This window comes from Chrysemys picta, chromosome 19 (genome assembly GCF_011386835.1).
Source record: "Chrysemys picta bellii isolate R12L10 chromosome 19, ASM1138683v2, whole genome shotgun sequence".
NCBI lineage: Eukaryota > Metazoa > Chordata > Testudines > Emydidae > Chrysemys > Chrysemys picta.
Genome location: NC_088809.1, coordinates 11,202,874 through 11,347,052, shown reverse-complemented (window position 1 = coordinate 11,347,052; position 144,179 = coordinate 11,202,874). Strand labels below are relative to the sequence as shown.

Below are 144,179 nucleotides of genomic sequence, written 5' to 3'. Positions count from 1 at the left end.
CTTGCTGTGATTTAAGCCCATTGCTTCTTGTCCTATCCTCAGAGGTTAAGAAGAACAATTTTTCTCCCTCCTTCTTGTAACAACCTTTTATGTACTTGGAAACTGTTATCATGTCTCCCCTCAGTTTTCTCTTCTCCAGACTAAACAAACCTAATTTTTTCAATCTTCCCTCATAGGTCATGTTTTCTAGACCTTTAATCATTTTTGTTGCTCTTCTCTGGACTTTCTCCAATTTGTTGACGTCTTTCCTGAAATGTGGCACCCAGAACTGGACACAATTCTCCAGTTGAGGCCTAATCAGTGTGGAGTAGAGCAGAAGAATTACTTCTTGTGTCTTGCTTACAACACTCCTACTAATACATCCCAGAAGGATGTTATCTTTTTTTTGCAACAGTGTTACTGTTGATTCATATTTAGCTTGTGGTCCACTATGACCTCAGATCCCTTTCCCCAGTACCTCTTCCTAGGCAGTCATTTCCCATTTTGTATGTGTGCAAACTGATTGTTCCTTTCTAAGTGGAGTACTTTGCATTTGTCCTTATTGAATTTCATCCTATTGACTTCAGACCATTTCTCCAGTTTGTCCAGATCATTTTGAATTTTAATCCTATCCTCCAAAGGACTTGCAACCCCTCCCAGCTTGGTATCGTCCGCAAACTTTATAAATGTTTTCTCTATGCCATTATCTAAATCATTGATGAAGATATTGTACAGAACTGGACACAGAACTGATCCCTGCAGGACCCCACTCATTATTCCCTTCCACCATGATGTAAACCACTGATAACTACTCTCTGGGAATGGTTATAGTACCGTATAGTAACTCCATCTAGGTTGCATTTCCCTAGTTTGTTTATGAAGATACAAGTTGGGAAATAATGGGTCATTCTCCTTCTCCCTTTCATGGCTTTGCTTTACATATCGAGACACCTACCTTGATCGTCCATATCTCCCACACACATCTTACTTTACTTAGGCCTGGTTTATATTCAAATTTGCACCAGCCTTTAAATTAATCTTAAATTAGTTAAAAACCTGATTTAATTAAATCCATAATCCTGTACGGACACTCTTAATTAAATTTAAACCATGTTATACCTTTTTTGCTTAAATTGATTCCTTGTTGAAGTTAAATTAAACTGATATAAAACAGGTTTAAACTGAATTAAGAGTGTCCACACAGGGTTTTGAACTGGTTAAACTAAATCAGTTTAGCAGATTTAATCTTTAATTAAACTTGAGCAACTTTGAGTATAGACAAGATCTCATTTTATGACCGACTACCAGCCAGATCTTCAAATGGTATAAATCAAAGTAGCTCCTTTGAAGTCAATGGAGCTATACCCATTTACATCAGCTGACCATTTGGCCCCAGACTGGCATGATTAACAGAACTTTGAATGTAACCAGCCTATTACAGTTAGGCGGAGAAGTGTCTGGCAACTGCCTGCACCTTATACTATTTAACTTCCCTCTTATTTGTTATGCTAAGATTGAAAATAGGTTTTTTTTTGCCAAATAAAACGCACAGAATCTGCAGCTTACCGAGGACCAAACACACTCATCTCAGTGTAAGAAGTTCATTATCAAATGTCTCACCTAGGTTACCAACAGAATAATGCAAGATCAGGATACCATCCCTGCATATGGCATCAGGCATACAAATTAAAGAGCTTAAAAAAACAACAACCTGTAATGGGACAAGGTTCAGACCTGACATCTGGATTATTGCTACTTTGCTGTATTAGACTGCAATAAGCAATCGGACTGCGTTACTGCGTGTACCTTTATTTTGCAAAGTCCAGTGGCTACTTACCCCACTCCTTTCATAGTATTAGACTCTACTGATCAGCACTATAAATGGGCTGGAGCTGGTTAATTTTTTTTACTTTAGAAAATTTTACTCTTTCCGATAAACTCCGGTTTGGAACCTGGCTGTGAAAACGGTCTCACCAGCTGCTTCTCTTAATGAAGGTCTATGTATATAAAAGCTGGAGCAGCCTGCTCTTTGGCAGGGAATTGAACTCTGGTGTGCAAAGCCCTTTAAGGTTTACCAATCTCGTTGCCATTTGCATGCTAGGCTAATTGTCACTAGCAAAGAGACTGGCTGCTGTTGCCATCATCACTTGTGCAAAGTGCTTTGGATTAAGGAACCTATGCCAATGTTTGAACAAACAGCACTTTGGCAGAGAGACGCTCTTGGAGAAGTTGACCTTTAATAAAAATAATAGCTAATGTTTTTCATCCATAGATCTCAATGCACGTTGCGAAGGAGCTCAGCATCATTATCCCCATTTTATAGATGGGGAAACTGAGGCACATAGCAGTGAAGTGACTTGCCCAAGGGCACCAAGTAGATCAGTGGCAGAACCTGCAATAGAACTCAGTTGTCCCAGTTCCGTGCTCTGTCCATGTGGCATCACTGCCTCCCCCTTGACAGATTGATTCTACATTGCTCTGCACCTTGTCATTTTCACCTGTGCAAAATGGGTATGAAAGGCTACCAGATGAGAGTGGTTTATACTCACTTTGCCCTTACTCTGCATAATGGTAAATGGCTACACGAGATAGGGAATTAGGCCCTAATTTTGGTGAAATGAAAGGGAGACAGACTTTGCTCTGCGTGCGTTTGTACAGCAGGCAGGGGTGGGGATACAGCAAGTGAGTCACTACTTTTGGGTTGTATGCACATTATTTGTTTGCTGAGCGCAGACTGAGGGCTGATCCACCACCGCTTTGTTCCAGTTTTATAAGATTGCCATTAGAATTACTGTATAGGACTGAAGCAATGTATCGGACCCTGGGATCCTATAGCTGACTGAATGGCAGGGTAAATGGAGTACAGCAGTCTTTTATAAATGCTGCTTTAGAAATGTAGGCCAGATGAGCGGGTGGTCACTAAAGTTAATTTGCCTGTGGAGTTCATATTTGCCATAAAATGAGAAATCTGAATTATTCATTCAGCAAGTATTTCTGTAATCTGGGCGAAAGCACGCAAGGCTCTAGGAAGGAATTGTCTCATAATTGCTAGGATCTTCCTATATGCATGTTATCAATTAGAACTTGGGAGACCATTCAACTCAATGCAAAAGTGAGTTCAGGATTTAACTCCTTGTTTACTAAAGACCTCCTGTTAAAGAGATAGGAAAGATTCCCATTGACGTCAGTAAATGTTGTATCACGTCCTGAGGGCTAAATCCTGATCCCACTGACGTGACTTGGAGCTTTGTCATTGACTTCAATGGGAGCAAGGTTCGTTCCTATAATAAGTGACAATTGTCCTAAGAAGCTATGGGCCATTAAAAATTCACCAATACTGATCACCTAGAAAGCTCTATTTCAATATTTAGAGTTTGGGGTTGCTGCTGCTTTCCTGAGAGTTTCTCAGCTGAACTGGTTTAATATAGGTGAGTAGCTGGGCTCGTTTCCTATGCTTTTCATTGATTGGTGTGGAAAAAGCTGGATATGGTAGAGATGACAGGGACCCAGGACATCTAACACCACAGAGGTACTTAGGCAGCTGTGAAGCAGACATATTCATGTAGGTTTGCTTCCCAGCGCCTCCAGAATATGATGCAAGAAAAGAACTCTTGGATGTTCTTTTTCTTAAGGCAAATTTATCATGGACTAAAGGTATCATTGTTGGAACCACGAAGAATGAAAATAGTAATGAATAACCACACTTAGTATTTATCTGTGGATCTCAAATGGCTTCAAAGCATTATTATCCTCATGGTGCAGATATGGCAAATGAGGCATAGAAATTCACACTTGCCTGATGTCATACAGCTGGTCTTTGGCCGAGCCTGCATTAGAATCCTGAACTCTTGACTCCACCAGACCAGGTGGTCTTCCTAGGGGAAGAGGTGCTTTGAAAGTAGTGGTAGTGCCTCAGCCCTGCTCTGAAGAGGACGCCCCTCATGTTGTGTGGTCCTTCATTCTCTGCCCATTGACACTTCTGCTCAGTGGAGATGGATGGATGGATGGTGAAAGATTTTCCATCTTGCACCAGTGTAAATCAGATGTAACTCCAATAAAAGCAACAAAGTTACACTGGGGTGAGTAAGATAAAGATCAGGATCAGCTTTTTGGTTGATTCAGACCAGTCGTTTAGGGACAAAAGACTCCATATTCCATTGCCAATTCCATGGACTATGCTGGCAATTTTTCCTTGTCCTTTGTGGTATTGTGAGAGTGTGGCTATTAACAATCACGGATGATAGGGTTTGTTAGCCAACCAATCATCAGATGCAATCAGCATTTGTTCTGTAAGCGTCCCTTACATTTGATCTTTCTGAGAGACTGTAAAACTTTTTGGCAACAAGTTTCTATAATTTTGACAGCATGAAGTTTGAACTTCATCTTAAAAACAAAATGTAAAAAGAAAAAGAAAGAAAATCAGATCCCCAAAAGAATTCTCAAAACTTACAGATCTCCGGTTGCCTGACATCAAAAAGAAGAGACTTCATTTTACACTATTGCTTGAGCTTTAGTCAATAATCAGCTAGAATGAATTGGACATTGAACATTCCTAGTTTTGCCTATTTCATTATGCACAGATGTCTGGTTCCATTTCATACCTTATTATGAGCCAGGTGCTAAATTGCCTTTGGCTGCCTTCACAGACCTAAGGGGTTCTCCTGGCTATCCCTAATGTAATTAAACATTTATACTCAATTAAATGAAAATTGTGTAGCCACATCATGCCGTGAGCTGCTACTTCCACAAAGTCTGTGTTTCTGTATCTTCCAGGAGCATATTAAAATGGATATTCCATAATATTTAAGCATTTCGGTGGAAAGAACAGACTGTTAAAATATTTATAAACTGAAGTAGAGAGTTTAAATGTATCATCATTTTTATCAGCTTGGTATTCTTTTTTGTTTAAGGTAGTATAACTGTAAATTCCACTAAACAAGCGGAACTCAATGCATATTCACTTGTGCATGAAGTAAAATCCGAAGGCATGTTTGGATAAACAGTCCAAGAGTTCCATTCAGATACACACCCCAAAGTCCAGAGTAAAATCTTGGCCCCAGTGCAGGTAATGTAAAAACTCTCACTGACTTTAATGGGGCCAGGATTCAATTCAAGATGATTCTCTGAGCTGTATCCAAATAATCTGAACCTCTTGACACTACAAAAATTGCCCTGAAAATCCAACAAGAAAGTGCAAAGTGGAAAAAAGTAAAAATTTAGTTTTAAACATGCAATTCAATGAAACATTGATTCAGACACATTGGTTCACGTTTTGGATGAAGGTTCATGGTTTTCATTTGAACTAGAGATGGAGCAAACCTATTAACTGTGGATTTGGGTCCAGAAATAGATTCTTAACTCCCAATAATGTTTGCTTGTGGTGAATCCAGGATTCCACCTTGGCCTGTGACAGAGACAGAGATGGTGAAAAATTCAGATCTGGATGTGGATTTCATCCCTTCACCCTCCCAAACTTCATGGATGGTTGGAACTGAGCTTTTCCCATCTCTCTTTCTTCTTTCACAAGGGTTTGGTCTTGCTCCATTGACGTCAATAGAAAGATTTCAGTTGACCTCAGTGGAAGTTAACCAGTCCCTTAATCGCTTTGTTCCTACATGGTTCCAATCTGGCAGAGCTTGATGTCTAAGGAACTAGTTCATTTACTTTTTGAAACAGCGCTAGCAGTAATTTGTAAGTGCATGTAATGGCTTAACATACATATTTCAGTACACTTCTGCTTCCTAGTAACACAGTTTCTGCAGTTTAATCGGTGCTGCTAAGAGCACTTCATTTGGGAATAATGGATTGCCAAGAATAAACCTCTAGCGGTCACTATTGTTTGCCTGTTAGATTTGAATCTGGTAAAGAGAGAGTATGGCTGACCATTTGGCTTGGTTGTACATAAAACAGTCATTAGAAATCTAGGTGAAGTTGCAGCATTCACCAGGGAAAAAGGCATGCCCTGTGCTAAACGTTGGTTCAGCATTCCTATGCAGCACTCCCTCCCCAATTCAGCATGCTCTGCGGCAACTCATGCCCCCCATGAACTTTCAAGTGTGTGAAATATTTCAGAGAGCTTAAGGCTAGTTTACACTATATAGGCTTTGTCAGTACAGGGGGAGGGAGAGCTCGGTGGTTTGAGCACTGGCCTGTTAAACCCAGGGTTGTGAGTTCAATCCTTGTGGGGGCCACTTAGGGATCTGGGGTAAAATCAGTACTTGGTCCTGCTAGTGAAGGCAGGGGGCTGGACATGATGACCTCTCAAGGTCCCTTCCAGTTCTAGGAGATAGGATATCTCCATTTATTTGTTTATTAGCTATATAGGTATAGTGGCAAAGCCCCTAGTGTAGAGACAGCACATGATAAGTAACAGTCAGCATGGGTTTGTCAAGAACAAAGCGTGTCAAACGAACCTGATAGCTTTCTTTGACAGGGTAACAAGCCTTGTGGATAGGGAAGAAGCGGTAGACATGGTATATCTTGACTTTAGTAAAGCTTTTGATACTGTCTCGCATGACCGTCTCATAAACAAACTGGGGAAATGGCACCTAGATGGAGTTATGGTAAGGTGGGTGCAAAACTGGTTGGAAAACCATTCCCAGAGAGTAGTTTTCAGTGATTTACATCATGCTGGAAAGGAATAACGAGTGAGGTCCTGCAGTGATCAATTCTGGGCCCGGTTCTGTTCAATATCTTCATCAGTAATTTAGATAATGGCATAGAGAGTTCACTTATAAAGTTTGCAGACGATACCAAGCTGGGAGGGGTTGCAAGTGCTTTGGAGGAGAGGATTAAAATTCAAAATGACCTGGACAAACTGGAGAAATGGTCTGAAGTCAATAGGATGAATTCAATAAGGACTAATGCAAAGTACTCCACTTAGGAAGGAACAATCAGTTGCACACATACAAAATGGGAAATGACTGCCTAGGATGGAGTACCGAGGAAAGGGATCTGGGGGTCATAATAGATCACAAGCTAAATATGAGTCAACAGTGTAACACTGTTGCAAAAAACCCGAACATCCTTCTGTGATGTATTAATAGGAGTGTTGTAAGCAAGGCACAAGAAATAATTCTTCTGCTCTACTCTGCACTGATTAGGCCTCCGCTGGAGTATTGCATCCAGCTCTGGGTGCCACATTTCGGGAAGAATGTGGACAAATTGGAAAGAGTCAAGAGAAGAGCAACAAAAAATATTAAAGGTCTAGAAAACATGACCTATGAGAGAAGATTGAAAAAAATGGGTTTGTTTAGCCCGAAAAAGGACTGAGAGGGGACATAACAGTTTTCAAATATGCAAAAGGTTATTACAAGAAGGAGGAAGAAAAATTGTTGTTCTTAACCTCTGAGGATAGGACAAGAAGCAATGGGCTTAAATAGCAGCAAGGGAGGTTTAGGTTGGATATTAGGAAAAACTTCCTGTCAGGGTGGTTAAGCACTGGAATAAATTGTCTAGGGAGGTTGTGGAATCTCCATCATTGGAGATTTTTAAGAGCAGGTTAGACAGACACCTGTCAAGAATGGTCTAGATAATACTTAGTCTTGCCATGAGTGCAGGGGACTGAACTAGATGACCTCTCGAGGTCCCTTCCGGTCCTATGATTCTATGTTGCACCATTATATTTCTGTGCCAGTTCTTTCTCACTTTCCTATTGAATCTACACTACATTGTTATTTATGGTGACTCTCCATCTGTTTTGATTGGTTTATAAAATGTATTCATGATCATCTTGTCTATTAAAGACACAACCAGTGAGCACCATGTTACATTACTGTCAGGACTGCTATACTGCACAATGCTTCCCCGTGGTTTCTTTGTCTTTTTTGCTATTACAGAGTCAATGACTCCTGGCCTGCCCCAAATGTGTGGCTTTTGTTGTGTCTAGTGATATCCCACCATGATCAGGATAGCTTATTGGTACTTGTCAAAGCCCTGTGTGAACATCCTCAGGTCATATTTGTCTACTTGCCATCCATCTTTTAGGACATCCTGGTTTCAGTTTTGGGCCCCTGCTGTTGGAGTGCTTTTTGCAGACTTCATACAATTCTTCTGAGCTTCATTGTGCTTTAGCATTATACATGCATCTCGAGCATGTAGTATCAGATATTCCCATGTGGTCACCCATCCAGAAAGAATCATGTCAATTCCAGCTTAGTTTCTGAGGAACAAGGAGAGAGAGGGCATATACAGGAACTGGTTAGGCCATAAGAAGCAATGTAATTGGAGAGCTGGTGAGAATGGGAATTAATTGTCAAGATACAAGGCAACTTTCCAATTACCCCATTATGTTTGACATATAGATTTGACACTCCGTTACAAGCAGAAATAGAATTATGACATGGTTGCAAATTTGGCAGCTGAAACATTATGAAGATCAACACAAAACACACTGAAGGAAAAAGTATAAAACACGAAAACCGCAAAGTTTGATTCATTTTTATGTTGAGGTAGCAGGATCTGAAGTAGTGAAATACAATATGTGAATCTCAGGTGCCTGGGGAGAACTTTAAAAGGGGATAAAAAAACAATAAAAATATCTGTTCATTGTTTTCTTTCAGTAAAACTAAGTGAGGACTCCTTGTGTGTTTGGAAATCTGCAGCACTGTGCTTGAGGTGTTAAAAGCTACAAAACTGGGCCAGGTAAGTAGATAAACATCCCAGAGACAGAGAGAACAGGAGGAAGGGAGGGAAATTCAAGGAACAGGAAGAAATGCAGCAACAAAATTCAGGGGCAGCATCTGTAATGGCTTGATCCAGCAGCCCATCCCTATTCAGCAAAGCACTTAAGCATGTGCTTAACTTTACGCAAGTGCTTAAGTTCCATTGAGTTCAGTGATACTTATAAATGTGCGCAAGGGCTTTGCTCAGTAGAGATCAACTTAAGCCCAAGTATAATCCTTTTTTGGCCTGAGGGCCTGATCCAAAGCTCATTGAAATCTATGACAATGACTTGAATGGGCTTTGGATCAGACCCTAAAGGTCTGTCTAAACTGCAATAAAAAACCCACAGTGCCAATTCTCAGAGCCCAGGTCAATTGACTTGAGCTTGTAGGGCTCAGGTTCCGGGGATCAAAGTTTCAGCTCCAGCCCATGCCTGGTCTATACTACAATTTTCAACCCTGGGCAGCCCAAGTCCCATGAACTGAGTTAGCTGACCCAGGCCATCCGTGGCTGTGCTGTAGATCATTTATTGCAGTGTATACAAACTGAAAAAGACCATACCTGGTGGACTCCCCAGAGGTGGTCTTTCCAAAAGAACATCTCTCATGGCAAGTTGTTGGAGGATAAAGCTAAATTCTTCGGTTATCAAACCTGACAACATCATGGAGAAAAATAGCCCTGTCCCTCCTGGAAACTGATTCTGATGTCAAGACCAGGTCCTTTAAATTAGTTCATTCTTTTTCTAATATTAGGTATCCATTGTTTCCAGAATTCTCTCTCTCTCTCTCTTTTTTTTTCAGTCCTTAAAAGGTCTTTTTTATACTTTAGGGCTAATTTCCAGCCAGCAGCAATAACTCTTGGTCTTGGTGTCCAATGTTTTAATCACAGCCTGTTCATGCACCAGTAGGTGGCAGAAGGCACTTCAGAGAAAAAGATATTACCAATGTATAAATAGTGACATCAGTGACGATCTCTGTTAGCTCTATGCTTTATACAGACCCATGGAATTCACGTAATGCAGAGCCAGTCACAAAACACCAGCTAGTAGTGTCAAAAAAGACCCTTGTGGTCCATGCAGTGTGGTAGACTGAATGACCTGCTGACTTCCTCTCAAAAGCAAAGCATGATGGGACATTAAACCAGTCTATAATGTAGCTATAAGTTTCTAATAAATTGTATAGGTTGGCTGAAAAACCATATAGAAAGGTTAGCATTTTCTTTTCAGTTCTATAGGACTTAACTATTCGGATATGTCACTTGGTCATACGCCACATGGTATTTCTCCTGTGTTGCTGAATTTTTGACCCTGTCCCATGTGATCAAGACATAGGGAGTTTAGCTCAGGAACTTGCTATCTCAGAGAGAGAAGCTGCAGCTAATCATTGGTCCCAGTTAACATAATTGGTTCTGTGTAGAAGTGTTATAAATGATTTGCATGGAAGGGGACCTGAAAATGAAAGGCAAATGAAAGAAAACAGTTGTCTCTGGAAAACAAGCTAGCTCTGTCATATGACAGACTAAATGGATATTAGCAGAGCAGATGTCTTGGATTCAGACCTTCATCCTGGAAGGAGGTCTGCATTTAACAATCTGCCTGTTGATGAATTTGCTTGCACCTGTGCTGCTGCAGGGCATTGTGGAAAAGAGGACGTGGCAGGGAAGATAGGAAAGGCACCAGGCAACAAGCCAGTTTGCTCCTTCCTAATGGGAAGTTAGAAGGGAGAAGAGTCTGTCACAGGGATCATTTCCCATTCAGACATGATAAGCAGGACAATAAATATCTACATTTGCATGAGACTGTTTAACAAAAGCAAAAGGGACATTTTTTGCAGGTATATTTTGGTTGGAAAATTATTACCAAGTTGTAGCTGTTATAAAAAAAACAGCTACAAAGCGGAGATTTATAGTATTTGCTAACAGAATTATCCTGAGACATTGATGTAACTTGCAGCATACAGATAAAGCTGCTTAAAATTGCAAACTAGGGAGTTTTATCCACAGTGAAGTCAGTGCTTAATAGTCTGATATTGGTGTGACTGGGTGGACTATGAGACTGGACGGGTACCTGCATAGAAGTAGTATTAGAGGAGTAAAGTCATATCTGCTCTGTTTGGTCGCACTTGAAATAAGAGTTACTATGTAATAAAACAGTTATGTTAAATATTGCTGCTTTTTGTCCAAGTATTCAAACATTCATTCTTTAATGTCCCAATTAAGCCTCACAATACCCCTGAAAGATAAGATATTTGCTTTGCTCACCATGGAACTGCATTCATCTCTAGGATGGAATTCAGCAGCTCTTTAAAAGCATGCACAAACAGTTGCTCAACTGTTTAATAGTAACGAAATAGCTGTAAAGCAGTATGTATGTCGGCGGCGATCCCTCGAGGTTGAGGATGATCTTTCACAGGTGTTGATTTTTTTATGGGTCCTTTGATGACTGAGGAGTCTGATCCTTGAGCTACAGGCTCGTTAGCAGACGTTGCAGGTAAAGTTTGAAGGGGTTGGGCCGCGATTGCTGCGTAACTGTTGTCTGGCTTTTCTTTTCTGGCATTTTTCTGCGACCAGGGCAAGGCGATTTTCCTCAAAAATGGACATTCCCTCCTGACCAATCTTCGCCAGTTATCCCTATCCTAGGCTGCTGTCTCCCAGTGTGTGGTGTCAGGGCCACGTCTCTTGATGTTTATTTTGAAGGTGTCTTTAAAGCCTTTCTTTTGGCCTCCCCGTTTTCTTTCTCCTTTGGTGAGTTGAGCGTACAGCAGTTGTTTTGGTAAGTGTACATCAGGCATGCACACACAGTTCCCGCTCCGCCTCAGCTGGTGCTGGATAATCAGGGTCTCAATACTCAAGACACAGGCCTCTGTGAGGACACTGACATTAGTGTGGAGATTTTCCCGCTTTATTTTGAGGCTCTTCTGAAGAAGTGCTGGTGCTCCAGGTATTTCAGGTGTTTTCTATAGGTCACCCAAGTCTCACAGCCATAGAGGACAGTTGGAATTACTCCTGCTTTATAAAATAAATCTCTAGTGTGTTCTGATGTTGTGATTGTGGAACACCTGGTCAGACAATCTGCCAAAGGCAAGGTTGGCGCAGTAGATTCTGTGCTGAATCTCAAAATCTATATCTGCCCTCTGTGAGAGATGGCTGCCAAGATAGGCAAAGTATTCTACATTTTCCAGTTCTTCTTTGTCAACATAGATCTTCCTTGCTGCGTCTGATGATTGACCAGGGACTGGCTGGTAGAGAACTTTTGTTTTGCTGATGTTCATAGTTAGGCCTAGCTAACTTTGTAAGCTTCAGAAAAGCAGTTAAAAGCTGTTTGTAGATCCTCCTTTGAGTGTGCAACTACAGCACAATCATCTGCGTACTGGAGTTTGGTTATTGTTGCTGATATTACTTTAGTTCTGGCATGGAGACAAGAAAGGTTGAAGAGTTTGCTGTCAGTTTGATGTTGGATGCTAATGCCCTATGGTAGATGGTCTTGGGTTAACATTTTCATAGCTGCTAAGAAAATGGAGAAAAGGGTGGGTGCCAGTACACAACCTTTTTTTACACCAGTTCGGATGACAAAGAGCTCAGAGGTAGAGCCACTACCCAGGATGGAGGCAGTCATCTGGTTGTGGAGGAAGCTTACAATGGTGATACATTTGCTTGTGCAGCCAAACTTTGACATGATTTTCTACAGAGCCTCATGGTTGACAGAGTCGAAGGCTTTCATCAGATCAATAAAGGCCATATACAGTTTTTGGTGGTGTTCTTGACATTTTTCCTGGATCTGCCTGGCTACAAAATGATGTCGGTTGTGCCTCGTGATGGTGTGAAGCCACACTGGGAGTCTGGAAATACTTCCTCTGCAAGAGGGAGCAGGTGATTCAGTAAGATTCTAACGAGAATCTTCCCAGCAATGGAGAGGAGGGCAATGCCTCGATAGTTGCCACAGTTGGCCCTGTCTCCCTTTTTGAAAATGGTGACAATGTTAGCATTGTGTAAGTCAGCGGATTTCTTTGGTGCTCCAGATTTTGAGGAGTAGCAAGTGAAGCTTGTTAGTCAGTGTTTCTCCCCCTACTTTCAATACTTCAGCTGGTATGCCATCAGGACCTGGGGCTTTATTGTTCTTTATTTATTTAATTGGTTTGCAGACCTTCTCAGGTGTTTGTGGGTTGGCAAGAGTTTCCCAGATTGGGTGTTGAGAGGTGGAGTTGATGGTGTTGTCGGTCACAGTTGATTCTCGATTTAAAAGCTTTTGGTCGTGTTCCTTCCAGCGCTCTTTGATGGATTCATTATCTTTAAAAAGGGTACTACAATCTCTGCATCTCAGCGGTGTGAGGCAGTATGTAAACTCTCACTAAAATGTTTAACTTAGTACGTTACAGTTTATTTGCCAAGTAAGTATAAATGAGAGGGTTTAAAAGCATTACCTTTAAATATACCTCCAAGAATTGCACAAGGCCATAGTTCAAGTGATGAGATCTAAACAAATCAAGCAGCAAACAGAGATAATTGAATCATTTTTATTTTGACTAATGTACATTCTGGGATCCCCAAAATAGCACTTCGAACACTGACTTAGTTTGAATTGATTTTAGATTTAGATTGCTTGTCAGGAAGGTTTGATTCAGGCTTATTAGATAGACAGTTTTCATATATGATTCATCCTCTCCTTTTACTAGTCATTTGTGTCTGATGGCATCAGTAGATGCTTTTAAAGAAAAAACGGGGGATTTGTAATGTTACCATAATGGAAATTTCAGAGTAGCAGCCGTGTTAGTCTGTATCCGCAAAAAGAACAGGAGTACTTGTGGCACCTTAGAGACTAACAAATTTATTAGAGCATAAGCTTTCGTGGACTACAGCCCACTTCTTCGGATGCATCCGAAGAAGTGGGCTGTAGTTCACAAAAGCTTATGCTCTAATAAATTTGTTAGTCTCTAAGGTGCCACAAGTACTCCTGTTCATAATGGAAATGATATTGAGAGAGAAAAACAAGAGGAGGAAGTTTGTTTTATATTTGGGGAGTTCATAATGGATTAAAAAACCAGAATAACCTCACTTATTCAGATTCTTTTTTTCCCTGCATCTTGTATAGTCATTTACTCCAGTGCAAAATGGGTAGAAAAACACTATTAACTCACAGTGATAGTGTTTTGCAATAACTTTTAAATGACTGCTCCAGGTTTAGGTCAATGGAAATTCTGGTCCCTAGCTTTAAAATAATAAATACTTAATACACTAATCCTGGACTGGTACAATTCTGTTCACCAAAAATTATATCCATGGAGGACTTCTTCTTAACATAAAGCAGGGATGTCTCATGCCGAGTCTGATGACCTAAATTAGCCATTGTTTTCTATTTAGACAGAAGAAAAAACTGTTACTAACTCCATTAAACAAGCAGGTGAACTCTGTGATGAAGATCAGATGACTACTTAAAACACCCACTAGGTCACTTAGCCACAAGGAAGGAGAAAAGAATAAAAACAAATGACAAAACTAGATGATATTATTTTATTTTATTTGTATTGCAGTAATGCCCAAGAGCTCCATTCATGCTAGTGTAGCATTGCGGACTCACCCCTGAGGCCCCTCCTGCTGGCCGTCTCTGGGAATTAGCTGTCCAGCCATTGGAGGGCCCTCTGCAGGCCCGTGTCCTGCTACCGCTTGGCCCCTGCGTCCCTCCCAGACCCGGTGCCCTGTTGTCTGGGGTGTTGCCCCCTGGCAGTAACCCCTCACAGCTCTGGGTCTCCCCCTCCCAGGGGAAACCCCACTCACTATCCCCACTTCGCCTCAGTCTTGGCTACTGCCCAGTCTCCATCTAGCTCCTGTTCACTGGGGCAGACTGCAGTATAAGCCACTCATCACAGGCAAAGGGGTTTGGACCTTCTGCCTCTGGGCTACCCATGGGCTGCCCCTGCAACCCAGTATCTAATAGGCCTTACCAGGTCTGCAGCCCACTCCCCAGCTCCCTTGGCCTTTCCCCAGCCCTGCTCCATTCCAGACACCTGGTTAACCTCCCTGCAGCCAGGCCCTTCTGTCTCTGAACACACAGAGAGACTGCTGAGCTCCTGGCTCCCAGCCTCCTATATAGGGCCAGCTGAGGCCTGATTGAGGCGTGGCCCAGTGGCAGCTGCTTCCCCAATCAGCCTAGTAGCTGCTTCCCCCTGAAACAGCCCTCTCCCAGGGCTGTCTTAAGCCCTTCCGGGCAGGAGCGAGGTAACCACCCCACTACAGCTAGGCACTGTACAAACACAGAACAAACAGATGGTTCCCACACCAAAACCTTACAATGAAAGTAGCTCTTGCTTTATTTCTAACAATAGATGAAATAGGAGTCATTTGTTTTACTTCAGATTCAGAGAGACAGTGAAGTTTTACAACACTGGTATCCCTTCCACTTCTATTCCTGTGGCATGTATCATGATTTAATTGAACAAAAAGGATGAGCAAGAGGAACATAACATGGATTAAGTCCTTGTCTGTACATGGAATTTTGCCAATTTAACTAAACAGATTTAGGAATTGATGTAGTTATGTCAGTTCAGCCTCCATGTGTGGACACTGTTAAATTGATTTAAGAATGTCTTCTATCTAAAATGATCCGCGCTCCTGCTAATACATTCCTAGAATGATGTTTGCTTTTTTTGCAATGGTATTATATTGTTGACTCATATTTAGTTTGTGATTCTCTATAACCTCCACATCAGGGGTGGGCAATAATTTTCGCAGCCTGGGGGTGGTAGGAGAGAGAGATGTAGTCTTTGGGAGGTGCCAGAATGATGGCCACTGGTGATGATGGGGAAGGTGATGGTGATGAAGAAGACAGTGTCTACCATTTCAGGTTGTCTTACAAGGGATGGTGAGAGTAGATGGATGTGCAGCTGTACATTCTGTAGTATCTCTATCTACCTTACTGAGTTGGGGTGTTTGTGACTGTGCTAAATGTATTAATAAACTATATTTGTAAATATAAAAGAGTTGTTATAGTGTGTGAGTGTTGCAACTGTGCACATTGGGGTTCCCAACTATATAATAATTTGAATAATATTGGGCCTGATGTTGGGGCAAGAACCTGTCAACCCTCAAAGTGATAACTGGGGATTCTTAATTAATTATATAATTAATACACAAGCTAAAGATCAGGCAACATTCCTAAGTGTAGTACTTTACATTTTTCCTTATTTGAATTTCATCCTATTAAGTTCAGGCCATTTCTCCAGTCTGTTCTCCTAAGCACTTGCCAACCCTTGCAGGTGGGAATCATCCACAAACTTCACAAGTGTACTCTCTATGACATTATCCAAATAATTTATGAAGATATTGAATAGAATTCAACTAAAGATAGATCCCTGCAGGACCTCACTTGATATGCCCTTCCAGATTGATTGTGAACCATTGATAACTACTTTCTGAGTACAGTTTTCCAACCAGTTGTGCACCCAACTTATAGTAGGTTCATCTAGGCTATATTTTCCTAGTTTCCTTAATAGAAAGTCATGTGAGACAGTATCAAAAGCCTTACTACAGTCGAGATATATCACATTTACTGCTTCTCCCCATCCACAAGGCTTGTTAATGAGGGATATTAGGTTGATTTGATGTGATTTGTTCTTGGCAAATCCATATTGAGTGTTACTTATCTCTTCTTAAAATGCCCACTTTTGCATCTATCCTTCTGTTTGATTCCTTAAGAGTATTTAAAACAGCTTTTGACCAAGGCTAATAATCTGCATCCATTTTTGTTGCTTGTTAAAATGCAGTGGACAAGCCCCATTCTGCTTGCGGCAGGCTGATATAACCAAAGAAGTGAAGCCTCTGCAGAGAGGGACCTGTTTGCAGACAGGTTCAGACAATGTGGTTGGGAAACAAAAGTCTTTTTCACAGAAAGAACATTTTCTTTCCTATTGTTGATCAGGAGTTTGACATAAATTGGCTTTAATCCTGCCTCCCGCTCAGCAAAAGACAACAACACAGAAATAAAGGCTTTGCTCAAACTACAGCTAAGCTTCTCCTTTGTAGTCAGGAGCAGCAGTCTGTCTCCTTTGTGTCCCATTTCCTTCTCCCATTTCGAACTTCCTTCAGCTGCCTGCCAGTGAGCTTCTCTGGTGCAAGCCATTAGCTATTGATTTCCCTTGGTCAGCTAGCCTGCCTCATTATCCCCAGCCTTCCTGCCCTCTAGAGACTTCCCTGTTTGTTAGTGAAAGGTTTAGGCCCAAACACCTCATCACAAAGGCTTGGCTAGGCATTACACAGATGTTTAAGCTACCCCAGGTTGCAGATGTGATTCTCTTCTCTTTTTTTTCTACAGACTACTTCTCTGCATGTGAACCCATAGAAACAAACTATAGTGCCATTTACTGACATCCTCTGATACTGTATATGTCAATCACATAGATTGCTTTTGTAAGCTATATATCTACATTAACTAGCTGCATTTGGTTATAAGAATAAATCTATCTCAGGTACTTATCTGCCCCCCGTTAACATAGTATCTGAGCACTTCACAATGTTCCCTGTGTTCCCTTTTCTCCTAAAGTAGCATCAAATATCAGGTCTATAGAGCCATCTGCATACAATCTTGCTGGTTTCCTTCCCCTTGTGTCTTTATTTTACCACCAAGAATCATGTGCTCGGCTAAAGCTTTGGCCCTTTGTATGAGAGAGAGCAACTATAAATATCACGTGAATACTCAGAGCATTGATTCAAGCAAAACTGTCTCTTCCCTTCTTTCCCCCTTTCCCCCCAAGGTTGGTTATAATGGCAGTGAGCAGGGAGGCAGTATTCTCAGTGGGTAGGGCAACTGCCTAAAAGTGAGGTTACCTGGGTTCTTGTGCTTGGCTCTGTCACTGACTGACTGCATAAGCTAGGCTGAGGCACTTTTAACTTCTTTTCCTATCTGTAAAGTGGGGATAGCAACAGAAAAGTATAAGATGCTTTGAGAGCTATGGCGGAGAAGTGTAAATATGATTAAATACAGCATATGAACTATTATTTTTCTGGCTAGTTTAACAGGCAGCTGTGTAATGTAGAGGGAACTCTTAGGAACTCTTTCAGGGGCTGTAATTTTACTGACTGTTAGCATAGGTGAGCACAGGCCAGAGATGCCAGTCAGCCGAAGTGTCACTCTATTTGTTGTGAAGTCAGTGGAACAACTCCACAGTGAAGGGTTAAGCCAGCTTCTAAAGTCGGTTCAGTACTGATCCAGCCTCAAACTTTCTTTACAGCCAGTGGGGAGTCATTATAATGAAGATTTAGGCTGGAATTTTCAAAGGGATTTTGATTCCAAAAGATGAAGGTAGATGTTGAGTGATATTTTCAAAAGCAGCTTAGATGCCTAAATCCCATTGGAACCAATGGTGCATTGAATATGTTCTAGTGAAAATTCCACTGGCTGCCTATTTGCATTTTTAGGCACCTGAATACTTTTGAAAATCTCCCCTGAGGTGCTCAATTCCCATTGATTTTCAATGGAGTTTAGATACTGAAGTCAATTAGCCTCCTCTGAAAAAGCCAGCCTTACTGCACGTCTTCTGTGTTAGCCTTCTTTGGTTATGATGATGACGATCATGTATTAGTCATCATACAGGAGCACCTACGCCTCCAGGAAGGATCATGGCCCCATTGTGCTAGGCATTATATAAACCAATACCAAAGTCAGTCCCAGCCTCAGGGAGCTCATTACCTCTCATTTCAAAGTTTCCTGAGCTGCATCTGGTATTTCAAAGTATTATCTTAGTTAGGGAAGTGTACTGGAAATGAAACGGCTGGTTCAAAGCATGATTGACTGGCAAGTTAAATCGGATGGCTCGAGTTGCTTTATTTTTATGACACTCTTGGGTCCATGAATCAGGACCTCCTAGCTACCATGTGGCTAGCTAGAGGCACACACACACACACACACACACACACACACAATAAAATCATCATCATTCTGGAAGTTCAGTCATGCATGCACGCCAGAAGAGCTGCTTTCACAGCAGGAGCATGTTCTTGTAGAACATTTGACACAGCAGGATCATCAGCAGCAGGCTTCAGTCTATGCCAGGCCCCTGTCTATCTCACAGTAGCAGTCCTGTTATGCAGGAGCTCAACATTAGAAACCTCAACTTTATGAAATACTCTTTCGTAAGTTGCTTCTCTTCCAACCCAGATACATAATGAGCAGTCTTTTTTTTTTTTTTTGGCAATACGGCAAATGAAATCAACCACTTGCACAGACGAGTAGGATAGTGATCTATTTGCATACCAGAGGGAGGACGGCCAAAGAATTCAGACCTAGCCCAATCTTCCAGAAATGTCATTACGTAGAGAGGATCAGTGCTGTTATTGTAGGTAACAGTGTTTACTCATTGTGGCAATGGCTCATGGTAACGTAGCTCATTGCAAGATCTGGTAGGAAACCAATCACACAGTAGTGCAAAGAACACAGAGAAGAAGGATTAGAGCCATAAGGTGGGACATAGAATTCACCAGGAGGGTGAATGGCTTAGGTGGAACCATAGTTTATTAAACACATTTTATACTAATGAAATTACTGTGGTTATTGTCAAGTTCATTAACAGTAGCTAAACCATGTGGCCTTAAATGTAACAACTTACAGACCACAGAACCAGTTAGCACGTATTATATAAGTGACATGGAAATTTTAACGGTATCATTCATGTGTATAATTTTACATACCCTGAGTGATGGACCATTAATGATGGTATTTTTTTTCTTAAACTGAGAGTTTAACCCCAGATTCCTGGTCAAATGACAATATGAGTAACTACATTCTGCCTTATAGGGGTCATGCGTTGATAACTATACTTACGCGTAACTTACTCTCCAAGTAGACCCATCGATTTGAGTAAATAACTACTCAGCGTCAGTATAGGTATCTGTATCTGGTCTTAGAATATCCTCTGACTATAGTATTCCTCACTCCCGGGACTAAACTGGTATTTAGTGTTCCTTGCGCTCTTAAACACCATCATTGCTCCTACCTAGAGCTGGTTGCAGTAGTATCAGTTTACAAACAATTTTTTTTATTAACCTCTGAAATTTTGTGAAATTCTGAGATTCAAAAAAAAAAAAAAAAAACCTTTTGGAGCTATCACTTCTTGAGTAAGTCCCTCTTAAGCATGCTTTGGAGTTATAAACTTGGGAGACAGGTGAGTTGGGGTCACAAATTCCTCTAAAGAGAACCCAACTGACTATTTTGAATGGTTCATCTAGAGATTGTACCTTTCCGCAGGATAAAATACAGTGAGCTTATTGTTTTTAACTTCTGTTTGTCTTCCTTGTTTTCTTGATGTTCTTCCTCTGCCAGCCTTCCTAGGATAAGTAACCAAAGCTTACAAATGTAATTGATCATTACACTGTCCCTGAGGATATGTCAGTTGCTGTAGTTTAACAAAATGTCAGTTGTGTAATAGATAGTCATTAGAAAGAATATAGTGAGTCATTAATCTTGATCAGCAATACAGCCTGAAGGGCGGGGAAGAGAGGGGATTTTGCAGGCAGCTCGTGATTTGATTGTAGGCCTCTTCCATACCTGAAAACTAAAGAATTATTATTCCTTTTTGTTCTCAGGGAATGGGGTGAGTTGGAGGAATGGTGTGTGTGTGTGTGTGTGTGTGTGTGAATCATATGTTGCATGCACATAATCTGTTATAGACAGCAAGGAATTTCAGATATTAACTTGGAGTATTGCGTTATCTCCTAACAGAAATGCACTGCTTCTTTCTTTCTTTCAAAATCATAATAAGGTAAAAATTCATCCCAATGCACGGAGTCTTAGGTATACGACTCTAAATAGCATTAATGAGAATCCTGTGCCTAAACTGTCATACGCTGCTCCGGAGATGTGTCCCCTCTCTGTCAATGCACAGATTTTAATGAAATGCACGTAAGAGAATTTCAGTCTAGTGTGAATCATTTTTCTATAACATTTTTAGGGCAAATTTAACACCAAGATGATTTGGGTTGAAGAATCTAGAAAATGAACCTTTCACATGGACAGTATTTCCTAAGCAGCTATAAATTAGGACAAATGGAACAGTAGGTCATGTAGCTTCATAAACAGCTTTATTTCCCTGATGCAGAAGCAGAAGTTACAATAATTACCCTTAACCTTTACAAAAGGAGTTTCAGAATCTATCTTTTGAACAGTTCTCTAATTTTTTCCCTGTGAGTAGTTCAGGAAGTATATTAAGCCAACGCACCCGATTTATCTGATTAAATAATTGCTGTTTAGGAATGAGTTTTGTTTGAATGACGGTGTGCCTAATGACACAGTTACAAGTTGATCTTATTTGCTATCTATAAAATAGCCAATATCTAAATGTTGGTTATTTGTTAAATGTTAGCTAAAATGTTTCTATTAAGAACACACATCTGACCGTTTAAAGATGTGCTTTCTCTCTCCAAATGTGGCCTCCGACTCCTTGTTTCATTTTCTTTTTAACCAAGGCTTGACATGGAAGCTAGCCACCTGCAAAGCGCCTGGCTGACTTGTACTAGGACAATACAAATTTTGTTGCTGGTTCCAAATGCAAAAGAAGATTTAATGGTTTTTCCAATTATTCTAAATTTATGCACTGATTCTTTGGAGGCACTAACAGGACTAGCAATTTAAGGCTGTGCTGGTGCTAGCTGTGTGAATCAGCAAACGTATTTACCCCGATATGACTCTAGTAGTAGTATTTATTATTTGTATCACTGTAGCACTTACCAGCCCTAGTTATGGACCAGGACTCCATTGTCCGAGGTGCTTTACAAACACAGAACAAAAAGATGTGATTTGAGCCAGAGTCTGGGAGTCAGGAATCCTGGCTTACCCATTGCCCGGCTGAGTGACTTCAAGCTTATAAGTGCCGGATGGTGCCTGACTTTATATAAATGGCTGTCACTCTCTTTCCCCACCTTCCACTCCAAAGGGATAGTTGCTGGGTTTTGTGGGTTGCTACTAGTGATCATATACAAGGGTCAAGTATCAGAGGGGTAGCCGTGTTAGTCTGAATCTGTAAAAAGCAACAGAGGGTCCTGTGGCACCTTTGAGACTAACAGAAGTATTGGGAGCATAAGCTTTTGTGGGTAAGAACCTCACTTCTTCAGATGCAAGTGCATCTAAAGAAGTGAGGTTCTTACCCACGAAAGCTTATGCTCCCAATACTTCTGTTAGTCTCAAAGGTGCCACAGGACCCTCTGTTGCTATATACAAGGGTGTAATTTATTTCAGACACTAATATTTGCAGCTACTTTTGTATGGCTGTTAAGTTTGCAATGGTTGAGTTTCACTGGTTTCCCTTCTCAGATAGTTCTGTCCATTCATCCTCCCATCCCTCATTCATGTTTGTGAAGGCAGGGGCTTACGAGATGTACGTCTCCTCTACAAGCCACTACATCAAAAACTGTGTGACCAAAATCTTGACATGGGCTGGGTTTCATAGGATTGCTTTGAGGTCAGTTCCAGCTGTTGACAGTTTCCTATCAAAAGCCCATTGAAGTCAGCGGGCTCCCATTGACTTCATGGGCTCTGAATCAAACCATACTCTTCAGCCTTCATCACCTTAACTACTAGCTGCAGGTACCCAAGACCCTGATCCTAATATGCACAAAGCATCTACATCTCCCATTGACATCAGTGGGGGCTGTGAACGCTGTTTGTATTTTAATGGTTACATCAGGAGCACAGTATCCCTGGAGTGGGATTTTCAAAATAGCCTAAGGGATTTAGCAGTGAAAGTCCCATTGAAAGCCAATGGGATTTGTTCTCTTAAATGGGTTATTGAAATTGTCCTTCAATGTAAATTTGAAATCATCCTTACTACCCTGCAAGGTCATAGGCAGATGTGAATAAGAAATGCTTTTTGCAACTGCATTTTGTTTTACAAACTGGTCTTTCAAAGAGAGACTCTTTATGTTGTTGTATGTTCCAAGTAGCAAATACTTGCCCCAATATGTTACATGTCTTGGACACGCCATGCAGAGCAATAAATCCTACATACTGACTAGAAGACTGTTAGAAGGGGTATCTGCTTACCCATTTCACTTCTCAGATTAAAATTCCTAATGATCTGAGTGAATAGTAACAGGCTCATAACTACTAATTTGAACATTATGTCCTTTTTATTGTCAGAAGAAGGCTCTGCAATGTGAGTATTATCATTACATAGTGCCTAGTGTGTACCATTATGAGGTTTAGATGGCCACTGCGGGATAATAATTCAAACCTTGCCGGGACTCTAAGCTTAAGTCTATTATGCAAGTTTCTTTTGAAAGCATGAAATATGTATCTCTTACTCTTTCTCTCTATGTACTACATGAGCAGCAGTGTGGTATAGGAGATGGAGTGGGAGACGGCAAACCTGGGTTCTAATTTCAGCTCTGGTACTGGTCTGTGAATGACCTTGGGCAACTCATTTTATTTCTCTGAGCGCCTGTTTTCCCACCCTTTATCTCTATCTTGTGTAGCTCTTCAGGGCAGGGACTGTCTCTTACTCTGTGTTTGTAATACAGCTGGGCAGGAGATGGTTTTCCCATCCTGTGAAAATATTGAAGATGTCAAAAAATGTCCTGTTCTAACTCAGGACCTTTTGCCGTTTTTTGATGGGAGAGAACATATATGGGTATGTTCCAACAAAAAGTCTTGGTTTTGGTGAATCGGCATTTTCTGACAAAAAAATATTTTGTCAAAAAATTCCCAAGCAACTATTGTTTGCTCCATGGGATCTTCAGCTTGGTTGGGGCCTCAAATTGCTAGTGTATTATGTGCAATAACATTATATAATAGGACCAATCCCTCCAGCCTTTTTTCAGACGGGTATTCCTCAATCTTGTGACTGGTCCCATGAAAGTCAACGGGGCTGCTTAAGTGAGTGTTTGCGCAAGACTAAGCACTTGTTATCTGAGATAGGCCTTACCAAATATGCCTGAACTTTGGGGCTATTCAGTCTGGGATCCAAACTCTGTGGCTTGTTACCATCTCTAAATACAACATCTGTTAGTTTGTTATCTTTTTAACTCATAGCTAAACTTTAATAGCATGATCATCACTGAGATATACGTGTAGCTTATGTTGGCCCACCCCCTACAAGGAATCTGGATAGCTGCTTCATGCGTGACTCATTTAAAGATTTAATAACCCTCACCTAAAACGCTTGCCATTTCTCTAACAGATTTCATCTAGTCTTCCTTCCCTGCTCAGTTTTCATGATGTCTGCGTCCTAACTTCCATGATTTGGTAGAGTATAAGTCCCTTACTTCAGTATATAGGACCTGAATCACCACACCTTACACCTTGTGATGCTACTTTCACCGGCACAAAGTGAATATAGAAAAGCATTTAATCAGAATGGTTGTGTTTTGGCACAAGCCAGTAGAGAATCAGATCACTAGCCTACAAGAAAGATTTGAATTCCTAGTTTGTTGTCTTTTAAAATGGGAACTGTTTAGGTATCCTGCAACATTGTATATCCCTGATTTCAATTTTCTTTACTAACGAGGTTCTAACCATAGGCAATGTCATTAACAGTAAGAGATTTAATTGACTATGCACTAAGCAAGCTGCGCTTTACTGTGACACAGATAAGAAGGGTTGGGCCTTTGACTTGTTAAACTTCTATAATGCCCTCAGACTAAGATAAATAGCAAGTTCAAGGCTGGCAGCTGGATAAATTGGTGGAGTGAAAGCTCTTAGTTTGAAATGAATAGTTATGAAGTGAGAATCACTATTAATATTCTCCCACTGATATAATTAACCAAAGTGCAATGTTAATGGCTGACCCAGAAAGGTTATTTACCGAAAGGGTTTCTGATGTGGCAGTCAGCTCTTTTGTGAGTAATGGAATATGCATTCCAAATAAGTCTCCTGCTTCTTTACACTGCCACTCTCAGTGTGTGCATTCAATAAATATGAAACTACCCATGACAGATAGGGACATGTGACCATAGAGCTGGAAGTGGTTTTGTTTGCAATACCTTGTAATTTCTCCCCCTCAGATTTCTGTAAAAAAAACCATAAACTCTGACAACGTGATGACTTTGGACAGGAAACAAAAACACATGTGTTGGATGATCTGTTTCCTAATGAATTAGCATTTTTGCAAGACGACGTAGAGATGTATTTGTAAATCCCTGTGCACCTGTTGCTCTTTTTCTTGGCATTGGAGGGTACTTTGAAATCTAATATTGGGGCGACATGTTTTCACAATGTCTAAAAATCAGGTTTCCATTGTATTTTGCATCAAAACGTTTCAGATCAACATGTCTGCTCAATATCCCAATTCAGCAGTGAGGTAATTTATATTGGACCGTTATCTGCTAAATCTGTAACTTGCTGATAGTAAATGTGACTGACAGCTAATCTTTACCTTAATTAATAACAAAGGATTTGGGTTTGTAGAAGTGATTCTAATGGTCCTGTTGCAATTTCCCATCACAAAGACAGTCAGTGCCATTGATTGTAATGTTAGATTCAATTACTTTGGAAAATTCATTAACATGTTAATTCTTAACAGATTTATAGCCATCAGGTTTGCCTTACATCAATGCCTGGACTTGGGTGCTAGGACCTGACAGTGGCTTGGGAAGCTGAGAAAGAGTTTATAGTAGGAAAAACTTATTTTTCAGACTGGAAATAATGAGGAATACATTTGTCATCAATTTATGTCATCAGCTGTAAGCTAGCTTTTAACTGTTGGCCAAAAAGCCAATGTAAAATAAGATGCTGTATGTTTTAGCAGGGCCATTGACAATGAGAAAAGCTGACAAGGGATAGAATTTGGAAAATATACATAACATCAGTGCAAAGCCATCAGCTCAAAAGTACGGATGGAAAACCTGAGAAATTTGGAAGGTAAAAGCCTATCTAAACTCTCGGGGACAGATTCTCATACCCTTACTCATGTGGCATTCATGTGGCATAGTACGTTACTCCATGGGTGGTCTCAATGAAGCCTATGGAACCAGTCAGAAACTAAGGCACAACTAAACGTGTTAGGTTAGAGTCTTGACCATGATGCTTGGCACAAGGAAGAATTGCTTGAACTTTTTCTGATGTTCTCATTTTGTGTCTCCTGCAGTGTTTTATATTTTTCGTAGGCGCACAAAAATTGCTATGACTCGACTCTCTGATGTTGCTCTCCTGAGAAAGTAAGAAAGCTCCCCTTTCCATGTTTGATGTCATTCTTACTCCTCTTTCTACCACAGACTCTGACACCAGTTGTGAAGAGACGTTACCGCTCTGTCCTTTTGTTTGATATAGACTCTTTTTTGAAAATTCAAAGGGAAGAAAGCCTTTTAAAATTATCTCTGCAAACAGTGGGTAGAGGATAGGGCAGCCCAGAGTCAAGGAATGCTCCCCAGTTCTGGAGTTGATCCTTCGGGGTTAATTTCGAGGGTAGATTTTTATGTCATTGCAGGAGAGATTGGGTAGGATCATAATGATGGTTCGTGCTGATATCTGACAATGGCTCCAAACAAAACATGGAAAAGCTCAAGCAGAGATAGGGGAAAGCCATTTGTCCAAGCAATGCTGTGAGAGAACACGTTTCAGCATCCTCTCAGACATGAATGCAGAGCCACAGATAGCCCAGCTAAGGCAGAAGAAGATTTCTTCCACTCCCAAGAACTTAGTGGCAATTTTCATTTTCTTGTTGCCATTTGCTGTATGTTCATTCTTCTCCTTGGTTGCCTTTGCCAGTGTTTTTCTTCTTTCCATCCGCTTTTATCAAGGTGGGAGATAAGTTTTTTTTTTCTGGAGGCCTCTTTGCATGGGGGTCCCACAAATGCCACACCAACTGGACACTCACTCCGCACCAGTGATCTAGAGAGGGGCTGACCACACATATCCCCCACTGACTTCAATGGGAGTTGGCTTTCTCCCCACTTCTCAGGATGCATTTCTCAAAGTATGGCCTCCAAAAGGAATGATGTCAGAGAGCCAGCGAATCATTTTCGACGTAGTAATGTAAGTCCTAGGAGCAAAGCCTTAGTATATTTAGGAGTATCATTGGCAATATGGTGGTTACTCAACAGCACATCATTTTTCAATAAGTATCTTGGAATAATTCTTCTCAGAGAGCTCCCTGTACATTCTGTAGGTTGGTCTGTGGGGAAAATAAAACTGGGCAAAAGTCTGCTCTGAGAATGGCCATGAGTCTGCAGATGTGCATGAAAGAGGACTTGGAAGGCAGCAAGATACACCATTACTCTATATCTTCTTTCATATATTACTTGAGGTTGATGCTCGTACTTTAACAGATATCGAAGGGTCCATGAACTACTACTTACGTGCCTTAAAATAGCATCAGAAGATTCTACATGGGGAATCCCATTTACTTGCTGCTGCCTCCACTAAATAGAGTGGCAAAACTTCAGTTCACTTCAAGTGGAACGGCTCCCAGTTTTTCAAAAGTAACCTGCTGTAGTGCTGTTATGGTCAGAAAAATGACTGGGTAAAAACAGAACTGTCTTACTCATCAAGTCTGTCACCTGTATGTATCCCAGGTTCTTACTTCAGCGAAAGTGGACCTGGTTCTTCTTCCTTATATACTGGTGAGGAGTAACTCAGTGGAATTACACTCGTGTAAAAATGGTGCAAGAAGAGGATCAGGACCATAAATATGGTTTTTACTCCTGTTTGCATTAGAGGCAATAGCTATGGAGAAGCAGGATCCTAGGTGAATCATCAACATCAATATTTATTTCTGGTACTGATGCACTATTCTCATTATTATTTTTTTGCTTATGGTTGGGCTGACTTTGTGCAAGGCCTTCCAGACATTCCAGAGGGGATGGTGCTTTGCCCTATAGTGCTCCCAGTTTAAAGAACGTGAGCAAAAAAGAAGCTAGCTCAGGTCTCTGGCTGAATTTATGGCATTTAGAAAGAGCATCATTTTTACTTGCAGGTGAAGCAAAATAGCTATGGAATCAATAAGCAACATTAAACCTGCAAATCTATAATTTCTGCAAAGCAGCCTTTTTAGAACTGTAATAGAATGCCCTAATCCAGCATGTGGGCATTGGAAACGGCATGAAAACAAGAAAGCTTGTTTGCCTGCCTGGGTGTCACTTCGCATGTGCAAACACCGGATTTGATTGTGTTATTAAGATATCCATGAGTTGACCTCCAGTAATAGGCTTGTGTGTGTTATGGAATCCCCCAACTTCATAATGCTGGGAGGTAGGAGAGAAAGGGAAACTCTGATCCACCCTTTCAGAGCTCTAATGTTGGGGGAGTAATAAAACACAGGGTGGAACAAGATAAGCTTTTTTAACAAGGAGTAGCCTGTTCTCACCAAGACCTCTTTGTGGTCCCCAGTGGCAGCCTGCCTTGTGACAGTGACTCACATCACTCTCCAAAATAGTCCATCCCAAATGCAGTGCTTATGTCTCATTGTCAAGTGCAATATGAAAACCAGAAGGAATTTTCGGTTAACAAATCCCGTTTCCTACCTACTGACTTGTCATGTTTGAAAGGTGCACTCTGCACTAGGCAGGGAGACTGGAATGTATACTACTACTATCACTGAAATGTCTGAATCTGCCACATTTCTAGTGACCTGCACTGCACAAAAACCAGTATATGATTACTTTAATCACCAGGGGCCAGCATTACAAAGGGATTAAGGTGCTTAGAGATGCAGATGGGTACCTAATGGAATTCTCAAAAATGCCTGAGCAATTAAAATGCCTAAATCCCATTGCGGTAGGAGTTAGACATCTAACCTACTCAGGTGCCTACAGTGGGATTTACAAGCACCGGTATACCTGCATTTTTAGGTGTCCTAATACCTTTGTAAATCTGGCCTTAGATCCTTTGGAATTTCATGCAGTTATTGTTAGCGTGGCTGTACAACACACAGGTTCAAAATAATAACCAATGGAAACAACATGCATAAGGCCTGATCCTTAGCTGATGTTACGCTAGCATGGCTCAGTGGCCCACAGCTCAGAAGCAGAAATCCAATAATAATATTGCATACATTTTAAATAATTTCAAATTCTTCATGTTTAACTTCTGTACTCAGGAATAATAGGAACCAAGTATGCAGCATAGTGACTGAAATGTTTTTGTCAATGAAGCGTATAATTTTATTTGGGTGTAAACATCTTCTTGAAAAGAAAAAAAAGGACCCCAAGATGGGGAGCATCAAGACACAATGCAGTACTTGGGCATCTGGAAAAAAAAAGACATCAATTTTACCGTATCGTAAAGTATCTGCCTGGGAAATCTGCAGGGCTATTTCTATATTTAGTGCCACTCTGGATCTCTGTTCCTTTCAATGAATCACTGCAGATGTCTTGAAACAGTGAAGAAGAGTGCACTTGAACTATGGGTACCTTAGGGCTTTCATTAGCTTTGCCACCAATGTCTCTTCAGCAGCATCCACTAATGTTGTTTTCACAATAAATGAGAGCTAGCCCTGACACCTGGTTTTAATGATGTAGCCTGTAGGTATTGGATCTCTACTCTTACAATGGGTAGTAATTCCTAAACGGCTTGCAACTGGATCATTTACCATCTGTGTCTAGATTTGTTTCTTCCCACAATTATTGTGGCAAGAGTGCAAGTACAGATGATTTGTCTATGTGGCAGGTATCCTTAAAGTGTGACTATGTTGCATTGTTTAGTTAGCCTCCAAAGGTTCACATCCAGGAGCAGTAGGGCTTAGGAATTTTCTTCTAGTAGAGAAAATGGAGAGATGTGAAAACTTGGGGTGAAATCTTGGCCCCGTTGATGTCAATGGCAAAACTCTCATTGACTTCAGTGGGGCCAGGATATCATCATGGGTGAGTAGAATTGTAGGAGAACCAGAGCCCTAATTGAGGGAAGGTGTAAATGGAGCAATTGAAATGTCATTCTGTGATCCATTTGATATGAGCTCTTATAACTAATCTTCTCAGTAAATAGTCCCTAACTCTGGTAGACAACATCCAGTGACATTGCAGATGTGGCATCGTTTGGGAGTCAAATCAAAGTCAACAACACAATTGGGAATTAACTAATATAAATGAAGAGAAGGGGCCTGATTCTTCACTGTTTTGCTCTTTGTGTCATCACGAACATCTGTGAAGAGACAGTGTAAAATGGTGCTACTTTGATTTGAATTTGAATGCTGATAAGCTAACTTTTGATCCAAGATCAAGAACAAATTTTTAGGTCATTGTTTGTTTGGAGTACCAAATAACATGAAATCCACATTATTTGTTTTTTAGTACCAGGTAAATTTTGTCAAATTACCCAGAATAATTTTAGTGGTACCCGCAGGTATCCTTGGTGGACCAAGTACTATACATTAGCTCATCCTCATTCAAAACTTCGCTCATCCTTTTCTTAACCTGTCTAATCTCCAGGATAACCCACTAGTTATCAATGGATTTGTCTTGGTCGGAGAGAAACTTGCCTTGTAACTTTCAACTTGCTACAAAGAATCCAGACACACAGCATTATACTAAATGCAATTAAAGGTCTTGTTGTAGCCAGAGGCAGGAGTAATATTGGTAGGATCATCGTATAAATACAATATATTAGATCCAGGCTGTCATTGTGTAGGGGTTCCAGATCAGTAGGGAATGTGTAATAGTGAGCATGTTAGCACAAGGCCAGTTTCATCTTGTTACAGTATCCAGATCACACAGCAACTATTCAAATTAAAAGGAAGCATTTGAGCCATTACTTTTAGCACTCAATTGCATTATATCAAGGATTTCAGGCCACCTGCCACCTCATCTGAATAAATTGCAGACATAGAACGCTGCCATGTATCAGGATCCTTTTTGTGGTTTTTGCAAAGTAGCCTAATATTAGAAGTGGGACAGGAGATAGAGGGTCAGGTTTCAGGAGGGACAGGTGGTAGGGAAGAATGGAAAACCAACCCATGTGAGTCCCTCAAGATGCCAAGAGTTCTGGAAAGCATAAAGACATGGAGTAATTCTGAGGCTTCAAAGAGATTCTAGAGATAGGCAAGTTGCCAGATTTGGAAACCGGTGAAAGAAGATAGAAGTAGTGCAATCAAGGTCCAGTCGCCCATTGAGGAAACCACATTATCTCAGGGACTACCTGTCCATGGTAAAGATGAGACTCTGATTAGGCTAAGTGCTGGTAACATCTGGTCTGTTGGTGTTTTGTGGGATTGGAAGTTAGTTAATCTTGTTGTTTATTTGTCCATAAAAAGGGTAAGATGTGGCCTGATGGGTTGAACGAGAGAAAAAAGGTCAGGTTTCAGGAGGGGAGCTATTGTGGCACAACAGCTAGCGCTCAGGAATGCAAGCTGATGGTCATGCTGCTGCCACACAAAGACAGGTCTCTCAGAATGTAGCACTGGCTTCTATGCATGTGCAACAAAAATCTCTTTCCTACAACTCTGCATCATCAGTTATTGCTGATGAAACAGGAGCAGTATTGCCAATCCCAAATGTCCAAACATTGTGAGTTAGGCCCCTGGCTTCATGGCTTGGCTTAAAGATAATGAGATTTATTTTTTTTAAATACTAAATGCTGAGCTTTTTGTTTGCTTTCTGGCTTTTCTGCCTGTAGGGTGCACTCAGAACACCGTTTAAAGCTTCTCTCTGCAACCATAAGGTACAGAAGATTGCTATTAAAAAAAAAAAAGTTGAGACTCTCATGCAATATCATGATTCCAGTAGCTGGGGCCAAGAAAAGCTCTAAAAACTGTGAGGCTCATGAGAATTGCATTGCAGTTGGAGTATTAGAAATGATGAAGAGGAAATGGATGAAACTGAGCAAAAGAAAAATTTAGGCTGGATAGCCCGAAAAAAATTCCCGCAAAGTGAGCCCTTTTATATTATGGGATACATTCTTCACAGTGGTATGTAGGTAAGGAACCTTCCCGCTATCTTTCCCAGGCTGAAATACAGACATTTAATGGGATACATCTGAAAATTTATTTTTACATTAGGAGTTGCTCTTTATTAAGGTAACTTTCATGTGTATGGATATTTTACCTTTTATCCTCTGTGCAGCTTGTTAAAGACCATTTACGTGCTAACCTTTGAAAAAAAATTCTGGAAAACTGTTTCCACATGAAGTGACAAGTTGCAGTATAGCTTTTTATTTAGTGATTAGGCCACCACCCTTGGATTTCATCCCAAATTTTTGTGTTGAACCTTAGAGGATGAATTGATGTTTCAGCTATCTTCCTAAATTACAGGAAATTAGATTCTGATACAGTCTCTAACACAACCTGATTTTCAAGGAGTATTTAATCTTAAAGCTGAAATGTTTGCAAAGCGCTGCTGCCAGCCAGTCTGTATTGTACCAGGATCACGACAAACATTGCCATGCAAATTGTTTTAAGCCGCTGGAAGTGCAGGATTGTCCTATTGCAGTAACTTCTCTCACCTACAGGGAGGTGACCTCAAATATCCATAATAATATTTCAGTTGTGTCAATAATAGATAAACCCCAGACTCCTGATGGATGCATTATTTATTATTTATATTGAAATAATAGCTAGGGGCCCCAGTCAGGGTTTATTCATAGATCCATAGAGTGTGAGGCAAGAAGGGACCATTAGCTCCTCTAATCTGACCTCCTGTATATCACCAGCCATTAAGGTTAGGGTGACCAGATGTCCCTATTTTATAGGGACAGTCCCAATATTTGGGGCATTTTCTTCTATAAGTGCCTATTACCCCCCACCCCCGTCCCGATTTTTCACACTTGCTGTCTGGTCACCCTAATTAAGGTTCACCTAGTGATCTCTGCATTGAGCCCAATGACTTGTGTCTGGCTAACGCCTATCTTCCAGAAAGGCATCCAATGATCCGAAGACACTAAGAGATGGCGAATGCACCACTTCCTTGTGCTGGGCACAGGGAACACACGCACAGAATCAAAAGACAGTCCCTGACCCAAAGACTTTACAAGCTGGCATTATGAGCCGTACAGGTGGACTGCTGTCCATTAAAATCAATAGGGTTCTGTGCAGCTGGATCAGAATACAGGATTGGAACCTTATACAATGGGAGGTAAAGATCTACAACAAACGGGGAGGAACACAAGGTAATGGGGAGACTTATGATTAGCATGAACTAAACTTATGATTAGTCTATACTAATAGTGTCTGATTAGAATTAAACACTTTAAAAAATTGTGGATCTGAGGGGTGGAGCATATGTATTTTAATTTTTTTTTAAATATGGCTAATTTGGGGGATTTTTTTGCATTGTTTTACAAATCGGGCTTTGCACCCCCCATTAAACATCCTTTTTAGTCGTTCTGATAAAGATTATTAGGGGTTCCTCCTATGGATTTGCAGTATAAGCACTTAAGGTTACATTTTCAAATGTGTCTCTGTGACTTAGGAGCCTACATTCCATTTTCAAAAGTGACCTGGCAAGTTACTGTGCAGCAAGTCAGGGTGTGAATCTACAGTGCAGCAGCTGCCGTGCAGTAACTGGCCATGTAGACAAGCCCTTAGATGCTTAGGAGCCTAAGTCTCATTGAAAGTCTATGGGATTTGGGCTCCTGCATGCCAAAGTGACTTTTGAAAAAAATTATTCTAGGTTCCTAAGTCACGTAGGCACTTTTGAAAATTGTACCCCTGGGGCTTAAAACTGCGAACATTTAAATCTCAATATTTATTATATGATCAGTGCCATTGACTTCAATGAGGTAACTTATGTTGTTTAAGTTATGCACATGCTTAACTAGTAAGGACAGGCTCTTAAGCATGTGACTAATTTCCTTCACATGCAAGGTGGAATTTTCAAAAACACTCAGTGTTGGCTTAACTCTTCTCCTCATCCAAGTCAATGCTAAAACTTCCACTGACTCCAATGAGAGCAGAGCTAATCCAATGCTAAGCACTTTTGAAAATCCCTCTGCCAATGTTTTACATGAACACAACAGCTTTGTGCTACTGCAATGAGAATATAGGAAACTGACTAGTTTCAATTTCCTTACTGAGTGCAATTCTAAAAGCAATCGAATGGTGAAAAATCAAGTTAGCTATGTTTGTAAACCTCTTGTAGTTTGTAATTTGTAGTTTGTAAACCTCTTGTAGTTTTCCGCCATCTAAGTTGTTAGATACATGGGGGAAAAATATATCTGCCTAACCTGACAGTATCCCTTTAATTTATTTGTTTACCTTGCAAAGGGTAATTATTCTGAAAGTATCCATGTATGAACAGTCGAAAGAAAGCTCCTTTTCAACATTATAATATATGATGATTATTCTTGACATATAAAATTTAGCTCACGTTTTGTACTTCTTCATATACCAGAAAAAGTTTCTTAAATTGCCTTTGCAGAATACTTGGTAAATTGTTTTTCAGTGCTTGATGGGCACTGGCTATGCAACCTCATAATTTGTTTACCTACATAGTTCTTTGTCTCCTTTCTCCTTTCTGCCATTAGTATTGTCTGAGTAGATTGCAGAGAGCTCATTATTAATATCAGGGAACCAATTACTGACACAGGAGTCAGTAGAACTGCTTGAGTGTGAAGAGATAATGAAGCCTGGCATTTCAAACCCAGTGACCTCATTTATCTAAGGTGCAGTGACTCATAATGGAAAAATCCAAGCAACAAACTGAGGAAAGACTTGTGACAGTTGCAGAAGACCCATTTTTAAAACACACACACAATTCTTCAGTGCTCCAGCCCCACTTCCGCTATCCCCACTGAGCTTCTGGAGACGATAGCAAAACTGTATTTTTGTCCGAAGAATAAAATCTCACCACCTGCTCAAATGAAATGAAAGTGCTTGCTGCAATGAACCTATGCCACTATTTTAAACTAAAGCTGCTTCGAAAGTTTCCAATGGAATATTTTTCACCAGAAAATGATGGTTCATCAAAACCAAAACCATTGAATTTCCCGATTCAAAACATTTTTGAAAAAACAAAGAAAGAAAGCTTTAAAATTGTCAAAATATCTCATTTTGACTTTTTCACAATGAAAAGTTTTAGTTATTGGTTCAAAATGACAATTTATTTTGAAATTATAATTAATGTATACTAAAATTTAAATTAAAAAAAGGTTGAAATTGAAATGAAACATTTTGATTGACCTGATGTCATTTCCCCCTCCAAATTATTGATTTGTGAAAAACTGGGATTTTTTACTTTTTGTCACGATTTGGGATGGGAAACATTTCAAAATCTTTAACTGTTGCGAGACAGAAAAAAACCTTTTCCACCTTTATTTTAAAAACTCCTTATCATTTAGGAAAACAAATTTTGGCCATGCAGCAACAGTTTGCTGAGGCATTACTCTTGGTATATTCATTTTTGACATTCCTATAGTAAATGAGAGAGAGAGAGAGAATAATAGGCATAAAACTTAGTTGCTTTACCAGGGATGGGAAACACCTATTTTCTCACCTCTGCTCTCTGTGCAGGATTATGTCCTACAGTATATATACTTGAGAACTTTAAGTCCAGTTTTAAATAGCCCCAATGGACTGAAGGACATAAATCCACACCGTGTAGAGGTCAAAGCATAGGGGTTTATTACACACAGCGCTGGCGGAGTGTCACCTGGCTTATTAGGCTCAGAGACACTGTCAATTAATTGATTACAATGAAATATATAGATTTTCCATGGGCGGGGGAAAGTGACGGGGTAGGCAGTTCCACACCCCGGGATAGGTTTTGCAGCAAGACAAGATAGCACAATAGCCAATGGTTAAAAGGTTACACAATGTCTCCGCCCATGGTCTCAAGTTAGCAAATTAACATTTGATTAATACTTTGATAAAATGTTATTAGTATAAAATATATATGTTGAATTCTGATTTGGGGTCCATAGGAATGGAGTAACTCCTTTGATTGTCCGACAGGTACATGTCTAGGGGATAAAGCAAAGAAACAGTGAAAGCATATGAAAATAGAGATTGTCTCCTTTATGTCTTAAGGCAGGGCATTGGTCCCTTGGAAGGGAGGTGGAAGGGTGCCATATCATTATAGTGACATGTGCCAATATTTCATAAACTCAAGGTTGGATCTGTGGGAAGACTGTTTTCCCTTCAGGAGAAACACAATAGGAACAGGGATCCTTTGTTCAATTTGAAACATTGGATGAAACATAATTATTCAGTTATTGCTTCAACATCTGGCATTTCTACTGACCAAGCAGATCTTAGTAAAGGCAATGTTATTTTGTTTACCCCAGCTTTCTCTTAGCTGATCACTATTAGTTAGGCCTCTGGTCTCCAGACCAAACTCTGGACTTCGGGTCTGAAAAAGAGCTGGCACAATCCATATATACCAGGTTGTTATATAACATGCACATGGATTTTAACCCTTCATGGACCTTCCACTAATTCCCTTGGGACATTATTCTGCATGCTTTAGGACAGATTTTTGTGCCTGTGTTAATCCTGATATTTGGGGCATTGGCTTATATGAGCGCCTATTACACCCTAAAGACCGATTTTCCCACTTGCTGTCTGGTTACCCTAACCTGAGTGCTTTTCAGGCTTATCTAGGGCCAGTTCAACTCAGGAACAGGGCTATTCTAACTTGTGTTCCTGCTGTACTTCCTATAGGGCTTGTGCCAGCAGGGAATCATCAGAGCATAGGACTGCCTTGACCACGCCTCCTCCAACCTTGACACTCCCCAGTCCCATTCCAGCTTGCCCCTAAGCTGCCCATCCTTCACCCAGGATTCTGTGGCCGTAGTGCAGAGCTGGTATAGCAGGCTCTGCGCCTGGCATTGATGCCTTCAGCATTTGAGATATTAGCCTGGGAGAACCGTACTCTGTCAATGCAAAGATACCGCAAGCCAGTGCTGAATTTAGCCACAAGGGCCTGTAAGAGTGTGGTTGGAGGCCGGGCAGCCTAGTGGCTAGAGCACCTGACTTCTAGCCTCTTGCTTCCCTGGTAGCGTTGCCTGGTTCCTGGACTCTGCTTGCACCTGGGCCTCAGCTCTTAAGGGAGTGTGGCAGGAGGACCCTGGCCCTCCCTCTCCACTGGGTTCCAGCCCAGGACCCTGTGTGAAGCAATGCCAGCAGGCTCCTCCCAGCAGAAAGTCTAAGTCCCCTGTCCTGGGCTACTTCCTACCTATGTTCCTTCAGTCTGGGGCATGGCCCCTATAGTCCAAACAGTCTGTTGTATCTCGCCTGGAGTAGCACATCCTAGTGGACTTTTTGCAGCATCCTGATGCAGCCTCAGCTCCCTCTGGATGGGAGTAGATGTAAGGTTAGAGGGGGCCTAGCCTCACTGTGTCCTTACAGTCAAATAGTACAGTTCACTCAGTGCTGGATGCTTTCCAGCCTCCTCAACAAGTCTCTCTAGATCAGGGATGCAGTGCTTTCCCCCCAGTGGCTGTCCGGCTTGTAGTGATACTCCTCTCGTGCAGAGACAGAACTGCCTCTCCACCAGTCAGTCCCAAATCGAGCCAGGTTCTCCCCTTTTCTTCCCCCTCCAGGCCTGGCATTGGCAGCAGGTACAGTAGGGCAGGGCTAGCTGGGCCTGTAGGTTCTCTTTAATCCTTTTCCCATTCATGTAAGTTTTCTCTGCTCCATCACAGATACCGCAATCTCTGTCACCAAGACCACAAAGTACCGAGCATTCTCAATGCCTCCTGAAGTCCATGAGACACAATATCAAATGGAAACCCGTGGATGTTTTTGGTACTCCGCACACTACAAAATTAGGCCCGGATACATGTCATGCTGGTGAACTTTACCCTGATATTCAGCCAAAATACCCTTGACTCAATTTTATTCTGTTGCATCCAGTTATACCCACAGGGGCCACCCTAAACAGTTCCTCTCCCCCTGCACTCATTGTTTACGCTCTTCAACTGTTCGTGTTAGGTGAATGAGCGAGTCCATTAATAAAGCATGTACATACTCTATGGACTTCTGTTCTTGGTCTTGCTATTCTGCTACCGTTTCACTGGAATCAACAGACCGGCCCTTCTTAGAGGTCAAACACCCGAAACACTTTGACAACTAATGCGGGAAATGCAAATGTATAAACCTGCCCCCTGCCATACTCACATGTGACATCAGTTAAACTGCCTGTATCACCAATTAAAGTGTATCCAAGGACTTTTAATTAATGATTTGTGAGATTTAGCCTTTAGATGATGAAGGTTCACTTCTGCATAACAGCTGTGCGAGGGCACTAATTTACACACTAAGTAGAAGTAAAACCTCCACTGGTTGGGAGATGCATCATCATTTCACCTCTGCTATAATGAATTGGACTTCATTCTGAAGGCAGCTGGAAACTCTTAATTAAGGATACAGGAATCTCTGAGTAATACCCTTGAATTGTTCAAAGCAGAACAAGTGTTAATAATTGCTGGATCCATGTAACGGGGGGAGAAAAACAACTCAGTTTCATTTGGATTCATAATGTTTCCTATAAGAAAGTCTTCTTAAAACCACAGGCAGCTATTGGTCTGATAAACTTTGGGTAGACAACTAAGTTTTTAGATACTTAACTCAATCTTTAAATGTCTGAGGTTTGCCCATCTCCAAAAGAGATGTGCTGAAACTTACACACTTATTGACATGGCAACTTCTAAGATTATCTCTTTTTTTGTTAAAGGGAACTGACAGTTCTCCAGAAATGTGTGTTCCAAAGTAAAATTTTCAGTTTTGTCTTCTGAAGCTCATGTCCCACAACCAGCATGTCCCTTCTCAGGTTTGGAATAGGCTGCATAGTTATACGAACCCTGTGGCCTACATTCAGAGGACATCCCACAATGTCTTCCTAGGTTTGTAACAGATTTTAGATCTAGTGTATAGTTATCTGAACTCCTTGTCCTAAAGCCTAATCTTAGCCCCCATGCCTCTTGATAGGGTTGAAGTATTGTAAAGTCTGGCTCCATGAAGGAGAAATGGTTCATATTGGACAGAGTGGAAGAATGAGAATTAAGGAACAGTAGAGATAGAAAAATACACATACTGTATGTACATTTTTTTAAAAGGAGACCTTGTTCAAGTCTATCAAAAACATTGCATGAGCAGTCTAAGGCCTTGGCTACACTTACCCGGTAGTTCGGCGGCGAGCGATCGAACTTCTGGGTTCGACTTATCGCGTCTAGTCTGGACGCGATAAGTCGAACCCGGAAGTGCTCGCCGTCGACTGCGGTACTCCAGCTCGGCGAGAGGAGTACCGCGGAGTCGACGGGGGAGCCTGCCTGCCGAGTGTGGACCAAGGTAAGTTCGAACTAAGGTACCTTAGTTCGAATTAGGGGGCTAGTGTAGACCTGGCCTAAGAGTTCCAGATTTGTAAGGGAAGTAAGGTCTGGGTCTTAAGCTGAGAAAGACAAGCACTGAGTGAGCAAGTTCCTACAGATGTATAGGCTCTGGCAGCAAGAGCTGGTGGACTGAACAGGGACTGGGAACCAAGAACTACAGCTGTCTAGTTCCAGCTGTGAAGCCGTTTGGACAACCTGGGGCAAGCTACTTATACTCTCTGTTCCTCAGTTCCCTTTCTTTGGGAGAATAATACCTTTCCCTCACAGGAGTGCCAGGAGGATTAATTTGTTAAAGTTTGTGCAACATTTTCATTTTCATAAAGGCAAAATATCAAAGTTATATATTTAATAAAACAAACTATATATAAGATGGGAAGAAATCACCCGTCAAGGAATTAAAACCATTGAAGACAGACCAAATGAAGCACCAAGATGGCTTAGGTAGCGAACAATGAAATTTATCATATAGATAAGTCTTTGCAGGATCAGGGCCTGTGGAAGGAAGGAGGAAAGCAATGCTGGTAAATTTCACATTCAAAAGTTTCTTCTATCCTTTGTGGCTGTATCACTTTAAAAAATCATTTGAGGAAAGGCTGTTAGGGATTACATGAGGTGTTTTCTGGGACAGGAGTTCTTCAGGATGACAGCAGGAGAATTATAAATAGCAGGAAACTCCAAAGAAAAGGAAAGCACTGGCATCAAAATAAGAAATGGACATATGGTGCAATCTTTTTTTTTTTTTTTTTTTTAGTGGATGTGAGCTACAGTAACTTTTTTAAGCTAACACCAGTAGATCCTTCAGAAGATTTGTGTGAACAAGTGATCGTATAATTTTAAATTATCTCCTGTTGATTATACTGATTAAAGGTGCATGGTATCATAACATGTCTGCTAACTCATGAAATTCACCTGACCTCTCCAAAGGCAGGAAATCTTTCCATACTTCATGATAAGCATTTTGGAGAAGGGACTGTCTTTTTGTTCTGACTTTGTACAGCACCTAGCACAAAGGGGATCTTGGCCATGACTAGAGCCCCTTGATGATAATACAATACAAATCAATAATAATAATAACTGAAATAGCAAAAGGAAAGCAAGAAAACTGCCATAAAGACAGTTGGCTCGCTAAACATACAGCTAAATAACCTGACAAATACCAAACCTAACTTGGCTAATGTCTGGTGTGCCATAAATTAGGACATATGATTCAACAAGTTTATATTTTTAATTCTTTGTGTGTGTGTTATGGTGACAACTGTAGGCCCCAGCTGAGATTAGGTGCTGTACAAACACATGGGGAAGATACTGTCTCTTCCCCAAGGAGCCAACAATCTAAATACACATGACTGGGGGCAAGGGGGAGGGAATTATTTTATCATATTTTCAAACAGGGAATTGAGGCACAGAGATCAAATGACTTTCTGAAGTCATGTAGGAAAGCTGTGGTAGATCAGGAAATTGAAGCCAGAATGTCCCAGTTTAGTAGTGCCTTGACCACAGGACAACGCTCCCCCTCTATAGCCTATGAAGAAAAGGCTGGCATTTTCATTAGTCTGGTAAAGGAAAATATCTTCATAGGCAACCAAAGTTGCCAAAAACAGTCCCTTTCCTCTGTATGGGAAGACAACTGCTGGAAGGAATATTATATTGTTTTATGTAAATGGGTTGGAAAATGTATCTAACAAGATTCCCACTCCCCCAAGTTAGTTTTTCAAGCCACATATATGTATGTATATGTATAATCTCTCTCTACCCACTGCTATCATCTCTAACACACTCACTGTCAATTCAGCTATCGCACCCTAGAGGTGCACACCTCTAGGAACTGAAAACCACACTGCAAGGCACAGCCTTGTGTGTCAGCCATTAATTAAAAATGTTCAAGCAGCATTCTCCTTATTCTCCTTTTCTCCAAAAGAAAATCAACTATTTACAATGGGCTAGATTGGGCTACACAGATCCCTGAACAAGGGCTGGTGCGTAAATTGCCCCACCCCAGAAATAGCACTGGAAAGTGTTGGGCCTCAAAGACTCCCCACTTATACACAATTCTCTTCTTGCTTCTTGGTCTGGGGTGGTGTGACAGGGTGCGCCAGGCCCTTTGAGGCCCCCTGCTGGAGGCCTTGAGGTCCTACTTCACCTCACCCCAGAAAATGAGCAGTGAAGATGGGTCCTCCAGGCCTGCCTAGAAAGGCTGTAGGGTAGCAGCCAATCAGAGCTCAGCAGGCTGAGATAAAAGGACCTGCAGGGGCTAAACACACCAGTTGCTGGTGGGGACCAGAGGAGCAAGGAAGGTGGCTTTGCTGGGGTTCAAGGGCTAGCCAGGAGTTGGGGTCTGGCGGTATTGGCATTCTGTGAGGAAAAACTCCAGACCTGAGGTAAGGGTGAAGTGAAAGGGGCTACATAGCAAGTGGTCCAGGGATTTGCAGCAGCAATGATTACAGGAAGCAGTAGATGGCTGCTATTTATATAGTCCCTGGGTTGGGGCCTGGAGTAGTGGGCAGGCCTGAGTCTCCCTACCCACCACTGGCCCCAAAAAGGGGATAAGGCTTATTTTGATGCCCAAGTGAAGGGGAAGAATTAGAGCCCCCAGGGAGAAAGCTCTGGGGACATTACTCTATACCAAGGCAGATGGATTTAAAGCTAGCCCCAAAGGGGCTGAGGGCTGAGCCCAGAGACAGGGCAAAAGACATCTCTGAAGGTAGAGGAACAGGCCTGTTGGACCTTTTACCCCTGAAGGGGGTTGTTCATATAGTGACAGTGTGTGAGTTGGCCAAAGGTCTGGGCTGCTGGAGACCATCTGATGAGGGCAATAGCCAACAGGGAGTACCAGAAAAGGAAAGAGGGCAGGTTCACACCCAGCTGATAGGAGGTGCTCATGGGAGATGAGTGTGCCCTGTCACAGGTGGGAATGGGGGAGGGATAGTAATTGGCCTCTCTCAGCATTGAACTATGACAACCATGCACTGGCTCACCTGCACCAGACAGTATGTTAGGAAGAGTAGTGAAGCTATTCTCCATTCTGCCTCACCTACTCCCTGCCCACATGCTCCAATGGGAGTAAGAGATACTTTTTGCTTTTTACTGTTTTATGTTTTACTTTAAATCTAGTCATATGCTTAGAATGGACTCCTCTACAGATGTCCCAGAGATACGTACAGATGCATTTTAGAACAGTATGTATCTTAAATATGCTGGGAATGTCCTATCCCCCCTTCTCATGGTACAGCAAATGCACAATATTGGTATCAGTACTATCAGCACACACTGCCATCTAACAGTGTGTTGATGGAGACTGAGATAGTCCTGCATTGGTATTGGATTCTCTGAGGTAGTATATCAAGGAAGTAGAAACATTTGGCAGCAGGAGGTCCTGATTTCAACAACTAAAGTTGTTCTTGTTGCCTATTATGGTATCTGAATTGCTGCTACCAACCCCTCCTTGAAGGTCATTTCAGACTAACTCTGTGTCCTCTGTGGCCCAAAGAGGTGACTTTTTCTTAGCAGTGCAGAGGAGATGCTTAATGACAAGTATAATCAGAAGTTGTTGCAGGGGGTTCCTTTGCTGTGGCTACTTGTAGTAGTCAGGTGAGAGCATCAATATGACCAAAATTGAGATGTCCAAGAAGATCTATTGAGGCAATGCAACATCATTTCAGTGTGCATCCTATTAGAAAGTATTTTGCATAGGCTGTTCTTACTCACTTCCCTCATGCAAGCAGGATTGGATCATTCTTGCTTTTGAATAGTGTATCACTTAACAAAAGGGAAAACCATGTGTGTTTATAATTCCACCACCAGAACACAATGCACTAAAAGAAAAGTGTAGAATATCCTGAGGTGAGAAGCTGCCCAAATCTTTTGGGGCTGCCTGGAGGGGCTTTTCTGAAGCCCTGTCCCCACCCTACCTGCTTACCTAGGAGGAGGCCCTGTTGAGCCAGGCAATGTATTGGTTAATTTCCAATTGGGGGTAGGAGTACCTACAGCTGGGGCAAATAAAGTTCATTGAACCTGTTTATGATCAACAGGAGAAAGAAGGGTTTAACACTCAGTGGGGGAAATGGGGCTTGCATCAATCTGATGCTAAGGGTTACAGTTAGAGGCTTTTTATTACCCTGATTTCAGTTTTGGATTAAACCAGAATTCCTGCCATAATTCTACATGGAAAAAGTGTGTGGGGGCGGGGGGGTTACTTTTTTTGATTACCCAACTAGAATGAGGATAGAAAATGAGCAGGGCTGCCCAGAGGGGGCGGGGTGTGTGTGTGTGTGTGGCAAGTGGGGCAATTTGCCCCGGGCCCCACAGGGGCCCCATGAGAATATAGAATTCTATAGTATTGCAACTTTTTTTATGGAAGGGGCCCCTGAAATTATTTTGACCCAGGCCCCCTGAATCCTCTGGGCAGCCCTGAAAATGAGCAGTGAGACAGAGGGAGAGAGAAAATTGTTCCTATTATAAGCAGTGGAACATCTGAATTTTCTATGGCTCCTAAACTGGACTGGAGGGGCTTCTAATGCCCCATATTTGGCAACTTCTATACAATATGAATAGAAAATATTTAAATTAACCAAGCTTCTATGTTGTCTTTCTCTTCTTTATAATGTGCCTCACCAATGTCTGAAAGCAGCAATGTGCTGTCTAAGATACTAGCAAAAATGTTAGATTGCATCAGTTGCTGTTAGGATTCCATTGTGTACATAAAAACACATCTTGGTGCACCCATACCAGGCTAAGAGTGAAATTACTAATGATAAATGTTTGTAGCCTGTGCATTAGGTGCCATTATGCATTGTTTATTTAACAAGGCTGTTTTCCCTTCATATCTTGAAGACTCCAGTCTATTGTGAGCCTGACTTGTAAGGAAACATTAGCATATCCATTTAAATAAAAATGGTGAAGATTGGGGTTGTTGCTGATGGTATTTTAACATGCAATTGACAGTCATTAACAGAGAAGGAAAATACAAAGCAAAACCAGAGTTTCTGCTATTTTTGAATATGGGCAGATACAGAACTGCAGCTGAAGAAGCTTCATTTTTATTTTGGTTTCATTTGGACCTTTATTCTAACCGATCAAGTGAAGGCTCTGGAGGCATCTTAAAGTAATAACATCTTAATTGTTCAGTTTGTGGCTTGTATGTATGGCACATGCATATCTTCCTTTGTAAACTATAGAATAGTGATACAAACCTATTAAAAAATGGAAACCCTGGTACTTAACTTCCAGTGCCCACTGAGATACTAGAAAACGACAGATTCTCTCTAGAGAATAAAACCCAAAGGTCTCTCGCCTTGCACTACATAAAAGACATTGCATCTGATCGTACCTCCTGAAAAGCATCCTCTCCTGGGAGAATCTGAAGGTTCTTTTTGGTTTGTTTTTTTAACAAAGCTTGAGTCACAGAACTCCTCATAATTGAAATGGAATCCTCAGGCAATATGAACTTCTAAAACTTTTGTAATGGAACTAGAATTGAAAAGGCTTGCCAAGAAAACGGAATGCAATATGTTTACTGTGTAATTGGGGGGCGGGGGGGGAGGAGAGACACACTCAACTATTTTTCTACTGAGTGGTTGACTGTATAGCTGTGTGGGTTGTCTCAAAATGTTGGCTCAAATGCAGGGTTTTTGGATTACAGGAGGTCTCTCTAGTCATCGAAGAAAGCAGAAGTGGAGAAATGAAGCTACTGAGGGTTGATCCAAAGCCCACTGGATCAGGCCCCGAAAGCTAGGCACAGGGCTAGATTGTAACTTGGACAATGTACCCAGGAAGAGCAAGTCATGTCCGTCCTTATACCCCTGTTCGGGCTTTGCTCCTACACAGCCAGACCCAAGAGCCTTGTTTGCGGCTAGTCACATACATAGACCCCACCAGAGCAGGAGGCCAGCAAGGGGAAGGCATGGAGCATGGCTTCACCCCATATGTGCTGATTAGTTGCAGCTCTGTGTGTATTAATCTTCTGATGATTTAGGGCAGAAGGAATTCACTACCCCCAGGAGCAAAAAGGAAGCTGGGAGGGGGGCAATGACTGAGAGGAGAGATCAAGGCACAGGGACACTCCTGAGGCTATGTAGTTTATGTCTTGCTCAGGGCTGTCCCTAAAGCCACAACTTAGCCTATAGCAAGGGTTAGAGCTGTTGCATGGCTGTCACCTTGATCCCTGCCTTTCAGCACACTGTTTATTTCAGCAGGGTCTTCCTCTACACAGAGGCCAACAACTTGTGCATAATTGCAGGGAAGTTTGGGGACACAAGACAGATGTGTGAAATTTTCACACTAACACATGAGCAGTTGAAAAGTCACCTGACTTTCTTTCACTGCAAATTCAAAACTCTCAGCAGGTTTGCATGAAGCCTCTTTAAGGTTCATTAACTATCTAATTTATCTAGCTTGTATATGTAGCGAGCTCATCACTGTAAACACTTTGCTGCTGCAGCTGTAATCTTGAGGTTGAGTGTCTGCCACCTGCCTCCTCTGCCACAATCAGACATCACCAGCAGAGGTAACAATGTGGGATTTGTTACAACAGGTGGAATGATGCTCCCACATGCTCTCAAATGTACCAACGTAGAGCAGTCTCTGATCTGGGAGAATGCTATACCCTGGCTGTATTAGAGCATTATTGTAGTGGGCACTATACCTCTTAGGAAGAATACGAGGCTCTTATGAACATTCTCCTTCATAGATCTTCAAGTGCTTTAGAAAGATGAACAGGCAATCTTGTATTTTAGAGGAAGCAGGGTGTCTGAGGTTTCAGTGAAGTGCTTTTTCTTTAACAATTTCATCCACAATTTAATGGATCCGGTGTCTGACCCAAAAAACCCCTATACTTTGTTTGCCCCTGTCTCTCTAACCTACTCCTTGAAGATACTTGCAAGGTCCACAAGATGGCACTATGCCACTCATAACTTTTTCATCCTGTGGGGAAACTGAGGCACACAGTTTAAGGGTGTGATCCAAGAAAGTACTTAGGCACTTAAGTCCCCCCCCCCTTTTTTTTCCAGGCACCACTACGATTGACAAAACTCTCACTCAGTTGCTGCCAGAGCCTGTAGGTGCCTAGACTCACTTGGTGCCTAAGTTCTTGCTTCTGGGCATGTGCTGCAGCCTCAGGGCAGATGCCCAGATGCCCATCTCCCACCTGAGCATGCACGCTGTGGCCTCAGGACAGGTGGACAAATGCCCATCTCTGCTTGAGCCCAGAGTGATTCTATAAGTGGGGAAGATAGGCCTGCTCTGGTCCATGCTCTCTCTGCTTGTATAACACCAACAGAGCCCAGTCAGGAGGAGGGGAGGGGAATCAAACCTGGGGCCACTGGTGCTTAGCTCCTGCACTAAAAGCCACATGGTGTTAGCTAACTCATTAATCTTTAAGTAGTCCCTGTGCCACTACAGGGACAGAGCATCACACCCAGCAGGTATGTAGGTTACATACTTCCTCTAGCTGAGGAAGCTCATCCTGAGCTTCAGAGACTTCCCAGTTGATATCCTGGATGAGCCCCCCCCTTGCAACGCTGACCGACCCAGGTTGTCGGAGAGTGGGCTCGAACCTGGGACCTTTGGAGCTTAGTGCATGAGCCTCTATTACATGAGCTAAAAGCCATAGGCCCCTTAGCGAAGGCTGTAGCAGACTCATTAATCTCTAAGTAGTCTCACTGCCACTACATGGGACAGAGCACCACACCCTGGAGGTGTGGGTTACACTTGCAGCTAATTCAGAAGGTTTTACTCCACTGACTTTTGAAGGTAGGTCTCTGAAAATGTTGCTTTTGTGCTACAGGCAGTAATTGACTCCAACACTGATTTGATTCTCTGGCATCTAAATGTTTTCTCAGAAAGGTGGGCTAGAGCTTTTGGTAATATTAAACAAAGCAGGCCAACAGCCGTAAGAGGGATACCCAAGCTAGATCTAGATACTGCACGCCTCTGACATTGTAGGCTTCAGGGGAAATAACTTACAAATGCTTGTCTCTGGATGGCTTGAGGTACCAGCTATCGTTTCATTTGTGTGGTTGCCCCTTGCCTAGCCACAAAGCCCTGCTGGAAGTGATAGCTGAGGAAACGTTGTTGCTGATACAAATCACACACCTCCCTTCCTTAGACTATTTATGAGAGGCCAGATGGGATGCACTTGAATGCACTGGGTTCTATTTCTGCTCTCTTCTTGCCAGTGTAAGTCATGAGTAACTACAGTGACATCAATAGAATTACACCAGTGTAAAAGTGAGGTCACTTGACAGCAGAATTAGGTCCATTGTTTTTTTTTCTAAATTCTGAACTGTCCAAAAATCCCAGGATGTTACTTAACTGCAATATTTACATATACCCCACAATTACAACTGTAGGGAGACAGACCTCAATGCAGGTTGAGAGACGCATATATGCACAATGGGCAAGATTTTTAGCTGGTGTAGCTCAATTAACTCCAATGGGTTTTTGCCAACTTATATTGGGCCAGATTCTCAGCTGGTGTATGTAGTCCAAATTTACTCCTTTCCTTGGTAATCGCTTTATTGGCAACTCAACTAATAAAACTCATATCTCAGCCTAAGTTTGCTCCTAGAGACTCTTCATACTGTCCCTACAGATGGCAGAATCCAGCAATTTACCGTACATACTCATTCATAAGCTGAATTTTTTTTTAGTAAAAAAGGGAAGCACCAGAGACAGGGGTCAGCTTATGAACGGGTATGGAGAGGGAGAGGTGGGACACAGTCCCTCCCCGCAACAGAGGGAGCAAGGAGAGGCAGCAGAGACAGAAGGGAAGAGACCGGGCCAGAGTCTCTCCACTTCTGGCCACACTGCTATCCCCTGAGCCTCCAAGGCAACTGCAGCTCTGGGGCTGGCATGCTGTGGCCGTGCCGCTGGAGCAGCTCCAGCCAGGTCAGAGACATCCTCCCCGGCCCTCTGCAGATAAGGTGGGAAGGGATGGGATGGGGAGAGTGGGGGTCATGTGGGGGGGTGGTCACACGTTACTCCCAGCTTCTTCCCTTCTTCCCCCTCCCCCCCCCCCCAAAAAATTTCCCCACCAGTTGCTGTCCTGGCCTGTCAGGGTAAGCAGCTGGTGTGCTGGGACACTTTGTTTACTTAGGTTTACCTCCGTGCCTGCGGATGCCTGAGGTAAACAAACCATCTCTGACCACCAGCAGCTTATCCTGATGGCCTGGGAGCCAAAGTTTGCTGACCCCTGAATTATAGGGTCAGCTTATGAACGGGTCATAACATTTTTCCTTATCCGTCTTGGAGGGGGGGAGGCGGTCGGCTTATAAACGAACCGGCTTATGATGGAGTATATACGATATGTTGCACACTTTACAATATAAATATGCATAGGGTTATATAACTCAGCAGACTGTCTGTTGCACTAGAAATATTTGTCATTCTAACATATGTTCAGAGACACTGTTAGCACCTTTCCAAACCCAGGGCATTAAATTCCTGTTACAGTTTAAGCAATGTCTATTTTGCCTTGAAATAGGGACCTCTACCTCTTTTCAATAACTACTAAACAAGTAACTATCACCTGGGATGAAATTCACTTGACAGCAGTAGGTGGGCTGTGGAATACAATGGAATTGCCATGGTTGCTCTACATGAGAGGTGGACAACGGTGGAGCATTTGTACAGGGACATTCTTCTCCAGTTCATGGTAGGACTAGGCTGTCTGAGTTCGACATAGATCAGTGCAGAGTACTGTTTTATTTTTATTTTTTTAAAAACTGGATGGAGGAGGCTGTGGCCAGTGGATTTGTGGTTTATGCAACTCTAATCAAAGGTCTGCATAAAAGTTGCAGCTCTTATTCCAACCTAGGGGTTTAAATAATGTCCTAGGGAGCCCTTAGCACTGCTCTGTGTTGTGACATATTCCATCACCACAGCTCCTACATCTTTCCCTGCATGACATCGCTCTGCATATGAATTTCACTCTGGCTGAATAGATCCCTTTTGATAAAATCTGAACTTTTAAATTATTAAAATCTTCTGCCACTTTCTCATCTGGAAAACAAAATCAATATTTAGTTATGGAGAGAAAATGGTAAAGAGGGTGAGATGGAATTGATTAGGGAATAATAAGATTCAACTGTACATTGAGGTCATCACAAACCAGCATTAATTAAGCTGCATAACATCCATCTGAGCCAGGTGATATTTACAATAATTTCACAGATGGGCAAAGAATGTTAAACAATTTGCCCCGTAAGTCATGGTCAGAGCTAGATATAGCTAGAACCTGAGTCCTGACTGCCTGTCCCCAGTTAGGACTGCTTATCCATCTTCCCCACGCCCGTACTGCTCCCAAAATCCAGCCAGCAAGAACAAACTGCAGAATTAAGACACTCTGGTCATCTAAAGCCCTTCTGCATGAATGGACCCCCTATATTTTTTTTGTGTGCTTTAAAGACTCATGAGTAATGGTTAGTAGCATAATCTAAAGTATTATAGGAAGTTATGGGCTGCTTAAAAGTGATACTATGGGCCACAAAACATGGAAATAACTTGAGAAAACCATTTTATAAACTTGATCCAGGAAAATGAAACTCATATTTCCAAAGGGTTATAACTCAGCTCAGTGTAATTTTGGAAAGGATTTATTGTATGTGCACAATTTTCTACTTGAATTCCAATCAGTTCAAGCTTGCGTTCATTTTTACCAGCAGAGACTATTTCACCCTCCAGCTCTGACTTAAGAGTCAAGAAGGCAAAATAAAAACTTTACATGGTTGTACATTAGCAGGGATGAAATTTGACTATACACACTTTTTGTTTTTGTTTTTTTTTCCCCCTGGGGTTGGCTGCAGGGAGTTTCTCAAAAAGAATAAATTTTTAAAATGGCAGAGGCTGTTTCATTGCATTTAATTTCCCTCTTTTCTCAACTGTTTGTAAGGGGTGAAAATTAATAGAATTGATAGAACAACATGATTTTGGTCTGACTTCAGCAAGATACTTAAGTACACACCTAACTCTAGGCATGTGAATAACTCCATTGACTTGAGTAGGACTGTGTCACAGCCATTATGAACCTGTTGGGGCCAGATTCTTAGATGTAAATGGTGGTCATTCCAGTGATGCCGCTGGAGCTACACCAGTTGAGGAGCTGGCCATCAGACTGGCGAAGAACATAACTATGTTTATAAACAAAGTCATCTGATAGTCTCTGGATTATGATTTTTTTTAACACTTAAAAGAATAACTAAACAGAACTTGTTGAAACATGTGGCATTAAATAGTCATTTCAGGGGTCTCTTTTCCCTCCCCCCCACTTCTTAAATACTCTTTACCCCTAGTTCTTCAATACCTGAGCCACATGAAGAGCTTATATGACATGCCTTCAAAATGTTGAAAACTTCCCTTAGGTCACCTTGAAATCTTCTTTCTTCCAATTAAAAAATGCACCACCTTTGGAGACTTTCTGCATAACTATGCTTGCTGTCTGAAATCCTCCCAGGTGGCATACAGCCCACCCTCTGCAGGGAGATATTAACACTGATAGTTGTTCACTCTTACTAGTGATAATCATTTTTAATCTTTCTGGGGCAGGGGAGTGGTTTACCTCTGCTGATGTATCCGAGTATTAGGTTTGCCTTTTTTATATTTCAGCACCCTCCTCAATTGACTAGAAGATAAAGCAAATAGAGAAAGGACTGCTAGACTATGCAGAGATAACAATAGTATTTGCTTTTACTGCTTACATATTGCACTACAGTGATTGCTATAGAAATACCAAAGAGAGAAATACTTGGACAAGAACTTCTATTAAAAACAGTAGACAAGATCCTTAGCTGTTGAAATCATTGGACTTGTGACGATTTTACAAAATCTGGCACCTTTCATGGCCACTTGATTTGCCAGTGTACCAGTGACGTCAGATGAGCTATGTCATTGAATGTGACCCCTGCCCCGTGTTCTGTTATGTCTCCCTCACAAATATTGCAAGGTGAAGCCATTGTGGTGCATGCTTTCTTTGTACTTTCCTGAGAGATTGTATATGGTGTACATAGAGAAGCCACTGTCCTCTGCCTTGATCATGGCTTTTGATCTGGTTTTCTACTTTTATTTTTAAGCAGAATTTTTTTTTAATGCAGGTCTCAGGGAAAAACAACTCACTCAGACATACATAGGGCTCATGAAAGATGCCCAGCTGACTGAAGTACTCTATATAATTACAGAACAGATACTACCGACCGGATCAGTGCAGGCCATCTCAAAATGTCTAGTCAATAACCTGGACTAGATTATTGACTTGGCTAATCACTAGGGCTAATAGGACCATTCATTTCCCATGTCCATTTAGTCTTCCTCACCTCTCCCATGAATGCAGGCATCAAGATAATCTTGTGCTAAAGGCACTGCCATGGGAATCAGGAGATCTGGGCTCAATTCACAGCTTTACTGCAAGCTTCCTGTGTGACATAAAGCAAATCACTTAATCTCTTTGTGCATGAGTTCCCCAGATGTGAAAAATGGGGGATAATATGTGAGGTGCCGTGTCATTGTGGTGATGAGGGCCATAAAAACTCCAAGATTGGGGCAAGGTTAATGTGTACACTTGTGCATTGGAATCTGAATTGAAAACCCCTAAATAGCAAAATTTGCTACTAGCAGAATACAGCTTTAGAATTTCAGAGGGAGCAATTGTGAAAGGCAATAGCAGGATAGTACACAATGCTAAGGCAATATCATGATGATAAATAATGCTCAGATGAGTCAATACAGTGGGATCTAATGGGACTTGAAGGTTTCTTGCTACTGGTATAAGCAATTAAATAAAACCATGTAGAGGGATGTTAAGATTGTCTCTTCTGAGGCTTAGCATCTTTTACACGAGAACTTCCCATAGTTTAAAGGGCCATTTGTCCACTTGCAATTCACCCTTTTGTATCAATAACCCCACTGAGCAGATCACAATAATCAAAAACATGACTGTGCTTTATTCTTAGGGGATCAGCTGTCAACACCGAAAGGTTGCTATGAACTGTGCTTGGTTTCCTTTAATTCACAATGTTGTGAAGCTAATCACATTAAGGCAGACCCACAGCATTATATATGACTAAAAGCCTGCTTATGAGTTGCTTTCCCTCTCCCACTTATGAGGTAATCTGCAGATTTGGATTAGTCTGTTAGGAGTGAAGAGCGCTGGATCAAACGTTGATAGTGATCAAATGTGCAGTACAGATTGTGCAATGTGTTTTATGCATAAGAGACTATAATATGTTAAGATTATGGATAGCAAAATTCCTGTGCCAAGTGGCCATAAGGGAATTTTTGGTGTGGAGCCAGTTTTCTATTAAATATCTTACCTCCTTCCACCCTGTCACAGAGCAAGGAAGGGTTGTCTTCTGGCCTAGGACTTGTGAGGACTCGTTCAATTTCTTTCTACTACAGACCCCTTCTACGAGGGAGGTCACATAATCTCCATGCCCCATCTCTGATGTGGGGGTTATAATACTTCATGGGGTGTTGTGAGGCTAAATTAATTAATACTTGGTAGGCATTTGTATACTAGGTTAATGGGAACCTAGCTAGACTTTTGACCTTGTCCAACAATATTAAAATGCATCAGTGATCAGGGAATGTTTGAAAAATCTGCCTATGTAACATTAAGCATGCTTTCTTGTCTGTCATGGAAGTGATATATTTGAAGCACTCCTGAAAGCTCATTTAACATCTCCTGGAGTATGAGGGGAAAACCCTAAAAAAAAAAAAAAATAAAAAAAAAAAAAAAAAAAACCCACAGCCCCCTAATAATCTTGGGAGACCAGCATAGAGGAAAAGGATCAAATGGATCTGAGTGTTGTCATCATCCTCAAGCATTCATAGTCTGAGGACCACTGCAGCAGCCAGTGACCACAGTAGGTGGCATCACACCAAAAATTATGTAGTGAAGTCCCAGATTGGGCCTAATCTGCAAATCCACAAATCTGAGGTGACCGTGCAGGTGACCACAGGTAGGGGCAGAGTATGCACCCCTTTTGTATGTCACTGGAGAGTTCAAAAGCATGGTGTTCTGGGGTGTCTTTGTCCTGGCAACATGGTTGAAACGCATGCAATCCTGCTTTTGAATATGAGTGATTGAAAGCTAGCATGTACACAGGCAACATCATAATCCAACTGGGCTTTTCTTCAAGAAAATCAAAGGTACATGCCACCAACAGATGCCACAAACATGTATAAGCCTATCAAAGGTTATCCACTGCAGAACATAAACTCTCTCATTATCAGATGGCTTCTCAGACTCTCTCTAATTTCCAGAAAGTGTGCTTCATTCTATGTGGCTTGTTTCCACTGTGCAAGAACTGATGTTTGATTCTCAGCCTTGACTGTCAAATATCAGAGCCTCCTAGATGATGTCAAGGTAATTTTAAAAATGCCATATTTTCTACTTTCTAACCTTTCGGCATGTAGGGTCAGATTCTCCATTGCCTTGCACCTTGTGTAGGTATTTATGTCAATAGAAAGTGAGTCAAAAATGTATGTCCGATCAGAACAGTAGACTTTACACCCCTCTTTATTTTGGCTTAAATGAGTATAGAAGGTGGAGGGCAATCAAGAATCAGGCCTGCTGTACCTTGTAATTGTATAGTTCCTATAATATCTAATATTTTACTAGGCTATCTCATCTCTATTATATTTCATGGATGTTATGAACCTGTCTGTCTTATGATCATCAGAGCATGTCTCTTTCACATTAGTATAGTGCACTCTATCTAACCTTCCCCCTAGCATATCAAGAAATATGTCAGCCTTTGTCTGTTCTTCATTTTGTTCTTTCTTTATAAAGACCGGCACAAACTAACTGGTCCACTAAATGGCAAACTTGTTAAACAATCTTTTCTTTTAATTTCCTTCAGCCTACCATTAATATATCGGACAAACTTTTATTGCTACAGTGCTTGAAATAGTCAGTAGCATTTGGTGTTCAGTAGATCTTTCCTTCTCCCCTCCCCCCCCCCCCCCATTATCCTTTTAATGCACTACTGCTTAGTCTTATCTCCCAATTGTCCTCCTTCCTGGTTTTTAGATGTCTTCTCCCTCGCTTATACTAATTTCTAATGCATCTCTATGCAAGTGCATTGGCCTTATGACCTCTTCTTCCTGCTTTAGATTTAGGGCCAGATTGTTCCTCCACCTCCCCATAATATACATACAAGATATTTCCCTCACCCCCATGCAGCTGCTGAAGGCAGGGACTTTTTCCTCCTGCTTCTCTGACCTACAAAGGTAGGTGACTGAAAGAGGGTGGGGAGAAGGCAGGGCCCCAGTGTACTGGAGGGGAACACTCTACACCGGCCTACTGACTAGTGCAAAATAGACATCTCCCCATGTGCAGGGAACAGCAAGGTGTGGGGAGTGAATCAGGCCAGCACAATCTTCTGGGGTGGGGGTGGGGAGGATGAGGGATGCCTGTTCTGCACGGCCCTTAAAGGGGAACAACTGCAATGGGAGAGTGCTTATCTGTTCCGTTCCTTAAACACATCCCACTTCTTGAGTCCAAACAGTTTCTGCTCTTCCAGGCAAGATCAACCCTGAATAGTAGGACATGAATGTGGTCTGCTGAAAGCAGCTAGCAGCAGCTGAAGCTGTAGCAGAGTTTGCTCTGTATGTGTTTGGGGGGGTGGTGGGAGTTCAGTGTGAATGGGGGAAGGAGGCAAGGGGAGCTACTCAGACTGGCCAAGCTGGGTGGGTGCAGGCTGGGAAGTGACTCCTGACCGTTCATATGGGGAGAAGAGTTGTCCCTATCTGCTCTGATAGCCAGCCAAATCTCATGCAGCCTGGCAGCTGCTCAAGCCCCTACTCAGGTCCTGCTCTTGCCTCTGCCCCCCTGTATGCATAACTAGGTCCTGCTGTCACCGTCAGGAGCTATTGTGCAGTCAGAAAACAGCGGGAGGAAAAATGCATCAGCCTCCCCAATAGCTCTATTGTGAGGGTGGTGCCTCTTCCCTCCTTTCTCTTCCCCTCTCCATCCCAGTTCCACTGCTCCTGGTGTGCTGCCATCATTGACTGGTAACTTCCTCTACATTTTTGTTTTGTTTTTTTGCCAGGAAACAGAATGAAAGGAAGAATCAGCATGATAGGCTAACAGCATTGCCTATCCTTAATGAGTTTAACCATTTTACAGGTGGGGATTCCTGGCATCAGTTGCTAATCATCAAGTAGACTGTATAGTGACTGTCCTCTCTTTCTTGTCTGTACTGGTAGGTGTGACAGGATGAACACGGCTTCTTTTCCAGTATGCCAAATGGAGTGAAAGCAGCAGGTTTTTACTCTATGGCCCATATGAGTAACCCTGTGAATCCTTGATAATAACTATTACAAGCATTGGATGAGACTGACTGGAGGCAAAATTCATATGATGCTACATAGGAGGTGAGCCATGGTATTAGGGTTGCTAAGCCTCCAGGATTGTCCTGGAGTCTCCAGGAATTAAAGATTAATCTTTTTAATTAAAGGCTACCTTATGTGATGAAATCTCCAGGAATACATCTAACCAAAACTGGCAACCCTCCGTGGTGTAAAAGTCCCGAACAAACCATGATTTTTTTTTCTCTGTGGTTAAGCTGATTATGCCATTGAATTTGCAATTCCTAAGGCTGCAGCATGTGGCCTTTTTTCTTGTTCCTGAACAATCTTGCCATAACCTGTTGTTGACACTTTAATTCAGTAATGTGTACACCAAATTTCATTCAAAGTACACTGGGATCTTCCAGTAGATCAAAACATAGCAGGGGAGAGCGTTGCTGTTCAATGAATGATGCATTGGTAACTGAATTAAGTGCTGAGGCCATACCTTTTACTAAAATAAAATGACTGCAATGTTACCTGCAGCTAGTAGTCCCTGGGCTTGTAAGTAAATATAAAGCTCTGGGAAACACAACCTGTAGGCTGTAAATCATACTGATATTGGATAATGCATTATTTGTGGCATGGGGCTTTATCTGAATACTAGTCCAAGAACCTCCTTGGTTCCTTATGTCCTTCCAACACTATCCTTAGCACAGCTATTCTCAAACCTGTGCAAAAGTTTTGGGAAAGGAGTCACAACAACCACCTTCTGCTGGCACCTGGCAGGTTACAAAACTGAGACCAAACAACCCGCGCTCTGCAGCCCATATGCATCCACTCATCTCAGCTCAAGAATTGCCTGTATAATATTTTATGCCGGGTCTAAAACTAACATAAGCACCACTCATTCAACCCTCTTTGTCTAGCAAATGATGCCCACACATTTTCAATGGGACTTAAGAGCACTCAGCACTTTGCAGGATTAGGCTTCTAGGTTATACAAAATAACTACAGATCTAAGCAATTATCCAGCTGTTTAAGGCTTTCAGTGTAGATATTACTATCATTTATCTAAAGTGCAATTCCCTGACTTTACTTAGGGTTCAGACTATAGAAAGTACATTAATGCAACTGATAAAACATAGGTCAGAGAACACAGCTTAAAAGAATCAAGTCTTCTCAGTGTGATAAAATCAAACAAGAAGGAATCTGAAATTGTAAAATATTTCCTGTCCCCTCTTCACTCCCCCAGTATACTGCAAGCCAGATAACATTACATTTTCTTTTGTTTCTGTTTTGATATGGAGTGTTGGCATAATGATTAATCAATGAGCGGCCAAAATAAATTTGCTTTTCTGACTAAGAGCTGCAAGGGGGAAGCATTTATTTTAGGGGAAGGTGCTGCTTTACCGGGGTAACATTTGCCCCCTGTGTTGAGGCCAACACTTAAGTCAAATTTCTGTCAGAACTGTTTTTGATGTACATTTTGGGCGGGGGGGAGGCTAAAAGTTTTTTGTCAAAGTTTGCGTTCCATGGAAAATTTCAGTTAATCAAACTAAATGACTGCAAACCAAAATGCTTTGGTCAAAAACTGAGCTATTTTGTTTGAGGTATCCTGCTGCAGTGCCTTGTGAGAGCTGTAGTTCGCTTTCCTCATGTCCCTACTCTCCTCCATGGGGCAGGCTCCCCAACTGGTCAACAATTTCCATGATGCGCTAGGGCCAGGGACTCCCATGATACAGCTGCTTCTCATGGGGGAGGAGGGGAACCATGATGTATTATGTAGTCCAACCAGGGAGTCAGGCCTATAGAGGAGAATGGGGGACCATGATGCACTCAAAATACAATTCCCATGAGGCAATTCAGAGACCTTTCAGAATTGAAATAGTCTCTGTTTTGCCCAAAGTAAAAATTTTCCACTGTGGGGAAGAGGGGGAGGCATGTTCTGCCCTTATTTAGGGACAGAGAATAAGGGTGGGTATCCCAAGCCTGAGGAGACCTTATTTCTGAGCAGTCTTCTCAGGGTTTAAATAGTCACCTTAGTGTGTGTTTGAGTTTAAAGATTTGAGGGGTGGGGGAGGGGAAATCACAGATCAGATTCACACTGGCATTCAGTTTTGAATACAACATTCAGGTTTGGACCTATCTCTGATTAATAGACCTAAATCCCCAAAGTTCCACACTTTAGAACCACGGAATTATCCTTCACCATCACCATTTGACCCTTCCCTTCATTCTCCTCCATCTCCTCTCATTGAGTCTGAAATTCAGACCCTGAATGCACTAAACTGTGCTGGAGGGTCTGTGCTCAGATTTTTCTGAGGAGGACTTTGGCTATGCATCATAAACACATTTCAGCATGTTCTTGGAGCAGTTTGGTCAGATCTTATACACTGCTTATCCAGAAGACTGAAGGGCAAAACTATCTCTTGGCTTACTCCCATTTTTATGATGGGTGGTGTGTAATGACTGGTACCCCTAATAAATAAAATAAATTGGCCAAACAGGAACTTAAATTCACACAGTCTTCAGTTTTACCAGACAAGTCTTCTCATTCGTATGTCTGCTGGGGAGGGAGGAGAGAGAGTTTTGGGTGGCACAAAGCAGCTTCCTTGTGCTTGGCAACTAAAAGGGACCAGTGTAGCCCTGGCTGGGAATGCCATGTGGCCAGAATGGCTGAAGGATGGTGTGGTGCGTGATTGCCTACATGCCATTGTAAGCAATCTGACTGCTAGTTGCAAATATCCCCAACGGCTGGAGATGGGATGCTAGATGGGAAGAGCTCTGAGTTACTACAGGTGTCTGGCTGGCTGGTGGCCCTTGCCCACATTTTCAGCGTCTAACTAATTTGCCATATTTGGGATCAGGAAGGTATTTCCCCCCCAGATCAGATTGGCAGATACCTTGGAGGATTTTCACCTTCCTCTGCAGCATGGGTCACTTATTGTTTTAAACTAACATCAGTGGTGGATTTTTTTCTAACTTGAAGTCTTTAAATCACAATTTGATTTACTCAAGTCCTCAATCAGAGGTTAGGGGTCTATTACAAGAATGGGCAGGTGAGGTTCTGTGGCCTTCAATGTGCAGGAGGTCAGACTAGATGGTCCCTTCTGGCTTTAAAATCTGAGTCTGATTCAGAGTCTCCCTCAGCAATACTTATAGTTCCCGCCATAAAACTATAGACACTTCCTACCAATAGACATTCTGAGAAAGGACAGCAACAACAAAACTGCATGTTCTCCCTTGGCACAGGGGCACACGGAGATTTGCTGGCCCAGAGGTGTCACTCACACCCCCTTTCATTAGCCCTTGTGAAGCTGGACTGGAGTCTTAAATTATTTCACACTCTGTGTTCTGATGAATTTTTAATGGAAAGTTTTTAATTCAAAGTATTAAAGTCTCGGTCTAGGCAGGATGGGAGAAGAATATCAAATATTAATATGTACAGTCCTCCTATTTGCTGCACCAAAGCCTCTGCCTCTTTATAAATTAAGTCATTTGTTTTTTCACTTGGCCAAATGATGCAATAACTTGTGTAACTATCTTCCAGGAAGAAACAGGCAGCAACATGTTTCAACTGAGGGCTAAACTCCTTCCAGTAATGCATTTTAATTGCTTATAGGATGAGTGCAGCTGGCAGTGCAAGGGGAAAGAGGCTTCTGTTTGAAAGGGGCCTATCCTCATTCGGTATCTGGACTCTTCTGTGAAAAGTCACAGGGGCTGATTCATTTAGGCTAAGACTCCTTTACCACACCCTGGCTGTGTAAAGTGACTTTATGGTAGGTATACATGTAATTAGCTGCCACACTGGTGTGAAGGGCCTCATCCCCATTTATACTAAGGCCCCAGATTCTCTATGTTGCGCTAGGCTTTAATTCAGAGCCTTGATTAGCAGTTGTATCCTCCCTTTATTGCAACTCTCTCCTTTTCTATAGTCTTTCTTTACTGTATTTCTCTCACATTCTTGCATGTACTGTCAACAGCATTGCTGGAGTAGATTACCTGGGCTTTCTGCTTGGCCTGTTGTAGCGAGCAGAGCAAGCTGTGATGTTATCTGGAGAGCTGACACCTGGACCAGCACTGATACCAGTAACATTCAGCACTGGGTAGAGGGTCAGCACCAGGGCTATGCACCCACTTGGGTCCTATTTTGAGAAGGGAGTAGATTGTTCCAGAGTGGAATGAAGAATTTTTCAGCCACTAGTGCAGCACTGTTATCCACTACATGGCTTTCCACTCCTTCCTTCGGGCAAACTCTCCACTGACTTCCAAGGAAGTTTCTCTGAGTAAAAACTGAAAAGGACCTTGGGGTTTATCCTGAAAAACAATGGGCTAGATCCCCTGCTAGTCTAGACCCATGTAGCTCCATTGGAGCCAGGGGAGCTACACTAAATCATGCCAGCTGGGGATCTAACCCAACAAATTTACATTTAGAAGCACTTTGATCTGCCTCGATCTCGCAGCAGCAAATAAATATCCTATTAGAAACCCAGCTACCTGCCTGAGAGAGAGGTGACCTTCATCTTCCCCATTTGGAAGTCATAGTGGAATTCAATCACAAATAATACCATTTATCAAAATATCCTTTTCTCTATCTCTTTCTTAAATCTCCATTTCATATGGCTTTCTTCAGAGTTCTATTGACACTGTCTCAGTCATCACTAAAGTAGATAACATTCCCTGTAGTCATGAAATGCATTCAAGGTACATCAGATTTTTTTTTTCTTTTTATTGATGCTGAAAGCAATAAGAAAATACACATTCTTTCAGTAAAGTCAAAGAGCTTCTAAAATATTTTCTTTTTTATCTTTAGAATTTGCATAAGAAAAGACCTGTATCATTAACTCTTTATTAAAGAATTTTCAATATAGTAGACAATAAAAAGTTTCTCGAGCTTAGTTGCAAACTGAAGATGGCACTTTTGAAATGGGATGGGTCAGAGGTGAGAGCTACTTCATGTATTTTGCAGTGAAAATAATTCACAAAGAGACGGAGAAGAAATCCATGATATAAAATATTTCCTGATTCTGTTTAGCTTCCTGGTTTTCAATGTGTGTGTATAGGTCCTATTTTTAAACATAACTGAAACATTGAAATCTTAAGTTAATTTTGCTAACCGATTAAAGATGTGTATTGTATAACCATAATTCTTGGCACTCATAGTGCCCTTTGTCTGTGGATTTCAAAGTGCTTTAAGGTAGAATGCTTGCCTGAGTTTCCATCTCCAGTTTTACAGAAGAGAAACTCTTTGTGTCTCAGTTTCCTCCATCGGTTCTTATGTTGCCCGCATCACTGTAGTATCTGAGCACGTTCCTGGAGTGCATTAAGTGATGACCAACATCTGACAACATGTAGCTGATTCTTTTCTCATCCTTTCCTCAAGGAGAGAATTGTGTGTGCAATGCCATGTTTTGCTCTGGTAGGGGGATGAGTAACTTGCCTAAATCAAATGGCAAGTGAGTAGCGGAATCTGGATTAGGATGCTACCCTGGCTTCTACTTTCTTTCCATTTATTACATGTGTAGTACCTGTAGGGGCCCCAACCAAGTTCAGGACCACCTCATTCTAAATACTGCACATTAGAGCAGAGCAGGAAACAGGTTTTCTCATCCCATGAAAATAACTGAGATTTCAATTTTTTTTTCCCCAGCCCAAATTGGGGCAACAACGTGAAATCTTGAAAATCTTCACGAACTTTACATCTGGAGTAAAAAAGCTTGGGTCAATCAAAATGTTGATAATTTAATTGTTTTGTTTTTGATCATTTTTTTTTAAGAAATTCTAATTGGTTTAAATTTCAAAACCATATCTTCAGACCAGAAAACAGGAATTTTTTTTCTCTTTAAAAATTGTCAAGATCTCATTTTTACAATTTCAAAACATGTTTCAAGTCAAATGTGTCAAAATTGACACTTTCCCATGAGAAGCTTTGATTTTTGACAATGGGGATTTTTTCAATGAAAAAACATCTTGTCAAAAAATTCTCAGCTGATCCTACTGCACATACACAATCTCTTCCCCAAACAGTTTACAGTCTAAATAGATAAGGCAAATAAAGGTTAGAAGAAAGGAAGTGTTGCTATCTCCATTTTCCAGAGGGGAAGAGAGGCACAGAGACATAGTGTTGCTCAAGGTCTCACAAGTCCTTGGGAGAATAGGAACTGACTCAGAATTCATGAGTTATAGTCTAGTGTCTTAACCACAAGACACTGCTGCTTCTCTTGTTAATCATGCCTTTCCTTAATTAACTGAAAATGGATAAAGTCCCTACACCTCAGTGCTGCTATTTTAATATTTCAAGAGGGACTGGATGGCTCAGGGGAACTGTACTGACAGCTAGAGCTTTTTCACCTCCACATTGCCAGTTTTGTTCCATCTTAGCTTGGCAGTGATGGAAAGTAGGGCGCAGTATGGCTCTACCCTTATGCTAGCATGTACACCCTTATGCTGTTGCTTTCCCACAGGAAGTAGACCTAGACCTCATACGTAAATAGTGTAGACAATATATAGTTGCATCCCTAGAGTTTGTGACTGTTTTTGCTCCACTATAACTGGATCTGGCTTAGAGCTGATGCTACCTTGTAACTGACATTTGGATTAATCAAATCTTTCTGTAGAAAGAGGTACAATCTAGTGGTCTGACCACTGGACTGGGGGAACCCAGAACTCGAGATCTTCTGGTCCCAACTGTCACACTAACTACTGCAGTGGACTTGGGCAAGTCAGTTTTTCCCATTTGCAAAAGAGGAACAATAATAGTTACACTCTGTGGTGGGTAAGACAACTGTTGTTGTACCTCTATGTATAAGTCTAGGTAGCAATGCTGGATCTGAGCTGGAAAGTCCAGGTCCAGATCTGAAACTTCCCCAAATTCTGTAGTGCTTGGATCCAGGGTATTATTTCAACTTCAGATTGAGTTAGATCTGGATATGAGCTTAGCATGAGGAACCCTTACTGCTTGTGCTTACCTCCTTCTGGGATAAGAGAGCTTTGCAATTACTTTGTTTTATTTCTGGTTCAGGCACAGTCTGATCTCTATGAAAGGAGAGCAATTTTTGAGGACCCCAATGAATCAATAATTTTTATCTTGGCTGGTTGATATTGATGGCAATGTTAGAATTACTTAAGGTTTTGAAGAATTATTGGGTGAATGGTTTATGATGGGATCATATTTGTTTTTCCTCAGTGGAGTTAATGTACCTTAGCAGTGTTTGTTTACATTGCCTAACCCTCCTTGAAGACCTTAAGAAGAGATCAAATTTAGGATCTGAGTCAATAAGATAAACAAATATCCAGCCCCAGCAGATAAACCTTGCAAGGCCACAAAATTAGGTTCTAACACCTCAGAAGCTGGATGTATTTTGTTGGATCCTCCCTTTACAAAGCACGAGGGACTTATATAGGGGGGGAAGAGTTGACTTCATTAGGGGGCTCCACTAGCACATTTTCCCACAGACCACTCCCCTAATACTATGTCTCTTTGGGATAAAGAACTCCGAACGTACAGTAACTGCAGCTTGACGCTTGCCCCGGACAGAAGGCATGATGAATCATAACTTATTTTTATTCACTAAATCACAGTTAATCTCTCCAACAGTAATCTGCCTCTAATCATTTCTCTGAAATAGCAGCAAGCTACAGTCACATCTCCCTTGATTACTACCAAGTTCAGCAAAAGCTTTTGTACAACCACTGGTGATAGCTTGCGCCGATGAAGAAAGTGATCATTTTTCAGCTTCAGCATCAAGCAAGAGGGCGAATGCGACTTGTCATATGTAAATCTGTGTCACATTGAACCAGTCTGATAAATAAAGAGGAGCAGCAGGATCACTACTGATAGGAGCCCACAGACAGGTGAACAAAGTATAGAGTAATGACACAACCCTTCTGTAAGTCTGGTCCCATACATTAGTTTGCATGCAGTTAATGCTGTTAACTCTCCAGTGGCTACAGTTTTGCCTCTAAATTAGGTGAAAGTCACATGAGTTGGTATCCCTTAGCAACCCCTGCATATTTTTTTTTTTTTTAGTGGTGGTATGAGGCTGTGAAAATAAAAAAGATTGTGAAACTCATATGCTTTTGCTCCTTTGGGCATTTTCAGGATGCATTCCTTGTTTCCTGAACTAGTTCAGGTGCAGATCTGAAAATGATGCTAATACAATCATTTTGAGGCGCTAACCCTGAAGGATGGGGGTGGGGAAATGCACAAAAATCCAGTCTGATTACAAAAAGCTCAACACACTCTCCCAGATGCAACACTCCTAGCTTTATGGTCAGAAGGGACCTCCTGCACGTTCCAGGCCACAGAACCTCACCCACCCCCTCCTGTAATAGACCCATAACCTCTGGCTGAGTTATTGACGTCCTCAAATCCATGGTTTAAAGACTTCAGGTTACAGAGAATCCACCATTTACACTAATTTAAACCTGCAAGTGACCTGTGCCCCATGCTGCAGAGGAAGGTTTGGAAAAAAATCCCAAAGTCTCTGCCATTCTGACCTGGGGAAAAAATTCCTTCCTGACACCAAATATGGTGCTCAATTAGACGTTGAGCATATGGGCAAGACCCACCAGTCAGACAGCTGAGAGAGAATTCTCTGTAGTAACTCTGAGTCCTCCCCATCTAGTTTCCCATTACTGGCCATTGGAGATACTTGCTTCTAGTAGTTGCAGGTCAGCTATGTGCCATTGTAGGCAGTCTCATATCACTACCTCCATAAACTTTTCAAGCTCAGTCTTGAAGTCAGTTAGCCTTCCAAGGGGAGCAGTGGGAGCAAAACACCTATGGAAATATTAATGCTTTTGTTGAACAGAAGTCTCTTCCTGTTCTTGGTAATAAGTAAGAATCTACTGTGCTGGATTTGTATGTTACTGAGAGCTATTTCAAACAGACGTGCCCAGACCTTTTAGCTAATGTCAGTTGATGTAATTCCACTGTCTTCTATAGAGCTACACTGATTTACACCAGCTGGAAGACCGGGCTAGAGACCTGGATCCAGATTAAAATAGCCCTTCCAAATTCAGGGCTTTTGGATTAAGTGCTCAGATTCAAACTATTACCGAGAGAACTCAGCAGGGAGATTTAGGATCCGGTCCAACCCTCTATCCCTTGCCCCTGAAAAGTTTTTTGCACTTGTGAGGATTTGGGATTTCAGTTTTGGCTATCTCTGACTTCAAGAGAATGTTTGTTTGTTTTCTGCTTTTGTGCTTTAAGCTCTTGGGGTTTGGGGTGTGTGTGTGTGGTGGTTTTTTTTTTTTTTTTTAAATGGGAAAATACAACTTGATCCAACTACCATTGAAGTCAGTAGGTTTCCTTTGACCTGAGTGGGAATTGGATCAGGCCCCATCCCTGGTCTTCTAATCAAACTCGTCACTGGACACCATCCCCTTTTTTTAGCAGTGTAATAGAAAGTTTTTTCAACTGGCTCAAACTAAGTTATGTTGGTATAATATATTAACCTATACAAACAAATGGAGAAGATGCTTCTCCCCAGTGGCCCTCAAGTCAGAACAGAGCCAATGATCAGTTAGTGTAGCAGCTGGCTGCAATCTGTGGGAGAATTTTGGAAAGATGTGCATGCGTAAATTAGCATTGCTGGCCTGAAAGCAAGGTCTGAGTCTCCTTTCACTTGTACACCTGTGTAAATGTACCCTCTTGGTCAGTGTGCATTCTGCATAGATGTAGGCAAAATGTTCTGCCAAAATTCTTTTCAGCAAAAAATGCAGATTCAGCCACAAACAATTTGGCAAACCCAATATGAATTCATGAAATATGTTCCAGTCAAAACAACAAAAACCTCAGGGGGAGGGGAAAAAATCTAAATGTTTTGACTTTTGGGGGGGGGGGGGGGTGGTGTTAAATGACCTTGTTTCAAAATGATCTTTTTTTAAACTTTGATTTTTTTCCCCAAGTAATTGTCAACATTAAAACAAAATATTTCAACCTGAAACATTTTTTTTTTCCATTTGCTGAAAATTGTGAAGAAATTGTTTTCAGTTTGAGCTGAAATTAATTTTTTTGATTCCCGGGGGGGGGGGGGGGGAATCCATTATTCACTGAGCTCTAGTTCATGTCCCGCTCTGTGCAAATATAACCTACTGGTCAGTGTATGTTATATATCCCTCTCTGTGCCCAATCTGTTAAGGATTAGGGTCTGTTACACCTCTCAGCATGAAAGCCTGACTCTTTACCTGAAGTCTTAAAGATTCATTAGTACTGGTGGTCTGTAGTTCAGTTCCCCGCTGTGTCAGCCAAGATGGTGGCTATCACACAAACTCAATTGACCTGATTCTCCTTTGCCCTGAACATGTCTAACACCTACTTTGCAGAGGTGTAAATGACTAAATGTTGCTAAACCAGAAGGGGTTAGCATTTTATATCCACTTTGCACAGGTGTTAAGGCAATGGAGAATCCGATCCAGAGATTTCAGTTACCCCTGATTTCTCACCAATGTGAGACCAGATCAGCCTTATTTCCTACCTCCCCAGCCTCCAAATTGGATGCACCAACAGCACTTTGCATCATGTATACAGAGAATGACTGCCAACCAGAGCCAGACTCACTGTGAAATCAGAGGGGCAGATGAGGTGCATTTAGCAGAGTAGAAAGACTCGGCCAGGACCATGCTGGAAGCAAAAGAGCACCTGGCACAAAAGCACCGCACTAACCAGTGGCAACTGCTAACCAATAGCAAACTACTGCTGACTGCCAAATTTCCTACTGTTTAATATTAAACTTCAAAGAGGGATTTTGCAGGGAGAAAAGAACAATACAGAAACTTGAAACAGTTTTGTGTTATGAGCCAGGTTAATTGGCAGGTCTTTGTTTGCAGCAAATATAAACCAATCTCATTGGAAAAGTTGTCTTCCTACAGGGGCACATAGTTTTCTCAGTCTGGGGCAAATTTAAGTTCTGTTTGGGCCTCCACAGCAGCTGTTTGGGGAGGCTACACCGGGGTGCACTGAATCAATGCCTTAATGGGGCTCATGGGGTACACAGGGCCTTCTATATGGAGGTGAATTCCAGCCTGTATGTTTAGTTTTAATAGCCACCATTTCATGTAATGGACCTCCGTTTCCTTTCCTATTGATCTAGGGCAATGGTTCTCAAACTTGGGCTGCCGGCTTCTTCAGGGACGCGGCAGGTAAACAAACTGGCCGGATTGCCAGGGGCTTTCCCTGAACAAGCAGTGGTCCAAGTTTGAGAATCACTGATCTAGGGTGACCAGACAGCAAATGTGAAAAATCGGGATGGGGGTGAGGGATAATAGGAGCCTATAAAAGAGAAAGACCCAAAAATCGGGACTGTCACTATAAAATCGGGACATCTGGTCACCCTATATTGATCTCTCTAATGCATAGCATTCTCCTTTTTCTAGGTTGGTGTTAGTGTTCACACAAATCCTGGGCCAGCTAGGGCAAATCAGCATAGCTTCACTGAAATCAATGGAGTGATGCTTATTTACATTGGCAGGGGATTTGGTCCAATATAGAAAAGCTGCTTTACATTTTATATAGCCCCAAATGTTTACGTCCTTCCGAACTGATAGATCCTCTGTGATGCCTTTCCATTTTAGCCTTATTGACTGTTCTGTCGAGCTTCTCCGTTGTAAATATTTCCAGGGTTATGAATGATTGACCATGAGGTTTGGCTGGAGAGATGCAAATAATAAAAATGACTCATCTGGAAATAAGACAATTTATTTCCAGGATATCCTTCTGGATCTAGTCTTCCAGTAAATCTCATTTTCCATTTTCATAGTGGGATATTGCAGACTGATGGATTATGGCAGATTCATGAAAGTATTTAAACATTAAACCGCATGCTAGAAGGAAACCTATGTTTCTGGATATTTTATAGTATTAAGAAAGGGGTAAAAGCTCTCTTAATGCTCAGTGCTGGTTTGTAATTATATCACTTTAAGGCATTCTTGCTTAATTAGAACCCAATCAGGGCTTTTCCATCTTGTGTAGAGACTGTTTTATGGTGAATGAGTCAATACAATTTGGTCTATCCTTGGAGTAAATGACTTTTTTCTCGTCTGTCTGTTTAATCTATCAGTGATACCTCTAAGGTATCTATCGGCATGGCATAGAAGGGTGTGATCCAAAACCCACTGAAGTCAGTGGAAAGTCTCCAATTGACTACAATGGGCCTTGGGTCAGGATTTATATGCATATAGATTTAGGTCTTCTCTTGAATGTTGGTTGTAAGGGAATTGAGAGAAGGATCAAGGTGAGTCTCAACACTGCCTTTTTGTGGCAGACAAATGACACAATCACTTTACTACTCGTAAGAAAGACTCAGCAATATGTTTTCTTTGTGCCACATTTTCAAAAAGCACACTCAACATCAAAACACAAATCTGCTACCAATTGCTATTTCTCTCCTTTGCAGGGAGAGGTTAGGTTTAATACCTCATAACAATTAATTATTTGCACTACTCCAGCACCTCTCAGAAGTTTACATACTTTAATTAATTAAGCCTCCCCACGCTCCTGTAAAGTAGATAAGGATTATCATCCTCAATTTGCACGTGGGCAAACTGAGTCACAGATGAAGAGGAAAATCCTGGTGGCATTGAAGACCATGCCAATTTCAACTGAAATGTCCAGCCCATTCCCACTCTGTAGAATATCACAATGATATTTGAATAAGAAGCACTTGTAGGATAAGTAATGGCAGAGGCAGCATCTTGGCGCTATGCTGGCTTGTACCAGCTGAAGATCTGGGCCTTTATTTTTTGTGGGGGAGGAATAAGTGCCTCTTGCAATCAGCCACTCAACCCCCCACATTCTTCAAAAATACATTAGTGTTACTTACCAGAGCCAATGGGGAAGGTGGAGCTGTCAATAGACTCCTTTAAGACACAGCTATGATGCTGTAATGACAGAACAAAAATACAAATGCAGTTCTCAGGTATATACGTATGGTCTCACTTGTGAGGCAAGGAAGGTAATTTCACTGGCGTATCATGACCTAGTCTAAGCTTGTCAAAAAAGCAGGGACATAGCTGAAATTGAAAGAATCCTATGACAAGCAACTGGAATGATAAGTCTAGAGGGCATGAGAAAAACTGATGAAACCAGATAGATGCAGCTTGTCAAAGAAGAGATGATCTACGAATACCTGAGGGTCTGCAAATAAAAATAAGGGGAGGAATTATTCAGGGTAGCTTAAAGGGTAAGGATAAGAATAGTAGTGTGAAAGAAAACAAGGAAGATTCAAGTTTGATATTAAGAACTCTCTCACTGTGCGGTCAACAGGGCAATAGAATAATTTACCCAGACAATTCAGCTCTTCAAGTAGTGCTCAAGGGGAAAAATGAGATGTAACACTGAGAGGGAATCAGGTGGAGGAATGTCTGCATTTGTGCTAGACTGGACTACTTGACCCAGCAGTTGGCTTCCAGCCTTAGATTTATGAATGAAAAATCTTTGAAGCAAGGCAGAGCTATGTGGTATGAATAAAATTACTGTGCATATGAGCAAATCTCATGGTAGCGATGTAAAGGGTGAAAAAATAAATGAATAGAAATGGATGTTCTCTGGAAAAGGCACATCATCCAGGAGGTAGAATGCTGGAGTGCGAGTTAAAAGATGTGGTATAAAATCCTTGTCCCATTGAACTCAATGAAAGCTTTACCACTGGCTTCAATGGCGCCAAGATTTCACCTTCGGGGTCTATTCCTGGCTCTCCTCTTCGGGGACCATCACCTTGTTGTGGTGAAGGGGCTTGTGTTCCAAGGATCCTCAGAGCTAAGTTGTCAGGAGCTTCATGTTCCTGGTAGGGTCTCCAAGGTGAACAGGTCTGAGGGAAAGTCCCAGACAAAGGACAGTCCAACCCCCCAAGTCCTCAATAGTGGATCAGGCAGAACAGGGTCCTCGGACCTCAGTGGCTGTGACAGCATCTGAAGGCTGCAGCAAGCTGGAGATTTCCAGCCGTCTCTGACTTTCCCTGTCATTGGGCCCCAGACCTCCAGCTTGTCGCGATTGCTGTAGGCACACCAGCTTCCCCACATTAAAACAAATCACACACCTGCTTCTACCAATCAATCATTCCTGGCTCTGCCACTAGCCTGCTGCGTGACTTCTGTGCCTTTCTTTCTTCTATCTTTTTGTCTGTCTTTTTTTTCTATTTAGACTGGAAACTATTTAGGACAGAGGCTGTCCATTGCTACATGTTTGTACCCCACCTAGAACAATGGGGTCCTGATCTTACAGGCCCCAACCAAGAACTACTGCAATAAAAATAAATACAATTTTATAATCACACTCATACTGTAAACACACAGCTAATGGCAAAACAGTATTGCCTGTTCCCGAAAAGTCGTCTTCCATCTAATAAATTGCAAACCAAGGCACTTACTAAAACTGTAGTGCTAATGAATCTTCTCAATACAATAATGTGCTTCTCAATTAAACAGGTGTCTCAGTCTTTCTGTTGCAAATATTATTCATATAGATTCTGTCTAACAAATGAGAATTGCTGAGTTCAACTTCTAAAAGCTTCATTTCATTGGACACAGGCTACTGGGCAAATCCTTGACTATTATTCAAACCATGCTAACGTGAAACTACATTCTAAATCAGTAATTTAAATGCACTAGAACACTAGTATTGTGCATTTCCCAAGTAATTAATATTTAAGTGGAATGATTTGTATAAAGTTATATTTAAGCAACAGTACATATGTGCCTATAACCAGTTAGGCCTGGAGTCAGTAAAACACACAAGCACACGCTTAACTTTAAATTTGAAATCAGGATTCAAGCACGTGCAAGTGAAGTGCATTCTAAAGTGGTGCTCTCTGCTCCAGCAGCCAGTGCCGTGTGAACCACCCTGTCAGTGAATGGAGATGAGAGAGGAACCATCATTGGCCTTATCTCCTTCCACCATCTCTTCCTTCCCAGTGATAGAAGATGTTCCTAGAGGGAACCCCCTTCTAATCTCAAGGGATAAGGCAGTCCGCTGTTGTCTCTGGTCTTATCTTTAATGGGCAACCTTATCCCTTTCCAAAGTGAGTGGCCTTATTTAACTCTACTGCACTATTTCCAAATCCCAAATCAGCAAAGCACTTAAGCATGTGCTTGTGTCCATCCCTATTCTGGAAAAGCACATGCTTAAAATTTAAGCACATTTGATTTGCTTTCTTGAATTGGAGTGTTTTCCTGAACTAGTAGAGTTGGCAATCTCTCTTCTAGGGGGTAATATTTTTATACCCTTCTAGTAATGATGCCCCAATGATTTATCTGGGTAAATTATTTTACTGACTTCACATTTAATAACTTCTTGTGATCAAATTTGACTCTTCCCTTGTTCAGTTTCATCCTCCTCCTCCTCCTCTTGGTCTTAACATGCCTGGTAGTTTTGTTCAGGTGAAGGCTTGTGGTTGGGTAATCTTATTTTAACAGTATTTTAATTGGTATACTGGGTGTGTTATTCCTGCTCAAACACAAGACATCCTCATCGTGACTATCAGGATGTCAAGTAGCATTAGTGTTCCCTGACAATTTTTGTTTTGTTTTGTTCCTAAGTGGTGATCTCAATAAGCTTTAAAGCTGCTGAATTAAGGATGACTCAAAATACATCAGCCTAGTGTTTTATTAAAAAAGCTTTGGTGAAAACCCAACATAGTCAAGTACAAATGCATCTCTGGAAAGTAAGATGAAATGTAAATGGGCATGATTCATAAACCTCTCAGGATGTGAGGATTTGTGGAGGTGCTTACGTGCTTTATGGTCTCTATGTTAAAACGTTAAGCCAGTGAAATAAGCATGTTAGACTGTTTGCAAATAGGGATACCTAAAGAAAGGTCAAGGGTGGGGCTGGCTGGTTTACACTAGGGGTTTCCAAACATTGGGGAGTCTACCAAAGCCTTGTCTGCGCTTGCAGTGGCGTTTAGGGTACATGTAGCTACTCGTCACAGTGACAGGCAGGCTGCATCCACACTCATGGCAGTGTAGCTACATACAGTAGTGAGGCTCTCAGAGGAGGAAGGCAGCAGAGAGAGGCTCCAACAGAGGGGAGCTGCCAGAGAATTTCCTCCTGCCCACCAGAGCCTTTCCCAGCAGCTGGAGTCTTTCACTGCAGCAGGGAAAGGCTTTGGCAGCAGGACACTAGGCTGCTAAGATAGCCGTGTAGATGGGGGAGGTAGCAGAACTGGGCCTTAGATCTACAGCAGAGGTAGGAATAGGAAAAACTTAGACTTCTTAATTCTTTGCATTAACTCCAAGAGAACTGTCTCATGGTGGGATGATCCTCCCCTTACTGTCTTTCTTGTTTCTCTCTCCCCCCCCCCTTTTCTTTCTGGGAGCTCTGTGTTGGGGGAAAAACACCACTGGTGCTCCCACCTTCCCCCAACTAATTACTCTTTCAAAACTGTACCTTTGTTTTTAAAATACCCTACTTTGCAAAATGAATGTGTGTGAATGCAGATTTGCAAGGAATCTTTCCTGGTTATTCTTCTTCCCCCACCCCCTTTTTATTTGCTTTTATATCTGCACCTCGAAAGAAACAAGCTTGCAGCAATACTAGTTTTATATATAGGATTTCAGATATACTAGAAGACAGAGATACAAATCAAGACCCTAAACGTGCTCAAAGGAAAGACTAACAAAATTAAGGTTAATGCCAAATAACTACACTGTAAAGCAATGTTTAGGAAGATCATATCCTACATAGTCATCTTGGAGGGGAAGAAAGAAATGCAGGTTTATTTACATTTAAGAACATATGTGATGGATGTCTTCCACATTGCTTAGTGAACTACCAGAAGGAGAGCAGATACCCTGCGAGTACCTGTGCTGTGAGAACCTGAACAGAAAATGACGGACAAAGCAAAACTTTTGAGTTTACTGTGCCCATCTCTGGTCTGCATAACCATGTGTTCCTGTCACTGTTACCCTTGTCTTCCCTGCCCTATTCCCTCTATATACTTGTTAAATCCACTAGTTACATCTTGCCTGACAGCTTGCAGGATTGGGGTTGTATCTCACAAAGGCAGTGTCACTTTGTGCACAGAGCAGTGGATTGGTACTCAGGAAACCTTGATTTTTAGTCTCAACTTTGTCATGGGGGAGGGATAGCTCAGTGGTTTGAGCATTGGCCTGCTAAACCCAGGGTTGTGAGTTCAATCCTTGAAAGGGCCACTTAGTAGGGATCTGGGGCAAAATCAGTACTTGGTCCTGCTAGTGAAGGCAGGAGGCTGGATGTGATGACCTTTCAAGGTCCCTTCCAGTTCTAGGAGGTAGGATATCTCTATTTATTTATTAACCAGTATTGCCTTGGGCAAGGCTCTGCTTTCCCTCCCCCCTCCCCACTGCCCCGTGTCTTAGTATTCCCCCATCTGTGAAATGGGGATAATGATGACATTCTTTGTAAAGTGCTTTGAGATCTATTGACTAAAAATGCTGTATAAGAGCTAGGTATTCTAATTACTAATTACCTCTGCCCTGCACTGAGAATAAAGGAACTTCCTCCCAGAGCATCTTTTCAGGATCAGAACCCTAGGCCCTGATCCTGCACTAAGAATTGCCTGGGTACAAGAATGCAGTCATAGAAATCTCTTTCAAGGGATGAGGCTGTAGAAGATTCTAAGTGGAGCTGATCAAAAATTTTCTGTGAAAATATTTTTTCCAATGGAAAATTGTTTGGGGATTTTTTTATTAAATAGAATTTTTCATGGAAAATGTCTAATTTAAAATGACTTTTTTTATTTGTGGCAACTGTAGGGGTCTTTTTAGGGAGGCTTTCCATTTTTTTCAATAAATTTAGATGAAAATAAACACTTTTTGTTTATTTCAGGGGGAAAATAAGGTGCCAACCAGCTCCAGCTGCAAGCTCTTTGATGCAGGCACCATCTCTTACTATGCATTTGTACAGGGCTAGCACAAAATCGTTCCACTCCAATCTTAGCTGAGGCCTTTAGATGCTATTATAATACAAAAGGTGATAATAAATAGTAATCATTTCCATGGTGACATGTCAATTTATGTGCTGGAAATCAGAAATAGCTCATCTCTAGTCAAGAAAAAAAGAGAAATAAACACCTACAACACCACTGGGGGAGAGTTCTGCTGGGTAAAATTTCAAAGCTCCTATTGTAACATCATGAGAAGGGCAGAGGGAAATTAGACAGTTTGCTTTGGACTCCACTCCAGCCAGCTCCCTTGGCAGTCTGGCTTCACTTGAGTCATACTGCTAGCACTCAGCAGGCCAGTGGCTAGTCCTGGGGAGGGAGGGTGCTGAAGGGGTGGATGGGAAAGATAATGCAGCATAGACTGAATTATCCTTTCTGTCTAAGCTGTGTTGGGCCAGTGGTGGCCAGTATGTATGTGTGTCTCCCCAGCATCCTCATGCCAGGTTCATCTGCTATACTTCCTTCTATGCCCCCTCCCTCAGCCTGTATTTGGAAGTCATGGAGCACCCTGCATGGAGGTGAGGGATAAGGGATGCCAGGTGGGGAAGGGGCACTGCAGAGCTGCTTGGAGCCCTCCCTCCCGCACACCAGAAGGGGGAGAACCACACACCCAGGCTCAGGGAGGAAAATGATCCCTCTGAGTGATACTGCAGCAGCTGCTGCTTTGGGAATGGAATCATAGTGCAGCTATGGAGAACCCTTGTTATATCTCGGCTTAGAAATGGAAGCAAAGGGGTTGGGGACTACAGCCACTGAGCAACTTCCCCTCATTGGGGGTTCCCCCATCTCCCCTCCCAGAATGTTGGGAATGGGAACAATTTCTGATCACCCACTAGGTGAGGAGGGGAAAATCTCTTAAAATTACAGCTATTCTTTATTTAATAGCAATGTTAACCAATTCAATGTTCTTACAGCTTCCTGAACAAAATTGTTACAGAGAATTCATCTGCCACAGGCATAATTTCATCTCACAATTCATTACAGTTCATTACTCCTCAGGAATGTAGATCAATGGGCATATTTTCACTCCAAACAGCATCTAAATTAATATTCTCTGTTCCATCTGGATACAATAGGAGAACAATTCTGAAGCAATAAAAGTTTCTTTTGAGGCTGAACTCATCACAGGGGAAAATATTAACTGCTTTCAGATTTGCAGATAAAATCTTTGCCATAATCAATAATATGACTATAATCTACTGTAATGCTACAGCATATTATAGGAACAGACACACTGCAACGTTGAAATTAAATGCATCTCCATCTGGTAAAGGTGGATTCAATACCCATTCATATCGCTGTTCCTTTACCACACTTAAAGCAGCAGATGAAGGCAATTTGAGTGTTATGGGTAGTATTGTAATACACTTTTGATAGGTGCATAACAAATCAGGCAAGGTATTTATAAGGAGGATTGCTTACTACAGTGGCTGCCATCCACAGTTGCCAACAGTTACCTCAAAGACTTGTTAAACACTGAGTAAAGGCTTTAGGATTTAGCCCCCTAATGAGATCTGCTAATGGGATATTCACACAGAATAAGCCATGGTTATTCTTAAAATGTGTTAATTGGTTTTTGTGTAACCAGAGTCTTGCAAAGCTACCTGATTTCACAGTGATTACTTGTATATAAATACTGAAAATCACAACTATTTAAGCATAAAAGTTTCTACAGCTTCAGTATTGCCCAACCAACATTTTCAAAAATCATAAGTACCCCCAAATCATGAGCTGGCATAATTTTTTTTTTGAAAAATAATAAATTTGGGGCATTTTTATTTACTTTCTGACTTATAAGCCTTTAAGCTTCACATTTTCAAGCTTTTTTCCCACAACCATGAGGGCTAGAAACATGCTCCTTTTAAAGGGGGACTGAGAGTTTCATGTAATCACCAACTGCAAAGCTGAGGCTTTAAGAAAAAACATTAAATACCACAAGCCTCGCACTAAAAGCGGGAGCATTGGCTACTTGAACCCATCTGGAGAGGAAGCATTTTTTCATCAATTTAGACATTTACAACTGTTTCTCAGACTATTGTACAGATTGTTCTTGACGGAGTAGCACAAGAAGCAACAAGAATCACTTTCTCTTTGCAGCAGTGTTCTTTCGGCTGAGCAAACAACGTGAGAACAATGCATGGTGCTATATTAACTCAGACATGCCGTGAAAGGGGAACACTGACTGCAGCAAGCCGGAGGACAGATGAGGATCTGTAGGAAAGAGGAAAGAGTTGGGTATTCTGGGAGCAAGGAAATGAGTCAGGGGAAATAAGATGAGGAAGCACTTAAAGCATCATTCATTATAAATACGCAGACCTTTTAGAAAGTACAGCAGGGTCGTTGGATCCACCGCACAGCATAAAAAGGTGCCTTAATTTTCTTTGCTTCTGCTTGGCTAAGCTGAGCTTTCATTTAGTTTTAAAACAGAGCTATCTCAGCTAGATGATTTGACCCATAGAAGGGGTACGGGAAGAGAGGATGCTGAAGCCACCAGAAAAGCTCATCACACAAGCATCGAAGAGACTCTTCTCTTGATCTAGTCTAACAGCCCCTTCTTTAAGGCAAATCACTAGCCTTTTTCAATCCTATCTTAGACCCTATGGGAGTCTTAGGCCAATTCAGCTCTTGAAAAGTGGGGCACAGTTATCTTCTGGGACCTTTTGCATACTCTTCATATTTCTGAGAGAAATAATCAAAAGCTTTCTCTGTGCTGTCAGTCAGTGCACTGTGCCGGGAGATCTAATGATGCTCTTTCGCAAGCAGTCCCAGTCATTACAGTCTACATCTTGTGAGCCATACCGTACTCCCTTTACACATAATCGGTGCCCTCCTTTATCCCTCACTAAATATGTTCAGGCAAGTAGCTGAGCATTCTCAGAGAAATCTCATTGTAACTGACGGCAATAATAATTTTATGGTGTGTATCAAAATATACATGAAGGCAGAACATGACAGAAGATGACGGGCATGGGAAACGCTCTCAGATCTGTAATCTGGGAACACAGGGAAAAGATGCTGTGAAAATCTTTCTGCAGCTTTGCATATTTGAATACATGTGTTTTTTATTATAGCAAATGATCAGGGCCAAATCCTCAGTGGATGTAAGTCAGCGTAGCATCACTGACATCATCAGGGCTATCCTGATTAACCGCTCAGGATCAGGTCCTGAAGTACAATGGTCCCGTAAAACAAAATAAGCAAAAGGCACATTCCCTCCATGGACTGAGCAGCGGACATGGAGTCAGGAACGCTGGATTCCTCCTGCATGGCCTCATGCCAGTCGCTTCGCATCTGATTCCATTTCCCCATGTGTAAAATGGGGCTAATAATGCTCCACTACCTGCATCCCAGAGGTGCTGTGAGGCTCACTTCATATTTTCACAGTGCTTTGAACAAATGGTCACATACTGTCACTACTGTTGCTTGCCACTGATATGTTCTGTGTGTGTGGAAATGGCACTGACTTGCTTCATGCCTTGGTTTCCCAATCTGGAAAATGGAAACCCAGTGCTTTCCACATGGAAATGTTGTGAATGTCCCATGAGGCTGAATGAGCTTCCTAGACACTAGCAAACTGTTAATGCTGTAATAAAGAAACCCCAGTGTCACTTTGAATCCTATTAGGCAGTATGTGTTGAAACTGAAGATATAAGCCGAGCAGCAATGAAAGACTATGAATGTGGGGCTTGAACAGAAGCCTACTGAAGTCTTTGGAAAAACTGTCATTGGTTTCTTGGGGCTTTGGATCAAGACCTTGCTTAGTAGGGTGACCAGATGTCCTGATTTTATAGGGACAGTCGTGATTTTGGGGGCTTTTTCTTATGTAGGTACCTATTACCCCCACTGCCTGTTCCGATTTTTCACACTTGCTATCTGGCCATCCTATTGCTTAGGGACAGGGATCACTGAAATTTAGTCATATTTAAGGGTTCCCATATGAAGCTTCGAAGTACAGAGCTCCTCCCAAACCAACTTTTTTTTTAAAAAAAACAACCACCCAGAAACATCAGGCGAGAAGCACAGATGTGTGCAATTTCAAACCGTGATGTTGTATCATGCTAAATACTGTACAATCCGATAATACACTGGGTTCAGATGAGCACAGAATAATTATTACATTCAACTTCAGCTTTCGAAGCCATTCCCAGAATTCAACTATGATGAGCTTTCTTATCCTTCGAAATATGCAAACTTGCTGTTACAATTGTCCCTCCTCAACCTACTCATGCTGAACTGTACTATATGCTTTGGGGAGGATGGGGTAGAGTTGTCAGTCAGTGAGATGACAGAAAAAATGGTTTCCGGCAAGCAATACAGCTCACAAGTGTAATTCTACTAGAGGTTTCATTCTTTTGGTGAGTTCAGTGGGCTTTTCATATTTAGATTTTTCTTGCATTTGAAGATGGGATTTCATTTTAAAGACGACATTACCTGATTTCAACTGATAGCTTTGTTTACAACCCTCAGAGACACAGCCGGCTCCAGGCACCAGCTTAACAAGCAGGTGCTTGGGGCGGCCAAGGGAGAGGGGCGGCACCTACAGCAATTCGGGGGCGGCAGGTCCCTCACTCCTTCTATGAGCGAAGGACCTGCCGCTGAACTGCCGCCGCCGATCGCGGCTTTTTTTTTTTTTTTTCCCCAATTGCCGCAGCTTGGGGCGGCAGAAATGCTGGAGCCGGCCCTGCTCAGAGAATTCATGGCTTGATTTTTATTTTTATTCCCCAAAGAATCACAAGGGCAAATCCTACTGCTAGGACAGCTACAGGGTTTTTTTTGCTCCAACTTTGAGCAGTGTGCAAGGTACCTGTTATCTGCTTGGCTGCACCTCTCTGTCCCAGGAGTGGCTGCATTTCAGGATACTGTTTGTGAAGAACGCTGAAATCTTTCAGGATGAAAGGTGCGATGTAACACATTGGGATGGATTCCAAGGTCTTGTAAATCAGTGTCGCTCCAATGCCTTCCATGATTTGCAACAGCTGAGGATCTGGTTCATTAATTTTTTGCAAATCATAAATTTGATCTCTGAAAGGTAGTAACCAATCACTGATCTTTCAGGCTAAAAGATAAAATTACCCTTCGCCTTTGTTGTCTGTCCATTGACCCAGTGTTGTACTTATTTTGTAATGTTGCTTTATAACCTCAATCTACGTTAATCCCAGTCGGAATCATGTCAAAGCTTTCTGTAAATCTAAATGCATAGATAGGATACCTAAAAGGGATAGTACCTGGCAGTAACTGCCTCAACAAGTTCTTGCAAGCCCATTAAGTATTCAGCAGAAATGTCATGTAGCAATTGCTGTGACATAACACAGATTCATCTTTTACTAGCAACCATATTTCTGGGAGTCCTTGCACCACTAACTGAGGATGAACATTGTAGGGCACAGAGAATGCACTGGTCCAAGAGAGATCAAGCATGACGTTCTCTATATCCATACAGTAGATGCTACTAGAATGTTGTGTACCGTATGATCACTGAAGATTTCTGGAGGTCTTTGATATGTGCTAGGTCAGGTCCCATGGGGAAAAATAATAATTCCCTCTTTCTTATTTAACAGCTGGGCAAAGGTTAGCTGTAGAATTTGCCGTAATGAGCTCACATCAATCCTTCAAAATCATCTAGAACACTTCATCCTTGTATAGTTTGGAGGGCAGACTTAGTTCTTATGATGGCTACATTCCAGGCTTTGGGTTGTCCTCCGAGCTTGTAAAATTACCTACTTAAGCTGTTCTGATTCCCATCACTGCTTTCCTGAGCGCTCTCTCATGTGTCAGGTCATCGGGATCTGATGCATTAGCTACTTTATGTGCTTTTATTTTAACAACAATTTTAAATGTTAACCCAGAGCTACATTCCCTCATGTTCCACCCCTAAAACCCTAGATTCTGTGCTGCAACTCCAAAAGGCACAGCACAGAACTCCTAGTCCAGTGGGAGGGGCTGCTAACATGGCTTTAAACCCTGTGGGGCTGGAGTGACCCCTGGCTGTAACTTAGCCCTGGGGCAGTACTACGGGCCACGGCATTGCAAAAGCACATTGCTGAAGCCCTGCCCCCATTGTGCCCCTGCTTGCCTCTAGTCCCACCTTCTATGCCAGGGTTTGCAAAGGGGTTCGTGGAAGGCAGTCTTACAGTTGTTTACCACAGTATTTGCGCTAGGGGAATTCTTCCCTCGGGGCCAGATGAACTCTCCTGTGGGCCCGGGGCTATTAGATTCTGTGGGGCTCCTGTATACAAGCCTTTTTTCCTGGGAGGGAGTTTGGGGCAGGGGATGGCGGTGCAGGGTCTGGGAGGGAGTTTGGGGCAGGGGATGGGGGTGCAGGGTCTGGGAGGGAGTTTGGATGCAGGAGGAGATTCTTATCTGGGGTAGAAGGTTGAGGTGTGGGAAGGGGTGCGAGGTGCAGGCTCCGGCTGAGAGGCGCTTCCCACTGGCGTCTCCCGGCTGGTGGCGCAGCAGGGCTCAGGCAGGCTGCCTGCATGCCGTGGCCCCACGCCACTCCTGGAAGCGGCCAGCTGCTAGCAGATCTCTGTGGCCCCTGCGGGGAGGGGGACAGCATGTCTCAATGCGCTGCTCGTGCCTGCAAGTGCCACCCCCATAGTGCAGGGATGGTGCTGGGGAAGGGGACGCAGCTAGCAGCCGGCTGGTTTCGGGAGCGGCATGGGCCCGCCTGCCTGGCTGCCCCACTGCACCATGGGAATTTTAGCAGCCCGGAGATGGAGCTCGCTGCCTGTGTTTTATTTTTGTGGGGTCCCCTTGAACCGGGTAGCGTGACCAGATGTCCCAATTTGATAGGGACAGTCCTGATTTTTGGTGGCTTTTTCTTATATAGGCACCTATTACCCCCACCCCCTATCCCAATATTTTACACTTGCTATCACCCTAGAACCGGGGCCCTGGGCTGCAGCCTCTAAAGCCCCTGCCTTAATCCAGCCCTGCTTCTCCTAGCTGGATACAAGGCTTTTCAGGCTTCTTTAACCTGGGATACCCAGGGTCTTTGACCTGGCATAAAGAGGCTGGATTGGGTGGGTAAGGACGGACCTGAACCTGCATTTTGGGCAAATGTCTGGTCTCTTGATATGTGAAGACAAATGAAAAACCATAGCTGATAACCATTTCCCTGCTGTTTCCTTATCCTGTATCTTTAATTTCCTCTTGTCATTCTTTAGAAGGTTATAATTGCAAATATGATTAGTCAAACACACTATCCATATTATACATGCACTTAAGAAACCTTGCCCTGTTAGCTGGGGGTGGTGATGTCAAGAAGTGCATTTGGATCATTTGGGCACCTCTGATATTTTTGTTTAAAGAATGTTGATGCAATATTTTCCCTTTTTAAACGCTTTCCCTGTATACCTTTTCAATCCTTTGTGTTTCCTGCATGTGGCATGTATTCCCAAGTAATGCTGGCCCCTTTCATTACACTTGACACTTGTATTGCCCATGAATTTGATTAGGTTACTGTAATATCCAGATGCTTTTAAATTTAAAATAAATCCCTCGGCTTTTGAGTCTGACCAATTTTTACTCAAGCTGCCAGATATGCATGAGATCTGCTTTTTGCAAACCCAGCATTTCCTACTTCTAGGTTTATAATTATACCTTTTCTGATAAGCGTCCTTGAAATTTCTGCCTCTAAGGTTCTAGTTAGCAAAACTCAGATTCACACTTTGAGCTTACAAAACTTCATGCTTCTATGGACAAGCCAAAAGTCCCTGAGTCATGCCCATGGCTCTGGGCTTTGTAAATATTCCAGATTTACAGAGAAACCTATTTCTTATTTGCTTTCCCATATTTCCTTTCTGTGCCTTTGCTTGGTCCATCCATGTCAATTTATCTGAACTCCAGCAGCAGACACTTGCTGAGACTAAAACTTGCTTTTGAAGAAAAATATACAGATTCCCCAGGTTTACCAAAACCTTGTATTTAGGGTGTTTCTAACCTATGCACCTAACTCTTCCCTCTGTCCCTGCCCAACAACATATATTTGGGATGGGATGACTGGAATAATGACCTGGCTGAATTATCTACTATGTTTGCTCTACAGCACTCCTAGATCTTGACATTTTATGCAACGTGAGCATGTACAAAATATTTTTAGTTTATGCTTCCTTCTCAGTTCCTTTGGACGCTGCAGTGTCCATCAATATTCTATGACTTCAGTTGGTTGCAGATTCCCCGGACAAGTATACCAGTTCTATTGGCCAGAACTATTGATGGGTCGGTTTGCCACTAAGGCCTTGATCTGAAGCCGACTACAATCAATGGGAATTTTTCTATGGACTTTACTGAGCTTTCCCTTAGGCACTGGGGGGCCATTGTTCTCTTCTGTTAGCCCTGCAAACTTTTTTATGAAGAGAAAAGGATCCATCAGAGGTGTCTTTTGCTTACTCTAGACCCTCCTTCATTCAGAACACCTGCAGTCAGTAGCATATGCTTACATTTTAGCACACTAGAAAGTAGTCTCAATAGTTTTCCCAGGCATACACTAGAATATAACCTGCAGTGTTCGAAGCCACAAATCCTAGACTTTTCCTTTGCTGCTCAAATAGGGACAATGAATAATGTCCGCACATGATAAAGAACAAAGGCAATAGGATATCAAATACAGTCATGAAAGTAGAGCTGGTCAAAAAATAAATGTAAATTTTGGATGCAAAAACCAAAACCATTTCATTCAAAAATGTTCAGGGTTTTTGTTTTTGAAAAATTCAAAATGAAAATGTATGTTTTGTTTCAAATAAAAATAATTTTAGTTTTTTCAGTCTCTTTCCCCCTTAAGTTTACATCTTTTTGTTTTCTCCTCTTCTTCCTCTCAGGTTTTTACCTTTATCCTCTGGAAAAGAAAAGAAAACATAGAAAAGTGAGAGAAAAGAAAGCAAACAAGCAAGAAAACTGAAATGAAAATTTTCACTTTAGTTTGTTTCAAAAACATTCATTAAAAATGAAAACTTTAGAACAAAACACTTTTTTTCAGGGAAAATAGTCATTGTGGGTTTAAAAAATCACAAAACTTTCACACACATTTTTCAACCAGCTCTATACACGAGCAGCACTATAGTTAAATACATTCCGGTTTAAGCTACTGCCTTTCTGGTCTTTTCACTCATGCCATTCTGGATGTTTTCATTTTCAAGGGAAACCTGTTAGGTAGATTGTGCTGCTATTAGGGAACTTATTTTCTTTAAAGTCCCCGCAGGTCTCAGGTTTTGAGACTGTGCTTGTGCATTCTTCTTCTTTAGAGGGGAAAAAATCAAATTAATATGAAATCCTTAATAAATATATTTAAGGGATTTCATTCACCCCCCTGAATACTCTCTGTTCTCTGTAAGTGAGTAGCAATTACAGGAACTTGGAATTTTTAAACAGCTATCAGTAGGATGTATCACTAGCAGGTTCAGAAACCTTAAAAGTAGCCTTAGGTGAAGTAATTGCTCATTCATTTTATTAAGACTGCTGGTGCCACTTGGCCTCATGTTCTATTATAATTTTTTTTGGGAGGAATGACATTAAACTATAAAAGAGTTACAGTGAAGTCTGGAATGGCTTTAATGGTTAAATTGCTTTGGCCTTTATACTCAGCACTACTCCTGACAAGGTGAAGTAGTTTAGTTTTTATCCACACTGATTCATCACTCAGATTAAACAAAGGTGGATGAAACAGTTTTGATGACATAGACTGACCTGAACTTTCACCCAAAACTTAAACGGTCTGTTATCAACCATTTCCTGGAATCATAGTAGTATGAATCCCTTAAATTAGTACTTCAATATTTGTGTATTTCTACACTTCCTGTAGCTCTGTTTGGAAGCAGAAGCCCTCAGATTCCATGGGAAATTTATATTTCTGGGCTAACGGGAAGCTGAAACAAGTGGAAACGTTTCAAAAAGACAGCATCTCTTTGAGATTTCCATTTCAGGTCTGTGGACTCAAGAGGTTCAAATAAGCATCTGAAAGTCACTACAGTATGTTTATCAGAAGTCTTTGGAATCCTCTCATTATTAAGGTGAACAAGTTAAACAAGACCAAGGCTCCAATCCACCAAAGCACTTAAAGCTATAAACATACTTAAGCATAAGAATAGTCCCAATTTTATCCTAGTTTCATCCAGCCCTGGTTAATATGAAGGAGAATGTAGGGTGTCTATATGGGGAGGAATGGCTTTGGGGCCAGATTTGGGGGCTTCAAAGGTTGGGATAATTAAGATAAATATCACCACCTTTTGGTAATTATCTAAACTATGGACCTGGTTCTCCACTGCCCTGCAATTTGTGTAGACGTTTACCCATTACCCAGATGATTGTAAAATGGATCTAAAATTCTACTTATCTGATCTGGTAGCATATTACATCGGCTTTACACAGGTGTAGCAACTACACCACACCAAGGGCAATGGAGAATCAGGCTCTATATAATGCTGAGCCTTTTGATGTTCCCTCATCACATTGGTAGAAGAGCGACGGTGTGTGGGGTTGTATTACAGGATGTGGGGTGTGTGGGTTTTTTTTTTCTTCCCATCAAGCTAGAGATCTCAGTGTAAATTCCTTGTGGAGGCAACATACACGTCATTCTCACCTCAATATAGCTAACTGAGATCAAGCTATACTCCACCTGAGGCTGACTTTGTCTAGCAACGTCAAGCTAAAAACTACAGTGCCTTGTCGGTTGTCGCTACTTAAGTTTTACACTAAGATAGCTAACCTAGGATAGCTATACTGGTGTAAAAACACCCCTTATTTTGCAGTGAAGACCCAGCCTTTGGCCTACAAGACAGAGAATACAACTTACTTTTCAACCTGCTTTAACCCTGATCCAGCAAAGCCCTTAAGCACATGCATATCTTTATGCATTTCACTAGTCTCACAGAAATCAATGGGACAGCTTATGAAGTGAGATGGTATGTTCAGCATGAATAAGTGGATCAGAATATGGCCCTTTTGCTATGTTCTCATGTGCTGTTTCCAGCCAGTAAAGCACGCTGAGTGAATTGTAGAATCAGGAAAGAGGAGAAATATGTTGGGAGAAGCAAAGCTAAACCAATCTAAAGCTGAAAAGGACTAATAAGACATCTTTATCCCTCACCATTGACACTGTGAGCATGCATTGTAATGTACAGTATATGCAGAAGAAGGCCACATTTAAATTGAATCTGTCAGCTTCTTGTGAAATAAATAGAGAAAGTTCATCTAGTGGAGTGACTTCATCATGGAAAACAATGAGTGGAATGAAAGATCTGAAAATGGATATTTACCAATAGGCCCTGGCATCTCGGAAATCCTAATGTATAAAATATTCATGGGTGTATTACTACATTCAGAAACCCATCTCTTTCTGGAACGAACTCTGTTAGGTTTCTTGATATCTGGACACAATTCACATTCAAGATTAAAATGAAACAGCATCTGTGTCATATACATCTGCTTGTATTAGGAATGCAAAACCTTTCACACTGCACTGTAGCCTAGGCAGTACAGTGAGTATTTTTCAAAGATACTTTGCAGAAAGCAGGGCACATGCATACGCCATATGTGACATTGTTTCTGGTTAGCTGAATTAAAATTGTATGTTGTGCAAAATATGTGTGAAGATTTTCAGCCAGAATTACTGTAATACAAAATCCATGATTTGGTACCATATTGAGCTGCATCCTCCGATAGTGTAAACTGGATCAACTTTGTACCCAATGGCAGCTGACAACCTAACACAATATATGGGATGTCATTTCTTATGGTCTCATTTTTTTTTTTTTGGAGGGGATAAGCACCCATGAATCCCCCTTTGAATCGGTGGGAGACAAAGGAGATTGGCACCTGTAAAACTCAGGCTATTAATCTTTGAAAAATCTCAGCTTTTATATTAAATCCAACCTAGGGATTTGGATACCTAGTTCCCTTTAAATTTTGTTTCAATGTAGTATTATTTGCTTGGGATTTTTTACATTTTTCTTACTCTAAATTAACTTAAATTTCTACAGGAAAGGTTATTTTTACATGAAAATGGAACTCTTCATTTAGAAAATGTTGAAATGGGGGGAAAAAATTCGCAAGGGAAATTTGTCAATGTACCCTTTTTCCTCTTAAAAAAAGTTTTGGTTTTGACAAATTGATATTTTCGGACAAAAGGAAAGTCCAGTCAAAATTTCCAACCACCTGTATGCTCTGGATGATGCAGACAACTTGATGGGGATAGGACTCTACCTTCTTTTATCCCCATGTGGAGTGATTTTTGCATGACCAGGGATCTAGGAAAGAACAGTCCCCATGCTGCTACAGAGACAGCTGTTGTGTTGTGCCTGATATTTTCATGGGCAGGGACAGGGCAAAGGTGTTGGAAGAGACCTTGTATCCTTCCTGCACTTCCATGGTAGGCTGAGATGCAATAGACCTTCAGGAAACACGTGGCTGTGTGAGCATGATTACATCGTTATTCTCAATGGAGGCTAGTAAAATCTGTAGGAGCCAAATTTTGCCATTATTATTCAGATTGATCAGCACCTTAGTGGGGAGTAGCCCCATTTACTTCACCGGACTGTTTTGAATTGTAAGGTCCAGCGTGAGTACCCCTGGCAGAAACCGTCCCTAAACAAGTACATGGAAGAGAAGCTTGGTCCATTGAATCCATTTACAGCAACAAATAATGTTTTTTCATGTATCTGATTCAAATGAGACTAGTTAGAGCCTCCCCAAAGTACTCCCACTGTACATTGTACAATTCCCCAGAGTATCATGGTCACAGAGTAGCACTATTCCCTTTAGATTTCCAAATATAAATGGGTGCTAAGCTCTACACAGATGCTAAAGAGAGGTTTTTTTGTGTGAACATATGATACATTTCCTCTCTAATGATGTACATTCATTTATGGATTTTAATCAGGATTGTCTTATGGAATCTGGCAAAGCAAACCCTTACATTACCTGGGCCACGTCCTCTGCTGGTATAAATTGGCATATCGCTAGTTTTAATAGAATTATGCCAATTTACACCAGCAAAGTATCCAGTCCATCATATTTTATTTGCATTGTAAATAGATCTGCATTGATCTAACTCTAAATTATTGGTGAGTGAGCCGTGGTTAACCCCTGTCTTACAGCGTGGACCATTGGGTGATATTGCTGCCCATTTTTGAGTAAAAATATATTCCATCCAAGTGCAGCTGTTCCTGTTGATAATGGATGTCTATAAAAGTGTATAATCTCCTCCTACAAAGCTACTTGTAACACCTTAATTTACTGCATTTTAAAATAAATGTATAGGTGGGTCAGATAACAGCTACTGCTGTATTTTATAGATGGCATATACTGTTGCAGCATTATAATCTTGGATACACGAGATGCACATGTCTAAGGGAAGCTTATCATTTTGCCATATTCGAACATCCTAGTATTTCAGAAAAGGACACTGCTTTATGCTAATAAATTGCTATCGGAAGAAGATCATCAATATTAATCAACCCAGAAGTCACAGACACTATCTCAGAGTTGGCAGGCTGCTGGCAAAGAAAACCATGAGCAAGGCCATTAAAGACAACAGGCCCTATGAGATGAACTCAGTTATATGGTCAGTGAGAAGATGGGTGTTGCTAATACAGTTTTGCCATCACCAGCTTGGACTGGCCAAATACATTGAGGACTCTGGCCAAAGGCTTTAGCAAGAGAGACGAGCATTGCTATAAAGACATCAGTGATAATGATTGATTGTTTATTATTTAATAATATCTCTGAACAAGGGGGAAAGGAATGAACCAAAGCACAGATATGTTGATGGGTTTGTGCAGTGTCACAGTGAAAGTTATTAGACATTGGAATAGAATTGAGGAGGGTTGGAGGAGGTTCCTTTGCCTGAGATGTTTAGGGCCTGCTTGGTATTTTACAATAAGGATGCTTTACATTGCATTAGCAGTGTAACGGGGATTTAAATGGAGAGTAAATGTGATCTATACCCACCTTTGAAACCTTTACACCACTAGACTTGAGTGTAAATGAAAATCAGGTTATTTATAACTGAACAAAACCCTTATGAACTGGTCCAATATGCTATTGATTTGCTGACTCTCTGACATTTTGGCAAATGTGATCTCGCTCATGATATGTGCTGTTATTTTGTTTCTGTGTTTAATGCTTATAAAGAGCCCACAACTAAAACAAATGCTTTGATAGAGAAAGCAAGGAATAGGTCTAGGTTTATGATCTATTATTTTGTAGTGGCACAGGCCACAAGCTCAGAGCATTTGGTCCCCACCTTTCTGCCTCATTTGAAATCATTTATATGTGCTCCGAAACCAGCCACTGAGAACCCTTTCTCCACATGGATTACCGTCTCTCTCAGGCTTTCTTCCATTTACTTAAACAAGCTAATGTCAGCTCACAACATTCAAGAAATGTCACTGATGAAGGAGCAAAGTTAACTTGCTCAGTCTGTAGAACCAGCTCACTGAATGATATTTGCAGTTCAAATTTTGGACATGGTTTAACTAACCTGAAAGTTGTGGGTTTTTTTTTTTTTCTAGGTCCAGCTCAGCATCCACAATCTTTCAAACCAGAGACCTCAGCCTCAGCTAGAAACCAAATATAGGCAGACCTTCCTCATCCCGTGTTTGCTGTTAACAGAAGCACTCATGTAAAAGCAGGTATTATCTCATTGCCTTTGCAAGCCGGTCAAAAGTGTGATGACAAGCAGGCCGACTCATTGCTATTAAAAATGATAGCTTCACTTACCTGTAGGTTCAGCTTGAGTGAAATCTGAGTGGGAAACCTCTTAGGTAGACCTTGAGTATGCCCTGCTGGGAACCAGGAAGAAAATGCATAGTGTGGAGACTATTGCATTGTTGGTTTCTTTCTTTACAAAAGATCCCTTCAGGTGTTCACAGAACTATTGACAATAGTGCCCGTTCCCAGTCATGCCAGCTCATGATTTTTTCACATAACCCCACCACCACCAGTCAAGAAAGGGCTCAAGAACTCTTGTGGTCAAAATCAGCCCCAACCCATTGCAGCTATGGAGATTGTCCGATCTCAGGGCAGGCCCTTCGGAAGGGTGATCTCAGCGCAGTCGGGGTGGCACATTGAAAAAAGCAGATCGAGAGACCCCAGATGAGGGCACTCGGTTATATGCCAAAGAGTGGCTTGAGACCACTGCCAGCCTGAGGTTTAATTTCTTGTCTTGTGACCTTAGGAAAATCATTTAACCTTTTTGTGCCTCTGTTTTCCCCATCTATGAAATGGGGGGTGATGATAGCTAGGGTATTGTGAGAATTACTTAATGTTTAGTAGCCTTGAGTGGAAAATAGTCACTTGAACAAGAATTAAAATTAGGGGCTAACTGGCTGGTGAAAATAGGTATGAAGTTGCTGTGCATCAGCAGAGTAGCGTAACGCAGCCAGAATGTACTGGTGAATCTAATCCTTTGTTTATTGCTCCATCACATGCTCCAATCAGGGCCGGTGCTTCCACTAGGTGACCCTAGGCGGTCGCCGGGGGCGGCATTTTGCTGCCCTCGGCGGAAATTCGGCGGCGGGGGGTCCTTCTGCTCTGGATCTTCAGCGGAAATTCGGCGGCAGGTCCTTCACTCGCTCCGGGACCCACCGCCGAAGGGCCCCGAAGACACGGAGCGGAAGGACCCCCGCCGCCGAAGACCCCAGGCCCCCTGAATGCTCAGAGTAGGAGCGCTGCCGCCTAGGGTGGCAAAAACCCTGGCTCCGCTCCTGGCTCCACTAGTGCAAATATATCCTATACCAGTAGTCACTTGTAACTTGGTTGATCTGTAAGAAAACATGACACATTTTGTTCTAGTCAAGTCACTTCACAATATGTAGTTTCACTTGTATGTGGTTTGCCTTTAAAAATGTAATTAAAATGTTTAAAATTTAAAGGGCTTTGAGGTCCTCGGACAAGATACATGATTTATTTGTATTGTGGTAATGCCTGGGAGCCCACGTCATGGACCAGGACTCTAGAACCCATAAACCATGAGTTCACACCTTCCGTTGCTTACTTTTGTGAATAGCTCCATTGACTTTTTGTCACTTGGAATACTAGCATACATGAGGTAAGCAGGATTTTCCCCAGTATGAATGAACTCAGTATTCCAGGACACTGGAATTACAATGCTGTTACATGGGGAAGGGAGCTGTAGTCAGTTGAGGAGGGCTGGTATAGTCACCACGGGTGCAGGTTTACTCAATTTGCTTGTTTACAGGGAGTGAGACAGAAATAAAATAAACACATCCCAGATTGAACTCCATCCCCTCTTATGGAGTTACCAATGAGTTAAGGACCACACAAGACTTAAAAAAATGCTGGGTCTAAAAGAAAGACTGACCCTGTATTATGTTTTGTCAAAGCATGATCACTTTTAAATCTCTGGACCACTCTACTGGAAGGGCATTCTACACAATGCTGCTGACCAGCCCATGAAGGCATCCAGGACATAAAGAATAGATGTGTTCTGAGCGTACAGTAAAGCCTACGGAAGACTTACAAGAAAGGAATCGGAAGACTGCACAGAAGGGAACGATTTTAGATGATAAAGGACTTGGCTTTTTGATTTGACAGGTCATATTTATCTTTACTCCTTCTTCTGTTCCATAGTCACCAATCCCTTTCCTCCTAGACTCTTTGAACACAATCGAAGGCTGTGTCAACCACTGCAATGGCACAGCTGCAGCATTGTAACAGGTCCGCTGTAGCACGTTAGTATAGACACTATGTACAGCTATGAGAGGGTTCTCCCATTGTTGCTGTAGTTAATCCACCTCCCTGAAAGGCAGTAACTAGGTTGAAGGAAGAGCTCTTAGAACTGTCTACAACTGGGGATTAGCTTGGCTTAAAAACATCATTCAGGGATGTGGATTTTTCACCCCGAGTGACATAAAGGGGTTGACCTAACTTGTTAGTGTAGGCTTGGCCTATGGCCCAAATCCTGCAATGAGTTCCATGAGCTACTAATTGGACTATTTCTATGTTAAGGAATATGAACATAATTCATTATCTTTCTGAACTGGGACAAGAGGGGGCAGAGGGCAGACAAGGGATAGAATTTTGGGGAGAGGTTGGGGTATTAGATTATTTTGCTGTGTAGGCAAAATTTAATTTGTGTTGGTGTGTGGTGGTGTGTTTTTTTTTTTTTTTTTTTTTTTTTTTTTTAAGGCTTTTCAAATACCTAGAGCCAGGGAGAGGTGCACAGTTAATCAAAATAAATGTTATAAATATTAAACTATTTTTGGGGAGTGGAGAATGTGAAAACTATGGATCAGTTACATTTTCCTATCCATGTTCAAAAATTTGCCAAGAAAGTTTATATGTTCCATATAATTAGCCTTTCATCACTTACATTCTAAACAGCTCTCCCCTACATTATCCCTCAGTACCTCTGAGTGACTGGGGCTGGATCCTAAATGCATACCCATAGCATGAGACATGAGAATGATTCCACTTGTAATTCTGTATGAGGTTCCTTACATTAGGAATGCACAAAGATTCCATTTAAATGCAGCCAAGAGAATATTTGTGAAGAAATCATCACGTCAAAGGGAAGATTTCACAAGGCATCAAACCTGCTTTAACCTGCTAAAAGGTCCTTTTTACCATTTTCAGGGCAAGGCAGAAGAGTTGAAAAGAGAATAGAGCTAGATGAAAGCTAGGGCAAGGGGTCAGAAAAGAATTCACCTGCATTGAAAGAACAAGTTGACAAAACCCACCCCCCCACACACACTTAAATGAACAGATATAAAATGCAATCATAAAAATTTTACTGTGGCTTGTAAATTATTTTTAAAGCAATACATAGAGGAAATGTAAATCCCTTACGCATGTGGAATATAAAGGCAATAATACCAAGGCACAGGAGATTTGAAACTTCCCCCAACAGACTCGTTAATAGCCCGAATTCACCACTAGTGAAAGTGCGCATTAGCCACTTGACTTCCGCAGCATGTTCTTGCCTAGCCATGAATTTGGCCAATATCTTTGAGAGAGAGAGACATCCTTTTAAGAAAACTGCTTTTACAAAACTAGGATAATGGAGACCCATCCGAGAGTATTTTAGACCCATTTTTAGAGGGTCTCCTCCAGAGAGGAAAGATGACTTTGTGGTTAAGGTAGGGTGACCAGACGTCCCGATATTTCCTTGTTTGTCCCGCGTCCCGATTGATGTGCGGTCGGGACACTGAACAAACAAGGAAATGCTCCGGAGCCCGGAAGTGCTCCTGCCCCTCCCACCCCGCCCCAACTCCGCCCTCTCCTCCCCCCCATTGGCTCCCTCCCTGAATCCCCACCTCTTCCCCAGGCTCACCATTCCTCCTCCCTCCACAAGCGCTGGGGGGAGGCCCCGGAGATGCAGAGGAAGCGCGGGGCTGGGGTGAGTGAGTGAGTCCTGCCGGCACTGGGGCCAGGCCAGAGTCAGGCGGTAAGGAGAGTAGGGGGGCGGCCCGCGGGGCCAGGCGGCGGCTGTTCTCCCCCCTGGGCAGCGGGACTCTGGAGCAGCTGCTGCTGCAGCTCCCACTGCTGCGGGGGGAGGAAGCGGCCAATGGCCAAGCTCGGCAGCTGCGACTCTGGCACCCCCGACCCCACCCGAGCCCGGGCCTGCTGCGGGGACCCAGCAGCGTGCACACTGCGTGCGCCTAGCCCCTGGCCAGTCGCATCTGGGCTGTCTGCCTACCTGGTGCAATCCCACGGCGGCATCGGCAGCCCCGACCCGTTCGTTTCCCTGCGGGACCGAGCAGGCCGGGGGGGCTGGGGCCTGCTGCCGCCACTCTGGGGCTGCCATGGGATTGCACCACCTGGGCAGCAGCCCAGACGCGACTGGCCCAGGGCTGGGTGCAGCGTCCGCGCTGCTGGGTCCCCGCAGCAGGCCCAGGTTCGGGCCCGGGCGCCAGAGCCGCAGCCACCGAGCTTGGCCAGCGGCCGCTTCTTCCCCCCGCGGCAGTGGGAGCTGCAGCAGCGTCTGCACCCGAGTCCCGCTGCCCGGGGGGGGGGAGAACAGCCACTGCCTGGCCCCGCGGGCTGCCCCCTCTACTCGCCCTACTGCCCGACTGAGTCCTGCCTGCACTCGGGGCCAGACCGGACTCACTCACCCTGGCCCTGCGCGTCTCCTGGGTCTCCCTCCAGCGCTTGTGGAGGAAGGGTGTGTTTTTTTGGGGGGGGGGTTGCCCCCCCCTGCGTCCCGATATTTGACTTGGGTGATCTGGTCACCCTAGGTTAAGGCACTGGCTGGGGCTCAAAATACCAGGTTTCCACTCCTGGCTCTCAAACAGGCATCCTGTTTTACTTTGGATTACTCAGTGGAGCCCTGATCCTGCTAATGCTTACACCCATGTTTAACTTTATGCCCACGAGGAGACTCTTTGAAAGCAGCATAACTATCCGTGGGTATAAAGTTAAGCACACGCATAAGTGTTTGCAGAATCTAAGTTTCGAGTTCTCTGTGTCTGTGTTTCCCATCTGTAAAATGGAAATAATAATACTACCTTTATTTCACCCTTTGTCTGTCTTATCGATTTAGACTGTTAGCTCCTCAGGCTATGGACTTCTATCTTACTATATTTATATATAGTGTGTAGCACAATGGGTTTTTGGGATCACCTGGCTACTGTCATATAAATAATAATGCAAAAACTGTGAATTCTTCATTTGCGATGTTTTCCCCTTTTTTCTGTCTACATAGGAGTGCCTGTCACAGTAGCATTGGCTCATCTTATCTCATTCTTTTTTTAAAGTCTTTTTAAATATATGTAGCTTTAAAAATTAATTCAATACATAGAATGCAAATTGTTTGATGCCTCATCAACATTTGATACTACTCTGTTTTTTTTGTCTGTTTCGCCTTTCACTTAAATTGCTTAACCTGGGAATAATTGTATTTTCCAGAAGCAGTAAAACATCCTAAATATAACATTGTATTATTGATGAAAGTTGTACCAAATCACTACCAGTTCAAGAGAACAGTGCATCTGCCTTCAGCACCACGGTCAGCGCATGTTTTCTATCATGACCGACAGCTGCAACCAAACTCTAGCTGCCCCGGTTTAGAAAGAGACTTCTCTTATGGGGAAGTTATTGCATAACTGTCCACTTGTAGATTTCATACACCTTTCTCTGAAGTAGTTGGTACTGGCAACTCTCAGTGACAGGATATTGGACTGAATGGTAATTCCACTATATATAAAATTTTAGCCAAAGGCTGACCTCAGAATGTATACCTTCTCAGGAACCTTAATGTGCAATGGTTCAGTTGGCTTGGTAATAAGAAGAGATGAAAGATTAATTCAATTTCCTTTGAAATAACAACTATTAGATTGCAGGCACAGCAAAAACCACAACAGGTTTTAAGATGGAAACACAACATAGAAATGTATAGCACATATGTGGCCATGTTTGGTGCAGAGCAGGAGTGTTTTCCCCCCACCCCCAAGCTTTTTATTTTCAGTGCACTGAGTGAGGTGGTACCCAGGAAATATTTAAGCACAGCTCTAATAATTGAAAAATAGTGGTAGTTGACTGGAAAACTTGTGTAAATTAAGGTTCAGACTTAGCTCCCACTGAAAAGAAGTGGAAACTGGCATCTTCTCTCACATGCCTGTAAACATTTCCATGAGTTTCCCCTACTTTTCAGCAGATGGCACTATCTAGTTATCCTCCATGTTTACATTTCTCTAAGATTTTAAATGAAAGAGAATATACTATAGCATTACTATCTTTTTTCTTTTATTTGACTATGCCTGAAGTAAGGTGTCTGCAACTTTAGCCCCAGCTTCTCTGAGATCCTTTATGAACTAGTCTGCATAACATGCATCACGCAGTTCTTCAGACACCAATGCAGCTGTACAAAATGTTTGCATCCTATTATTAAAGGGCTGAACTCTAAATTGTATTGAATCTGTGCCTTATTAAATAACGCCAGAATCTAACTCAGAGTGAAACATTCTACAGTAAGTTGCAATGGGTCTATTTTTTAAATTTGTTGGCTATGTATCTACAGCTAAGGTATACAGTTGCCAGAATACTAATACTAATTTCAATTATTTTAGGGCTTATAAGAAACTAAATTATTGTAAGCAAAGTACAGGAATTGTAAGATAATATCCAATTATTCATTCAAATCCTAACCATGCAGAAGTTACAGCTGTCAAAATTCATCATCACAACTCCAACCTAATTATTATAAATGTAATCTATTAAATGCTTTAGGATGTCTGTCCTATTAGGCGGCTAAATGGCCTTATAGACATGCTATAGACTGCATTTATGTGCCACTCAGTTGCAGATTGTGTACTATGAAATCAGTGGGCCTGCCAATCAAACCCATGCTACTGGGAATACGTTGGTGGCATGATTTCTCTAAATGAAACTAATATTTGAACCCATTAATGGGGGGATACTCCTGTTTCTCACACACACACACAACCTTCCCCCCCCCCACACACTTCTTTATAGATTCATGTGCCTCTGCTGATCATGGTTTCAGGCACACAAACACATGGACTGCATGCAGAAGTTTGTTTGGTGCTGTTTTGAGTATGATTCATTTCCTAACTTTTTTTATGTACTGTCTGTGATCAGTTTTCCAGTTGGTAAATGATAGGATTTTTATATATAGCCAGAAAATGAAGTGATTCAGATTATATCTGGAGCAGCAGTATATACAGTATGTAAGGTAATCTCTTAGGCCTTGGCTACACTTACCGGCAAGTTCGACGGCTGGAAATCGAACTTCTGGGTTCGACTTATCGCGTCTAGTCTGGACGCGATAAGTCGAACCCGGAAGTGCTCGCCGTCGACTGCGGTACTCCAGCTCGCCGAGAGGAGTACCGCGGAGTCGACGGGGGAGCCTGCCTGCCGAGTGTGGACCAAGGTAAGTTTGAACTAATTCGAAATAAGGTACTTCGAACTTCAGCTACGTTATTCACGTAGCTGAAGTTGCGTACCTTAGTTCGAATTAGGGGGGGTAGTGTAGACCAAGCCTTAGAGTTCTATATTTATTTATCTGAAGTGTCATTGGTGGTACTGCTACAATTGATTTTTCAGTTATTATTCAGGATTGACCATTACTATATATAACATACCACCAATATGCCAGATAGTAGATTTATAGACCCTTTCAAACCATTTGTTGTTGGGTTTTTTCCCCTTATGGTGCTGCTGCTATTTGATCATCACTACAGCTAGTCCTAAAAAATACTCCTTTAAAAATGTATTTCTCCCCAATCAAGCAGATGCTCTGTGAAGATGTCTGCTCTCTTGAGATGTTCATAGCAGAACAAGGTAATTAGTCTGTTATGCATCAGTCTAAGCTACATAATATTTACACTTTATGTGCCACATTTATTTCACTTTGGGTTAGTTTTGCTGATGTTAAAACAATCAAACACCCTGTTTAGAAATTTTGTAGGGTTTGTTTCAATGTCTCTCTGCATGGCTAGCATCAAGACTGCTTTGTAGCCTCTACCTCTACACTTAAGACTGCATAGTTTGAGAAAGTCACTCTTACTGGAGAAATTCTTCATCAGACCAGCAAACCAACTAGACATATTGTCTGAGATCAACACACAGCTGGCAGTTTTAATGGATATGAAGCTAAGGAAAATTTCAGTTACTATTCACACTGCAAATGGCTCCTGCCTGAGCCAACCATGCTAACCCTTTGTAGGAAAAAATAGAAAGTGTGAGATTTATGTGCCTTACTCCCATGGGAGCCCAGCCAGGTGTTTCCCTGGTAAGCTTTAGTCATATAGGGGAAGGTTTTCAAGGGCACAAATAAGTGTCTTACTCCCATTAACTTTAAACAGTAACTTGAACTCTCTGATTTCAGCAGGCATTGGGAATCTAACTTCAATTCATGCCTTTGAAACGATCTACCATAAATTCAACAGGGTTAAGCAGTAAAATAGAGGCTAACATTTAGTTAGAGTAAAAGCATGTTTTAGAAACTCTGGGCCAAATCTTAAACTGCTCTAGCACCCTTTGATTTCAATGCAACATTAGCTCAGACTTTGGCCTATAGGGTCAACTTCATCCCTGAGGTAACTCCATGAGGTTGGTCTGATGGCCAGAAAACGTTCATGCCTTGTAACTGTGCACTGGAAAAACTGGACCGTGGATTCATAGCCACCATTCCTCTTAGATGCCTAACAGCAAGCTCATCATAGGTTGGCTGTGGTGACTCCAGGGTTAGGATCAATTATAGCCAGCAGTTGGAAAAACTCCATTCAAGCTACAACACAGGGTAGGGACATAAAGGAAACATTTCCAGGGATGGTGAGACAGAACCCCTAAAACTCCTCCAAGTTTCTGTGTGTCATACCAATAAAGTTTTAAAGAGTGAGTAACCAGCCCATCATGGAAAAATGAGGTAATATGAGAGTGTAAAGCTATCAGACCAACCTCATGGAGTTACCTCAGGGATGAAGTTGACCCCCTAGTAAGGCACATAAATCCCTTTGAGGATGTGAGCCCTAAGTTAGTGGGCTGATTTTAAGTGGTGCTGAACAGCTGGGAATCCTGCTGATGTTACCTATGTCTGAAAACTTTGGACTAAAATTGTGTGTGTGTGTGTGTGGGGGGGGGGGGGGGACGACAATACTGTATTGTGGAAGGTCCCTAAAACTGTAGTGTGTGCCTTCTTTTTAGCTGAGGTTATGATTTTTCCCACTCTCAGGTTATTAGTAGGTATTTGTCAATAAGTTTTCAGCAGCTGACAAGCCAGATGAAATAGGAGTAAACCTATACCCATGTATCTGCCAACGGTAACTTTTAAATATGGATAAAGCTGTCAGGATGCATCAAACGTCCCTTCTGAATAGAAGAACAAAACTAACCATGCAAGCTAATAACAAGCATTGATCTGAAAAATGAGTGCTTGTCAAAGAGGCTTAGCCAGGATGCCCTGCAATGGGCAGAAATCAGGGCTTACATCTTAACCACACATCAAGAAATCGGGTTATTCCGTCCTTTTATTACAGAAGAGACTTGTAAAAAGTAATGTGAAGTATCAATTCCAATTATCCTGATGCACCAGTGTCATGATGTGTAAAGATTTCCCCTCCCCTGTCACCATGTACTCCCACATTGTTGTATAGCATTCCTGCTCCTGTATCACAGTGTGGTAATGAGCAGCAGCTTGCTAGTTACAGGTGCAGTGAGAGAGACTTCCCCCAACAGGCTGAGTTGTGAGCATCCATTAGACCCCCGCTTGCTTCTAGGGAACATCAGGGCCACTAGCTGGGATCACACATCCTTAATGGAAAGCCTCATTGTGCAACAAGAGGAACATCCCTTTATAAATCAACAGGGCCGCCCGGGGGGGGGCAAGTGGGGCAATTTGCACTGGGCCCCACAGGGGCCCCTACGAGAATGTTGGAGGCTCCCCCCCGCCTCCGCCTTCACCCGGCGCCTCAGTGCGCCGCCTTCAGGAGCGGCCCTGGAGAGCGCTGCAGCAGCGTGGCTTGGGCAGGGCCCGAGGTCCTCCCGCTTGGAGCTGCGTGGTAAGAGGGCAGGGCTGCGAGCTCCAGTGGGCCGAGTGGCAGGAGCTCCTCGACGTGGCTCGCTGAGGCTCTGGGAGAGGGGGGAGGTGGCAAGGTAAGCCCCTCTGAGCCGGGCACCCCCTTACCCCACCCCCCCACCGCCCTGACTCCCAGCTCTGAGCCCAGTCCCTCTGAACTGGATACCCTCCCAACCCCATCCCCCCCCCCAGCCCTGACCCCCAGTCCCGAGCCCAGCCCCTCTGAACTGGGCACCCCCAACCCCATCACTCCACAGCCCTGATCCCCAGCTCCGAGTCCAGCCCCTCTGAGCTGGGCACCTCCCAACCCAGAGCCCAGCTCCCCACCCAGCTCTGGGCAATAGTAGTGTCACCCCCAGGCACCGACAGCCCATTGGCACCAACCATTACCATCACCCAGCGACAGCCCATTATGTAATTGCAAATGTATACATACCATTAAAGCATTTAATGTTTTAAAATAATGTATTTTGTGTATTTTCAAAGTATTAAATATTAATTTTTGAATGTATTTCACTGGTTATTTTTTACATTTCCAAATACATGTTACTATAATATTGCAATTTTTTTTTATGGAAGGGGCCCCTGAAATTGCTTTGCCCCAGGCCCCCTGCATCCTCTGGGCGGCCCTGTAAATCAACCATGTTGTGGGAAGAAGTTCTTCCTTCATGGCCAGGGAAAGATTTATTTTGGTTTCCTGACTGGCATGTCAGCTCCAGGAAAAGGGGGAATGGCTAGGAAGAATAACTACGCACTTCTCCTTGTAGCAGTTGCTAGGACTTTGCTTCAGTTTACAATTCTCCCCTGGATTAAGAGCCAACACAGGTCTATATACCACTTAAACCCATCTGAAGTCCACAAAAGAGAGTTTAAGTGGTGCAAAGGCCTAGCTCTGGCCCTCTGCATGGCATAAATTTGACAGAAGGGGTCTAGCGAGGAAGGATGGCCCAGTGGCTAGGGAACTAGCCTGGAACATGAGAGACCAGTCTTCAACTCTGCTCTTCCATAGACTAATTTTGTGACCTTAGGCAAGTCATTTAGTGCATCTATGCCTCAGTTCCCTGCCTGTAAAATGGGAATAAAAGTATTTCCCTAACTCACAGGGGCGTTGTAAGGATAAATACAGTAAAGATTGTGAGGTGCTCAGCTACTTCAGTAATGAGGGGCATAGAAGTGTCAAAGATAAAATTTGAGATGCTATAATAAAGCCGTGGGCACATCACCCATATTAAGTATCAATGAGCCATTTGAGTACCCCTTCCATAATGTTGTCCTTCCCATGCCAATGTGGTAGGACTCTTTGTGATAATGTGTCCCATCTCAGACAGGAGGTGTTTCATGGCACCTCCACTCCCGCCTTCAGGGTGGGGTGACACTAGAGACTTAAAGAAGAACAGCCCTATTCCTGCCAGAGGCCCCTGAGCTGTGAACACATGCTGTAATTGTTATGGCCTGCCTGGGGCAATGCATAATTCCTCCTTTTCATGTGAAACTTTGAAGAGCTACTTTCCATTTGGGTGACATTTCTTGGCTTACTTTGAATTTAGTCTTGTTCACTATTTGAAATTTGATATTTTAATTTGGCTAAGTGCATATGGTTTTATGATTCTTGATCATTCTGAATGATGCAGCATTCGTGCCCTTTTAATTTTTCCTATTTGGGATGGGATTTTACCTCTTTGGTAGTGTCGAGACCTGTTTTTGCTCAGAAATGCTCCATTACAAAGCTGGCATAGACTGGCTGGGGCTACATGGCCGTGTCCATATGATAGTCTTAGAATAAAATATTAGAGCCAAGCCCACAGCTGGTGTAAACTGGTGTAGCTCCATTGACTATGCTGACTTACACCAGCTGAGGATCCGGCCCTATGCATTTAAAACATACTTGGATATAATAGAAATAAACATACATTCTTACATTTCCATGCTGCCCACTTCTCGAAGACTTCTCAACCTCTGCCATGCTCTGAGTCCATGTTACAACAGAAACATATGTTGAGATGCCCCCACTATCCCCTTCCATGCATCTAGCTATAAAGAAAGGGAAGGTGGTCATGACCCTGTGAAAAACCTGCTTTATGACCCCTCCTCCATGTGGATTGTGTCCCCCAAGTGGAGAGGCTGAGAGACTCCAAAGGGCTTTAGATCAGTCCTTAAAACTGGTCATTAAGGGAGGCAGGATCAACTTGTGTGGGGAATTAGGACCTTAGGCCCAAATCCTCAAAGATATTGAGACACCTGAAATCTATGGAAGTTAAGTGGAGTTAAGCTCCTAAATACCTTTGAGGATCTGGGCCCTAGGTTGTATTTCGGACACTACCCTGACCAGTGCTTACTTTGAAGTCAATGCTGGACTGGGGACTTGCACGTTTGTACCCTCATTTGTGTAGTGGGGCTCATAATATTTACCTGTCTTTGGAAAGCACCTTGAGATACTTGGCTGAAGGGTGGTAGCATATAAGTGTGAACTGGGCACTTGTATAGTACCTCGTTGTTATTAGAACCCATAATTCTTAACATCAAATCTTAGTCCCAGTGAAGTCAATGGGAGATTTGCTGTTAACTTCAGTAGCATCAGATTTAACCCTCCATGCATAGGTCCTGGAACTAGGGATGGTGGGGGGTGCTGCTGCACCCTCTGGCTTGAAGTGGTTTCCATCATATTTACAATTTGATTCAATGGCTCAAATTGTTCCAGCGCCCCTGCCTCCATGCAGGCTGCAGTGTTTAACTGCTGCACTGAGTCTATTTGCTTTTAAAGGTGCTGCTGCTATGCAAAGCTGATAGGCAACAATCCCTTAGGTAAATAGGAGGGCTAATGTCCATTAAAATCAAAGTACTCCAGTTTAAAGATCAAACTGACCTACATGTGGGTCCCAGGTAGAAACTATAGTGAAATGATGAAGAAGGTAAAATTAAAGAGCTCCTTTTTTGAGAAGACTCTTTTCCAGTACACCGTGAGCTTGACTGGATAATGCTCTGATAGATAACAGGTGCAAGCTAATGAAAGCAAAAAGGAAACAAATGTTCAAACGGTTCTCGACTTTTATGCCCATGACATTAAGAAGCCAGGTAGCTTTTTCGACGAAGAGACCACAAATCAATGTGTTGTGAGGAAAAGCCATTATTGAATATGGTACTTTGAATGTTGTTATGAGCGCAGCTTCAGCAATGGCAAATCAGCAGTTACTCTCAGTTTATTACTAAATGCTTTAGGTCTCTCAGTGCTGTGTTATAAAAATGATATTCTATTAAATATATTGCAGCGTGTGGCTTTTACAAAACGCAAGAATAATTCTTTGAAAAGCAGGCTCCTTCTAATCCTATAGAGATCACAATTTATGGCACTAGAACTGCAATTTTGTGGCGAGGGCGAACAATCACACTGTTTATCTTCATCCATTTCAGTTGTTCTAAAGCATCCAAGCTAAGGAGATCAACAGAATAAGAAATCTGCAATGTAAAATTATAGCCATCACTATACTCCAGACTGTGGAGTTACTGCCATTATTCTCAAGCTTTATAACCCAGTTGGGCTGCAGCATCAGGCTCGGAAGGATACTTGTTCAGGTTGAAACTCTTTTAAGGACTTTTTGTTTTTTACACTCCTGCAAGCTGAAATTGCATTTTCTCTTTATTTACAGATGTTTGGCTCTTTATTTCGGCACTTACCAAACCCTGATGGAAACGTCCTCTTAGAACGTAATACCAAGCGATGAGCCAAATTCTCTGCTGGTGAAATTGATTTACACCAGCTCAGAACCTGTCTATTGTCTTTTCTACGGGCTTTGTGGATCTTATTATAGGATATTATCCTTGCTCTAGAATTCTATAAGAGTATTAAAAATAACCCGCAGAAAGGCCATCATTCCCAATAATATTTTGTAGGTTTTTTAAGCAATTTCTATAGCAATCGCTTGGTTTCATCCCTACTACATTCTACAGGACCTTTCCATCAAGGAAGACCCCCTCCTTTTTTCTTTTTCTTTTTTTAATTGGAAAATACCTAGAGCCGAATTCTAGCCAGTGCTCCACATAGGAAAACATCAGATCTGCTAAAGTCAGCTGTGGAATTTTTCTGCCCCCGTTCTGGTTTCCTCTAGCTCACCTGCAGCGGCCGCTATGCCAGTTCTCTGTGATAGGGGTCCTGAAGGCACATTCTGGTTAGGCTTGGAAAAGGGGGTGACATCCGGATGATTACATACACTCCCTGAACCAGCACTGACCCTCTTATGCACAGCCACACCCAGTCAGTGTACAATGGGCAGGAATAAGGCTGCAAAGGTGGGGCACCTAGCAAGGCATTGCAGCCAGCCAAAATGGCTGTACTGGCCCTGCATCTCCCATGGACTTCCAAACCAAAGTTATCCTTCGTTTCTGAGCCAACTGGTAAAACTGCTGGGAGCAGAGTTTTACCTCCATTATTGAGGTCTTAGATTTCTCAACATAAGTCTTGTAATATGCCATGATGATGGGCATTAAGTAAATGCCTGCATTGCTATTAATAACAACAATGATTAATAATAATAACTACTGAATGCCCAGATAACACTCTTGATTACTCTAGTATAGAATAGCAATGGTTTCAACAATATGTCTCTTCTAACAGTTGCAGAGTGCAGCCAGGTAAGGCATTGAGCTAACGCCCATTGGAGTCAGTGGGAGTGTGATGGGGTGGACTATGCTCAGACCTGCCTGCTGGAGGCTTCAGGGTCCTGCCACACCTGTCCAGGAAAGGAGCAGTAGAGAGGTCCTCCAAGCAGGCTAGAGTGGCTACAGGGGGAAGCAGCCAATGAGAGAGACTTCAGGGAGCAGCCAATCAGGGCCCAGCAGGCCCATATAAAAGCTGCCAGGCTAGAGTGAGGGCTGGTTGCTAGTAGGAACCAGGGAAGAAAGAGGTGTTTCTGTCTGGCTGCTAGGGCCAAAACAGGTAGTTACTGGCAGGGACTAGGGGAGTGAGAAAGGAGCTTCTGGCTGGCTGCTGGGATTGAAATAAGACAGGCTAAGGGGAAGTGGCCTAGGGAAACGTAGAGCAGTAATTAATAAAGGGACACAGTGGGATGTGCTATACTTAAAGAGTCCCTGAGTTGGGAGCTGGAGCAGTGGGTGGGACTGGGGCCTTCTCACCAGCCACTGGGAGTAAGTGACTACGCCTTAAGGAAGGGAATTAGAACTGTGGCACCCCAGGGAAGGGGGATCCACTGGGACTGACTCAATGAGGAGCTGTGGTCAGCGAACTGAATCTCAGAGGGATGGTTCATCAGAAAGGCTGGGGTCACTGTGGATTCAAGTAGAGAAGAGCAGTCCCAAAGGAAGATGCCCTGGGGGTGTTGCTCAATTCCAGAGTAGGAGCCTTGTAACCAAGCCTGACCAAGTGAGGGCATTGTAATGGGCCCTGTTGGAGTGTTTTAGAAGACTGAACCAGGACACTAGGACATCTTGGATTGTGCACACTGGAAGGGTGTTGTTTGTTTCTCACATGGACAGAGTGAGACTAGGCTGGAGGATTGAGTCACTGAAGACCTGCCTGAAGAGTGCAGTGGCCAACTGAGGCACCATGAGCAGAGGAAACTGAGGAAAAAAGTGCAGGCACACACACACACTCGACCGGGGGTGCTCGTGAGAGGTGAGTGCACCTTGTTACAGGGGGAGATTCTTAAGGGACAAACTGTAACATGCTTATTTTGATTGTGTCACGTACAGTTGACTTTAGTGGGACTACTTAGGGCATAAGGTACCATTCACTAGAACTGCATCCCTATGCACATGCTCATGAGGGATTTGATACTGATAGAAAACTCATATCTTCCCCATGGGCAGATACACAGCTAAAACTTGGATGACCTTTATAAACTTTACAGAAAAAGTGGGGAGCATATTACTAAATAACCAACCACAATGACGTTTCTTTGCATGCTGTCTCCTAAGAAACAGATCAAAACTTTTAAGCTGTCTGTAATCAGGAGATACAAATGATCCGTTTGGCATGTGTAACGGGATGACAGGGTAATGACTGTATTCCCAGTTTGCTTCCCTGGTGTTATTGTCCTAGGTGTAAATATCTCTTTAATTTAAGGGGGGAAAGGCAGTGATGCTAACATAGAAATGAATTCTTCTACATCATCCCACTCTCTGTTTTGGTAATGGAACTCTTGGTAATGGAACCCTATCTTCACCTATACCCCAACCTCCACGTCCTTTTGCGCACCCTTAAAGCAAACATGCAAAATTCTACTTGGCTTACCCAGGATGGGTTTTTTTTTTGATGGGCAAATAAAATAACATTTGCTTTTCGTTATCTTGATAATGGTAATGGGTGTGCTAGTAGATTGTGTCCAAGCTGGAAAAGATTTGTGACAATTTTGCAAAGTTACATTAAATGGATAGTCCATTGGGACATTTGGGTGTATCTGGTAAATTGAACAGTGTAAGAGCAGGGAGCAGTACTAGGCACTGGCATCAGCAGTAGTCAAATGGTTAAATAATCCCCATAATTTATCATCTCTCAGAATGTTTCTTAAGGCCCTGATTAAGCAGAGCATTTAAGCATATGCTTAACTTTAAGCACATGCTTCTGTCTCTCATCATCATGGCAAATCCCAAAGGGACATAACCTCCTTGCTGATTGAGCCATCCCTGATTAGTAAATCATTTAAGTCTTGATTCAGGAAAGCATCCCTATTCAGAAAAACATGATCATGTGCCTAAGCCCCATTGAAGTCAACCCATTCTGGGGGGAAAATGAGGGAGTCAATGAGAGCTAAGCAGATGTTAAGTGGTTTCCTAAACAGGAATGGACTTAATGCCACTAGCGCAGGGCATTGGTCCTGGGAGACATGCATGTGAACCAGTGTCCTGTTTTATGGCTCTGCCTGACCGGGTGAATTGGGTGACCAAGGATCATGTAACTGGTTGGAAGCAGCACTTCCTCTCAAAGGGAACCTGCTGAATCAGAGAGGGAGATGCAAGGTCAGCAAGTCTCTGCTCCAGCCAGGTAGAAGGTCTGTTAGGAGATACTTCCAGAGAAAAGGCTTAGAACTCTTAATGAGCAGAGGCTCTAGGAAAGGCCAAGCAGCAGGTCCATAGACTTTATAGTTCCTTCCTGAAACCCAGGAAGATTTGTCTTGAGTTGAATTGACATTGAATTATTTTGTTGAATAAGGAAAACGCTGAAGAAAGAGACAGACATTCTGCCACTGTAGAGAGGTTTGTTTGACTTACTGGTCAGTGAGTTGGCCAGTGGCTTACACAAATGGTTAAGGTCTCTCCTAAACTGGGACCTTACCTAGGTACTTAAATTTAATTAACTTCAACGAGACATAAGAATTTGAGACTTAAATGCAGGTATAACCTTAAGCATGTGCTTAAATGTTTTGCCGAGCCATGGTTTCAGTATTCTCCATTTAATTTTAGGTGTTAGTCCATTGTAAGGAGCTGCCTGTTTTTGTTTACTGAGATATATACCTTGTCTCACCACACTAACAAAGTATCATGTATTATAATAATCCCAGGACTCTCCTCCTTGGTTTTTATTATCTACAGAAATAGCTTCAATTTAGTGTGCTGAGTGCTGTTGACTTGCTGTACATAGTGTTCATTAAATAAACTGTTTACTGAGATGGAAATGTTTTAAATTAAAAATTTGGTGAGTAATTTCTCTTCTTGTAAATGGAAATGAATCAATTCAAAATTGCTGTAGCCATCTGGTCATGTGACATTAGTGCTTTTACAATTAATGGCCATTTACTAAACCAGATAAGTTGGGCCATATAATTCTCGTGTACCCACACTCAGGTTTGAATGGTTTGTCCTTTTGCCAGGCCCAGGAAGGGCATGTAAGTAACAAGATCCCTTTTGACCACCATAGACCTGAGAATAAGGGAAGTATTGCCCCATTTTGCTTGTCTGGCTGGAAAGCCAGGTTGTGAATCTACAGCACACCAGCTTTGCTATGTGGGCATTACTACAGTGCAGCAAAAGTCCCACTCTGGGACAAGCCCTGTCCACATTCACATGGGAAGTTTGTGGCTGAGCCAGGAATTTGAAGTCGGATCTCCTAAGTCCCAGAGTCTTAGCCACTAGACCATCCTGCCTATTGTAAGCCTATTGCTACAGGAGTCTTGATTGAGGAAGACCTACAGGATTAGGCACTGGGGTCCAGATTTTTAAAGCTATTTAGGTGTTGCCATGCTCAGCGTTTTAATGCCTAATAGAGGATCCTAAATCCCCTATTCAAATGGGATTTAGGCACTTAGGCACAAACTCTGTCTCCTAAATGCCTAAATCCCTCTCAAAAATGAGATTTAGGATCCTCAATCAGTTAGACACTGCAATGCTGAATGCAGCAATTACAAATCTGGTCCTTGGAGGCAAGCTTGTGCTTCCTAGACCTGTACACAGATGTCTGTTTGTGTGAGTGTGTATTTCTTCCTTTTTCACATAGAAAGGAGAGTCCACTGCACCTGCAGGAGCCTCCTCCCTCTGACTACCCTGTGCAGCCCCTCAGGGGGCTGGGATATGCATAGAAGAAGGTGTCAGGGTGAGGGCCAGGGCTGGAGAAGACAGGGGCATTGTGCTCCATCCAGCTCTAGGGGATGTATGCTTAAAAGTTAGTAGAACCTCATGCTACTCTACCTTACCTCTCGATGCTGTAGCCTCCATCGCCATTAGAGGAGATTCAGGGATAAGCAAGAGTCAGTGAGGGAAACACCATCCTTTATTGTGGTGACACGGGAATGAGGGAGAAACACAATTTCCCCCCATGGATTCCTGCTAACTTGAAGCACAGATGGGTTTGGCAGGTTCTCCATGGATTCTGGGGGCTAATCCATTCAATCTATTCTACAGTGGGGCAAACCACACCTCACTTACAGAGCCAACAAAGTGAAATTCACACAGCTTTCCTCTTCCGGTCATCCGATGGGGTGGTCTATGGATGAGAGTGAACTGGCTTTGGTGTCTAGTTGCATGGAAGTAGTCTGCTCGTATTTATTATGAGAACTGGGACTGTGGAGCCTAACCCAGCAAACCCCAGGAGTAAGTGAGTAAGTCTCTGCAGGATGAGGGCTTTTATCTCTCTGGGCCTCAGTTCCCTGTCTGTGAAGTGGGGATAATTATAATTCCTTTCTCCCACACATTGTCTTATCCACTTAGATTGTAAGTCCTTTGGGAGAAGGGACTGTGCTTTATTATGTTTACATACAGTGCCTAGACTAATGGGCCCATGGACTCAGTTGGTGCCTGTGACAGGATAGTCTGCCCCTTAAGGGCAGTACTAGCTACTGGTCACGCCTCCCTGTCACATGGCAAGGCCTTTTCAGAGTTTGGGGTGGTCCAGTACACAAAGCCTTAGGACATATGGGGAGAGACCATATCTTTAAGGGCCAGGGACCGGGAGCCTTGCAGAGAAGGTGTCAACATGCTGTAATACTCCAGGTAAGATGTATCTATGGTGTATTTGCTGTCTTAAAACTGTAAGACACAACGGGGTGAGGGAGACAAAAGTTAATTTCCTTTGTCTTTGCTCAATGACAGTCAACTTAGGTATTTGTGTCTCTTCTATATTAAATTGAATAAGCAAGTTCCTAAAAAGTGTTGGATTATACTGTAGATAAAACTCCATATGTGTTCCTCTGTGCCCCAGTAAAATATATTAAGTGAAGTGGAAGATGGTAACGATCACTTTGCAATAGGTGCTTTCTGAGACCATTTCTCTCCATCTTCCTAAAGAGTGGGAAATTCTCTTGCTCCTATTGCCAGGCAGTTGGGTTAAAGGTTGAAGGCCCCTCCCTAACCATTGCAGAAAGAGGTATTCCCACAGGGTTGCCAAACAGGAAGATTTTCAAACTTGGTAAGACACAGGCCTTGGTATCCCCTAGCAACTGTCCTTCTTAACTGTTGATTTTGGGGAGGAGGCATGGGCATGGAGGTATACGGTGCTAGTGTGCAATTCAACCTGAGCTTTTGTCTGTTTTTAAGCTGATTATGTAGACGGTAATTCCATCCTGCAGATATTATGGCCCCGATTCAGCAAAAGTACTTAAGCACATTCCTAATTTGAGCATATGAGTATTCCCTGTGGGAGACTTTCAAAGGCAAAAAGGGCAATTAAGTGCCAAACACCTATTGACTTTCAATGGTGTGGGATGTCTCATTCCTATTTGACTTTGAAAATCACCCCCATCTCCAATGCAACTACTCACATGCTTAAAGTTACGCATGTGCTTAAGAGCCTTGCTGAATTGAGGCCTAAAAGCGGTGAGATGGGGCTCATATGTGACCAGAAAAGGGTGTAAGCTAAAGAGGGATGAGTGAAATAGTTCCACTGTAATTTTTGCAAAACTCTAATGCTGAAGTGAAGCAATCCTCATGGGAAAATCTTCCTGTATGAAGAGAAATTGCTGCTCAGATCATGGCTAACAGCAGCTTGATACAATCTGAAGGACAACACAAGGGAATGTAAGCCCTTTGGGGTGAGGCTGTCATTGATTGCATGTTTATACAGCACCTGGAACAACAAAGCCTTGATCTGGTTGTCTTGTAGCCATTACCACAATCTAAAACGTTTAATAGCAGAGAATACATTAAAATATAACAAGCAAAACAAAATACGGAATCAAGAAATGATCAAAAATTATCAAAGGGTTAAAATGAGGAGACCAGGGAGCAGTTCTTGATGGACAAAATTAGTGCGATAGAGGTGTGGGATTCAAATGCAGCCCTCAGGTCAGGAGTGGCTAATTCAGTGCCATAGTTGGTGGTTTTGGCTTGTGGGAAACCAGCTGGTGGTCACGGTCTGTGTTTTAGTTGAACATTGCAAACGCACTGCTGCAAGAGGCACTAATTAGCAAGCTAATTAGCAGTGCCCTCAGAAAAAAATGAGGACTGAATGGCTATGGAGACCTGTCTCCAGAGGGGGTCCCTCTGGATCAGTGACACATTGGCAGAGCAGTGCTATAGCCAGCTTGCATTACCATTGCCCAGGCTTTGTTTGTTTTATAGCAGTAGCACTTTAAAGCCCCAATCTGCCAGTTCAGCATTTGCCATAAGTATCCCCATTAATTAAAAAATGCATTAAAAAGCAGACAGATTCATAGATTCTAGGCCTGGAAGAGACCTCGAGAGGTCATTGAGTCCAGTCCCCTGCCCGCATGGCAGGACCAAATACTGTCTGACCATCCCTGATAGACATTTATCTAACCTACTCTTAAATATCTCCAGAGATGGAGATTCCACAACCTCCCTAGGCAATTTATTCCAGTGTTTAACCACCCTGACAGTTAGGAACTTTTTCCTAAAGTCCAACCTAGACCTCCCTTGCTGCAGTTTAAGCCCATTGCTTCTTGTTCACCTTAGCCTCTAAGGATAGAACAAGTTTTCTCCCTCCTCCTTATGACACCCTTTTAGATACCTGAAAACTACTATCATGTCCCCTCTCAGTCTTCTCTTTTCCAAACTAAACAAACCCAATTCTTTCAGCCTTCCTTCATAGGTCATGTTCTCAAGACCTTTAATCATTCTTGTTGCTCTTCTCTGGACCCTTTCCAATTTCTCCACATCTTTCTTGAAATGCGGTGCCGAGAACTGGACACAATACTCCAGCTGAGGCCTAACCAGAGTAGAGCGGAAGAATGACTTCTCGTGTCTTGCTCGCAACACACCTGTTAATACATCCCAGAGTCATGTTTGCTTTTTTTGCAACAGCATCACACTGTTGACTCATATTTAGCTTGTGGTCCACTATAACCCCTAGATCCCTTTCTGCCGTACTCCTTCCTAGACAGTCTCTTCCCATTCTGTATGTGTGAAACTGATTTTTTTTTTCCTAAGTGGAGCACTTTGCATTTCTCTTTGATAAACTTCATCCTGTTTAACTCAGACCATTTCTCCAATTTGTCCAGATCATTTTGAATTATGACCCTGTCCTCCAAAGCAGTTGCAATCCCTCCCAGTTTGGTATCATCCGCAAACTTAATAAGCGTACTTTCTATGCCAATATCTAAGTCGTTGATGAAGATATTGAACAGAGCCGGTCCCAAAACAGATCCCTGCAGAACCCCACTCGTTATGCCTTTCCAGCAGGATTGGGAACCATGAATAACAACTCTCTGAGTATGGTTATCCAGCCAGTTATGCACCCACCTTATAGTAGCCTCATCTAAATTGTATTTGCCTAGTTTATCGATAAGAATATCATGCGAGACCGTATCAAATGCCTTACTAAAGTCTAGGTATACAACATCCACAGCTTCTCCCTTATCTACAAGACTCGTTATCCTATCGAAGAAAGCTATCAGATTGGCTTGACATGATTTGTTCTTCACAAATCCATGCTGGCTGTTCCTTATCACCTTACCACCTTCCAAGTGTTTGCAGATGATTTCCTTAATTACTTGCTCCATTATCTTCCCTGGCACAGAAGTTCAACTAACTGGTCTGTAGTTTCCTGGGTTGTTTTTATTTCCCTTTTTATAGATGGGCACTATATTTGCCCTTTTCCAGTCTTCTGGAATCTCTCCCGTCTCCCATGATTTTCCAAAGATAATAGCTAGAGGCTCAGATACCTCCTCTATTAGCTCCTTGAATATTCTAGGATGCATTTCATCAGGCCTTGGTGACTTGCAGGCATCAACTTTTCTAAGTGATTTTTAACTTGTTCTTTTTTTATTTTATCTGCTAAACCTACCCCCTTCCCATTAGCATTCACTATGTTAGGCATTCCTTCAGACTTCTCGGTGAAGACCGAAACAAAGAAGTCATTAAGCATCTCTGCCATTTCCAAGTTTCCTGTTACTGTTTCTCCCTCTTCACTAAGCAGTGGGCCTACCCTGTCTTTGGTCTTCCTCTTGCTTCTAATGTATTGATAAAAAGTCGTCTTGTTTCCCTTTATTCCCGTAGCTAGTTTGAGCTCATTTTGTGCCTTTCTAATCTTGCCCCTGCATTCCTGTGTTGTTTGCCTATATTCATCCTTTGTAATCTGTCCTAGTTTCCATTTTTTATGACTCCTTTTTATTGTTTAGATCATGCAAGATCTCGTGGTTAAGCCAAGGTGGTCTTTTGCCACATTTTCTATCTTTCCTAACCAGTGGAATAGCTTGCTTTTGGGCCCTTAATAGTGTCCCTTTGAAAAACTGCCAACTCTCCTCAGTTGTTTTTCCCCTCAGTCTTGATTCCCATGGGACCTTACCTATCAGCTCTCTGAGCTTACCAAAATCTGCCTTCCTGAAATCCATTGTCTCTATTTTGCTGTTCTCCCTTCTACCCTTCCTTAGAATTGTAAACTCTATGATTTCATGATCACTTTCACCCAAGCTGCCTTCTACTTTCAAATTCTCAACCAGTTCCTCCCTATTTGTTAATGTCAAGTCTAGAACAGCTTCCCCCCAGTAGCTTTTTCAACCTTCTGAAACAAAAAGTTGTCTGCAATGCAGTCCAAGAATTTGTTGGATAGTCTGTGCCCCGCTGTGTTATTTTCCCAACATATATCCGGATAGTTGAAGTCCCCCATCACCACCAAGTCTTGGGCTTTGGATGATTTTTATATTTGTTTTAAAAAAAGCCTCATCCACCTCTTCCACCTGGTTAGGTGGCCTGTAGTAGACTCCTAGCATGACATCACCCTTGTTTTTTACCCCTTTTAGCCTAACCCAGAGACTCTCAACACTTCCATCTCCTATGTCCATCTCTACCTCAGTCCAAGTGTGTACATTTTTAATATATAAGGCCACACCTCCTCCCTTTTTCCCCTGTCTATCCTTCCTGAGCAAGCAGTACCCATCCACACCAACATTCCAATCATGTGTATTATCCCACCAAGTTTCAGTGATGCCAACAATGTCATAGTTGTATTTATTTATTAGCACTTCCAGTTCTTCCTGCTTATTCCCCATACTTCTCGCATTTGTATATAGGCATCTAAGATACTAGTTTGATCTTTCCTCCTCTTTGTCCTGACCCTCCTTTCTCTCTGCCAATATAGCCCACACTCCCTCTCGTTTCCGACCCATCTCCCAGGTCTCCATGTTCCCCACTTACCTGCGGGCTTTGCTCACCTGTCCCCGTCGAACCTAGTTTAAAGCCCTCCTCACTAGGTTAGCCAGTCTGTGTCCAAATAGGGCCTTTCCCCTCCTCAAAAGGTGAACGCCATCTTTATTATAATAATCTTTATTTATAATTATTCCATGCACTAGAGTAAGACTGGAGTTCTAGGACCACGCTCTACCATCTTGATTTCCATGGTCTTACCTGCAGAGTAAACTACTACCTTACCCAACACAAGTACAGGGAGCAGAATCTAGATCTTACAAGATTTCAGTCTAGTGTGAAATATATCCCACTTTTGGAGTGAACTTAACATCTCTATGGTCTTGACACCACTTAGTATGTAGTATGATTTATGTATCTTATAATTGTTTGATTTCTTTTTGCTGTATGATAGGTCCACATTATGATTACATTATTTTTGTCATCTGATAATTATATTGTTTCCTAAGGTTTAATGCACACATTCATCCATCCTCAAATCCAGCTGGCATCTTCTGGGAGATGTGTATTTGAGCTCCTGTGATGGCCCAACTGACACAAGTCCCACATTTATGCTCCATTACTCATCCTACATTGTAAAGAAGAAAGTTGTTTCACTCTGTGCTTTTCTCTGGGCAATTGTAATTCTTCAGCTCAGTAGCTTTAAATTTATTCAGCCTAGCTGGATATTATCGGTTTATTTTGTGTATGGAGAGACAGAGCTGGGGGGGAGAAGGGGAAGATATCTTCCTTGTGAGTGTTACAATGGGATTCACACTGAAGCATGAAATTCTTCATATAAATATTTTAGGACTCTTATCTCTGCAGAGATAAGACTTGAAAATATTCTCAGTGGAAGCTGGGCATTTTTTTTCCCACCCACCCAAAACCTGCGCTTCCTGTAAAACAGATTTTTCTTTCGTGATTTTGGAGATTTAGGATGAAATTGCCCCCCTGGCACAGAGGGCCAGGATGTGTCATAGGCAGCACAACATTTAAACCCCTGCTAAAGTCATCTCTATGTAGCAAAGGAGTTAGGCTTTGAAACCTGAGCCTCACCTGAGTCATCCCATTGATGAGGAGGGAGAGGGTCTTCCTCAAATTGAAGGGCAGTAGGATACAGTGATTAAAATCCAGCTCAAGTCAGGAGTGATTAAAAATTGTTCCCAGGGCTTAACCTAGGCCCATGTTTAAGTACTTTATGAAACTGGGCCCGTCTGCCTGTGCTTAACTGCCAAACGAAGCCATCAAAATGAAGGGGGCTTTGCTGAATCAGGGCCTTGTGTAGTACCTAAGCTTTGTGCTGACCTTGCTCGGGGTGAGTTCTTCAGATGCATTATGTCAGAGGGCTGTAGGCACCACAGAGGCTAAGTGCCGTGATGAGTGGACCTCAATAGTTTGTTTAATTAAACAGCCAAAAGTCTGGATGCTTATTCAAGCTTTATGTGAGCTAGCTATAATCTCTTGAGTCTGACTTTGGGCAGGAGATCTCCGAAGAACTTGCTTTCTCAGAGGATTTCTTTTCATTCCTGGTTAGGTTCTTGTACGGTAGCCCAATCATTAGGATTTAAAATCCAGTTCAATGGGAGTTCTACCATTGACCTCAATGAGTGAAGGGTCAGGCTTTAGGTTACCAATTTTGTTATGCAAGTAGGAACTTCTAGGAGTCTGGGAGATTGCCAACAGCAGCTCTATTGTATAGGAACATGCTACTTGAACAGAGACACTCTTCAGAGCAGAGCCATGCTTTAAAGAAAGCCTTGTGCAATACCAGCACAGTGACTTCTGCCCACAAAGCCCTCAATTCAGCAAGTCACATGGCTTACATCATGTATGGGAATAGTCTCTCTGATGTCAGTGGGACTGCTCCCAGGCTTAAATTTAGGCACTTGCTTAGTACCTTGCTGGATCAGCGCCTAACTGCTTTGCTGACTAGGATGACTTTGGCATGAACTTGAATGATGTCCTGAATCAGGTGTCTATCCCTCGTGTAGCCATCCTGAGTGGTCAGAAGTTTTTTTTTTCCTGCTTGGTGAAACATGCTATTGTTGCTGCTGTTCTCATCAGCTGGGGTACGTTATTCAATTATCTGACATCTTTGGACAGAAAACATGATACCCTGTGGATATTCAACTTGCTATTGCAAGAGTTGGGAAGTAACAAGAATATTGTTTGTCACTGGGGGGCTTAGGTAGAAAACTGGCAGGGACAGCAAAATAAAAAATGTGCAGGCCCATTTCCCCACCCCAAGCTACCACCTGTCACTAAGCTTAATATGGAAATACAAAAAGAAAGTCAGTTATCCTGCAAAGTGATTCCTTAGTCACATTGTGACATATATCTTTTATGAGCAAGGAAATTCCTATACTGTTGTGCTGTCTTTGAATAGCTACAATCTTGTTCTCTTTTTCTCTTCCCATGGAGGTGAAAGAGCCAGTGCACTTCTCTGGAGCTGAAAATCACCAGGAAATGCTGATTAATCTCATGCAGCCTCTCACTGGTACAATGATGCGGGATGGCTGTCGTACAATCTGCATAGCCCTGGATGTTGTCAGATGACCCACACCGCAGAAACTTTCAAAGCAACATCTCTCCCTTTGTAATATTTCGTAGACGTGACCCAGAACCATAGATGTAGCAAACACAGGATAATATGACCAGTGAGTTGATGGAACAAAAAATTATAACTGGGGTAACAGTTGGGGAAATGACAGGTTTCAGAGTAACAGCCGTGTTAGTCTTTTTTTAGTTGGGGAAATAAGTCTCTACACTTAATTATTTGGATTGTTTCTGGGACTCCCCAAATATTCTTTATTCCTCCACTCCTCTTTGCTGCCTCTCTTGGGTTAAGGTGCTATTGTAGCTCCTATTGCCTTCCGTAGTATTTGTGGATGTTTGGCATCTCTGAAAAGCAGATCAATAGGTTTTTGGTATACTTATTAAGTATGTGTTGGTGAGCCGTGGTTTGTGGTAGCTACACAATCTTCTCTCATAGAACCTAATCCTGCACTGCAGAAATCCATGACCATTTTCTCAATTACTTCAAAGGATCAGTCCCGTATAGAAGAGCAATGCTGAAGCTGCAGCTGACAGATGTCTTTATGGTATTCTGATAGATATCTCACTTTTATCTTTCATAAATAAATATGCATGGAAGTCCTATTCCAAAGGCCATTGAAGTCAAAGTCAAATAGGAATCTTTCCATCTATGGGCTTTAAATCAGGCTCTTAAGAATAAGTACTTGAATAAAAAGCAACAGAGGGTCCTGTGGCACCTTTAAGACTAACAGAAGTATTGGGAGCATAAGCTTTCGTGGGTGAGAACCTCACTTCTTCAGATGCAAGACAAGAAGTGAGGTTTTCACCCACGAAAGCTTATGCTCCCAATACTTCTGTTAGTCTTAAAGGTGCCGCAGGACCCTCTGTTGCTTTTTACAGATTCAGACTAACACGGCTACACCTCTGATACTTGAATAAAAGGTAAACAGGCTTATAGAATATTGCAAAGATATTTGAAATCATCAGTGCCACTACCTAGGACCAACCCTGCACCATCAATGAGTATGCAGCATATTTTCAAGCTTTTATTAGGCTCTTAGGAATGGCTGTGGCAGCAGCTGTATCTGAATCAGCAAGTTATATGCAGGATTTGAACTATAGCACTGAAATTTGAAAAGGTTTGGTGTTTAAGTACGGGGGGGGGGGGGGGAGAGAATCACCCTTGCATAAAGATTCCACTGCACAGTTATTGATGAGTTATGAGTTATTCATGAGCTGAATAATGTTGCATGCTCTGTACAGTCATGATTCTAAGAATTCATGGCTTGTGTTTGTATTCTGTCACACTTAAAAGGAGAAAAATGATCAGTGTGAGGCAGAAATCAGGAAAAACATTCACTATCAGAAAACTCTTTCTTTCAATGCTTTGCTGGTATTCAGCACTTAAAACCTCTATACTATAGTGTTTGGGTGGTGGGATTTTTAATAAAGTTGAATTTTTATCTCTAAATTTTTCTGTAGAACTTCCTTTTCAGACCAATATTTTCAAAATTAAAACTTCTTTTTCAAATGAAAGGAAATGTACCTTGAAAGAGAAGATAACAAATACAATGACAGAGGACATGATATAGATACAATACTTCATGACTATAATGAATATAACCTAATCACAGGTTATTTATGTTGGTGTGTGCAGCAGATATGTCCAAGTTTACCCAGGCACAAACCAAAAACCACACCTTTTTGGCAACCAACAAACTCACCATTTTTCTCCAATCGCAACCCCAGTAAATTAATATGAATGTGTGCAGTAGACCAATAGAAAGATGAACCCAGATATCAGCCATTCACAACTAGAGATGGTGGGAAATATTTTCCCATCCCACAAGAGTTTTGAGACTTTTGAAATGTTTTCCCAACCTGAAACTGGATGAAAAGTAAAAAAACTCAAATTTTCACTGACCTGAATTTTTTTCAGATGGGGCCAGTCAAACTTTGTTTTGATAATTTTGAAACATTTTATTTTTATTTTGACCTCTTACTAAAAATATGTATATATTTTCTATCGATAATTAAAATTTTGAAACAAGTCATTTTGTTTCAAAAAATTAAACTTGTAATTTAAAATGTCACAACAAGACACTGTAAGCAGTGTTGTTGTAGCTCTGTCGTTCCCAGGGTATAAGAGACCAGGTGGGTGAGGTAATATCTTTTATTGGACGATACACAGAATGTCACAGCTAAGTATGTTTCCCAGACCTGAAGAAGAGCTCTGTGTAAGCTTGAAAGCTTCTCTCTCTCCAACAGAAGGTGGTCCAATAAAAGATATTACCTCACCCACCTTCTCTCTCAAACAGGACTTGGTCAGTTGCAAAACTTTTCAATTTCAATTTGTCAAAACCAATCCTTTTTTTTCCCCCCCAAACAGTTTCAGTTTTGAGGAATAAACCTATTTTGGCCAAAAGTTTTGATGGAAAATTCCCAAATGGCTCTATTCATGATAGTTTCAAAATTTTTTTTATTATGGATAAAGGAAATTTTGATCAGTTAGCCAAGCCAAGAAAGGTAGGGGTCTGCAAATCTAGTTGCAGTGTGGATTTATTCATGGTGCACTCTTATTCTATTTTGTTTCCCCAATATATACCTTATTCAGTTTTAATTTCTGTTAGTCAGATAAGAGGGATATTCTACAGCTAAAGGTTTTCTTATTTGCTGCTGCACTGCTATGATTGCCACCCATCTATCCTAACTTTCACTTGCAGCCAAAGGCGTGGGCTTGGTATAAATTGGGATGTTCACAACTCCACATATTCCATCACAAAAGGGCTAAAAGGACAGCGATATTTGCCACCACAGCTACCTTCTGAGGAATACGCAGAAAGGAACCATAGGAAGCCAACTTAAGGCAGATGCAAGGCACCTGTTAGCAGGTGTTCTCCACCTGCATATCCTGGTGGGGGGAGGGTGAAAACAGCTGTGAGGGATCTAGAGCTGGACAGCCTAAGCAGCCAGGACAGATGGAAAATAACCACAAGGCAACCACAAAATTCATTTGCATGATAAAAATACAAGCTCTGGGTGATCATCCTGCCTCTGGCTTTGTAGCATATGGAATAGTTAACATTAAGGCTAGGTTTTATTCTGTAAGGAATGTACACTTCAGCAAATAGAGCCTGTGTCAATCCATCTTGAGCTTAACCACAAGAGGGCAGGGTTTTTGTGTCACATTTGTAAAATTTCTCATGTCTGTTTGAAAACTTTCCCCACGTGCCCATTTAACAAAGATAAAAAGAGCAGTCTGTTGCTCATGATTCTACAGAAACCTAATGGAAGTTAAGCACCAGTCTGTGCCTTTTAAAACCTTCCCTGAAACCTACGGTCTACACTTCTCTAGGGGCCTGATCCAAAGCCTATGGGAAAGATCCTAGTGATATCAATGAGCTTTGTGTCAGGTTGTTTGGTCATGTTAACCTATACAAATAGAACTACATAACCATAAAAGACAAAAAGGCTAATGGAGATGCTCAAAGTGTTTTGGTAGCAGGTCTCTAATGCTCTTTTAGGACAATTATGGTACGCGTGTGGGGGAAGTACAAATCTTTATTTTGCTTGTGTGGCTGATAGATCTGAATCTGTTTGCACAACTTTATTTGCCAAGAAGGAAGAATTAAAAAAAAAAAAAAACCAACCCACACCCAAACCTTTCAATAAATTTCATGTCGCTTCTAGACTATAAAAATGGATTGCTTAGATAGTTAGACAAAGCAATACACAAGTCAAGAATGAACCAGTTTTAATGCATGTTTAGAAACTATAGCTCCACATATTTGCAGAAGTTAAAAACTCTTTAATGCAAAGGTTGCTGTGTGTGATTCTTTCTAAGGAAACCACATTCACTCAACTAATTTGTAGAATACCTCCATCACCTGACCTGCTTTCTACCCCCTTTGCAGCAATATATCTTTAGCTTACACTTAGCAGAGTGGACCATTTAAAGACCAGTTTTTGCAAACCTTGAATACCACCTGAACCAAATGGATTACTCAAAGGGTGATAACTGCAGTATTTTATATTTATACACTACTTCCATGACAACACAATCACAACAGCTAAGAAAGCAGCTGCCGCTTTCCTCTTACTGAAGGACTGATAGCCTGTCTTGGTATTTACAATGCCGTTAGTTATTTATAATGGTTTTTGCCCATTAGCGTGTGAGGCACACTGAAAAGCAGTTTGTCTGCTGGAGACCAGAGAGAGTCACGACATGGAATCTGCTGAAGGAGCTTAGCTTAGTTCCTGAATGATTAACATTAATGAGAGGAAAATAGTGAATGACATCTAGTGGGGTGTGTGTGTGTAATAAGTATGTTAACAAAAACCACTGGGCAGTTACAGTTTGGGAGTATGTATAAATGAACACAATAATAAGCATAACTTAGCATTCACTATTGAAAAGGACTGACTTGATCAAAATTGTCATCTGGTTGTGAGCAACCAGATGGATGAATCTAAGGAGTTAGGGTTTGCCATGACCACCTATCACAAGGGCGTAGATTCTTGGATAGTGTAAATTGGGGTGGCCCTATTCCTCTTAATGGAGCTGTGCTAGTATTCCAGAATCTGAGGTCTGATATTTGTCTACACTTATTCTTTAAACATATTAATAAATTAAATTTCCCTCTGTAGACATGCCTAACTACTATACTTATATGGCCCCCAAAGTCACAATTTGTAATGTATTTATCCTCAACACATGTGAGGTAGGAAAGTACTATTATCCCCATTTTACAGATGGGTAGCTGAAGCAGAGAGAGGCTAAGTGACTTGCCCAAGGTCACACAGGCCAGCTGTGGCAGAGCAGAGACTTGAGCCCAGGTCTCCCAAGTCCTTGGCTAGGGTCCTAATCACTGGACATCCATCCTCTTGTTTGTGTGCATATATTTGTTTCTCGTTGTATCTCAGATCATTACGGCCTGAAACAAACCCAACCATTCAAAAAGTGCTTCTTTGCAAAATCGCAGCTGCACACAATGTTGACATGTCATTGCAAAGCCAGTGAAAATTGCCTGAGCTAACTGGTAATATTTCCCACTTGTGAACAAGCACATCATGCCCTTGCCATAATATCAAAACAACCATCTGCAAGGAGCCTTGAATCATTCTGTATTCTCATAATCCTAGCTCTCTCCCTTTTTCAGTGTCTTTTCATTAAAAGATGCCTGAACAGTCTTAAAGGCTGTTGTACGTTTTCAACTGATATCCAAATCTGGTGTCTGATTTGCCTGAAGTCCTCACATTTGACATCTGTGTGTAAGTGTAGAAGACATGGAGGGATTTCCTGAATTAGGTAGTGAAATGCTTCTGTAGGTCCATTCACAAAAATAGAAAACAGCATTGATAGTGAGATTTCCAGCAACAGAGAATACTGCAACCCTTTGACTGATGGTGACTATACACCCAAGTGCATTCATATCACGGCTTCTGCTCTGGTTGGCCAAAAATATCAGCCTCATCTGCATTTGTGTCAGTGTCTCACATACACAACTCTGGGCCTTCTTTCATATTGCCCCTTTCCCATGGAACATCCTTCAAATGCCTCTTCAAAGCCTACATTTGCTGCTCCACCTATAAGAGCCCCACTGATTGATATGGCTAGGGGTGCATCTGGGCAGTGAACACATCTAGACCAGGGATGGACTAGATAATACTTAGCCCTGCCTTGAGTGCAGGGGACTGGACTGGATGACCTCTCGAGGTCCCTTCCAGTTCTATGATTCTATGATTTTCTAATTATAGTGATTTTTAAAAGCTAATTTCTGTAAAGACGGTATATATTTGATTGTATCCCTCTTCTCTTGTGCTTTGTTTATGCCATGTCTTTTAAGTCCCTGTTTCAACAAAGCACGGGCTTCAACCCATCCCTATTCAACAAAGCACTTCATAGTCACAGATTTCAAGACCAGAAGGGACCGTTTTAATTTTTTAATGTCTCATTGAAGTCAGCGGGACTTACTTAAGCAACGTGCTTAAATATAAGCACGTTGCTTAAGTAAGTGCTTTGCTGAATCTGGGAAAAGCGTTGTTATTCAGGGCAGAATTAAGGACCCATTGCCCCTCGGCCAGGTTCATTGTTGACAAAGCATGGTACTAGCACCTGAAGGAACTACAGGTATGCTGACACATGTATGCCTGTGACAATATATTAGCTTAATTTGGACACTAGAATTGTTTTCCCTAGGCTGGCACAAAGCTACCCCTTTTATTTATTTTTTTCATTATTTTTTTACATTAATATAAATAAATTACATATTACATTTTATATAGTTTTTGTTGTTTGTACTTTATACTTGCTAGTTTGAACCAAACACTTTTTTTCTTTATTTTACGAGGGGGTTGTGTGTTTTTTTTTTGTACTGTTTCCTAGGAATGTGTTGATGCAGTGACTTGGGTATTCTGGGTGTTTCTGTACCATTCTTTTAGGTCAAGAATGTGCTTACTTGGTGTTAGCCAATACCTGGTGTGTTGCTAGTTTGCCAAGGCCAGGCCTACTCTGGTTTACAGCTTTGACTCACACTGTTAGTTAAGCCAAGGTCTCCAGCAAGGCCTACACCCATCTCTTTGCTTTAGCTTTCCCTTTGTGCCAATGAGAAATGTAGCAAACAAACATTTAAAAAAAAAAAAACAACCTCACTTGGAATTAGGTTAGGAGTGGATTAGGAGTGGAAGTACAATATCAGCGAAGTACCTGAACATTTGCCACATATATTGAAAAGAAAGACAGACAGTAAAGAAAACTTGTTTCAGATTAGAACTGCTCCAGATTTGAGGGGCACTCATGTACCTTCTTGGCAGATGGAGTGGAGAATGCCATCTGTGGAAACCTTTATAGATGACATGGTATGCAGTGTAACAATATAGTCATGAAAAGTGTACAACTTCTTACATGTGCGTATGTATGTTGGAAGGCTAGTGCAGGGGCATTGCTGCGCTCTATACTTGTACAGGAGATAAAGGGCCAGATCCAAAGCCTACTGAAGTCAATAAGTCTTTCCATTGGTTTTGAATCAGGGCCTAAAAGAGAGACTTCCTTGCATCTTTTATGGCATCTACATTCACTTTAAATTATAAAAAATGCTTGAAACTAAGCCTACACAGGTGAACTGACTCTTACTACTACTTTTACTTCTGGACAGGTCATGTTGTTCATTGGGTCAGAGAGGTCAAGGTCAATGTGGTAACCATTCGGAGCTACAAGAGTTTGCTTTCCCATGCATGTGGCATCATGGATTCATGACTGCCTAAGAATGACAATTCAGTGTTGTGGGAGGAGATTTGGTGATCATGCCTCCCAGGCAGATTGGAAATCACCTCCCCCTTTAACATTCAGGTCTGTAAACGGGGAGATTAAATGGAATTACTCAGTCTCATTTTGTATTTTAATTGTGTATTAATTTGACTTAGTTACTGAGCAGTAACTACTTTATGCATTCCTAATGTAATGAGCTAGTGGTGTGGGGATAAATAATACATGATGAAGTATATCTTATTGTTAAGTTTTGCTGTTTTACAACAATGTTAATACATTTGTGTACAAGTCAATTAATTGCATGGTTTATTGTTGATTATGCTGATTATAAGGCTTCCAGACTTGAAACTATCATGAAAGCTAACAGAGTTATAACTACTGGGCCAGTGAAAATTATGAGAAAACCAAGAAAGGTAAAGGAAAACCTTAATGTAATGGGGAGTACTCAATGAAACTCAACATTGTTGGTTGTTGGAGGTATCATGTGAACCATGAAAAATTGAGGTGGTTTTTTTCCGCATGAGACCATAATCCAGACCAAATTTGCTCAAAATTCTGCCCAATGTCCTTTATTATTTTATCATTGTAGCACCTAAGAGCCCCTGTCATGGACCAGGACCCCCGTGTGCTAGGTGCTGTACAAACACAGAACAGCCAGTCCCTGCTAAATGATTTCACAGTTCTTCATGGTACAACAAGCGAACAAAAAGATAGGAAACTAGTTCACTCTTAATTATGAATAGGTGAACAGGTTAAGAAAATGAGATGGAACAAACACAAAGTTCTTAGAAGGTTGAGACTGGTTCTGTCCTGCATCTTTTACTGCTACATCCAAGGTATGTTTTACTTCCAATAAGTCTCTTATCTTTTGTTGTTATAGTGCAAAATTAATTCATGGTGGAACTTCAGGGGGTCTGTCAACCACTGATAGACTCATTGTTGTCTTCAATATCTTGTGAGCCCTAGAGATTAGGAAGGAGTACTGCCGAAAAGGATCTGGGGGTAATAGCGGATCACAAACTAAATATGAATCAACAATGTAAAACTGTTGCAAAAATAGCAGACATCATTCTGGGATGTATTAGTAGGAGTGTTGTAAGCAAGACATGAGAAGAAATACCTCTACTCTACTCAGCACTAAGTGGAGTTGAGTACTGTGGCCAGTTCTAGGCACCACACTTCTGTAAAGATGTGGACATATTGGAGAAAGTCCAGAGGAGAGCAACAAAAATTATTAAAGGTTTAGAAGACATAAGGAAAGATTGAAAAAAGACTGTGTGTGTTTAGTCTGGAGAAGAGAAGACTGAAGGGGGACATAACAGCCTTCAAGGATGGAAAAGGTTCTTTAAAGAGGAGGGTGATAAATTATTCTTCTTATCCACTGAGAACAGGTCAAGAAGTAATGGTCTTAAATTGCAGCATGGGAGAGTCAGGCTAGATATTAAAAAAACATTTCCTAACTGGGTAGTAAACACTGGAACAAATTACCTAGGGAGGTTGTGGAATCTGTCAATGGAGATTTAAAAAACAGGTTAGACAAACCTGTCAGGGATGGTCTGGATAACACTTAGTCCTGCCTCAGTGCAGAGAACTGGATTAGATTTATGAGGTTCCTCCCAGTCCTATGTTTCTATGATTGCCCATTATCATAAAGGGGGACGGGGGACTCATTCTGGAGCAACTTTGAACTGCCATCGTACCAGAGAACATAAAACGTGACTAGAGCCGCTGGACAAAGAGCAGCAAGAATATGCCAGACCTGATGGATAATCACAAAAGGTTGGGGACCCTGGTGAAAGATTAGAGATTGGATATGGGCATAAGCACTTCCTTTGGTGTGATGCGGTGGAGACTGGATGATCAGGGCCCATTAGGTGACGGGGGGAAGGAGTTGGAATTAGAGGGAGTGAAAAATATGGAAAGTGGAGGAGAGGTTTGTATCAGTACCCCAATTTTGGGTCATATTTTGAATCCTATTTGAATTTTTGGTGGGTCAGTCATCAATGACTAGGGGCCAGATTCTACCATACTTACACATATGAAATAGTACCTAATTCTATAAGCACCATTGATTTCAATGGGGTTATTTGAGGAGTGTTGAACTGTAATACACTCATGCATACTGTAAGGGTGGCATAATCTGGGCCTAATTATTCTCCTTTTATTTAAGATAAGAATCCTTTTGAAACTTAGAATCCATGATCCATCAGGAGCAGTAGACTTTTTAGTACACTAACCATCCAGCATGGTGTGTAATTAACAGGGAAAATCCGCACATAAAGACATAATGCAAAGATGTACAAGCAGCACGTTGGGCTGGAAGAGGAATGTTGTGCATTATTAACAGCAGACTGATTGATTCTGCTCTTGTAGAACGAGGCTGACATACCATATAACAAATTGCGGGTGTTCTGAAGTCTTCAGCACAGCATCTAGAAAAATTACTTAAGTACCTGAGCGATCTTCATATGTTAATAGCTGACTGCAGCAAAAAGAGTCTGTTATCACTGGAATTTTGAAAAATATATTAGGAACTAGCACTGTACACAGTAGATTGCCTTGCACTTTGGAAATAAGCCTGAGGCTTTTGTTCTCAATGTGTCAGACTTGAATTCTCCCAGAAAGCTCAGAATTGTAGGTCTTGTTCTTTATTACTTTAACTCAATTGGTACTTTATATAACACAGGAGGGAAAAAAACTAGGTGGCACAGTAGATTTCTATGTACATGGTGTATTCTTAGGTCACCAGTGAAAGTGAGCTTCTTGGAAAAATTGAAAATATTACTTAGATTGCAAGCTCTTTGGAGCAGGGACTGTCTTTTTGTTCTGTTTGTACAGCCCCTAGCACAATGGGGCCCTGCTCCAACAGTGTTGCCTTAAGTGCTATGGTAATACAAATAGTAATGGTATATATTGGGACGTAACATCTATCATGTTTGAGATATTAATGTATTGGATTATTGAAACAAGGGGCTAGTGCCTCCGCTGGTGTAAACTGGCAAAGCCTTGTGGACTTCAATGGACCTATAACAATTTACACCAGCTGAGGATCTGGCATTCTTTTATATTATTGGTACCCTATTTAGGAAACTATTTATCAGGCACTATAGTGCTATACAATGCGCGTATACTTCTATGTTACGTATAATCTTCTACATCAGCTTGTCAAAATGGCTTCTTTTAAGTAGGATTGAAAGTTGTTAATTCAAAAAGTCAACAGACATTTCTTCCCCTGGGGCTTATCAGCATACAGCACTACTTGTTGTTGTTAACTGGGATAATGTTAGCAATGGAGAAGGAAACATATGAGTCACAAAGAAGAGCACAGAATGCAGGGTAGCCATTTTCCTGTTACAACATTGTGGACAAGGGTAAACACACATATGCACACACTGTGTGTGTGTGTGTGTGTGTGTGTGTGTGTGTGTAGTAGTGCCATGTCTGTCTTTAATGATGTTTGTTGATCTTTTTGTCTTCCTTAAAAATTCTTTGACCATTATATCACATGCTCTCATTTCGCGGTCCTGCTGCTCACAATAAGGGTGGCTTACTGTGATATCACAGTCCCATCGTCTGGGGAATGGTGAGTGGGAGGGAAGAAGAGGAAAAAATGGGAGGATAAAATGAATACACGAGAGAGAAGACACAAAGAAAAGAGAAATAACTATCTCTGATGTCACATGCCAAACAATCCATAAATTCTTCAAGGACACCAGCTAAAATCATGGATTATTGTTGTTAGTATTTTATTAATGTTTGCTCTTGGAGCCCCTTACTTGAGCTGGATTACCATATTCCAATCCAGTTCAGTTTAAGGAAGGCTGCCAGAATCCAGTCCTTAATTGTTGAACATTGCTTTATAAATGAAAAGCATTATAGACCATACATTCTAAGTATTATTATTGGCATATGCCACTGTAGGCTCCAGGGTAAAGTTACTGGAGTTGCATCCATTTACATCATGTTTAAATTTGGCCCATATGGTGCAAAGTATTGGCTTAAATTTGAAAGCATATGTAAAATGCATAAATGTAGAATAAAGTGCTGGATAGCTTACTTCCAAAGTCAGATCGACGTTATAAATCAAACTGCAGGAGAGCCATCATTCAACTCATTAACAGTTAGAAGATTAATTACAGGGCTATTAAATATTTGATTTAATTAAACCTAACATATTTAAACATTGTTTTTTCAAACGTTTTCTCGTTAGAGTGGCTAAATGCACAAATTACTGAAGTGTGGGTTGTTGGCAAGAAATAAAACTACATGCCTTTCTCTTCCCAGGATGTTCTCAACAGTTTCTTACCCAAATAGCAGTCATTATTACCACCTACTGGGTATTACCTTGTACAGTTTACCTTATTATTTTTCTAGATTTGTGTACATAACTAGATTGACAGAATCTTGAACTGAACAGGGTCTGAGTATATTCACTTTGTTTATTCTAATACATTCCATTCCCAAACCCATTTGCTTGTTAACTACGTTAAACAACTTCCAAAATGAAATGCTTGTGCTTATCATGTTAGGAATTCTCCAAAGGCCCTCATTGTGATCGGAAGCCATGTCAATTGGTGGCACAACGTCCTACGCAGGGGACTTAAGAAAGAATGAGAGAGACCAGTTAGAAAAAGGTATCATGAGTAATAATAAAGTAGTAGTTTAGCAGTGCTAGAACACTATGAAAAGTATTGCTATGCAGATGGTATTAAAGAGGAGGCCTTTGGCTTTTTCAGCCATGGGATGCTGCTCCAGGAAGGAGGACTGTTGGGAAGAGATGGGGTCCACCAGACCAAGAAGGAGAAGAATATTTTCATGTACTGATTTACCAATCTAGTGAGGACAGCTTTAATCTATGTTCAAAAGGGGCATGTGACAAAAGCCAATAGGTAGTTTAAAAAAGTGACCTTAACAGAGGGCTAGATGTTGGGGCAAAAAGAAAAATTACAATAGGGTTGCAGGAACAAGAAGAAATAAAAATGGAGGAATTTGCTCAACATCTTAGATGTCTATAAACAAATGCAAAGAGTATGAGGAATAAAGAGGAATCACTGGACGTATTAGTATATAAACTAAATTATGACTGAATTGGCATCACAAAGACTTGTTGGGATAAATCTCATGACTGCAGTATTGGTATAGAATGGTAGAACTTGTTCAGGAAAGACAGGCAAGGAAGAAAGAGAGGAGGTGTTGCATTATACACCATGAAAATAAAAATATATTCTCTGCCTCTCACCTCAAGGAGGTGAGAGGCAGACAAGTTAAGTCTCAGGTGAAGATAAAAGGAGAAAAAACAGGATGATGTCATGGTAGGGGTCTACTAGAGACCAAATCAGGAGGAGGAGATGGATAAGTTATTTCTAGACGTATCCAAAACACAAAACTTGGTAGCAATGGGGGACTTCCATTACCCAGGCATCTGTTGAAAGAGTAATATGGCAAAACAAAAAGGTCAATAACTTCTTGGAATGTATTAGAGACAACTTTTTGTTTCAGAAAGTGGAGGAAGTAACCAGGCAGCAGCCATTTTAGAATTGATCCTGATTAACAAGAACGAATTAGTGATGAATCTGAAGGAAGAAGGCAATTTGGGTGAAAGTGATGATGAAAGGATAGATTTCACAACTTTAAGGGAAGGAAGGAGAGTGGCAAAATAAGGAGAATGGACATCAAAAAAGCAGACTTTAACAAACTCATAGAATGGGTAGGTAATGTCCCGTGGGACAAAAATCTGAAGGAAAAAAAGAGTGCAGGAGAGCTGGCAGTTTCTCAGAGACAGTGTTAAATGTGCAACAGCAAACTATTCTGATATGAAGGAAAGATAAGAAGAACAGCAAGATGCTAATGGCTCCATCAAGACCTCTTTAGAGATTTGCAAAAAGTGGAAAATGCACAAATGCCTAAAGACAAGTGTGACGGTACCTCTCATAAGGCTTTATGGGAATATGACATAACTGGAATATGTTTTGTGCTGCCTGTGTCATGTGACATATCTCTGTAAAGGTTATGGTCTACTATATCTATTCATCCTATTTGTACACATATATCATTTTGTACTTGATTTCTAAGTCAGCTTTGTGAGGCATTTGGTCAGCTTCTTTAGGAAGGAATTGACAAGGTTTAGTACCCGATCAGGAAGCACATGGGGAACAGTGCATCTTGGAATGCTCCAATCCACATAAGAAGTCTTCCTGAAGACATACAAGATACCATGTGGACAATGGCTTCTGCCTGTAAAGATTGTGAGTCATGCATGGACATGTGACTTGCCCAGGTGACTCCAGAACTCCATCTTGGAGCTGGACTTTGCATAGGAGTGAGGAGGGGGGTCTCCACCCACAAAAGAAAGTCTATTTAAATCCGTGGGAGACCCCTCCATTTTGTTTTCAGCTGGCTAAAGAGGGAGCCTCTCCACCCCCCAGAATACTTGGAAGAAACTGGAACAAAGGGGTGTGAGTGATTGCTGGACCCAGGCTAAAAGGATATTAGCCTGTAAAAGGGAGCATTCTGGAACTGGTGAGGATCTTATCTGTATTTAGTTTGATTAGACATAGATTTGCGCATTTTATTATTTTGCTTGGTGACTTACTTCGTTCTGTCTGTTACTACTTGGAACCATTTAAATCCTACTTTCTGTATTTAATAAAATCACTTTTAACTTATTAATTAACTCAGAGTATGTATTAATACTTGGGGAGCAAACAACTGTGCATATCTCTCTATCAATGTTATAGAGGACAAACAATTTGAGTTTACCCTGCATAAGCTTTATACAGGGTAAAACAGATTTATTTGGGTTTAGATCCCATTGGGAGTTGGGCATCTGAGTGCTAAAGACAAGCACACTTCTGTGAGCTGCTTTCAGGTAAACCTGCAGCTTTGGGGCAAGTAATTCAGACCCTGGGTTTTTGTTGGAGCAGATGGGTGTGTCTGGCTCAGCAAGACAGGGTGCTGGGGTCCCAAGCTGGCAAGGAAAGCAGGGGGCAGAAGTAGTCTTGGCACATCGGGTGGCAGCTCTCAGTGGGTTTCTGTGATTCAACCTGTCACAACAAGCATGAAAGAATAGCACAAATATATAAGGACAAAATCAGAAAAGCTAAGGCACAAAATGAGTTACACCTAGCAAGGGACATAAAAGGCAATAAGAAGAGGTTCTATAAGTACATAAGGGTTAGAGAAAGACAAAGGAAAGTGTAGGTAAGAGAAAGACAAAGGAAAGTGTAGGTCCTCTACTCATGGGGGAAAGAGCTAATAATGGATGACATCAACAAAGCTGAGGTGTTTCATGTCTATTTTTTTCTTCAGCCTTCGCTAAAAAGGTAAATTGTGGCTAGATCCGTAACACAATTAATATTAACGAGGGGCTAGAAATCAAGCCAATACAGGGAAAGAACAGGCTAAAGAATATTTAGATAAGTTAAATATATTCAGAAGTTGGCAAACCTCAATGAAATTCTTCCCTGGTATTTTAAGAACTAACTGAACCAATCTTGGAACTGGTAGCAGTTATCTTTGAGACGTCACAGGAGACAGCTGAGATCCCGCAGGACTGATGAAGGGCAAACATAGAACCTGTCTTTAAAATGGGGAACAAAGAGGACCCAAAGAATTATAAACCAGTCAGCCTAACTTCAATACCTGGAAAGGTACTGGAACAGATTATTTAAAAATCAATTTGTCGGCACCTAGAAGATAAGGTTATAATTAATAGCCAGCATGGATTTGTCAAAAACAAATCATGCCAATCTAGCCTAATTTTTCTTCTTTGACATGGTTACTGGTGTAGTGGGTGGGGGAATGTTGTAAACATGATATACCTTGATTTTTAGCAAGGCTTTTGACGTAGTCTCACATGGCATTTTTATAAGCAAACTAGGAAAATATAGTTTAGAGGAAATTACTGTGCACAACCGCTTGAAAGATTGTACTCAAAGAGTAGCTATCAATGGTTCACTGTCAACGGGGAGAACAGAGAGAGAGAGAGGGCCTGCAGGGAGCAGTTCTGAATCCAGTACTAGTCAGGAATGTCATTAATGACTTGGGTATGGAGTGGAGAGCATGCATATAAAATGTACAGCTGATACCAAGCTAGGAGAGGTTGCAAGCACCTGGGAGAACAGGATTAGAATTCAAAATTATCTTGACAAATTGGAGAATTGGTCTGAAATCAACAAGATGAAATTTATTAAAGAGAGATGCAAAGACTGATTTTGGGTTTTCAGCTTGAGCAGCATCCACACTGCAAAATTACATGGCTTGACCCTAATAAGACACAGGTGTGTGTGTGTGTTTGTGAGAGTGGAGCGCGTCTGAGCCCAGGTTTACAATGCAGTGTAGACATACCCTTTGGGACAGGGAACATATCTTACTCCATGTTTGTAAAAGGCCATATAAACTTATGGCCCCATACGTATAATGGGCCAGAAGCTCAGACAGTGTAAATTAGTAGAGTTCTATCAACCTCCTGGGGGTATACAGATTTTACACTAGCTGAGGCTCAGACCTATGATTTTTGATAATAGAAATTACACATGCAGTTCATATATGCATAATATAAATTGGAGGCGCCATGGTCCAGATCCTCAAAGGAGTATAGGCTCCTGACTTCTATTGATTTAATGGAATTTCTTCATATGCTGCATTATTGTCCCTGAAGTCAATCAAAATCTTGTTTGATAGAAACTGTTAGTGCAGACACCCCATTCCTTATATCCCTTGGAAGACAGCTCTTTGAACAAAACAGTTCTTCAGATTTTCTTTATTAAAAATGGATAGAAATTAAATGTGAAATATACATGTGCTATCTCTCTGCTTTGCTGCAAAGAGAAGACCAAATGAGAATTTGCAAGCAGAAAGGAAATTGGCCAGTGTGCTGCTTCAAAGAGACCAATGAAATATATCTGTATTCTCCTTAGTTAAGTTCACATACTGGATGTTATTCCAAGACTTTCTTGGTATGTATCTAAAATGGGAAAACATGAGATCTATGCTACACCTCTTTGGGGACAAAACTCCAGGTACCTGGCCCCTTTGAACGTGACTGAAATAGGCCAAATGGTAATCTTGGTTGCACTGGTGTAAAACCGGTGTAAAACCAGAGTAACACCATTGGTTTCAGTACAGTTGCTTTGGATTTATACTGAGGCAACCAAGTTTACCATCTGGCCCAGCGTGTCTAATATACCATTCAAAGTGGCAGACCGTATGCTCAGCTCCTCCACCTACCAGCTTAATTTTCCATTGGGGTTTTGGCAGAGGGTTCCACCGTTTTTTCTCCTGTGATAATATCTCACTACAGTGAGTGCCTGCATCACAAAAAAGATACTGCTTGGGTACGTGTAAGTAACAGTGTCTCTGAGGCTACAGTCATTTTAGATACATTTACATATGGATCTATCGGCCTGAACTGTCAGATATGTGAAGGCCCTTTATACTGGTCTAGCTGTGTATGTAAAGGGATATTAAAATGGGCTTAAACATAACTTATGCCCTTGTTACTCATTTATACCTGTGGTATAACTGAGAATTCAGGCACGTAGGTCAAATGCTGGTGCAACTCCATTGGCTTCAGTGGAATTATGCCAGCAGAGAATTTGGCCCATAACTTTTATTATTTGAAAGGACACATCCATCTTCTGCTGTAGATGAGGTATTTTTAGCTGTCTGATGCTTCCAGTGGTAAAGACAGCTAGTAATGACTGATTAATATAAACAGTGTATATGACAGAAATAAATGGCAAGCAGAAAGCCTGAATTAAGAACAAATTCTTAAGAGTCTCGTGTGTGTTGTATGAAAAGCAAATAGGATTACCCCAGACTCAGCACCAGGCTCTTATTAAGAGATAATTTTCTGTGTAAGAAGGTAGTTGTACAAATCTTGCAATGATGGATGTGTACATGAAAATCCAAAGGGTGAACCATCTTCCCCAGCAGAAGTCAAATGCGGGAGATGGAAAACATTTCTCTGCTTTCATGGCATCATTTATCATTATCCTGATACTGCATCAAGAGTTAATTAAGACTTGTTTCCATTCTGTCTGAACAGATGATCCAGAGCCATGTGTGTACACGTTTTGGGCTGTTGTGGTTTTTTTTTTTTTTTTTTTTTGAGCTTTGTGCTTTTTATCTCTTGGATTCTGTAGTTCTTACAGAGATGAAAGGGATAAATCCTCTTAACAAATTCTATCCTCTTTTTCACAGTCCCTCCCTTCTGGCCCTCAAATTGCTCACCGTCATTGTGGGAACAGGATAACTAAGCAATCCTCTCTCGCTTGTTTGCATGCCCTCTCTCCAACACCCAGCAACTACGCAGCCACCTGTTTGACATATTTTGAAATCTTATGCCTGTCAGGCAAGAATGCTGCTGTTCCATTTTACTAAACTGAATAACAAATGTTTTGACTTTCTTGCTCTATAAATCGGGTCCCCAGGAATAGCTCTCAGACCTCGAGTAAATCCGAATCACTCAAACCCAGAATTAAAATACACCACACCGTCTAAACTTCAGGTTTATCTTATAACATTACTTACAATTGCCAGGAGCACCAATTGTGTATGCTTTGGGGTTTAGCATCATTTCCATGTACGCTTTTTGCCATTCAAAAGTCTGCATCTGCCAACATGTCTGATACCACCACAGTTATTCCCTAATCCAAGTATAGGGGGGACTGTGATATCTCAGATACTAATGGGGTAACTCTTAGAAAATGTTGAGCCAGATCTTCTGGATGGATTTTGCTGCCCCTGGTGTAGAACCTCAGGTTACTAATCTGGTCCCAAGGATCAGTTTAGAGCAAGAGCCCACAAGTGTTCTATAATCCCCAAGTAGCCCATCTTTGATGTACATTCCCACTCCATTGGCACACACTGACCTGGTGTGGTGGATCCCATTCTTTAATGTTGCCCTTTATAAAAGCTGTGAGCTTGTTTTATTAGGTATATCTATGGGAAATGAATCCCCCAATCCTTTTGTATGCATGGAATAAGCTACCCTATGCTGATACGAAACTTGACTGGTGGGATCCTGATAGTGAGAGACCAGAAGTGAATAATCAATGGAATTGTTATGAATTTATATGAAGATGAGACCAGAATTTGCCCCCCCCCCAGCCCCATCCTTTCTATTCTACTTATTATGTAGAAATCCTGTTTGGTTAGCAATGATCATTAGCTGGCCATTGCAAATTAGCCACTACCCATTCTCTCTTCCCCATCAAATGGCAGTCACACGGAGAGAATAATACATTTATATATGCTGCAATTTAGTGTCTTTTTATGATGTTCTATTCAGTAATGGGCTGATTTCCAAGAGGGCTGAGCAACTGAAGCTCCCACTGAAATCAACGGGAGCTGGGGTTGCTCGCTCCCTTTGAAAATCAGACCATAAGTGCCTTCATTTGTGTCCTTTATGTTATTTCTAGAGAATAGGCTGTAGTGTGCAAGGTGTGATACTGCAGCCCATTGTGAAAGCTGATTTTCATGTACTGTACAACCTGTAATCTTGACACCATTGTGCTAAAAATCAATAAAGAGAAAGTTGGGGAGGAGGACTTTGAACTTGATGGAATTTTAACAAACTTTGGCATGGAATTGGCTTTTCTTTCGGAATGACCTTTCAGTGTCTTACCCCATCAGCATAATGTGCTAACAATTGTATTGAATTACAAAATGTGTCCCAGACACTCTGTGTTAATGGAAGGGATTATTAGCACATCATTTGGAGTTTTCCACTCTACTAATTTCTGCTACATCTTCTATTTTGGTCATTTGCCCTACATTTTATGAACCACATCAGTATCCCACATTTCTTCTCTGTTGCGTTGAGGCCAAGGTGCAAGGCTCCTTTAGTCACATTTCCACTGCAATTCTATTATCCTGGTCTGTTAAGCAGTTAGAAAAAGAGCCACAAAATGAACTATGCTAGAATAGAATTCAGTCCATTAGCAGTTACATCTATGAAAGATTAGTTACATCTAGTAATTTTTAATCACATCTATTCATTACTTTCCTCCCCACACTTAGAATTAATATTGCTACCTGATGCCTGTGATTTCAGTCAGTAGCTGGGATTTTCAAAGGACCCTAGGGAGCTGGAGGTGCAGCTCCCACTGAAGGAGTTAAGTCCCCAACTCTTGTGGAAGTAGAGCCAACACTCTTAAACTCCTTTTGAAAATATTAGCTCATAAAGGTTACACCAACGGAGCATATTTTCCTAAGGTCGTAGTCAAGAATTTTAGGAAACTTGGGCCTTGTCCATGCTGGGATTTTATACACCATCCAGATAGCTGCACAAGAGCAAGTCCTAGTTGTTGATGCAGTGCACAAAGTGTAGCCAGGGGATGCCCCGCTGGTGTAAACCCCAGTTTATGCAGGTGCATTGTGTCTAAACTAGGAGTTTGCACTGGAGCAACAACATTATTTTATCAACACATCTCCCTTCCCAACAAAACACAAATATAACCCCAACAAAAGCCAGCAAAAATAAGGCTTTTCAGTAAAGAAGCTAATGAAATATTAGTATGTTGTGAAGACAGTAACACTGAAAATAAATGTCTTCCTTATTTTCAAAGATTTTAAAGTCAGAAGAGACTACTGTATTACAATCCTCTAGTCCAGTGGTCTCAAACTTTTTTTCCCCATGGACCACTTGAAAATTGCTGAGGGTCTCGGTGGACCACTTAATGACCTTTCCAAATGTTGTTTGCACTGTTAGCTAACTATTGTAAAGCGCTTTGGATAAAAGCGCTATATAAAAAAATCATAATATTTTTTGTTCCACAAATAAAAGCACACAACTCCTATTTTAATACCAGTAGTCTTTCCTTTCTAATGCGATGCATGTGCCCTCTCTCGCCCTCCATGGCAGCCCCTGACCTGGGGCTTGGAAGAAGGGGGATCTCTCCCTTGCCACAGCAGCCACAGAGCTTAGGCTGGGAAGAAGGGGGGGGTTCTCTCCCCAGCAGCCACAGTCCTGGAGCTGGGGAAAATTGCCTCTTTCTCTGGCCGCCGCAGCCCTGCACATCCCAAATTCCCCTCACACCCTCTTCTCACCCCACTGCCACCTCCCACCTACCCCTTATTCCCCCAAGGCCACCACCTCACTTTACATGTGCATCTTCTCCAGGGTCCAGGTACCTAATTAGTGGAGCTACGCCTGTGTGGCTCCACTAATTAGGTGGGTGGTCCTATATTCTCTTGTGTGCGGCCACCCAGGTGCGCACCTTAGAGGGCACTATCCGCAGACCACCTGAATAGAGCTCATGGACCACAGTTTGAGAACCTCTGCTCTAGTCTTATCTCCCGTATAATTCAGACCCTTGAATTTCACCTTGTTGTTCCTGTTTTTATCCCAACCATCTTGTGGTTGAAGTAGAGAATCTTTTTTAGAAAGACACCGAATCTTCACTGGACTTCAAATGATGAAGAATTTACCACGTCCCCTGGTAATCTATTCCAGTGGTTAATTACCCTCACTGTTAAAAATAGGCATCTTATTTCCACATTGTTTTCTATTAATGATGTTTTACATAAACTTTTTGGCTGTGAAGAAAACAGTGGGATATATTCGCTTCTTTCAGTGGCGCTCAGTAGGCGCCATAGAAATGGGGAGGGGGTTAGAGATACAGGGACTGGAGCTGCTGTGACAGCTGGAATGTGTCTGATGAGATGGTTAGTCATGCTCATCCATAAACGTCTTTCTCTGGGAGCATATTAAAATTGCGGCTATTTTTAGACCAGACAGAAAGGTCCCTTACAATTCCTCCTCAGAGCTAGCTCCATTTTATCAGATTTGTTTTTAAGAAGCTGCTTTCTTGGCTAGGTCAGTTCACTAGGTGTCATTGAGCTTTCAGAGGAGATGTGAAACTGAGCTCCCAAACAGTTCCGAACACCAAAGATCCCATAGCATTTTTTTTAGATGGTTCCTATTTGGGCAATTAGGAGAATTGAAGGTAGAAAAACTGTTATTCTTCACTTACTGCTTTTAAGCCTTCATCTTGCAAGGTGCTGAGCTGTCTGATCCTGATTCTCCAAACACTAGAATTAGTACTTAACTCTGAGTACATGAGCTCTCCTGTTGCTGAGGGACCTTTCTCGCTAATGTAAAATAGCTGCCACTTTAATACGAGCCAAGGGAAAAGACACACATGGGTGGCATTGCCTTCAATGGCTGTTAAGCACGTGCTCTAGGTCTTTGGCATGTGTGGGTATCTCAATTTTCGTCAAGCTTCTTAACTTGTCAATTATAACTGGCAGAATTCTGCTTCTAAAACAGTTTCTCTATTTTTTTTCATATTTTCAACAAAACACTGAGCTCTTGTACTTAAATATAATGTTCTAAAACCTGTAATTAAAAAAAAATTAAGTGAATAAATATAGTTAATGCTGCAGGCAACATTTGAGTCAGCTGAACTGTACATTAGATGAATGAACACATGGTCTAATTTCTGATTAGACAAGTGAGCTGCAGCTCATGGTACCATACTAAAAATAAACCAAGCACAAAGGAGCTAGAGGGGACTTGCTGGGGCTTGTGTGAGCCCCTTTGGATGTATGTGTTTTTTTTTTTGTTTAAAATGTAATATACGTTGCTTAAATTTGGGGTGTATGCCAGCAATCCGCTCAGTAACCCTCTGCGAAAATCCCAGGCTGAACCTGTGCTTAGGTGTGTGATCATGAGGGATGGGAATCAGGTAGGGGTGTGTGTGTGTGTGTGTGTGTGTGTGTGTGTAAAAAAGAGAGAGAAAGGGTGGGGGGGAACTCACTCTTGCAAAAGATAAGAATGACCCTGTACCTCACATCTTTCAGAAAGCAATGCAAAACTAATTCCTACATCTTAGCTTCCCTCAAATGAGTTCTCCACACCCACTAAACTGGGAGTGGGGGGGGAGAAGAAAGAGCTTCTAATGTGAGGCCTGAAAGGGACTGTCGAAGTCTGATTGCTATTGTTATTTGTGTTTAAGTGTTTGGGAGGCTCTCAGATATCTGGAAATGGCAGCCAGATAAGTACTTAGACAAAGAGAAAACAAGGTGTTCAAACGCAAAGGAGAGACATATGTCAAAGGCTGGCATTCTGCTGGTTTTCTGCGACTTTAACCTTTGTTTGGAAATGTGTTATACACAAAATGAGTCAGAAGGCAGTTGGCATGAGGGGGAGTATGGAAAAGTGCTTATGACTAAGCCATTTTTCTTCTGTTCTAATGGATAATGTTCTGAAGTGCATAGTAACTTTCATGAATCAAATACCATCCAGATCATATTGTATAGGCACAGCTTTCAGGTTGCTCATTCCTTGTAGGGATGAGAGAGACTCACAGATCCGCTGTGTATAATCAAGAGGGGGGGAAGAGAGCATTAATGTAAGCACCATGAGAAGGACAATGGATTTGTTTTTCATGCTTACACCTATTCTTGTGATTCAAGTTTGAACCCATATGGGTGGCTTCAAAAGAAAGGTGTCTCCTAGCAATTCTTTTTCTACAATAGCATAAGAGCCAACGTTTCCCACATGGACATGTGGGGTAACATCTCTACATGGCATGAAGTGCTTTTGTATGTCTCCAATCTCCCATTGTTGGTATCACATGTTCTCTGGACAACTGAGAGAAACTGTTGCTTATATACCGTGGGGCAGGACCGCAGAGTATTCTATTTGTTTACTTCAATGGAACTACACCCAGTTACCGTAACCAACGCTTTCTATCTTTCCCATTCTTTATTACTAAGTGACGTTTCATAAAACAGGATCGTTGTGTCTCAAGAGTTAATGATCTCCCATTGCTTAGTCTCCTGCCAGAATTCATAATCTGCTGTTTGTGACATCACAGTTAGTGACCTAGAAATTGTAATGTCCCAAACCAAAGGATTATGATTTCAGAAGGGGGGGAAGAGGGAAACAGCAAGAGATGATGAACTTGTAGGATGCAAGGATCTGGTTTTCATGCAAATACTCTCATTAAAGAAAGAACCAGGCATGTTATTTGCAGAGGATAACTGCTATATGAGCAGAATTGTTTCAAAGAGAACATTTCCCCCCCAAAAAATAACTTTTCCATGCAGTATCCGCATTTCTTAAGGTCTCTGAGGAAATTCCATCCGCAGTAGTTTAGAAAACATGTCAGATGTATCCATGGCAGTAGTGACGCGGGCAGTGACATTGCAATGAGTTTGAAAAGTGCCCATCAAAGTTGCAAGAGTTCAAACGGAAAGGATATGAAATGTGTGTGGGGAGTTAGCCCAGCTGCTGCCCATATTAAATCTGACTCTAATAAATACTCCTAGTCCTTGACTTTCATCAACATCAGCTTACAAGTGAAGGCGCTGTGTCTAATTTCTATCAGTTATTTCTGTGACTTATTATTCATGCACAGGAACTCTAATAACACTAATTGCAATATATTATGTTTTGAGGCCCTAGTCAGGGATCAGGATCTCATTATGCTAGTCATTATACACACACATAATGAAAAAATGGATCCTACCCCAAAGAGCTTACATGTAAAGGCCCGATCCTGCAAAGACTTATACACAAGTTTACCTTTACAGATTGTGAGTAGCCTCATGGCCTTCAGTGGGCCTATTGACAATGTGTAAAGTTAACTATGTGTATAACTCTTTATGGGATCAGGGCTTAAGTATGTGAGAAACAAGTGAGGGAGCACAAGGGAGCAGTGAAATGTTTGTGATTGCTATAAAAACCATGACAGTGTGAGAAACTGAGAGTTTAAATGACTTTCCCAAGGCCATATACCAGGTAGTTGCAGAACCTAGAATAGACGAACCAAGTTCTCAACTCCCTGCTCAGTGCTCCAGTCCACTGGGTCATACTATTTCTAGTTTAGTAGCTAGATTAAAAACGGGATGGGTAATCCTCATGTCTCTCTCTCTTCCCTCCCCCCACCCCGCAATGCACCATTGCATCTAATGGACTAATAGATCTGTGACTACCCCCATATCATCTTCATATAAACCTGCGGCTAGATGTATTTTCTGTATGATTGAAAAATTCTTGTTTTCACTTCTGCACCTCGTCTGGTATTTCTGGACCAGGTCCTCTCTGAGGACCTGGCCTCTTATTTATTTATAACATCATGTCTGGTTTGAGTATGCATGTGTGTGTGAGGTGAACCATCCTCTGATATATGGAGACTTGGTAGAATGAGGCTACGTCTTCACTGGGGGGGGAGGAGGTCGATTTAAGATACAGAAATTCAGCTACGCGAATAGCGTTGCTGAATTTGTCATAACCATGCCGACTTACCCCGCTGTGAGGACGGCGGCAAATGGACCTCCACGGCTTCCCCGTTGACGGCGATTACTCCTACCTGCTCTGGTGGAGTACAAGCATCGATTCGGGGATCGATTGTCGCGTCCTAACGAGACGAGATAATTCGATCCCTGAGAGATCGATTTCTACCCGCCGATTCAGGCGGGTAATGAAGACGTAGCCAGAGTCAATCACACAATAGTCTTTCAAGCATTGAAGCCCAATTTGAGTGATTACAAGATCAACTTTGACAGAATATTGGCTGTTATCATGGATAGTCTCTCAGCTACTGTATGCATAAAGCATTTTACATCTTTCCTGGAGTGTTTCCAAAATTTTGGCATATTAATTGGGAACTCAGCTTTCTCAATCTGTTTTTAGAAATCTGTGTTAACCTTTAAAATGCAGGCATTTTCTAGACTACCAGTTTAATGAACGTCTAGGAGGATCTATAGCTCTTATCTACCCTGTCTGGCAGTCTAAGTAGATAGAGGTTACTGCTTGAGAGGACATGGACCAAACTGCTTAAGTTAGGGAAGTCTTTAACACAGTACAGTTAGTGGTTCAGCCTATATGCCACTTTGTTCTTTAGCAATGCTTTGTGAAAGCACTAATGGCTGTTTGGCACAATTCTTACATTCCCTCTGACTCCTAGCACAATTCATTAAGAGTATCTTCTCAGACCCAGCAAGGTACAGTGCATTTAAGGCTAAATTCTGCTCTGACATGAGTGTAAATCTGGAGTAACTCCAAAGAGTAATGCGTATGATTTACACCTATGTGAGTGAGAGTAGCATCTGTCCATAGCTTTGGGCTAGTTGGCATCTCATGAAACATTTCTAAGGAAACTTGAGATGAGCTCATCATGGAATATTTGCAATCAGCATCTGTGACTTGGGGATGCAATGACGCCTCCAGATTGCAAAAGCTCTGTTTAGGTTTTGCATTTCATTGCCACAGCTGAAGCTGAGGACTACAAGCCAATAACAAGTAATAAATAAATGAGAGCCTATGGATGCCAGCATGGAGAAAGAACTTTATCTACTAATGATTTCAGGGAATAGTGAGAAGCTGGGCAAGGCTTGCAAAGGACATCTGTGATGATTTGTGGAATCAATGTACAACATATGAATTCTGTTTGAGATTATGAACTCTGTTTAAACACTAATCATTTTCTTTACTGTATTCTTGCCGCATACTCCTTGCACTAAGGTGACAAGGAGGAGGTCTTGAGTGTGTGTCTGTGAATAGGATGGTCATGGAAGACCATCAACACCTAAATAAGTCTTGCCTGAGCAGAACAATGGGATGGCTGCACCCTAGGTGAAACCAGTTTTATCCAGCATGTGTGCAAAGAGCAAGGGTTTTAAGGAATGGAAAATCCGCAGAAGGGAACAACAAGAAAGAGGTGTCAGAGCTGGGGTTTAAATGCTCAAAGGCTTTCAATGGTCTGGTTTATACCTAGAACTTAGGTCGACCTAGCTACAGGTTCTGTTGACCTGGCTGCTGCCTCTCTGAGAGGTGGATTTACTATAGCAACAGAAAAACACCTTCTATTTGAGTCCCTCCTTAACTTCTCACGATATGTTTACACTACAGCTCTGCAGTGGCATAGCTGCAGCACTTGTAATGTAGACATATCCTGAGAAGTTGATGGGGAGGGGGGACTCAAAGAGGCAGGTATCCTGAGCAAGAGGAGACCTGTTAATGACTGTGGGACTAGCCAAAGCTAAAGGAAGCTGGCTGCAAGGGCTGTCAGGAGACTCCATGACTTGGAAGACGAGGCTGACCTGGAGGAGTGAAGTTCTGAAGAGGAAACCTAGAACTCTGAAAGGACACTAGTTCAAATCTCCTCACTCTTGAATGTTTTTTGAGTACCTTGGTCACTGGATCCCGCTGCTGAAAAGGGATACCAAACAGAGTATGTGCCCAGGAAGAGTGAGCCATAGAGGCCAGAGATGGTGGCTGGTGTCTACTGAGACCCAGGGAAGCTTAAAAAAGCACCCAAGCTAGGTGTGTGGGTCTTAATACAGCAGTATGGTGAGTGTCCAGCAAGGGGAGCTTGACCAGCTACAATATCCTTCAGCAAGTATTGGGGTATACACATATTCATACTAAGGTTGAACAACAATGGATACAAGAACAGTGATTGCCTATGGAAGTGTGAGCTCTTAGGAATTCTTGCAAGGGATTGTGTGAGTATATAGATGTGCAGCTGTACGTTTTGTAGTATCTCTGTCTACCTTATTGAGTTGGGGGGTGTTTGTGACTGTGCTAAATGTATTCATAAACTATTTGTAAATATAGAAGAGTTCCTATAGTGTGAGTGTTGCAGCTGTGCACCTTGGGGTTCCCAACATGCAAAGCAGTGGATATAATATAGGCAAGCTAGCCCTATAAGCTACAGATGCCCACATTCAAAGGTGCACCATATACAGAGGCCTGTTCACAAGGTTTATTACACTGATCTCATCAGTGTGAGGACTTCATACACGTCCAGGGCCGGTGCAACCCATTAGGCGACCTAGGCGGTTGCCTAGTGCGCTACAATTTGGGGGGCGGCGACCGCGGCGGTATTTTGGGGCAGGACCTTCCACCGCCTAGGGCGGCAGAAAAGCTGGCGGTGCTCCTGTACATGTCACAATTAAATATGGGTCTGTAGAATTTTGAGATACATGAAAATTAGAAGACCTAACAAAGGTTTTAGTCAACTTTCTGAAACTCGTATATAAATAATATTCTGACTTGGTTCAAGACATAGAAAAAACATTGAGATCACTCTTACTTTATCCGCATCCATTGACCCTTTCATACCAATCTGGATCTCAGTAGTGAGGAAATGTTGTTTGACTTTTATTTGCTGTTCTACACCATCTTATTTTTAAATTAACTTTGTTTTCCTCTCTTTTTGCCTTTTCCTCCTTTGAGGATGCTGCAAATCTGATGCAGACATCTGATCAATCCAAACTACCTGAGGGCTCTGATCTTATACTGGCTGGTGATAGATCAAAGGTATCTGCTTCCCACTACAGCCGCCAGGCAGATGGAGAAATACCAGATGTTAACAAACAGTTCATCTTATGTTTGTCCATTAACACCATGAGCAACAAATACCCTAAACCAGTGGTTTTCAAACTTTTTTTTTTCGGCGACCCAGTTAAAGAAAATTGATGCCCGTGACCCAACTGATCTGGGGATGAGGGACTTGGGGTGTGGGAGGGACTCAGGGCTGGGGTATGGGGGTGAGGGCTGTGGGGTGGGGTGGGGCCAGTAGTGAGGGATTCAGGGTGTGGGAGGGGGCTCTGGCCTGCATCAGGGCGTTGGGGTGCGGGAAGGGTTCAGGGCTCTGGGCTGGGGGTGCAGGCTCTGGGCTGGGACCAGGGATGAGGGGCTTGGGGGGGCTCAGGGCTGTTGCAGGGAGTTGTGGTGCAGGATGGGGTCAGGGCTCTGGGCTGGGGGTGCAGGCTTTGGAGTGGGGCTAGAGGGATGAGGGGTTTGAGGTGCAGGAGGGGGCCCCAGGTTTGGGGGGGTCAGAGCTGGGGCAGGGGATTGGGGCGCGGGGTTAGGGTGCCGGCTTACCTTGGGCGGCTCTCAGTCAGCGGTGCAGTGGGGATGTAGAAGCAGGCTTCCAGTGCTCGGGGCGGGGGCAGCTCGTAGAGCCCCATGGCTTCCCCCGTCCCCCAGGTATTGGAACAGGTAGGGACTAGCCTGCCTTAGCCGGACAGCACTGCCAACGGGACTTTTAACGGCCCAGTTGGCGGTGCTGACCAGAGCTGCCGTGACCCAGTCCCTTCCATTCCGCGACCCATTTCTGGGTTGTGACCCACGGTTTGAAAACCACTGCCCTAAACAGTGCTCAGGGGAGGAGGCGGGGCAGGGGCAGGGACTTTGGGGAAGGGGGCAGGGCCAGGGGCGGTGAGGAGTTGAGCACCCACTGGGAAGAGGGGAAGTCAGCACCTACACAGGTGGGTGAGGTTCTGTGGCCTGTGATGTGAAGAAGGTCACTCTAGATGATCATGATGGTCCCTTCTGGCCTTAAAGTCTGTAAGTAGACAAGGCAGGTGAAGAAGGCAAGGAAGTAGTTTGGCTCCCATTTTACAGAGGGGAACTGAGGCTCAAAGAGATTGTGAACCCCCTCAAGGTCTAGGGTGACCAGACAGCAAATGTGAAATATCTGGACGGGTGAGAGGGGTAATAGGAGCCTATATAAGAAAATAAACTATAAAATCAGGACAGCTGGTCACCGTATCAAGGTCACATAGGAGGTCTGTAGCAGAACAAGAAATTGATCCTAGATCTCGTGAGACCTAGTTTAGTTCTTTAACCAGAAGTCCATCTCGCCTCACCAGGCACAAAGCTTTCGTAAATGTGTTATATGAAATGTGCTCACATTTCCTCCTTTTTTTTTTTTTTATTATTACAGTGTAGTACTACTAGGCATATTACAGACAAGAGGAACATTTTACTATATATTGGTGAGAGCAGCAAAAATGCCCCATTGTATTTAAAGGCTGGTTCTAGTTGCTAATTTTCTCTACACTGCTATATTTTCAGGTTAGCAAGCAGATCAGTAATTGAATCAGTCGTTCATTAATTAAAGCACGACAGATGTATGCAGCAAATCTCTCCAATCATCCCTGCACGCTTACCAAGTACAGTAGGGCTGCTTCTACTGTGTCTGGTTTATGTAATGGGAACTCCGCACCTGTTTATCATTACGTTTGTGAGATAAATACATACATTAAGAGATCATTAGCCAGATGAACATGAAAAACACAATAGATGAGAGGCTTTGGTTTTCATTCTTCAAAATCCCTGAGAAATTATTTTTGTTCAAGCCATGCACAAACTATTGATGGTTACCTCTGCATGCCATTAAACCTGAAAATCTAGAGCCGCACTGACATACAGGGACGTTTTTTGTCTCTTTTTTTCCTATTGGGAATTGAATAAATATTGCTAAAAAGACCTAGTTAATTTCATCCAACAGACATCCCAGGGCACGTCTTCGCTACCCGCCGGATCGGCGGGTAGCAATCGATCTATTGGGGATCGTCTTATCACGTCTAGTGAAGACGTGATAAAATCGATCCCCGATGGCTCTGCCGTCGACTCCGGAAATCCACCGCGGCAAGAGGCGGAAGCGGAGTCGACGGGGGCGCGGCAGCGGTCGACTCGCCGCTGTCCTCACAGCCAGGTAAGTCGACCTAAAATATGCAACTTCAGCTACGCTATTCACATAGCTGAAGTTGCGTATCTTAGGTCGACCCCCTCCCCGCCCCCCGTAATGCAGACCTAGCCTCAGGTATGGAGCTCGTTTGCTCAAGTCTTTGCAAAAAAGTCTAGCTTCTCCCCAGCTTCCTGCTCTCCTTGAGGAACACCAACCTCCAGGCTACCTCCCCTGGGTCTTGCCCCTTTGACAAGCCCCACCACAGCAGCTCACTCCACTTCTATAGGTTTTCGGCCTTTCCTGTCCTCGGCCCCCTTGACAGAGCACCCCTGTCAGGAGAGGATACCAAGGACTAAACTCACGGTAGCCTTTCTCATGCCTTTCTTGGCTTCATTGCTCTGAGCTCTGCCCC

General features: G+C 42.1%; 1 long non-coding RNA gene across 1 annotated transcript; it reads left to right on the top strand.

The window, feature by feature from the left end:
• The first annotated feature begins 41,058 nt into the window (after positions 1–41,058).
• On the top strand, positions 41,059–91,425 carry LOC135976611 (uncharacterized). Its single transcript, XR_010593893.1, has 3 exons — positions 41,059–41,187; positions 87,519–87,638; positions 89,352–91,425. It is a non-coding gene; the product is annotated as an uncharacterized LOC135976611 (long non-coding RNA).
• Positions 91,426–144,179: the final 52,754 nt, after the last annotated feature.